At 41.1% G+C, this 144179-nt stretch overlaps 3 protein-coding genes and 1 pseudogene across 6 annotated transcripts in view; 2 read left to right on the top strand and 2 right to left on the bottom strand.

Annotated features, from left to right (window-relative positions):
• loxl2b (lysyl oxidase-like 2b) overlaps window positions 1–40619 on the top strand; it is a 52517-nt gene extending 11898 nt beyond the window's left edge. The window contains exons 4-14 of the mRNA XM_028577509.1: window positions 6153–6364; window positions 14817–15033; window positions 18820–19003; window positions 22148–22299; window positions 24549–24716; window positions 28925–29090; window positions 29557–29797; window positions 32047–32162; window positions 35965–36101; window positions 36214–36325; window positions 37960–40619. Coding sequence (XP_028433310.1) covers window positions 6153–6364; window positions 14817–15033; window positions 18820–19003; window positions 22148–22299; window positions 24549–24716; window positions 28925–29090; window positions 29557–29797; window positions 32047–32162; window positions 35965–36101; window positions 36214–36325; window positions 37960–38030 — 1776 coding nt within the window. The 3' untranslated portion in view covers window positions 38031–40619. The remainder of the gene's footprint in view (window positions 1–6152; window positions 6365–14816; window positions 15034–18819; window positions 19004–22147; window positions 22300–24548; window positions 24717–28924; window positions 29091–29556; window positions 29798–32046; window positions 32163–35964; window positions 36102–36213; window positions 36326–37959) is intronic.
• Window positions 40620–46254: 5635 nt separating this feature from the next.
• LOC114555348 (piggyBac transposable element-derived protein 3) lies at window positions 46255–49131 on the top strand. Its single transcript, XM_028577674.1, has 4 exons — window positions 46255–46470; window positions 46943–47140; window positions 47245–47425; window positions 47579–49131. Exons 2-4 carry the CDS (start codon window positions 46988–46990, stop codon window positions 49129–49131), a joined length of 1887 nt encoding a protein of 628 aa, XP_028433475.1. The 5' UTR covers window positions 46255–46470; window positions 46943–46987.
• A 14829-nt stretch (window positions 49132–63960) lies between these two features.
• Window positions 63961–66212, bottom strand: LOC114556389 (serine protease inhibitor 2.1-like; annotated as a pseudogene).
• Window positions 66213–82025: 15813 nt separating this feature from the next.
• LOC114556347 (golgin subfamily A member 7) lies at window positions 82026–143798 on the bottom strand. 4 transcript variants are annotated; one of them, XM_028579250.1, is made up of 6 exons: window positions 143764–143798; window positions 138557–138682; window positions 113180–113332; window positions 92442–92543; window positions 91072–91119; window positions 82026–83780 (listed from the first exon to the last, which is right to left on the bottom strand). In XM_028579250.1, exons 2-5 carry the CDS (start codon window positions 138662–138664, stop codon window positions 91087–91089), a joined length of 396 nt encoding a protein of 131 aa, XP_028435051.1. In that variant the 5' UTR covers window positions 138665–138682; window positions 143764–143798; the 3' UTR covers window positions 82026–83780; window positions 91072–91086. The 4 variants fall into 4 exon arrangements, with proteins under 4 accessions (XP_028435051.1, XP_028435049.1, XP_028435050.1 ...); XM_028579248.1 differs by lacking the exon at window positions 143764–143798 and adding an exon at window positions 142736–142834; XM_028579249.1 differs by lacking the exon at window positions 143764–143798 and adding an exon at window positions 142736–142834 and having other exon boundaries at window positions 82026–83777.
• Window positions 143799–144179: the final 381 nt, after the last annotated feature.

Raw genomic sequence — 144179 nt, 5'->3', positions numbered from 1 at the left:
ATAATTGTATTGGATAAACATATTATATATATTGTAACCCTGATTGCTTGAGTAGGCTACTGTGCCGCTGTTCCACTGCCTGATGCAGGAGCACAGCCGTGATCCAGTGCGCAGCCCATGGCATGATCCGTCCACCCCAGTGATCACCAAATCTTGCACACCAGACCAGCAAGCCGCGGCGTTATATGGCCGGTTCAACCTTGGCAACAGTTGCCTTTGTGGCAGAAAAACATTATGACAAGAGGGTTTAAAAGAAGTATAGAGCGCACGCAGCACGACAACAGACTTTTGCAAGGTGCTCCGCTTCTTGTCACCGGGGCGCATGCCAGCTGCTGACTCCGCTCTAGTGACGTGCAAGCACGTGCTCCAATCCACTTCTAATTAATCTTCCACAACCCTGCACCACTTACGCAATAAGCTACTCTTTTTATGTCTGTGTCTTAATCGGTTGCATTTTTTTCATACAAAAAGTGCTTTACACACAACCATATCACAGCTGAATATTGCATCACTGTAGCTACAGTGGCTGGTGAGCAAAAAAGTTAATGTCAAGCCCTTAATGTGTGCAATGAAATGCTTACAAAAACACATTTTATGTGATATTACCAAGACATGCCTATAAATATAAATATAAATATATCCAAGACACATGATCATGTCATGCAACTGCTGAATTAGAGTACCTGAACCTTTTTTGGTCCAATTCATACATTGCAAATAAGTGCTATTTGTGTATGCAGGGTTTTTATTTTTGCAAATGGAACCCTGTTTTTATACCTCAGTGCCAACTGTGTGTGTGCAAATATTTTTGATTTAGGCTCTGTCTGCACCAACAGAAAACCTTCCACACTTGGCTCATCTAACCTGCCATACCTTTACATCGGGGCAGAGGAACAAATGAGAAAAACACAACAGCAGTGTAGATTTATTTCTGAATTTTCTGGAAAAATATGGTACATTTGTCTAAACTGCTGTATTTAGTAGGTTTATCACCTTCTACACTTTGCCATCCATAATGATGATTTACTTTGCTGTCAACAGACAACAATTCTAAGATCTTTTAAAATGAGAACCAGCCAAATCCTAGTGCCCTGAAATCACTCCAGAGTGTGTCTTTCTTTTCCACATTTTCCACACTTTAGCTTTAATGCCATATAAAAGCAGGTCATTTCCATTAAATCATTGTCTTTGTAATTTACTCTCCACTTCAGGGTTTGTCACGACTTTGTGAAACATCTGCTTTCAGTTTGTTAACAAAGGCTCTTTTAAATGGCTTTTAGAGGAACTGCGCATTGCGACACACTGCATTCTGTAAACACTATCTCTTAAAACACAGAATCCTCAATTTGCGTTGCAGCTGGTGGAATAATCAGCTCGCAAGAAAGACTGGGTATTGATCAGACATGTTTTAATGTTCAGAAAGGGACAACAGACATACCTGAAAATGGCCCAGCTCATTAGAATTCTCAGAAAGAGACGTGCAACTAAATACCACATAGCATGTGAACCCAGTGTCTTGGTATTTTGCTGTGGATGTGAGGTGATTTCTGCTGGCTGAGAGATTTGTTGAAGACCGCTATTGAAACCACATGTTTCAAAGTTCCAAGCACTTTGTTTTTTTTTCTTCGGCAAATGCAGTCTCTACCCCACTGTGTACTGTAAGAAGAAGAAGAAGTCACACACAATCGTACAGTACAATGTGGTGAAAATCAATCTCACTTGACATTGCGAGTGTGGGTTTATCCCCACATAGCAGCCTCTTGAGCCAATTAAATCACCTTTTTAAAACTATTCTATCCTGCCACTGACCTTAGATTGTAGAATAATGATAAAGAATACAGGCAACCGGGGATCTTTTTATGCCATTCCTTAATCTGAAACTTATATTCATTTCTAAATTCCGATTTTGCTCCACTTGCCCCCAAATGACCTGTTGCCCCTTATTACATGACCAGAGTGTAGTGGTATTTTCAAATTGAAGAATTAAGTCTTGAAGCAATAAAGAAAAATCATGTTTTACTACCTCGAAGTAAACTCTGTTAATTACAGCTGAGTTGCAACAGATTGAGGCCCCTTCACCTCTCCCATACATCTCATCCCACTAATGGCTTTTCCATCTGTGCCACTTTTTCTCCTGGACAAGCAAAGACTCAGGAAATCGCTTTTTTTCTGAAGTCAAATGGCCATTTTTTTTCTCCACGTGAGGACCATCTAAACAGATGGGGAAGGGGGCAACAAATTGGGTTTCGAAATAAACCAGAAAAGTAGCTGTTTTTTTCAGACTCTTATCTAGCATGGATGTTGTTCATCTCACCAAGATTTATGATCAATCTGTTAAAGGGGGTGGGTAAAGTATTTTATTTCTCTCTTTATCAGATATTCAATCTCATTATTTAAGCACCAGCATGCCTTGTCTTTATCAGTACATAATTCTGTTTGGTTGAATGTTTAGTCAGCCTGGATTTCCTTGCTAACCAACGTTCGGCTCAAACTAGTATTTTTGCACGTCTGCCACTGAGTCATGTACTATATACCCAGTAAATCCAGACAAGGTCACCATCACCACATTTCCAGTCATTATCATGTTCCATGATTTCAGTCACAGTACAGTATATCCTCTGCAGTCCAGACCACGTTGCCTCTGACCAGAATGATTAATGTGGTTATCTTTGGGAGAAAATAGCAGAGGGTAGAAAGACTGATGGTTTGTACCTTTCACTCTGGTGGTCTCTGCCCTTCCCTGGAGGCAAATGCCAATTAGAAAACCCTACTTTCTCATTATTTGATGTCAAGGTTCTTCTTGGCTGTATATGAGAGAAGTCTGGTCCAGCCCATCTGTTAAGCAAAGCAACGTATTCCCCCCCCAGCCAGACTGAGCTCCCTCCCCTCAGCCTGCACTCCTCAGCCGTCACGTAGCACAAGAATGTGGGTTTGGCCTATTGGAGAGGAAAATGTTTATTTAATCCCTGCAAATGGTCTGAGAGGAAAGGTTCTGAGCTGATTTTTGACAGCCTCACACTGCCTTCGAGCTAGAAGGCCATTGACTGAGTTTTGATGAAATACTCAGATGAGTAGTTTCAAGTTTTAAAATCAAGATGTAAAACTGTTGAATTGGTCAAAATACCTAATCAAAACAGATGACCAAAATCATCCATGTGTCTAGTAGACTGATTGGGTGAGACCAATGGATGTATAATTATACTTGGATACAGCGCAAGAAGGAGCCCCGTTCATTCCTATGAAAGTTGCTCAGCGGTGCATGAAGCCATAAAAGCTCTAAACTTCTGCATATAATTACCCGGATGATCTGCACCACTTCTGCACTATGGGGTCCATAGATCAGGCGCACTAGAGACCTCTGCTGGCCGAGTAGGCTACTTATGATTTAGCACTCCATTCACTTGGATGGGGATTAAATTATTTAATTGTACGGCTCTTTTAGACTTTCCAAATGTTATGGATATTTGTTAAAGGCAAAATATGTGACCATTCTGAATTTAGTATTGTGGTGCTGCACAGATGTCCCAGCCTACAAATCGTACCCTACACACCAAAGAACAACACTATTATCATTTTAATATTTTAAATTTTAATATTTTTCAATGTAAATTAGATTAATGATACAAAAATTATCATTCCCTACAATATTGTGAATCATATCGCAATCTCAATATCGGTCAAAATAATGACACAAGGCTCCAACACTACAAATGTGAATTTGTAGCAGCTGAAATGCTAAATGCCATACACATTTATCTGACTCTTGAATTTCTCTAATGTAGATTTACACAAAATAATTTGTAAGTAACGTAGACTCACAGTTTGAAATAGCAGTGATGTCCTACCCTGTCGCATGTAGTGGAGGTGGTGGATGATAGAAGATTTTGTAATTAAAGCAGCATCAATTTATTTTCTTTGGCCACTTAAAGGAGAAATCCGGCACAAAATGAACCTAGGGGTTAATAACACGTGTACCGAGTCGACCGTTCTCTGGGATATGTTTTCATGCTAATCGAATGTGACCAGTTTTAGCGCAAACCGCTAATTAACTCATAAAGCTAGTCGTCGGGGCATGGGTAAAGTAAAAAGAAATCTATTTCTATACCACTAACAAGGCTCAAAATAGCACCACACTTCCGGTAGCATAATGAGGGTCCCTACATGTAAACCGAAGCATTGAGAACTTTGTAAGTGTACAGACAGTTTATTAAAAAGATAGTTTATAAAGACTGTACTGTTTTTCTCGTATACAGGCAGGCGCCATATTGGGAAAACAGTCATGACCAGTCGAATGACGAATGCCATGCTTGAGCTATGTTACTGGTCACTTGTTGCAAGGCGTTCGTCGTGTGTTATTAACCCCTAGGTTCATTTTGCACTGGATTTCTCCTTTAATGACAGCAGAACAAGCTGTAAACAGAACACTGACATAATATCGCCTTATAAAGTTGGCGAAAGTGTTCGCAAACAGTTGCCTATATACTAGTCTCACATTGACAGGCCTATCTCCACAGCTGTGTCAGCGTGGGAGTATGGTCAGGCTACACAGCTTATCTATTCTGGGATAGGGGGAAAAAAACGCTCTCGCTTGTTTCGGGGTGCCTGTAGCTCAGGTGGTAGAGCAGTCCCCTGCCAATTGGAAGGTTAGTGGTTCAATCCCTGGCCCTCCAGTGCCATGTCAAAATGTCCTTGGACACACACCATCGGTGTGTGAATGTTTATCTGATGAGAAGGTGGCACATTGCACGGTAGCCTCGGCCACAGTGTATGGATGTGTCTGAATGGTTCCTGTACTTTGTAAAAGTACAGTCAAAGGGCATTGAGGAGTCTTTAAGACTAGAAAAGCATTATATAAATACAGTCCATTTGTTTGGATTTCTCTAAACCATTTACAAACATCTTGGGTGCGCCACAATGCCCTTGCAAAATAAAAAGCAGAAATATCGTAAGAGGCTTTATCTCAGCAATGTGCATCCGTTGAGCCAGACTACCTACACACAGATACATTAGTAATCTTTTGGAATCATGTTTCTGACACCTTTCGCCACATATTCACTCTCTTTGTAGCTCTTTTCTTGGTCTCAACCAACTCCTTGTGAAAATTCTGGCTCTTTGTTTTTACTATATGCTTGTTTGCCTTACATACCAAACCTTACTATTTTTTTCTGTTTCCTGTTTGGTGTATGGTTATTAGAGCGTTTTTGCTGGAAACAGCTGCTTTCTGCTGCAGGAAACAGCAATGATAACAGCCTTAAGAGTAAACCCAACAATAAAGTGCCATAACAAAAACAAGCCCAATAGAACTGAGGGGAACTAGAGTTGCGTGATAATTCTCTGTGGGTAGTCACTACAAGCCACCCCTCACATTAAACATATTATTTTGATCAATTGTTAATATAAAATATTTACAAGTGCAATTACAAAGCAAATAATTTCACCCTGGTTTGCTCATTGCTCAAGGGGGATGTTGAGCAAAAGGGCTAGTGAAAGTAAAACCAACACAAAATAACTTCTTCTCTAATTAGTACGGGACTGTCCAAGGCCTGTACTGTTCAAGTTTGTGGTCTATGATGATGTTGCCGTAGTCTGGAAAGAAATGGCAGTCTCTTACTTGCCTCCTACTGCATGTGTACTCACAATGCTGTTTTTGTGCATTTTTTCTTAACAGATTGATGCTTTTTTAGCGACCCACTAAAATGTGTTGCACATGTTACCATGAAAACCCTTCGGAACTTTTGGCCTAGCCAAAAACAGTTGTAAGAAACAATAGGAATTAATAAGGTGATACACTGTAAATATGTTTGAGCAATCTGGAAAAGATTTAAAAGCAGCACACACAGATCTGAGTGGCTGTAGGTTAAGTATGGATGGGGGGTTTAGGAGCTTTGATTGCATGTTATGTAACACAGGAAATGCTGTTTCTAGCCAGATATAGCCTGTTTACATCATATCAGATTTCAGATGTCTGTCTAGCCAGAAAATAAAAACAGAATACTTTTTATGGCCCCTGTGCAAAAGTAATATATTTCTTTGTCAATTATACAGAAAAGGACCAAAATGTGTTTGGAAATGAATACATAAACACATGTCAATTCTTTCTTTGACAAAGTTTCTTGACGTATCTGCACATTTCTCTATTTCTTTGTCCGTAGAACCTTGATATTCAAGTTGAGGACGTGCGCATACGAGCCATCCTGTCGTCGTACCGTAAGCGAATCCCTGTAACAGAGGGATATGTGGAGGTCAAGGATGGCGGTAAATGGAAGCAGATCTGTAACACAGAGTGGACCCAGCTTGACAGCAGAGTCATCTGTGGCATGTTTGGCTTCCCCGGAGAGAGGAAGTACAATGCCAGAGTCTACAAGTGAGTATTTCACTACTGTATGTGTGATCCTGGGTAACTCAAAGAGCAGAGAAGGATTTAGGGTTTGATTCACAAATGGCCACAGAAATGTATATAAGGTATTTTGCAACAATGTGGCCCACCAATGGAATGCTGTAAGTCATTGGTTGTTTTCAGATAAGCTCTGAGTAGCCAGTTTACGTCATTTAATTATATCTATAGAGAAATAAAAGTATATTCATCCTCCTTTCACTTTGTTTTGGTCTCCACCAACTTCTAAGGGGAAAATATTTGGCTCTTTAGCTGTTAAATGCTCTCCTATGTTCACTAGCTAGTTGCTTACTTTGTCTGTTTGTTGTTCGGTGGTGAGCAGGTGGTTTACAGTGGGTTTATCAGAGCTTTTTTGGTTAAAACAGCCTGATTTGGCTGGAAAACAGGTTGATGAGAGCAGTGAAACTGAACCAAACCAGTATGTCACGGCCATTAAAGGAGAACTATGTTAATCTTGATCGCTATACATATGTGAGTACTGTCGATAGCAAAAAAAACAAGTCGAATCGGTGGCAGCAACACGGAGCTGCTGCAGCTAATGCCGAGAGCTCCCACTAAAACGGCAGTTTTGGGGGCATAAGATAAAGAGTGCCTTTTTGCCTCTTAACAGACACAAAATGCAATTATGATGATATATTATAATGCAACATGAACAGGGCCCTTACATGACAACAAGATGGGTTTCAACTCAGACATTGTTTAAATTCACCTACCCTGTTAGCTGCTAGCTGCCGTCTGCGATGAGTGAGTGTGTTCAGCCAGGCTTTGGTAATAATCATCAAGCAGCAGTTCCATGTGTATTTGTAGCATATATATCCATTTTGTGTGTGATCCATCTGGCGTTGGTGATTAGTAGTCTTGTCACTGTCGATCGTTGTGGTTTCCTTAGCCGGGCTAGCAGGCCCGGCCAGCGTCCCTGCTTCTGCTTCCTCCCCGCCCTCCTCGCTTACCGCGGCCGACAACAATCCAACGAGCGCCCGCTGGTCTGGTGGATGTCCTCCAGAAGACCGCTCATGCTTGCAAGGCTCGGAGATTATTCCTTCACAGCTCTGTGCAATGTGAGAAAATCTCAGAGTTGAACCAGGCAGATACATCGGTTTTCATCGGATTCACCCTGGGTCGGGTTAATTAAAGGGATATTTCACCGCTGGAAAGATAAATATGTATTTAAATTGGGTCATTTATGTAGTAGAAATGTGAATTTTTTTTTTTAGAAGTTGGTGCCTTCTAGACCGAGAAAAGAACAACTTCCAGAATGCACTTACTTCCTACAAGGCCACTCCCAAGCCACGCCTACCGGTTACAGAGGGCAGTCAAGTCAAGTCAAGTGGGTTTTATTGTCATTTGAACCATATACACTGTATATAGTAAAACAAAACAACGTTTCACCGTGGCTCAAGTTGTGTTACCATTTAAAATATATAAAAACAACATTTTATAAAAACGACATTATATAAAAACGACACATGAGACAGGCTACATTTAGTGTACACACATTATAGACTATACATAAAGTGCAATTATTACTACTAAAGTAGAGCAATTTAAGACAGACAAGGGACAGGACAGACAACAGACAACAAAAGACAGGGCATAAGCAGACTTGTAACTTGTAAGTAGACCTCAACGTGAGGTGAAGGTAGAATATAAGAACTTTCTTGAGATTTGCATGGTTGAAATCACCAGCAACAATAAATTGTCCATCCGGATGTGTGCTTTGGAGCTCACTGATAGCTCCGTAAAGTTCAGCTAACGCATTGGTAGCATTAGCGATTGGTGGGATGTAAACACCGCGTATAAACACAGCCGTAAATTCACGTGGAATATAGAATGGTCGGCATTTAACAGTCACAAACTCCAACAGCGGTGAGCAGTAGTTGGATATAAGCACCGCATTTCCGCAACAGTCCATGTTAACATATATGCACAGCCCACCTCCACAAGTCTTACCCAACAGAGCAGCATCTCCAACTGCTCTGAAGGCTAGCAGGCCTGGTAGCTGGATTGTGGAGTCCGGTACACTGTTGTTCAGCCATGTTTCCACAAAAACCCAGCAGTCTCTGAACTTGTGTTCGGAGTTTTGTTGAAGTTGGATGTAGTCCAGTTTGTTGTCTAATGAGCAGACATTTGTAAGCAGGATGGATGGGACAGGTGGCCGGCTAGCGTTAGCTTTCCACCTAGCTCGAACTCCTGCCCTCGTTCCGCGTTTCTGCTTTCTCACACACCGCTTTCGATGTCACCTTCCCTGGCTAGTGGCATCAAGCGACACTGCAGGCTGAGGTGCTGGTTGCATAGTGTGTCGAGTATTCCGTCTGTAATAAAGTTTCCTGCGTATTCTCCGATCTGTACCAATATATCCCGGTGGTACACATGTGCGGTAGTTTCAATGCACATCATTGCAAGGTTGCTGCTGAAAAAGTCTTTGCCAGACAAACATTTTACATTTTGCTGCAGCAGCTGCTGCAGCCACCGCTGTATTGCGGCTCGTACAGGTAGCCACGAGCATCGTATTCGCGCACCAGATCTTCAAAATCCCCTTCTGCCATATCATCTTCAAAACTACCTCTTCTGCCATTGTGGTTAGCCTACTAAAGTATGAATTAATTACTCAGCTTTCTCCACAGAGCAATAGCCTGTTAGCTTAGCTTCAAGATGGCTGACACTATTTGGAAATTCTGGGAGTGATGTCCCACCCCCTCTGGCTGTAGTTCATAGCCTCTGGGCAAAAATGCCTCCGATGACGCAAAACGACGATTTTTGTGTCATCAGAGGTTTTTTTCCAGACACACAATACAGAGATCTCTCGCCTCAGGGGCCATTAAGGAGGGAAGCATGGTCATTCGAAAATAGTACTGGGTTTCTACTGATACAAAGCTTAATGGTAATCAGTGAAGTATTCCTTTAAGTCTATTGCTAACTTACAACAGTAATAACATTACCGTCAATCAAAGCCATACTTCAGCATTAACCTTCAAGCCATTAAACCTGTATGGAAATGAGCACCTCTGCTGAAGTGTTAAATTTGACGATCATGCGACACGAGACGTCTCTCTCTCTCTATATATCTCTATCTCTATCTCTCTCTCTGCACACACACACACACACACACACACACACACACACGCACACACACTCACAAACAGTCTGGTTCTGAACCTTGATGAATGCAGATATGTACTGATTAGCTCTCATAACGGGCCAGGTGGGCAGCGCACTGCCATGATTCCATGACGCTAATGTCTGATTACTCCACATTGTCATTGTGATATTTTGTTATTACATTCTTCTCTGTCAGGTAAATACAGTAGTACAATGTCTTCCTCTGATGTAGATGTAGCCTACACTGTAAGTCAGTAGTAGGGCTGGGCGATATGGACCAAAAGTCATATCCCGATATATTTTGGCTGAATATCGATATACGATATATATCCCGATATTTTTTTCCGCAAAGTGAGAGCAAATGTTCAGTCAAAGCCAAAATCAAATATGACATGTCACAAGTAGTTTCATAGAAACAGTTGCAAAATCAAATAAATAATAAACCGGTTTCTTCACCTGGTTCATGATTAAATGCTCAGCTGTTCAAATAACAATAAAATGTAAACCTAAATACTGTATAACAGGAGTACCTTTTTTGAAATCAAAGCTCCATATTTGTGATTCGTTCCAAAGGTCAATTAAGCTTTTGATATTAATATAATCTACTTTGTTCAAAATGTAATGCCTCATGCCTGTAAGCCTAGGTTTATAGTCCCATTCTTCCACTTGATACTGCTTCCACTTAAGTAAACTAAAAGATGAACTATCGACTACAAAACAAAGAAACTAATTAATGTGTTAATACAAAGAATATTTATTATGATCGGTTCACAGATCTGAGTCAAACGGAAACTTCACCCTTCTGAACTAAGAGTTTCTGCTTCAAGGTGAAGTTTAAAACAGACTGAAATGTCCAGGCTCATTCCTCCACTATTTATTTCTGTATGTATTTATGTGTTACATGTAATTTTAACGGGCACTGAGCTCCAGATCCTGCAGCCGCAGAGCGGTCTCTGCTGCCCCGCTGTAGCTTCTCTCCGTCCGCCTGCCGCCCGGCAAACTTAGTGGAACTTTCCGCCGATATCGACATACAGGTCGTCCTGGACTACGTAAGATCCTACCGATCACCACTCTGTCTTTGGCTGGTCCGATCTGGATCAGCGGGGACCCGGCGCAGCAGCGAGGCAAAGCTGTGTTTTTCCGGGGAAGAGACGCTGCGGCCGGCCACGGAGCTCTCCGCCTCCGCTGCCGCCGGAGCTCAGGTTGCTGGTCGAAGGCGGCATACATAATCATAAAACACATTGTCACCTGTTAAATGTTATTCATTGCTGTTTGTTCTTTTCATTTCCTCTATCGAACATAATTAAGCAGTACAAAAGTCCGGCATCTTTAGCGTTGATCTGAATGCTTCGGACTTCTGTTCCAAGATGGCGGCGGTTTTGACGTATGTTTAGAACCTCAAGGCGACATCTGTGTATATATCTATGGGAGCAAGGATCACATTTGAACTATATCGATATATGCGATATGGTCTAATTCCATATCTCATTTAAAAATATATCGATATATTTTTAATATCGATATATCGCCCAGCCCTAGTCAGTAGTAGGCTATACAGTGGAGTTGCATATTATGGGGTTGGGGTCCTTCTGTAAGTAATTTTGGGGTACATTTTGGTTTTGAAGAATTCTACTAGTTTTTAGGGCTTTTGGGTGCCCTGGGGGTCAGATATCTGGGACCCTTGGGCGGCTGCCTGCTTTGCATGTTTGGTAATTCAGCCTTGGTTAGCAGCCTCCTGTAAGAACCTCACGTCAGTTCACTGAAATCTATCTTACTTTCCTTCTAGGTAACGTTTTTCTTTCTTACTGTAGCTATGTTACTTCATGTTATTTTATACACTTATTGACTCGCTCTTTTGTTACTCTTATTTTACCTTGAATTTGACTGTGAGCAACTGCAACTAAACAATTTCCCTAAAGAGATCAATAAAGTATTCTGATTTTTATTCATCAGCTCATCAGGGCCCTGAACTTAATTAGCTTATGTTAGTACTGTATTGTTTTAACCTTTTACCACCATCTGTTCTGCCATCAAGACGCTATACTACATCTTCCATGGGCTGCTAGTTTTTAGACCAATATTTGAAATAATCATAGTTCAATTCAGTATACAGAACACTTGAAAATTTGGATTCTCTATACCTTTTAGCAGTCCAACAGTGTAATAAATCTGTAAAAACTAATCATCAAACATAGTCCATTTGTTGTAATTTAGGAAGACTAACACCCAAAGTTGGTGGAAAAGGGTTAAAAGTCATTGGAATAACACCAAATCATACATGGTTAAAGGTGTGGAGCAAATGCTTGACATGACAGGCCCTATACATTGAAATCTAACCTGACTGTATATATATCCAACATGAGTGCATTCCACAACGCTGTCATAACGTGTGAGTGACTACTGAGGGATCTAAATCTTGCTAACATGAGGAAGCTTGCAGCCAAACGGCCACATATTAATCACAGCCTACTATAAAGCTTTGAGTGCTCAAGTTAACCTTGAATTTACTGTCTGTGCCTGGTCTGGAAGTTTCCTCTGCGTTAGGTAACCACAGCAGAGCACGATAGCTCCCTAACTTTCCATCTACTCCCGCTTTCAGCCCCATGAAACGTGTTTTTTACAGGCAGCCGTTTGAAACGGCGATGACACAGAGCCTAGCGCTGCCGCAGTTTTATAATCCTGAGTTTGCTCCTGTGCTGGTGCTCCTGTGTAGTTTAGCTTCGTCCAGAGTCACTTTGAGAATGCCGGATTAAAATTAAAATGGGTAAATATGGAAGTAAAGAATTTGTGGTTCCCTGTGCAGTAGTTTTCTAAGTTGGAGACTTTAAGTTTCATGCCACAGAATTACAAGTATTCAGTGTTTAACCCAAAATATTATTCAATTTAATTGTAAATTAGTATTATATTGCTTATTATTATTAATTATAGTGATTCTGCACTTGCACAGGTTGGGAGTCGTGTGAGAGATAAAAAAACAAAGAGTCAAAGAGTTAAAATTGTTATTTTAAAAATGCAGAAGGAATAATTTAGATAACTCATTACATTACTTTTCATTACTCAACCCCGCTCTGTCATAGGGGCCACTAAAAACAATACACACACACACACTTGCACCTTGCCTTCTGTATTTAACATGCATAGAAATAGAAAATGATTTTTTTAAAAGCAGGATTTACTTCCATTCAACACCCTATCTTAGCACCCTTTGAGTGCATATAGCATTCCAGAAGTCCCATTCTCACAATGAAGCAGCATTGTTCACACACCCTACAAGTCTGAACAAAACCAGGTGATTCCTGAATTTAGTTTTACCAGTAGCCACTTTTAGCAAGTAAGCTAGGAAGACAGCGGAGGCTAGCTGTCTTTCCACACCTCTAGCCCATTGCGCTACGCCAACATGACAAGGGCGCAGACAAAGTTGATATATAGTATCACATCTAACTCCGGTAAGATTGCAAACAGCCAACCCCCAAAACATTATCATAATGGATCCCTACTTAAATTTGTATTCATTCAATTGCTGAACTTCAAACTGTATTCTCTTGCACTCATTACTGAAAACAAAACACTGCTCTATCCTTGTCCTTAGTATGGGTCAAGTTCCAAAACACTGCTACACTTCCAATATGCAATAATATGCGGTAATTTATCAAACTTTCCATGCCTGGTAAATATTCCAGTCTTTCACAATCCATGTCCCAAGTTTGCAACCATGGCTTTCTGTTATAGATTTGAAGTCTCCAAGCCAAGCTGATCTGAATTGGTGTCACTTGAGCACCTTCAGAGCCACAGAATTACACAACTGTTTTCACATGCTGTATTTTCAAAGCCCTCATTGGTGTGCCTTTTCATAAATTATTAAGTAGAACGTTAGCAAAATTAGTAGACATTCAAGTTGTACTGAAAAACAACTTGGGTATGAATGTGTTACCATATTTAAAGCTAGGTTAAGCAATATTGGTGAGAAGTCAAGCTTCACAGCCTCAGGACGGCCAGTTTATTCAATCATCGCTGTGTTCTAGCAGTACTGATATGCATCCCAGCTGTTTTTAAATTGCATTGAGGAGATAGCAGAGCCAGTCCTCCGGCTGCGGCTTAGAACATTAGTTTGGGATAGCTTCCAATCTGCAGCTTCTCTCTTGCCAGCTCCCAAATGAAAAACAAATGCTGCTTGTCCAATTTGAATACATTGTTTCATGTACACCTCAGACATGAGACACAATGATAGGACATGCCACACTGCTAATGAGGCTCATTTAAAACAGAATATGGACTCAGTAATAAATCGGGAGGAAGAGATTAGCAACCCAGCAGGTTTGTTTAATTTAATATGGGACTCTCCAGCTGTTGGCTAACCTTTACTTTTATGGTGTCAAGATAAAGCATTGTGGTACATCCAATTGTTTAACCCCAAATGCTGATAAATGTAATGTGTTTCTCGAACAGTAGCTCTAGAATTTCAACTGCAGGTCTGAGTGCCCTTTGTCAAGTTAATTAAATTCTATTTTCACATCCGCTCACAAATTTCAGGGTACTTGAATGAAATGAAAAAGAAATGTATTTAAGTGAATTGAGAAAATAATACATACAAATAGACATAAAACGTGCATTAATGCATTTTTTGGCCATTTGGTCGCAGAAATTACAAGATGAACATCACAGACATGATTGACATATGATCTTACAAGTTATGTTATGCTAATGCGTTTTTGAAAAAAAAAAAAAAAAAAAACAGATGCCTATTCACACCTGCACCCACCAGCAGACCCCCCTTTAGCTCTGTTTTTGGTCTCAACCAACTAAGGGAAATATCTGTCTCTCTAGCGACTAAAACCTCCGCTATGTTCACAAACTAGTTGCTTTTATTGCTAAAACAACTGCATGCTACAGCTAAAATGAGGATGAGTTGGATTACACTGAACCCACCATTAAAGTTCTGGTGTTTGGGTCTAGAAAAGCACTTTACATATAAAATGTATTTATATTCCTTTTCTTCTTCTTATTATTATAAAGTTGCAAGCCCTGAAACAAAAACAATTGGCTCAAAGATGGTTAAAGACTATAGCATAGACCAAAGCCTGGCGATAATTTTCTGTGGATTCATCACTGGTAGCAACATCTCACACATTGCATTTCACCCATTGTTCATATGAAAATATTGATTGCAGCTTTAACTTGTTGCTTTTTCCAATGGTACTTGGCAAATTTTGAAAAAACAAAAAACACCTTCTTGTGTTTAATATACCTGAAAAGAAAATATAACGTCTCAACCGCTGAAATACTTTATTAATCTCCTTTCCTTCTCCTGTCCCCATCTGTCCAGGATGTTTGCTCGCCGGAAAAAGCCCACATACTGGGACTACGCTGTTAACTGCACTGGCAATGAAGCCCATCTGTCCAGCTGTAAACTGGGCCAGGCTTCATCACTGAAGTTGAATGGGACCTGTGCTGGAGGGTTGCCTGTGGTGGTGAGCTGCGTGCCCGGTAGAGACTTTGCCCCAACGTCCATGACGGGATTTAGGAAGGCCTTCAGACAAGAGGTAAAGTCTGTTCTAACGTGAATCTTAAATACACACACCCAGCTATTGATACTTTTTTGTTTTCCACAAGTAATTCATTTTGCAATTGTACTCCAGCAATTAAGACTGGGGCTTTTCTCAGACATGAAAAATAATTGAACACTCATTTTACAAAAATAATTGTCCGAGCCACTGTAACAGTACAGTTCTTACAGTCTTCTGTCAGTTGCAAATGAAATATGTGTGATGTCTATGGATGGTGTCAGTACACCGAAATGGTAAACAAAGCTGATGTTAGAATTAGCTGCACTGGTTCAGTTCAGTTCACTGGCTCTGATGTAGAGGGAGGGCGAGTCAATGTTTTGTTTGGACAAAGAGCCAACACTGACGTTCAGTACTCAGTGTCACTTTGTAAGCTGCAGCTGTAGCTGCTTTGGACACTTCTCATCACTATGAATTAGTATCATCTTGGGGTTTCAAAGATGACATGATGACATGGCAAGGAAAAACATGTGTCTCCAGAAAGCAACGCCAAAGTCAGCTAACTTTTATTCTTTTCAAAGGTCCTTGAGCATAAAACCAGGGTCCAGAGTCAGTAAAGCTGCATCAGTTTTTTACACATTTTAAACATGCTTGAAAAACTTTGTTTTGTTCATTGAAGATAATGGGAAAATGAGATACGGTGCAAACAAGTCTTCCAAAAGAGCACTGTGCGGTTGAGCCGGATGAACACTTCTAGCAACTGTGTGGAGGAGGGGTGGGGGTGGTGCGCAATCACAGAAGGCTTGTGTCATGGGGATGTCATTTTTGACAGTGTTGTTGTCATTTCTTAGAATTCCTCATGGGGGGGCGACAGAAACTACGCACTATAGCTTCAACATCTCAAATGTGCTACACTTATTTCGGGGATTCGGTAAGAGTTAAATGTCAGCTATTTTTTACATATAAATCAGGGATTTTCCTGCATCGAGAAAGTTTTGGCGCCCCCCACCAAAGAGGTTTAGCCAGCACCAAAGGAAAATCATGGGTGCCAAAACGTCTGATTTTCAGCAGCCAGCTTCCCTCTCATCCACAGCTGCTACACACACATGCGGCTTGCTCTGATTTAACTAGATCTGAACCCCCGCTGTGAAGCTAGTGGTAAGGGGATCTCTGTTTGCAGAGTCAGGCTGTACCGGACTCTCCTGGTGACCCTGCCGCCTCGGGGGAGAGAAATGTCTCTTAGTCACGTTAAATAGTCCAATTCCCAGAGTTACTTTTTGATTGGTGATAGTTTGACCCGCCCCCTATGAGTTAGCCACGGCCATTGTCATAACTAATTACCCGTTTAATGTAGAGTCTTGTGTGAGGTATCATTGAACTCAGCAGAGAGTTTGTTTGTCGTTGGTCAAGGGTTTGACCCGCCCTCTATGTTTAAGCCACACCCCCTTTCATAACTGGTGACCCATTTAAGGTAGAGTCTTATGTGAGGTATCAATGAACTCAGCAGAGACTTCCTTTTTTACTTTGCCCCAACCCCTATGCTTTGGCCATGCCCCCTTTCACAGCTAATAAACTGTAGGAAGTAGAGTCTTGTGTGAGGTATCATTGAACTCAGCAGGGAGTTCAATTTTCATTTTTCAGTCCTTTCCCTTCCTGTGCGTAAGCTGTTTGTTTGTTTCGTGTTCCTGGATTTCTGTGTTTTTGTGCTCCTGGATTTTCAGAGTTCCTGTTGCTTTTGGATTATTGTCTGCTGCTTACACGTTTGTAAGTCTCTTTCTGTTTCATTAAATTACTTATACAAACTGCTGCTCCCTCCTTGCCTTTCTGCACTTGGGTCCAAATGGGCCTCACAAATCTTGACAAATAACATAGTCTTATGATCTTTTTGCACTGCAGTGCAGAACAGTCAACACAACGGCATCCTGCCCAGCTGTTAAAATATGTCTTATTTAATATCTCCAGATCAATACAGTGTAGAGACTACTTTTTTTTATAAGCAGAGAAATGCGCCGTTTGGTCCTCTGACAATTGCAGCCCATCCAGAAGTTTTTTAATCCGTCATGGAATTACAGTGTCTTTTAGTGTCTTTGTAACGTAAAAAAAAATGATGAATTCAAAAATCAACTTGCGCATATGTTTCGTTTGCTTTGCGAACGTTGGACCAATCGTCTTGTTGTAGCTCTAGCTGAATAGCCGGGAGCTAGCCCTTTCCACAGACCTCCTTTGTGTTTTCATAGCCCTTCAAGAAGCTTAGAAATTGAGACTGTGCGGAGACTATGCATGCAGTTTCAAGAGCGATAAATCCATTGAACGGCTATTTACTTTGTTTTGTACCAAACGGTGATCTTTTGTTCGTTAGCTGGCAGTCATCTTTGATGGTCTTTGTGTGTGATAATACATTGAAAATGACACAACTAACCTTTTTGGATAAAAGCATATGGACTTTTATGGTAAAAAAAACCTAAATAATTTAATATTTTTGTAAGTTACAGAGTATATTCCTTATTCCCCTGATTGCCAACACCTAGGTGAACACTTTTCAAAAGCCAATAGTCTTGGCCATTATTGTTCTCTGTGTGATGAATGATTATCGTCCTGTGGCCCTCACTCCGGTAATCATGAAGTACTTCGAGAGACTGGTTCTTCCACACATCAAGGATTATCTCCCCCCCCAGACCTCAACCCCTATCAGTTCGCATATCGCACGAACAGATCCACAGAGGATGCCATAGCTCTCCACTTTGCGCTGAACCACCTGGAGCAGAGCAGAGCTACGTCCGGATGCTCTTTGTGGATTGCAGCTCAGCTTTCAATACAATCATTCCGGACATTCTCATCACCAAACTGGTAACTGTCGGCCTCCCCAATCGGCCCCAGACGGTGAGACTGGGCCCCCACCTCTCTCGCACAGCAGTCATCAAGAAGGCTCAACAGCAGCTACACTTCCTGAGGGTCCTCATGAAGCACAACCTGGACTCCAACATGATACTGACCTTCTACCGCTTGTCCATCGAGAGCCTGCTGACATACTGTATTGTGATACAGTACGTATGGTACGGCAGCTGCACCGTGGCAGACAGGGAAAGGCTTCAGAGAGTAGTAAAGGCAGCACAGAAGATCATTGGCTGCTCTCCCTGATGGACACTTCCACCTCCCGCTGCCTCAACAGAGGAGAAAACATCAAAAAGGACAGCTCCCACCCTGGCTTTGATCTGTTTAACCTGTTGCCCTCAGGGAGGCGGCACAGGTTGTTTTTTCCAAAAGCCATAACCACTCTGAGCTCACACACTGACTTCACAGACTTCACTTCCCCCCAGACACCGGACTTTCTTCTACTTGATAATATTGATAATTAATGTGCAATTCCATTACTGTCCAATATCTCTTACTCATTGAATATGAGCAATAACCCACACTGCATATCACACTGTATGTAAAACCATAATTATTTTTTCATATGTATATAGTGTCTCAACTGTGCACCTTACCTTTGCACTACTTATTTTATTTCATGCTGTTATATTTTTTACGTATATGTTGGCACTGGGAAAGTAGTTGCTTTTAATCTAATTGTACATGTGTATAGTGACAATAAAAGGCGTTCTAGTCTATTATATTATTACACAAGGAGACCAGGAGAACAAAAGACGGAAAAAAAGGGCTTAGACCTCTGAGGGTTCTATAAACATGAAGCCAACCAATCTGCTGCCTCAGCTTTTTCAGCACAGAAAAGGAAAAATTGAGGTTCCAAACTTTCACCTGAGTCTATGATTTTTGAAAGAACCAGAATAAATAAAATATGTGGTTTTAAATATTCCTTTTCAGCAACCGTTGGTTCGTCTTCGTGGTGGGGCCATCGTAGGCGAGGGCCGAGTGGAGGTGTTGAAAAATGGAGAGTGGGGCACCATATGTGATGATAACTGGAACCTGCTGTCTGCCACCGTGGTGTGTCGAGAGCTGGGCTTTGGTACGGCCATAGAGGCCCTGTCTGGAGGTCGCCTGGGACAAGGTATACTAGTTTTAAATTTTTACTGTTATTTGGGTAAGGAAAGTTAACTCACAGTATTTCCAGCTGCTCCCTGCTACATATTCACATCTAGAGGCAAAACATAAGGAAATAACAAAGGAAACTTGACTTTTATGGGCCTTTTGATTTAAACTACATTAATTAAGCCTAATCTAAACAAGAGTGCTGCTCTCTCCTTCCTCCAACACCTTATTCCTCTGAGCAGCAACAGCCTGGGTTAAGTACAGTGTAGACCTGAAACAGTCCCATGCCATTGAGTTCAGAATGACTTTATTGTTGGAAGAACTGTGCATGTATATTTCCAACATGGCACAGGATGCAAGGTTATAACCGTGTACCAAAACCACATATCCCAAACATTTCCGGCAGTAATTCTATCCTTTACTATCCTTCTCATATCACCCCTGTGTGCCACTGAGCACAGTATCATGAACTCCCAGACCTGATGGTGAAAGTGATTTAACACAGTGGAACAAATTAGTTACAGTGTGCAGGTCTGTAAAGATAGGAATCTGTTCCTGAGCCGGTATGAAATTAGATATCTTTCTGTAATATATATGGATATATGAAAATCCCTGTGTATTCAATTGAGAAGTTACTTTACTGAGTTAGAAGGAGATAAGGCAAGCCAATTTCAGCTGGACTGTGGACAGAGCCCGTGGTGAATGGGGTCTGTACTGAAACGTTAACCTCTAACCCATTACTTTCTGTTCAGATCCTGGGAAATAAAATGTGGCTTGTGCTTTGGATTCTATCTATACACTAAACAAGTGTAAAAAGTTTAAAACTGCACTGTTTTGTTACGGCCGTAGTGTATCAAGATTTTTTTCGTTGCAATACCGTGAGTGGCCAATGGAAAAAATTGTCTGCAAGGCTGAGCGGAGGCACTGTATCCAATTGTTATTATAGATCCATGACACAAACGCATAGTTAAAGCCTGACAAGATTGATTATCGTGTGATATGTGATCAAGCAATTCTTGAATGATCTTGTGATATCCAGCTGCCGTGCAAGGTAAGCTAAACGTTCACAAGCTAGTTGCTAACTGTGTCTGTCTGTTTGTTGCTGGTCAGTTATTGTATTATAGGTTTGCCAAAAAAGCTGCCTGTTGTGTCTTGAAACAAGCTTGATGAGAGCAATAAGAGTGAACCAATAACAACAGTAGTGGAGTATGGACTTTATGGTCTCCACTGAGGAGTCTCTTTTCAGACTGCAGCAGAGGTGTGCCACTGACAGTGTTTCCTTTAGGATTTTTTTCAGCAGTGGGGGCAGGTCTGTCCGAACAACGGCACCCATCCCCTCCCCCCCCATTAACACAACAGTATGTGGAGTTAAAATGGACGGGCCAATAACCTCTGAATAGTTCTACTTGTTGTTAAATTGCATTATGTCAGGAAAATTTAAAAGGCAACCGTGACTACATTTTTTGTACAGCCCTATTTCTGATACTGTGGTGGCAGACATTTTTCCATCGTGGGCCGCCACTACAAAATCAACATAGAGGAAACACTAGACTACTGTTAAATTACACACTCAGCAGATCTTGTTATACAGTGTTTTAAAGCCCCAGCTCATCTGTTATCAGGATATACAAAAAAAGTAAATTTTTCTCTAAGGGTGTACCAATAACTGGCAAAAAGAATCACATACAGCATGGACTTCTGTATAGGAGGTGTTTCCTTTTATCATAAACAGGGGCATGCTGCACATTCCAGTAACATTAGACATGGAAAATGTTGAAACAGAGGGAATGTTCCTGTTCCAAAATCATTTCCCAGCTTTATTTCTCATCAGTGGCTCTCTGTAACCTTTCATGGAGAAAAACAAAACTCAGATGGAAATAATAATTAAAAAAAACCTCAGATGGTAATAGTAACATTATGATAAACAGCAAAACATTTCACAAAATAGAAAAAAGGTCTTTGGCAACTTATACTGTATCATGTTGTAAGCAGAGACGTGTGTGGCAGTGTTACATAGTTTCTTTGTGTGAGGATAGTATTTATGTGAAGCTCAGCATAAGTTCATTCAGGAAGACTTCTATGCTTCTTCATTCTCCTCTCTCTCTCTCTCTCTCTCTCTCTCTCTCTCTCTCTCTCTCTCTCTCTCTCTCTCTCTCTCTCTCTCTCTCTCTCTCCTCTCTCTCCCTCTCCCCCAACCTAATGAGCTGACTCTGGGCGTTCACTCTCTCTTTCAGTTTAACCAACCAGATGTATCCAAGATCTTTGTTTCACTCAAACTTTAAATCTATTCTCCTCTCTGCTGCTGTCAGTTGTCATTCCAAGCTTCCTTTACCACCCCAAGTGTCAAGACTCCATTGGGGGGATATTCCTGTCTATCCATGCCCTCTCTACCCCTTATAAATTAAACATAGCGATAGAGTCTAATCGCCAAAGACTCTCACAATTCAACCTATTGTGCACCATGTTAAATTATTATTGTTTTCATCTTTTAATTAAGTCTCTCCTGATGAAAAGTCCTAGTGTCATGTTAGGGTATCTTTTGTTCTCATGTAAAGGTCATAGGTAATCATAATTTGGTACTTGATATAATTTGGTGAATATAATGTTCTTGTAGTATTACTTATAGGGTTCTCTGATTAACTGACTACTTGTACAGTATGTATGTACACTATGAGCCTCTCTTTTAATGTGTAGTCTACTGTTTTTGCTTGCTATCCTTTCTTTCACCTTCCCTTAATTAACCATATTAGCTTTAAGCCTTATAACTGTTCCTGACATCCTGATTGTTTTACTTTTATAGAGGAATTGGTATTTTGAGGTGGTATGTTAAATGTGAAGCTACAGTTGGTTTTTAAAGGACTTTGTGATGTGAGCTCCGGTGCGGGACTGGGTGAGCAGACGAGAGAGTTTTGGATGTACTATAGTTTGTTTGTGTTAGTTTATTTTGGTGGGTGTGCCTCCAGTTGTAATGCTAAGCTAAGTTAATAAAACTATTTCTTTTGTTTTGATTTCACACCAGAGCTGTATTTTTAAATGGAAATGGTGACATTACATGAAATAATGACAAAACATAGACATCTCTCAGCCAAAACCATTTGTTTTTCGCTCGCATGAATCCTCTGGGAAGCAACCTTTCAAAACTTCTTTTGTCTATATTTTTCAGGAATGGGCCCAGTGCATATGAATGAGGTGCAGTGCACTGGATTTGAGAAGTCCATCACAGAGTGTGTCTTCAACAAGGAGGCTCTTGGTTGCAGCCATGAGGAGGATGCAGCTGTCAGATGCAATGTTCCTTCTATGGGCTTCCAGCAGTCGGTGAGCCTCAGCGTTATTTCAATCAAACATAACAGCAACATATTCTCACTTAAAAACACGATTGTTTAGTTTGTACCCACTACAACGGGATGTTAGATTTGTCTTTTCATGAATTTCATGCATATGTATGGCCTTCTGCAGACCACTTAGTGTTAACAAACGTCGAGGATATGTTGCACATCATATATATAGTCATCAGCTTTTTATCCAGCTCAACAGATTTTTCGAAAATCCTTCCAGATCTTGGCCCTCAGTTCCTTCTCTGACACCAGAGATTCTGGCACCTGGAGAATCTTTCACCAGGTTATTCATAATTGGACAAGCCTTATCTTCCAACCTGGAAATTCTTGTTTCTGCTTCGGTGATTCCACTACCGACATTTTTAACGTTTGTTCAGAGACTCATTACCTTGTTTCCAACAAATCCTTCAAACATTACAGCAATATTAATAATTTATTCCTACCCTCTAATACAACACACAGGAGCGTTTCATAAATTAGCGCCCCTAGCGGTGGCCAAAAATACGACCTTATCTAAAAGGGCAAGCATAACTTTTAAAACATGTCATTAACATTGTGAAACAATCACAGTTTGGTTAGGTTTAGGCACAAACACTAATCAGTTAAGTTTAGAAAAAGATTGTGGTTTGGGTATGAAATCAGACGGTACTTCACTTCCGGTTACACGTGTGACGCAGAAGTAGCTCTGTTTGTTCCGTAAAATAAAAAAAACTTGCTGTTTACTTTATTTCAAACAGTACTGTACAGTGATGCCACGTTAATCTAATCTGAGCACTTTTTTCAGTAAAGAGTAATCTAACGCGTTACTATTTCCAAACCAGTAATCAGATTAAAGTTACTTATCCAAGTCACTGTGCCTATTTGTCATTTTCCTTAGTAAAAATATATATTTTTGCTTTCTTCTTGCATCTCGGGGAGTGAAGTCACGTATGCGACAAGTCACGTTTTCAGCATGTGGACAGTTCACGTGTACCACGCAGTGATACAAAAGTAAACAACAATGGAGGGAGGAGAGAGATGCGCGTTTTCTAGCTTGAAATACAGTCACTATTTAGAGTTTGTGTCAGCTAAAGACGGCAATATTAAGGTTCGCTGTACACTCTGTGCTGGTGGCGACTACGTCAAATTTGAAGAAACATTAGGAGTCCCAGCTCTGCAGCCAAACTTACAGAGCAAGTCCCAGCAGGTGGTGCGAAGCAGAGAGCAGGAGGTCCCCCACCACCCAAACAGCAAAAGGTGGACTTTGGTGCAAAACCAGTAAGTGGGGGAGAGTTGAAGAAGTTGGTCGGGCAGTAGGCCTATGTTGTAGCGGAAATGCTGCCCTTAAACACGGTTGACTCGCTCTCTTTTGTGCCATAATAAACCAGATCCCTACTACTGGCAATGCCGAGCTGCCTCACAGTAAACCGGTTGTCATTTTTATGTTGAGGCTGTGGGGGTGTTGTCGGCAGCTGCTGCTGCATGTAACTAATAAAGTAACTTGTAATCTAACTTCGTTACTTTTAAAATCAAGTAATCCGTAAAGTAACTAAACTACTTTTAAAATCAAGTAATCTGTAAAGTAACTAAGTTACTTTTTCAAAGTAACTGTATCAACAATGGTACTGTACAGTACTCTTTGGTGAAAGTCCTGTTTGTTTGAGCCATCATAACAACTACGGCCACTATAATCGTAAATATAAGTCTTAATTGCTGCATGAACAAACAACTTATGTAGGTGTTTTTCGGGGGAGGACAGTCTCCTTTTTTTTTGCCATTGATATCTTCGGCCAGGTCCGGACCTTGGTGTCCTCAATGCTAGATACGGCCATGCCTGAGTTGCAAAAGCTTCTTACATCAACAGTTCACTAAAGTAATGACTAAAACCTGCATTGTTAAGTAGGCTTGGAGGAAACACAAGGTCCTTCTTCTCCTATACAGCTATCTTGAGCGGGCGAAGTATGTGACTCCTATTTTGTTTTCCTATTTTAAATGATGATATTATACGTCCTGCATTAGTAGCGATCATTTCAAAGTTTCTCATTGCTACTTTTTCTGCATTCTTTACTGCATTTATTTTGCACATCCTCGTAGTGTTTCTTATGTTGTCAGAATAACAGAATATGTTGTCATGTATGCTGGGTTTGTTACTTTGCAGTAACTTGTTACTATTACCGAATATCCTGTCAAACATCATTGATGCACGTAGCCTTTAAGTCAGTGCCTTTGTTGTGTTTTTCGTGCCCATAGCTGCGTCTGAGTGGAGGTCGTAACCCCCATGAGGGCCGTGTGGAGGTGCTGGTGGAGAGGAATGGTTCCCTGGTGTGGGGGACGGTGTGCAGTGAAAGCTGGGGAACCATGGAGGCCATGGTGGTCTGCAGACAGCTGGGCCTGGGCTTCGCCAGCAACGCATTCCAGGTACGAGACGCAGCAGCCAGGAGGGTTTGGGTTTGTTGTAAAAATAACAGGATTTTTCTTCCTTCAGTTCAAATGTTACAACCTTTAAAGTAAATATCTGAAATGTTTAAGAAGAAAACTAACACACATGTTGTATATTGTGTTAGATAGATAGATAGATAGACAGATAGGCCATAATGACTCTAATGTTATATTAAAATCATACCTGCAAACTCAGAAGGGCTGAAAAAGGTGACCCATCTTTTCTGTGTTTTTAAGACAATGGCAGCTACAATCTGGTGTTACAATCCTCTCCAGTGAAATACAGACACACTTTTACACCGTTTAGCTGTCAGCATTTTAACCGTGTTTACTCCAGCTGCTAGCTAACGGTATGCTAATGTTACCTGCTGCCGAGTATAATGTTAACCAGTGTCCCGTGCGGCCTTGTTTCAGTTGCCTCTAATATCCGTTTTCGGAGCATCAGAGAGAAGCGCAGGCATTTACGTGGCACCGAAATCCACGTTGCTATTCGGTCCGGTAGATAACGGTCATTAAGGCACCGGTGCCGTATTAGCACCGAGTCTGTGCAGGTGCGATGGATCGCGTACAAACCAATAGGGTGTCGGAATGGTATATGTCTATATTTCTCATCCAACAACAATCAAATTCACTCTCTCCGATGGCGCGATTTATCTGGATAGGTTTTTTTTTTGTGTGTGTGTTATATTGAACGATGATAAACCGGAATGAAAACAAGCCGAACTGAAATAGGAGTAACAAGGCTAGACAAGGAGTAGAAAGTACAGATAATTGCATGAAAATGTAAGGAGTAGAAGTAAAAAGTCTGCTGTAAAATAATTACTCCAGCAAAGTATAGGTACCCAAAATGTATACTTAAGTAAGGTAACAAAGTATTTGTACTTTGTTACTTGACACCTCTGTGTGCAAGGTGCATTTAGTGCAGGTGTGATGTCTATGGGTCTCATCTAACACTCAGTGCTGAAGTGTAGAAAAGTTTAATTGCCTGTGGTAGGAATGATTTCCTGTAGCGGTCCGTGCGACATCGAAACTGTCGGAGCCTCTTAGAGAAGGTGCTCCTGTTGGACCGGTGGGGGGTGTAGAGGGTGGTCGGGGTTATCCATGATAGATAATAATTTGTTCAGTGACCTCCTCTCCACCACAGCTTCAAAAGTGTTCTATTTGCAGCCAATAACGGAGCCAGACTTCCTGATCAGTTTGTTCAGTCTGTTTGTGTGTTTAATATTCTTCCAGTCTAACTAATCAAACCTGGACATTACAAATATATATGAGGATTACAAATATTACAAATCTATTATCAATTACATTACAAATCTATATCAGGATCTTCCGCAGGAAGTCCCAGTTTAACCCTGATTTGTCATTGTGCTTCACATTTAATTTTCATATAACAGCTTTGAAAGTGTTTGCAGAGCGATGGAATAAAGAGCAGAGTTTTATGAGTGGAAATTGTATAGTGATGGTTTCTGTACGATTATAGGAAGTCAGGTTTACCTTAAGGCAGAAGTGAGAAGCACTGTCTGTTGCAGTAGGGGTACATTACGGTATTATGTTAGGCTCATTTCCTTTTTCTGGCAGTACCATCACTCATATATTCCAGTCATAGGTACATGAGTTGCACAGGCCTTATTTGGCAGTTCAAGAAAAGCAATACCATTATATATGAATACAATATACAGTAATTGCCCATCCATGATGATATTAAAGGATAGGGTGCTCTCTAGTGGTCAATGTAGAGAAGCACCTGTCTTCACAACAGAATATGATGTTACTGTGAACATGTCCATTGATATCCTCAAAAAAGGGCCAAGAGGTTGCTGGGCATCATCAGAGTTGAATATTTAGGGGAATACAGTGAGCTTGTCTTGGTATGAGACAGTTCTTTGATCAAGTGATATGGATTGTTTTTCAGCTGTCGCTATCTCACATTTCTGCAATTATCCAGTTTCTTGAAATCTTTTTTCCATTAGTATTAATTATTTAAAGCAGAATATGGACCTTCTAATACTCTTCAGCAGTGGTGGAATGTAACTAAGTACATTTACTCAAGTACTGGTTCAAAAGGTACTTGTACTTTACATGAGTCTTTTCTTTTAATGCCACTTTCTACTAACACTCCACTACATTTCAGATGGAAATATTGTAATTTTTACTCCACTGCATTCATCTGACAGCTTTAGTTACTAGTTACTTTACAAATTGAGATATCCTTCTGACTTTTTGGGTTTTAAGCAGGAGGTTTCAGAAAAGTTACCTTTTATACATTAAACATATGTAGTTTATAAAATACGATGTTTTATTGTGTGTGTGTATGTATGTGTGTGTGTATATATATATATATATATATATATATATATATATATATATATATATATATATATATATATATATATATATATATATATATATATATATATGTATATTAGAGCCGGGACTTTAACGCGTTAATTAAGATTAACTAATTACAGACTTTAACGCGTTAATTAATGAATTACACAAAAAATAACACGTTAAACAGTTTTTTACGCATTTTAATCACACTTATTTTTGCACCGCGGGACGTTTCTCACTGGATGAGTTTCGGCGGACCAATTATACTGGAGCACCAACTAGCGTTCATGACTTCAGACAACAACAAACCACAGTGAACATGAACGAAGAAGCTAACGAGACCGCTTTGGTTGGCCCCGTGGATGGGAAATTTTTTTATAAAAACGAACGGATGGAAGCGTCGATTAGAGCATGGTTGTGTGCAAGCTATGCAACAAGGAATTTGCATATCACCGCAGCACATCGAGCCTCAAGTATCACCTCAACACAAAACATTTAGCAGCTAGCGTGGACGTTAGCCCGACTCCGAGTACAAGGACCCACACCCAACCCACACTCCACCAGATGACTGGTTTAAGGACCAGGGTAACTAAGTCCACGTCTGAAAAAATAACCAACGGCCTACAGATTGCGTCGTCTGACACAACATACGAGCTGCCATGCAGAAAGACAGTGATAAAAAGAGTCCAGCAGCTTTATGAAAATGAAAAGGAAGTTCAGGGTTTCCAATGTTCTGTGTTATGTAAAGTATTGTGTTTTACTTAAATAAAATGGTTTACAGAAGGTCTACCTACCTATAGGCTACCTGAATTTCTGAAATGTACTATATTTCTAAATATGCTATTGCTACACTTAATGGCAAAAATTGCACTGGTCTGCTGGACTTAGTTGAACAAAAATAAACTATTTTGTTGCTTAAGCTTATGTATTCAGTCATTATTCAATGGTATACTAAAAATCCATGTGAAAAAAATTACTTCTCACTGTTCTCAGGTCAAATATTTATGCAATTAAAATGCGATTAATTTCGATTAATTAATTACAAAGCCTCTAATTAATTAGATACATTTTTTTAATCGAGTCCCGGCCCACAGCTGAAATGATTAGACAATAAAACACTAGAAATCATTTCTGGTTTCTAAAATGTGAGGATTTTTCTGCATTAAGTACTTTTACTTCTAATAGTTTAAGTACAATTTCCTGATGATACTAACTTACTTTTACTTATATAATATTTTCAATGTAGGAATTTTACTTGTAACAAAGTATTTTTACAGTGTGGTATTAGTACTTTTACTTAAATATCTGAATCTCTAAGTATCTGAATACCACCACTGCTCTTCAGTTAGAGCCATACCAGTGAAATAGAATATTTGTGAGGTACTATTTGCGAACAGTGGTGGAAAATAACTTACTGAAGTAGTGTACTTAAGTACAGTTTTGAGGCACTTGTACGTTTTGTACTTGTATTTCCATTTTCTGCTATAAAGGTGCAATATGTAATACTACTAGCTAGCATTTAAAATATTTAGTTACTTACTGCAGTCCAACTTCAAAATACTGGAGAGAGTCGTCTCCCTCTCTGACCACATACTGTATTTAAGGCTGTTTGATTCCCTGTGGTCTGTATGTGAAGAATTATACAGATGTTTGAAGAGGCTACAATAAACCTAGCTTCGTACTTCTGCTCCACTACATTCAGAGGCATTTTCTTCATTTCTTACTCACTACATGTACAATTATTTCACAAATAGCCTAGTTACTAGTTACTTTACAGATGTTCATAATTTTCATCTACAAGATGTATAATACCTGGTAATGTCAGCTGTAAACCATGGGTCCTGTTTTCTTAACAGGAGACTTGGTATTGGCCAGGAGAGGTGAGTGCCGACAATGTGGTGATGAGTGGCGTTCGCTGCTCTGGTACTGAGATGTCTCTGTCCCACTGCCTGCACCACGGAGCCCACCTCAGCTGCGCTAAAGGAGGAGGACGCAACGCCGCCGGAGTCTCCTGCTCTGAGAGTAAGATACCCACATTCATGCTTTTGAGAGGTCAGGTTTCTGCCTGCTAAAAAGAAGTTTTTCCTCGCTGCTGTCACACCAAATGCATGCTCTTGGAGGGAATTGTTGGGTCTCTGTAAATTATAGAGTGTGGTCTATTTGTAAAGTGTCCTGAGATATGTTATGATAGTTTAGTGGATTTGACACTATAAATAAAATTGAAATGAGTCCACATTTGCTCTTCTCATTGAGTTTTAATTCAACTAATTAAATTATTTCTGCTTCTGGAGAAGCTCTGCCTCACTGAAAAGTTTGCATAACCAAAACACCAATGTCCCTTTCTGAAACACAAGAGGGCTCATTTACTTTATGTGCCAGAGCTTTTCTGGCTGTTTTTTTTTGTAGCAATGACAGGGCCATATGTTTCTAAATATGTGTTGTCTCTGTCTGCTTCTCTGTGGTTTCTCCTTCATCCTCCTGTGCACAGCGGCTCCTGACCTGGTGTTGAACCCTCAGGTGGTGGAGCAGACCACCTACATGGAAGACAGGCCTATGTTCATGCTGCAATGTGCGCACGAGGAGGAATGTCTGTCCTCAACCGCCAACCAGGTGCCAGCCAACTCCTACCGCCGCCTGTTGCGCTTCTCCTCCCAGATCCACAACAACGGCCAGTCTGACTTCCGGCCCAAAGCTGGCAGACACTCCTGGGTGTGGCACGACTGCCACAGGTTAGTGTCACAGAGTACAAGGGTTCTTTTATATGTCCTTGGCTTTTATCCCAGATTTCACCATATGATAATTTCACAGTAGCAATCTTTTTTTAATTTACTGGACACCAGAGCCAAATCTACAGAAGAGGTTTAGGTTTAGTTTATGTGAAAAATGTATTTGAGTTTTCCGAGTTTAAAGTCAGAATTCTGACTCTGACCAATTACTGGAAATGACGTGACGAACGCCTCTCAAAATTTTACATAAATCTTTTAAACTGACGTTGATCTAAAATGAAGACAGATTCAGCAACTGCATGGCCTATTTCTCGCTTAAAATGTTTCAGAAACAAGTTTTGGTGAACTATTTTCGTAAAATACGAGATTGTATTCCGAACGAGCCGCCATTATGGTCTGGCTTTGAAATTCGGGAGAAGCCAGACCCACGTGACGCGTTCGTCCAATCAGCTGCCGGGTTTAATTTTTTGGCCGACAATACAGATTAGCGCCGCATGCTGTTATGGAGACGTATTACGTCTCGCGCACGTGCAGAACGTACGCTCAAGTCGGCGTCGCTTCGGTGTGTTCCGAGGCACTTTTTTGACCAACTCTCATCAATGCATTCATTGCATCCAGAATCGACTACTGCAATAGCATTCTCTGTGGTTCATCTGCAAAAGCCCTAAATACATCCAAAACTCTTCTGCCAGCTTCCTTACCCACACCAGCTCCCGAATCTCCGCTGGCTCCCTGTTTTCCAACGCATCCAGTTTAAAGTCCTCCTCCTCATCCACAAAGCCCTCCATGAGCAGACTCCTTCCTACCTCACATACCTGCTCCACTGTCACAATCTACCCCCCCCTAACCTCCGCTCCTCCGACAGAATCCACCTCTCCACATCACTTAGGACCAAGCACCGAACCTAGGGTCACCATCGCAGCCCCCTCCTTCTGGAACTACCCATACACATCCATGACTGTACTGACCTGGACACATTCAAAGATCACTTATCAAAACATCCTTCCCCCTCTAATAATATTACATTTCAACTGCTGTTATTTGCTGGTTGATTGTTTCACTTGCTTTTAATGTACTTAATGTACTGGTGTTATTGTAAAGTGCCTTTGAGTACTTTTTTTAAAAGTGCTTTTTAAATGTATTATTATAATAATACTAATAATTATAATAATTGTTATTATAATAATTATTGTTATGATTATTATTATTAGTAGTAGTAGTAGTAGTAGTAGTAGTAGTAGTAGTAGTATTAACTAGCCAGGCTAGCCATTTCTCCTTGCTTTCAGTCTTTATGCTATCTTTTTTCTTTTAGCTTTTTATGCTAAGCTAATCACTTCCCTGCTCCAGCTCTGTAACACACAAACATTGAATGATCTTCTTACATACCTTGCAGAAAGGAATGTGTATATTTCCCAGAATGTTGAGGGGTTTCCTTATTTAATAAACTGCTAGACCAGCTCAAAGAAATTCAGGATGGCACGTGGAAAGTTGTAATGTCCCACGATGACGTCTGTGCTGTTTCAAATCTTTTTTAACCCTCACAAGAAAATTTCAGTGATAGGAAAATGTTAAGATATTTAAGGACACAATAGTGCAACCTTTTTTTACAGAACAACGTGCCTACTGAAATGCATGTGACATTTATCATACAATATAATTTGTAGAAGCAGTTGTAACCAGTTTATATTCCAGGAACATAAATCGCAAGTTAATTATAAATTTACAAGCAATTCTTTTGTAAACCTCATAGTAGAATAGGACATTTGAATGATTCAGAAATAACATCTCAAATTAGACCTAATTCAAAGAAGTACAGACTATAATATGACTCTTCCCCTATCATGTTTCCGGAGCAGTTTTACCCTTCCATATGTTGTTCTGCCCTGTAATTGCCCCTGTGCTGTAAAATTAAGCTACTATACAAAAAGTCCCACATTTGTGTGGTTCCTGTGTTGGCTGGAGGAACAGTTCAATGTTGGCAGCTTCCCACAGCTACCAGCTTTCCACATGTCAAACCTTTGGCACTTTTGAGTGGCAGAACTTGACGGAGCTTATCAGGCCAAAATCGAACCATTTACAAGAAATGTTTTACATTGCAGATGCCAATTTGCAATTTTCTTTTTTGAATGTCTTTTTTTCTTGGTGCTCTTTCGTCAGCAGGCTAGAGCTACAATAGACAACAAAAAGTGCCATTCTTGTACTTGACATTTTGTACCTGACTTTTAAAAATACATTTCTGTCTGTGTGTGTAGGCATTATCACAGCATGGAGGTGTTTACCCTATATGACCTGTTCTCCCTCAATGGAACCAAAGTGGCAGAAGGACACAAAGCAAGTTTTTGCCTGGAGGACTCAGAGTGTGATGAAGGTGAGCACCAAAAAAGTATTCCTACTTTGATTTCACGATGTGAATAAACTTTGACTTTTCAAAAATGTGGCAGAAACAATCCTTTTTCACATAGCCAATAATGTGTTTTTAAGCTGTAACAATCAATATTTTTAGTTTTACAATGGATATGACTATAATGTAAAAGGGGTCACTTGTAGTCACAAACACACAGAGAATCACTGTATCTCCCTAGTCTGCAGTTCCCCTCAGATCTAGAGATGTTTCTAGCATCTTTCGGCTATTTTGGTTTTATGACTTTACTGTTTTGGTTCACTCTTACTGCTCTCCTCAACCTCGTTTCAGGCAGCTGTTTTTCAGCAGTTCTGATAAACCCACTATACACTACCTGCCCAGCACCAAACCGCAGACAGACAGCTGCTAATGCTCTACTTTGTTTACCTAACTCTAACGCCGCCTTCACACTGGCATTTGAAATCAGCTGCTTAATACGCAATACGCCTCCAGCGGACGTCGTACTACACCGTTGAAAAGCTTCGGAAGCGATTCACAAAAATGGCAGAGAGACTAGAACGACTGATAAGTGTCTGAATGTCCGATTCTCTATGACCTCTCTTATACAGATATAAATAGAAAGGCTGCTGCGTGGAGAAAAGTTGCCCAGGACGTTGACATGTCACATCGGTTAAATGTGATATAGCGGTATAATGTCACTAGTTCGATGTCTGTTGCTAGCTAACCAATTAGCATTAGCAGGTTTGTTTATCAGTACCATAGCAACGCTAACTTCCGTTGGATAGGAACCGTCCGTAGCCTTTTGCAAGAGTTAAATTTTTTTAACGCATACGGATGACCAACTGACACAATTTTTTAGCACCGCACTCTTTCGGACCTGGTTCGGACCCATTTGCATGCGGTCTGCGAAAATCCCTAGGAAATGAATGACTTCCAGTCGTTTCAAAGCCGTATCGGAGCAGATTTCAACTGCCAGTCTGAAGGCGGCGTAAAGGTAAATTGGAGCATTAGGTAGCTTAAGAGTCAGGTATTTCTTTCAGATATTGGCGGAGAACAAAACTGAGCTAGTCTCTGTCATTGCTAGACCTATCTCTAGTGATGGCGAACTGAAGCTTTCTGAAGCAGTGAAGCTTTCAAGCCAATTGTATCGAAAAAAGGTTCACTACTCGAAGCTTCAGAACTCTTTGAGGACATCTGGTGGTGAAGTTAGGGATAGCATTGTGTCAACCTGTTTCACAGTTATTAGCCATGAATGTCTTTAGAGTAAGCCCGACCCAACCCGAGCCCGTGCGCGTTGTGTCCAAGCAAGGCCCGACACATTAACTGGAATCATGAGCCCGATTTTAACCCGACACTTTTTTAATACGTCTGACGTTCTCATACAATTCAGAGTTGTTTGAACTGAAAATCTGAAATCTGTTTAAAATGATCTTAATGAATAATGCAACAAGGACGAAGCATGTAAACTGCGCTGTTTGTTTATTCAGAATGGAACGGATCGCAAATGGATCTGAATGAAGAAACTTAAAAAAAAAAAACTCAACGTATTTCTCTGTGAGGGCTTGCCTCGCCCTCACGCTTGGAGAAGTAAGAGGACGTTGAAGGCTGACTATCATCTTTTCTGCCACGGCAAGCCTGCTTCATGTGTCTGTTCATCATCCAAGTCCCCGTTTTATTTGCTGTTGTAGGTGACAGCGTGCCGCACTTAATGCATTCAACAAAGCCGACACATATTGTCACTGCCCACGACTTGTTTAAAATGGTTCCATACCTCCGACTTTCCTCCAAACTTGCTCAAAGGTAATTCTCCTATTTCTGATTATAACATAGCTTTCTCCCCACCCAATTAGGCTATAGGCCTAGTAAAAAACACAAAAGCTTGATCAAGGGCCCGGCCTGGCCCGGCTCGGCCCAGGATAGTGGCGGAAAATAACAGCCCGGCCCGAAAGTCTGGCGTGCTCGGGCTTGGGCAGAGAATCTAAACTCTACTTTAGAGTTGAAGATGAACACATTTTGAGTATGAATTCATTGATAAATAAATAATGACAGAAATAACTAAGCCTATATGTGGGACCTTGCATAAATAAAAATGTAATTGCCTTCTCCGCCAAAAAAAAGAACTATAAAGTTAGGATTTTGGTTGTGAACTGTCTTGTGTTTGAAAACAAATACATCAATTTGGGAGGGAAATGAATGAAGAACACATTGCACATTGCACACTCATTTCTGTGATTAAGTCTATGTAGCCTAGAGCAACATTGTCTCCTCAGCCAAATAGGTGAGATAGGCATGTGCAAGGCACTCTAAACTCTCTTTTATAAACTCTCTACTCACTATAAACTAGGCTACTCGCTATGAACTTTCTATTGGCTATACACTTTCTTACTGGCTATAATAATCTCTCTATTAACTAACTCTCCTGACTCTGTTGACTCTCTACTGCAACAACCCCAGCCCCGTGTCGCGCTGTTCGCGCAGCTTTTGAATTGAACTTCGAAGCAGTGACGTGGGTGTGTGTGAAACGAAGCTTCGGACGTCACTGGTCACGTGATTATCTCCAAACGAATCAAGCTCCGATACAAAGCTTCATTCCAAATTGGTTCATGTTTTCGGTACATGCCTCGAAGCAGAGGGTTCACGGGTAACATCACTACCTATCTCCACAGCGCTGCCGACTAAGTTCTGGCTACTCGACACATTCCAGAATAGGAGAAATAACACTCTGGGTTGTTTGCATTTCTTTAAACCAATCGCAATCGTCTTGGGCGGCGCTAAGCTCCGGACCAAGTAACAGCTCCTCTGCAAAATGGTCTCAGGAAGGAACTTCAATTCCACTAAAACGTTGAATGCACCCCGCAAAAGAAAATGCCATATTAAATTAAGTAAACTGTTCACAATACAGTAACGTGAGCTAGCAATCCCACAAATCAGTCCTAAAATGTCCCAGTTGGATAGTAAATGCCGTAAACAAATCCTTTGTAAATCTTTAAATCATTCCCTGAAAGAACCAAACAGGTTTGCCATGTTGCACGATCCAATTATTTTTCAAAACATGCCATTTTCAGCGTCTAGCTCGAAGTTTGTTTACCGAAGGGAAGGGATTTTGACAGCAACATGCCAGATGTCAGGCAATTATCCTGGAAATGTACTTCAGTTGATCCAGAGTAAAACAGACCTGAAAGGAGAGTGAATATTGGACTTAAACTCATCATAGAGCTGGACGATTAATCGAAAATGTATCAACATCAAAATTCTGAATTTATTCCTTTTGATAGGCCTACTTTCTCCTTTAAAACATTCTACCGCGTGTGTAGTCACATGACTTCGCAAGTTAGCTGCATGGAAAGCATAATGGAGGATAACTCAAACACCGAGTCCAAGTCAGCTGAGCAACTTGTGCCCAAAAAAAACAGTGTCCGTCATCTGGAAACATTTTGGCTTCAGAAAAGATGATTTAGAACAACGTGATTAATTATCGTTCATTTATCGTTAAATGTGCAATTAATCGTGATTTAGATTTTGGGTCATATTGTGCAAATCTAACTCATCAGTTATTCTGAAACACGATAACAAATAAATGCTAATGCTGCTCTTTGTCTTTAGGGTGTGTAAATGAGCAACTGTTCACTAACATTGTCGTGATAACATCTTCATTAGATGATAATATGTCAATGTTGTGTTTACAGCTTGTTCCACTGCCCCCAAGTGGCCAAAAAAATAATAATTAATGCAGCTATAACATTTTATAAATGCTTATCAGAGGGTTTATTTGCCAGCATTTTTTCATTTTGAAATGTCTTAATTGCAGGTATTGAAAAGAGATATGAATGTGCTAACTTTGGAGATCAAGGCATCACTGTGGGCTGCTGGGATACCTACAGGCATGACATTGACTGCCAGTGGGTCGATATAACTGATATCAAACCTGGAGATTACATTTTCCAGGTAATGTTTCCCATGCGCTTTCGTTATTTTTTTCTCTAAATAAAGAGTGAAATGCAGCCATTAGTGGCCTCTCACAGCAATCCCTGACTTGTACATGTTCTCCCTCTCACAGATAGTAATTAATCCAAACTATGAGGTACCTGAGTCAGACTACACCAATAATATCATGAAATGCAGATGTCGATATGATGGCCATCGTGTGTGGATGTACAGCTGCCATAATGGTAAGACCTCACAATTATTTGGAGGAATATCTGTAACGTCTACTGTCCTTTTTAATGTTTTCAAATTATTTAAAGGATTATTAATTTGTTTTTGTTTTTTGTTTTTTTAAACCTGGACCCTATTTTCCTGTTTTTGTGTCTGAGTGACTGACTGGAACAACAATCTTGGACATTGGTCCAGTATTAAAGGTGCTCTAAGCGATGTCACACGTTTTTTAGGCTACAACAGTTTTTGTCACATACAGCAAACATCTCCTCACTATCCGCTAACAGCCTGTCCCCTGAACACACTGTAAAAAAACGTGGTCTCTGTAGACAGCCCAGGCTCCACAAACGGCAACAAAAACAAACTGTGCCAACCTGCACCACGAAACATAACAGTGTTCCAGCCATCGGAAGGATTTGGGGGTGGGGGTTGGGGGGTTAGAACACGGACGGGATGAGTAGGAGAGAGGGGCAAACTAGCCTTGTTTTGTTTGACAATACTTCGAACGTCAACAAGAAGTGACATCACCCAACATCGCTTAGAGCACCTTTAAGCAAGATCGCTGCAGTCAGCAGTCAGCGAAACAAGCTACAATGTACGTTATTGGGAAATTGCGCACCTTAGTTTTACGTCCACACGGTGCTTGTTTTTCCACTGACATGCTCAAATTATTGTTCCACGTGTCTGACAGCACTGTGGAAAGGATTCCTTCAAAGGTCCATCTTTCTTTTAAAAAGTAAGATCTTTTTTTAACATAAAAAACATCCTCAAAATTGCTATCGCTAAACCCACCAGACCCCATGTATTTAAACAGTAATTTTATATAAAATGCACTTCATTCAAAGCCGACAGACACAAACAAAACTATGAATAGCCATCTTGGTTTGTCTTTCCACTTTTCCAATAATCACTACACATAATTTAATGGTTTACAAGTGAAAATATGTATTATAACAAGTATTGTTTATTTAAATGAAGTCTGGTGGGCTTAGTGATAGCGATCTCATACCTGTTTCTGGTTAAACAAAGAGGATTTTAAACTTTAAAAAGGTGTATCTCTGTAGGGATCCTTTCCATAATGGTGTCAGACAATAACAATCCGAGCCTGTCAGTGGCAAAAACAGCACTTTTAGTGAATGAAATTGACGATTGACATTGAAGCGTGGCTCGCGGCTGCCGGGTCTCGCTCAATACTGGACCTCGCTGAGATCGTCATGTATTGTCATTCACTATTTATTTTACTAAGTTATTTGTAATTATATAGTTTCACAAAAAAATAATTTTATACAATAGCTTTTTCTGAAGCTTTCGGCCCCATGTCATGGTCTTCAACTGTAGATCGGAGTTTGCTCAGTTCTCTCTGGAGTCGGTACAGATCGTAAACCCTGTCTTAGTGTGACTCCATGCTCTGATGAAGACTGAGATGGGGCCGAAAGCTTTAGAAAAAGCAGTTCAAAGCTATTGAAAAAGCTTCTAAGTAGATCTTGAGAAAAGGACTATTTTATCAATACTTTATTGTTGTATCATTATCACACTGTTACATTAATCGAGAAGTCTAGTCTGAGCAGGGCAGAAATTCTCTACATTTATCACTGGAGGTGATTGAAACTGTTGGTGTGTGGAGGTGGTAACTCTCTGTCTCTGATAGGTGGCTCATTAAGCACTGAAAATGAACAAACGTTCCCAGGCCTTCTCAACAACCAGGTGACCCACAGGTAAAGACAAAACCCCCGACCCCCCCACCACCCTTCACCTTGACACCATCTGAAGCCCTCCAACCACTACACATCCTCCCTCTGTGGTGGATTCCGCTTGCCAGCCCCGCCCCGGTACAAAGCAGCTTTTTATGTTCGACCCCACACCCTCCTTTCCCACCCAGCTGAAATAATATACTATCTCCCCCTACTGTCCAAAAAGTGGCAGCTACAGCCTTACCAACACTTCCAACGTCGCTGGTTAAGATCAAGAGAATGGCGAAGCTCTCCTTCTGCCCTGTGACTTTTGTTTTTGTTTTTGAACAAGTGATGAAATAGATGTGCCAGGAAGTGGCAGGTATTTTACACAAGGTACAGCATTGGGCAATGTCATCAAGAATGTGCCTTCTTTTAAAGTGCAGCACTTTAACAAAAACCCGCTGCAACACTTTTTGTTCAAAGCTCATCCTGGAGAGGTTGGATGTCAGTGTCAGGTTGCCTGAGGATTAAGAGGAATCATCAAAAACAGCTGTGGTTTGTCTTTGGAAATAAATGCAGTATTATATCACTTTTTTGGGAGTTTCATAAAGGGCCTTTTACACATTAAGTCCACTTACTGTACACTGAGTTTGTTGCACAGGCCAACTGAGCATTTATTTTGCATGTCTGTTATTTAAGATGAAGTTCACAACTTCATTGAGGAGTTTATGCAAATAAAGCTGTGGCACAAGCAAGTCCTCAAAAAGCAAACAGCCCATTCATCACAAATTACAAGTGCTAATTACCCAATTCAACCATAAAACTAATCCACCAAGGCTGAAATATTACATGCTGATCCTCAAAGTGCCCCAAAGCTTTCTTTTATGTAACTGGGATTCTCTGAAATTGCTCTGGAAAACTACTTGGACAAGACTGGATACAATCTGAATTAGGTGAGTTTCGATACAATCCTTTGAGGGCATTGGTGTTGCAAAGTGCGTGGGAAGCAATTTGAGTTAGTCCAGAAATTATTGAAAAAATGATTTGAGAAAGATTTAGCTCACAGATGTACCTATAATTTACATTACAGTATGCATTGTCATTGTTTGACCAGCACTGTTGGATAGCTTTCCAGTTATTTTGCACACTGATTTAAAATTGGGTTGTCTTCTGTTTGGTAAATGAGGCCATTTTGAACTGACTGAGATCAATTTCAGTTCCAAGACATTGTCTTACGCTTTCCTTTTTATGATATGTAGCAATATTTAGCTTTTGAAGCTAATAAGGGACCTCACATTTCTTTTTTCTCATTGTTCAGTGTCTTTATGCTGAACAAGGAGGAATCTCTCACATTCATTACACTTACCATCTTTAAAGAGCAATTTAACACCACCTATAAATCTTGAACATTAAAGAGAAAATAGAGATAATCCGCGGAAGCTATGACTGGCTAGCACTTAAGCGGTTAGCTCCCCAGGCAGCTACCAACTAGCCCTAAGACTATTGTCACTACGTCACTAAACTTCTAGAAAATTTCGCAAAGACGCACTAATCGATTTTGCTGTACCGCTTTCTGGTATGACCAGGCCTTAAAGCATTAACACCACTGTTCTATCACCGGCTAACAGCCAGTAGTTGTATGCTAGCACAACTAGCCTCAACTTCAGCTTGCATGTATCCAAAGGCAACGTCTAGGAAAGCTGTTCAAAGTGTGGCTCTACATTACTTTGGCACAATTCGGAAATGTGTGATTGAAAATCTTTTAGATCGCACAAATTTACGCTTTCTAAACTCCCAGGAACTCCTCTCCCCACTTGCGTTCCACACTATACATCCATGGTTACACATTGTGTGTGTGTGTGTGTGTGTGTGTGTGTGTGTGTGTCACCTTGCGGGATTTCAGAATGAGACTTCACCATCTTCCCATAATGTAGTCAGACACTTAATATCAATCTGAGCCTGTCGGTGGCAATAAGAACAATTTTTTGTGGACATACATTTACGGTGGTTTCATTGCAGCCCACTTTGCGGCGGCCATTTACAGCATTCTTGCTCAATACTGGACCAATTTCAAAGATTTTTGTTCACATTAGACACAAAGTCATGGGTCACTGTTGAAAAATACCGAAATTCCACTTTAATACACTTCAGTCTATATGTTACTTAAGTGTGTCTTAAGTCTCAGACAGTGGCACTCTACAGGAGGATCATAGGACTGTTCTACAGTAACATGCTTTCAAATAAAGGAAGGTTTCAGCGATTACCTCACTGCCTTATATGTTGCTTTAACAAGGAAACCGAAGAGCACAGATATCTTCTCAGAGAAGGCTCATGAATAACATTTCCCCCATGTTAGAGTTGCAGATATTAATTACTTACTGTTATTGAAGTTAGTTGTTATTAAGTTTTATTCCTTTACAAAAAAATATGTTACGTACAATATTATGTGTGAATCCTATTTTATTGTAGTATGTTTTATAATGGTGCTATCAAACTGGTCCTCTGTTTTCTGAGGGTACAGTACATGTTGAACAGCTACATTATGTATACTAACAGTATACTTGAACTGAGTGTAAGGAACAATTTGCTTTGTGTGTTAAACTATAATAAATGTCTGAGTTAAGGAGCAACCAAATATTTGCTGTACCGTGTATATTCATTATTTTTCTTTTTTTGTGTGCATGTACTGTATGCATTTTTCAACATCATTATATGTTAACATCAAATAACATTTACATCTTTCCCTGACCATTGTGTGACACTAAAAAACAGAGGATAATCTCAAATGCACAGTGACTTTTGCTCACCACACTACCATCATCAAAGTAAAAGATTTCCCTTCTTGTTGCAGTCGATATCCCAAGAGACTGCTTTTTTTTTTTCATCTGTGGTGGCATTTACACTGCCACGTGTGATTTTTAACCCACAAACATTCTGCTCCAAAAGTACCTTTCAGACTCCATACCCTGTAAAAATTGGAAAAATGGGCATGAATGTTTGTTAACTAACTGGAGTCTGCGATTCTGAGGATGATTGTTGATATTTAAACTCAACACTCAGACTCATACACTCCTTCCATCTGTGCTCCTTCAGAATGTTAGTATGTGCCAGATTTACCACCCTTCACACTCACACTGCCTTTCTCTTTATACATCCATGGCCTTTCCCCTGGGCTGTGCACAGTGTTTGGTCTGAGCTACTTTGTTTGTTTTCCATTTACAGAGTCCAGGCTGTTGTGAAAACCGTATTTTCTTCAGCGCACACACAGTATGGACAGCGGGCGGATTATGAGGAGATATTCGCTGAATTTGACACAAAGTGTATTGGTATAGATTCGCAGAAATCACCTTGAAGAAAAACAAGTAGTGAACAGTTAATCACATAAACAACATGGCAAGCAGACACTTTCATACACATCGTATTATATACATCATTTGCTCCTTGCATGTACCATTTGACAGTGGTGGATTGTAACTAAGTGCATTTACTCGAGTACAATACCCTGTTTAAGTACAATCTTGTAATTGAGTATATACTTTTTGTGCTACTTTATGTTTACTCTACTACATTTCGAGGCAAATATTGTTCCTTTTACACTACATATGTGACAACATTAGTTAGTAATCATGATATATTATTATATGTTAAGCTACGCAACAGTATATAGAGTAATTAAAATGTGCCCCACCTTTACAAGCTGCAATATGGATGATATGATATAAAATGGGCCATACTGCATAGTGAGTACTGGAATGTAATTAAGTACGTTTACTCAAGTACTCTACTTAAGTACAAATTTGAGGTACTTTTTCTTTTCATGCCACTTTTTACTCCACTACATTTCAGAGAGAAATATACTAGTTACAAATTAAGATTTTTGCACACAAAAGACATTTATTAAACATAATTTATAAAATACAATTAAACTACAATATATAGACCTACAAGCACAGCTGAAATGATTAGATGATTAAACACTTAGTTGATTGACACAACTGCTTTGATCGTTTCCAGTTTCTGAAATGTGAGGATTTTTCTGCAGTACAACATTTTCAATGCAGGGGCCAAAAAGTCCGTACGCAAAAACAAAATTCTGATTTATAACTCCTTGCGGTGCACACCGGTACGCACTCTTCTCGTTATAAATACGGACGTGTGCGAGCCTCACGCTCCTCCCAAGGTCTTGCCATATTTGTCCTAATAAGCTCCATGTTAATCAATCAATGAATATTGCAGCATTGTAAAGAAGCCCTTGATCATGGAATCATGGAACGGAAAAATGGGAAAAAAAAAACATGATTCAATGATTGTGAGATCGAGGTGCTCCTAACAGTGGTAGAACATCGAAACAAAATCCTGTTTGGAGGCCTTAATTTTATTAGGCTTTTAAATCAAAACAGCCATAACAATTTATGTAAAAATACTTAACAGATTAAGCTAAATTACCAATGATATATACATCATTTATGGTTCATATTTGCCATTTACCCCTGTGAGATCACATTTATGATCATATGATCACTTTCGTTTTTTGTGAGAAAACAAGGAAATTCAATTATAAAGAAAGGTAAAAAACTGAAACAAGATTTTTGATCATTATTGGTACTTATTTCTTAGAACTTAACAGGTGAACGTGCTTGAAATGTAATAATTTTGTAACTTTGTGTGGGAATAGCAGGTGCAGAAAGACAACATTCCCTCCCACAGACACCTACACTGAGACACGCACACATACAGACACACACACACACACACACACACACACACACACACACACACACACACACACACACACACACACACACACACACACACACAGCAGGCCCAGTTAGGAGGAGGACACAGTTAAGTTTCATAGCACCTACAATTATTACACTCAGGTCCAGTAGACACACACCTCATAGTTATGTGTACTGTGAGTTGTAATGTGTGCAGTCATTGAAAATAAGTTATTTTTTATGTTCTTCACAGAAAATGAGCCGAGGACAATGAGTTTGAGTTAGAAGAAATAATAAATAACATAATTTTTCTTTTAGCAAACATTAAAAACGGGTCCCACAGACCCGAACACCACACAAGGGTTAAATACCTTGGGAACTTACGCACGATCACACGCATGGTCAAAAGGTTGCGGAAAACTGGGCACATTTTTACGCATGGAAATTCTTTATAAATCCCGACTTTTGAGAGGAATGTTGCGATGGCAAATTTCACCCTGATTCAGCAACTTTTTCTTGCGGAACAGGTTTTATAAATGAGGCCCCAGGACTATTACTTGTAACTTGTTTGTGCTTTTAAAGGATCTGAATACTTCTTCCACCACTGGTGGGGGGTGTTTACATTCTACAAATAAAAGCATACACATGGTGAGTATTTTACAGGCAGATTCAAGTATTTTTAGACTAAACCTATTTAACTTGGACTACCTTTCCTGGCAGTGTGGAAAAGGCTTTGAAACTGCATATTGGGAAATCACATTTAGTAGAATTATAAGTAATTTTCTTGAGAAATTGGGGCTTTTAGCAACCTAGGGGGAGTTTACATTCTACAATTAAGAACATACACATAATGGGCATTGATACGGTGATTCCAGTATTTTTAGACTTCATTATTTACTGTAAATGTAACTATTTTCAGGCCAACAAAAAAGTGAATCAATAAATATTTTAATAATTTAGTAATTCAGTGTGGACTGGAGAAGGTTTTGAAAAAGCATTTGGACATTAAAGTTGGAAAATGTAGTGGAGTACAAGGTAAATAAGCCTTCTCCCTATTCTCCTGCTTCCCGTTATCAGCTGATTACTCTTTTAGATAAACTGACCAGATTTAGGCACAACCTCTAACAGCCAATCCCATACTTGCTGTCAATATTTACATGTTCTCCTCTCTGTTGCCTCCAGTTCATCATTTCCAGCGCCCGGGTCTGAGCTCACCAGTGCTTGCTCCTCTTCTCATTAAGCCAGATCTCAGCATCCTCTTCATTCATCACCATCACCACCCAACGCATTCTCATGATATCGATACGAAAATGTATGCACACCAAAACTGCCGGCTGGTCACGTGACGTCGCCTGGCTACGAGCTCCATGACGCAGAGCTGCAGTTGCTAGTTGCTTAAGCTGCTGCAGAGCTTCGTGACGCCGGGCTACAGACCTCCGTTGTGTCAGCGGTAGTTGGTGGTTCAGTTACCCCAAAAATAGGTGACTTTGAGCCGGGTACAAAGCTCTGCGAGCTGCCTTTCGTTTCGGCGGACATTACGGTTAAATTTAGTCCACAAAATATGACTGTTTTACCGCAACAGAAGTTAAGATTAGGAAAAAGATCCTAAAAGATACAACTAAAACGCAAAAACGACAACGGAAATGAGCGACAATGGAAGTGACCGTCTTCGCAGCGGTGTCAGCTGAGAAAATAAAGAGCAGTTCCATATTGTTCAAAATCTCTGCGCAAAGTTTATGTACACTTTGTTTTAGTTCGTTCAATCCACTACCTGAATGCTTAAAAAGTGCCAGCTGATGTTACACTATATTAGCTTAACTTAGTCGGCCAAACAGCAAAAAACATAAAACTGCATTTTTAAACAAAACAAATCATAACTACCTTAACCATTGTGGTGTTACCAGAGGTGTCAAAAGTATTCACATTCATTACTCAGGTAGAAGTATAGATACTAGGGTTTGAAAAGACTTCTGTAGAAGTTGAAGTATCAACTCAAGCTTTTTACTCAAGTAAAAGTGTAAAAGTATAAAAAGTAAGTATAAAAAGTATAAAAGTAAAAGTAATGTAAGTTAAGAAAATAATATCAATATGCTTTTTCAAATTAGACAGCGAGTTTTGGAAACAATTAGCTCGTGGTACTTGGGTGCGCAGAGCTTGCAGCACATTCAAAAGGAGTTATTTTTGCATCCAACCATTTTGAAAAATTCTTCCAGGTACGGCCAGGGATGTAGAAGGGTTGGCTGGTCTTCCTGGCTACCAACCTCCTCGCTGGTGCTTGGTTGGGACATTTCACTCGAGTTCTCTTGAGTCTCTGCCACGGACATCTTCGTACAAGGCTAAATACGTCTGCTATTTCCTTGCTGGAGTGTGACGTGATTTGTGTCACGTGCAGGTGCGATGGATCGCATACAAACCAATAGGGTGTCGGAATGGTAAATGTTTATACTTCACATCCAACCACAATCAAATTCACTCTATCCGGATGGCGCGATTTATCTAGATAGCTTTGTTTTTTTGAACAATGACAGGCCGGAATGAAAACAAGCCAAACGGAAATAAGAGTAACAAGGCTATTTTTAAAATGTAAGGAGAAAGTAAAGATAATTGCGTAAAAATGTAAGGAGTAGAAGTAAAAAGTCTGCTGTAAAAATAATTACTCCAGCAAAGTATAGCTAGATATAAGTATAATATATATAAGATATAAGTAAGGTAACAAAGTATTTGTACTTTGTTACTTGACACATCTGGGTGTTACAAGTTATGTGGTCAAATTAGAAAAATAAAAGATTTAATCCCTGGGAGCTATAGCTTAGCAGAATGGTCCACTCCATTAGCTGCTGTGTAAAAAAGAAATCCAAGGGCAACTGTTTCTTAACTTTGCATGGAGATTTGAAACGATTTGGAAATGCTCTTTATTTTCTCAGCTGACACCGCTTCATAGACGGTCACTTCCGTTGCCGCTCATTTCCGTTGTTGCTTTTGCATTTGTGTTGTAGCTTTTGCATTTGTGTTGTAGCTTTTGCATTTGTAATGTAGCTTTTGCATTTGTGTTGTAGCTTTTGCATTTGTGTTGTGGCTTTTGTGTTTGTGTTGTGCGTTTGCATTTCTGTTGAACCGTCTCGGCCACCGTAAACTTGTACTGGAGTACAGTAATGTGCTCATTTAATTTCCACCACTGCCAGACGCCTTTGTCTTACTACTTGATCTTTCTTCTCTATTGATTCCATTTTGTATCAGTTTAAGCACTTATTGTCTTCAATACTTTACCAGAGCACTAGTGGAAGTACAAGCAGTACAAGTAGTAGTAGGACAGTAGCCCAGATTTTAGAAATACTGAAGTCATAAATCCAAGCAGCCTCTCTACCCCCAGATCATTTTAAAGAGACCTTAAAATCTGTTAAATATTCTATTAATTTAGGATATTTTTCCACTGTTTGATTAATGCAACTGTTCTATTATATATACTGTATATTTTCTTTAAAAACGCCCATGCATTTAAAATATTTAGATTTTTTTTTTTTTTACAAACCTACTACGTGTGATCAACCTCCTAGGGCTTAGTGGTCACATACGTGGACAGCACTTTTTAGCTCTTATGTCCACAATTGTGTTCACTGCTGAATATGTGGTGTTACGGACACGTATGGGGGTACTTACACTGCCATCTGGTGGTGTCAGAAGTTTATAACACACTACGGTCAAAATTCAAAATGGCGGCGAACACAAGGGAAGATTCAAGTGGTAGCTCCATACACAAACGTCGACCAGGTAAGAAGTTCTGTCATATTTCATGGCTTATTCTGATTTAGATATTTATAAAAGCCTTGTATATTTGTCATGACATGCAAATTTGAAAAAAAAGTGTAAAACTAGCAACTTTGTAGGTCGCTAAACATGAAGTACACATAAGTGTACTTATGGACTGAGGCTCCTCGAAACCGCTAATATGCTTGTAAACATGCAAACAGGTAAAATGGGAAAAAAGCTAGCTCTGATGCAGCTAAAAAGCTGTACATGGTCCCATTGAAATAAATAACAATTAAATCACTAAATACATACATACATACTTAAATTAGTTGGGTTGAAAATGTTAGTAAAAATGTAATATGCTAGTAAAAATGTGCACATGTAAATTAGCTTGCATATTATCCCATTGGAATAAATAACAAATAAATAATGCAAACCTACATACATAAATGAAATTAATTTGTATTTGATTTTATCATGTTTTTATTTCCAGAGCGTTTTTCTCTGCAAAGAGCATTGGAGCTACTTGGGTTAATTGATGGAAACAACTCAGATTTGGACGTGTCTGACAACGATGATCCTATCCTGGATGGCAATTACCAACCATCACCACAGGAGGAAAGCAGCAGTGAGCACAGTAGTGATGATGAGGACCCCATTCCTGAGCCCACTGACCACAGTGCAGATAATGGTTAGCCAAGACCCAGTAGATATTTGTTTATTTTATGCAGTTAGGGCCTTAGGGCTATGTGAAGGATTGGAAGCAAAATGCTTATTTACAAAACTTGTTGACAGGTTCATGGACAGGGACAGAGACAGGTACAGGCACAGGCACAGGTACAGGTTCATCCCGCACTCTCAGACGTCGCCGTCAAAGTCAAGAGATTGAGGCTGATAGCTCAGAAGATGACTTGGAAGAGCCAACACCAAGACCAAGCCAAACAAAAAAAAAAAGAAAAAGGAGACTCTGAACAAGGTAATTGTTATTATTTTTGGCCTTCACAACTTTAGGGTAAATCTTCAAATTTCATATAAACTTCCACACAGATTCAAGTATTTTATGCTTACATGGGTAAAAATGTAACTTCCTACAATAAATACTATTTTTATTCTGATTCTGGTTGTGCAGGACGTGGACTACGCTGGAAGGCTACTCCATTGACGCCAAACCTGGCAGAGTATCAGCATCAGGATGAAACTGATCTAGACAGACATGGCTGGACCCCACTAGACTATTTTGAACAGTACATAGATAGAGATTTGATGATGACGATTGCAGAATGCTCTAATATTATGTCACTGTCTAAGAGTGGGGAGCCACTTAACATGACAGTAGATGAGGTTTACCACTTTTTTGGTGCCTGTATTTTGATGTCCTGCATCCGATACCCAACCATTAGGATGTACTGGTCCAAAGCCTTGAAAATCACTGCCATCACTGACAAATTCACACGTGCCAGATTCTTCAAACTGAGGGGAGCAATAAAAGTGGTTATTGATCATGATGTGCCAGAAGACTTGAGAATGTTGGACAAATTCTGGAAGGTGAGGCCTTTTCTGGATCGGATTCTGCGAGGCTGCTTGTCTCTGAATCGACCTGATTGCGCATCTATTGATGAGCAGATGATTCCTTTCACAGGAGCCTGTCCGTGCAGACAATATCTGCCAATGAAGCCAAACCCAGTTGGCATAAAGAACTTTGTTTGTGCTACAGCAGATGGCATTGTGCTTGACTTTGAGCTGTATCAAGGCACAGGTTCACTGATTGAGAAGGTCGAAGAACCAGAGGGCCTGAGTTTGGGAAGCTTAGTCATCGAGCGTCTGTGCCAAACTTTGCATCGTGGCACAAAGGTGTATTGTGACCGGTTCTTCACCACCATCAAAGGTGCGCAACGAATGATGGAGAAAGAGCTGTACATGACTGGTACAATAATGAAGAACCGACTCGCTGAAGCGAAGCATAAGTTACCCAGTGACAAAGCGATGAAAAACGCAGGAAGAGGTACCTCATCAGAGGTTTCCGCTGAAGATGGAAAGTTGTGTCTAGTGAAGTGGTACGACAACAAACCAGTATTGCTGATGTCTGTTGTTCATGGTACACAGCCTGAAGACACCTGCCAGCGCTGGGACAAGAAAGTGAAACAATATGTCACTGTCTCGCGACCAAGCATTGTCCGTGAGTACAACATCAAGATGGGTGGAGTTGATTTGATGGATAGAATGATAAGTTACTATCGCATGAGCACCCGTACTAAGAAGTGGACAATGCGGATGGTAATGCACTTCACGGATCTGGCTTTAGCCAACAGCTGGCTACTCTACCGAAAAGACCATGCAATATGTGCTGGACCAAAGACAAGACCCATCCAGTTCCTTCAGTTCCGCATGGAAGTGGCTAAGATCCTCTTGGACCAGCATCACGGTGCAGATGCAGACCTTTCGACACAGTCAGAGGAAGAAGAAGATTCAAACCAGGGAGTGAAACGTCACGTGACAGAGTTGCCCCACGTCTCGGTCCGCAGGAGGGCTAATGCCCACCTCCCAGAGATGATCGGCCTGAAGAATGCAATGCGCTGCAGACAACTAGGCTGCACTGGAAGAACCCGAGTGCGTTGTATGACCTGCAAAGTGTTCTTGTGCTTGCAAACCGAGCGCAACTGTTACTCAGCCTTTCACACATAAGTGATGGCAGTGAATCTCAAGGTGTGTACATGTTCCTTGGTTCCTCCATGTTCTCCGACTCCGTGAAGGTCAATCAATCAGGTGACCTCTGGGCCTCTGAAAGCAGGCCTGGTCCTTCAGTGCTCAGTTATCGCAGCCTTTAACATGTTCCCTTTTTTATATTACCAATGCAAAATGTCACATGAGCTACTCACCTATTTTTTTACTATGATGTTCAAAACACATTAGTAGCCTAATGCAAGAGTGACTATTTAAAATGCTTTGAATGTTTTATATTTTGTTACAGACATGCAATGTCATCCTGCAACTGTTTTGCAGCATATCAAATGTTCTAAACACTATTTTTAACTGTCCAAAATGGGCAAAAATGCAATGTTTCCATATTATTTTTACTGTCCGATAGTCAAAACATGTTCAAAAAATATGTGTATGTGTTATTAATACATTAAAAAACAGTCAGGAAAAAAACTGCTGTGTTCAAAACAGAAATGAAGAGTTTTTCATTCTATTACACAAAGGTGTCTTTATTGTGTTTTATGGAAATTCGGACCATGAATCCACATATGTGGACATCATTTTTCTCTAAAAGTACATCATATCAAAAGATGATACTTAGTTTTTATTCTAATTAGGTTCCAATAAGCCCAAATAGCAAAGAGAAATAAAAAATGCATGTAAAAAAACAGCTTGGGCCTTAAGAGGTTAAATTATAAAATGGAAACTGCACTTTAGGTCCCCAAATTCCCAGAAAAAAAACAACAGCACAGTCCATGATTTTCTAAAGCACAATCTAACAAAAGACTAAAATGGTGCAGCACTGACCACTAGTGGCTCAAAACAAACATAGCTTCTGTAGAAGAAGTGAGTTACAGTAAACTGCATTTGTGACCCATTCATTTATTCTCAAAAGTCAAAAGCACTTATGTTCAAAAATGTCTGGTCTTAATTAAAGGTGCTGTGCTTTATATATGTATAATATGTATGTGTAATTCTGTATAGGTATTTTCACAGTAATCGACATGGGGATGTGGGGGGGGATGGGGGTTCCTTATTATGAGTGCTTGTGTAAAATGGTTATATGTTAAAAAATAAATGAAAACTTAAATGACAAAAAAACACTTATCTTCTTCACTGTCATGGGGTACTGGAGCCTACCCCAGCATGCATTGGGTGGAGAATAGGTTTCACCCTGTTAGGGCTTTCAGAGAAATTTACACTCAAAGTCCTACCTACTGGTAGTCTAGAGTTTCTAATCAACCAATACTGAATGTGTCTGCACTGTGAGAGGAAGACCCACACAGACATGGAGAGAAGATGCAGCTATGTGCCAAAGCTGCTTTTACGAAAACAATAGGAGTGGTACATCTTCATACCAAACAATCTTATGTTTCCCCATCTGCCGCAGACAGATCTCATTTCAAATCCCATGGGCAGAGGGGAGGGATGTTTACAGTAAAGTCCTATTATACTTTTTCTGCCATAGTACATCCAATAAACCATAAAGCCCATGAATTACAGTTGTCATAAGCACAGTCATTTAGAACTGAGACAGTAAGCTGCCCCAAATCTTTATGCGGTCTTTAAATTACAGCTGCTTTCTCTGTAGGAGAACACTAGCTGTGGATGTTGGAGTGAAGCCAGACATTTCTCTGTTTGGGCAATCTGTTGTACTGCAGTGTAAACTGAGCTGAATCCCAGAGTACGAGGACCTGTGTGGGGTGGGGATTCGCCCTAATGCTGCTGCTTCCCACAGAGATGTGAAGCCCGTCAGGCCCAGACAAATGTGCAGTGTCTCTTCTGTAACTGCAGCATTCACACAGAAAGGAAATGTCTCTTGTGATTTCCAATGGCTCTTGTGTCCAAACTAATACATTTTTATTTTACAATGGCATTTTAAAAGGAAAATGATCTCCATCCACACAAGCCTTTTAGCAGCATTTAAGAATGAATCTGCATCCATACTAGCACGCTAGTGATGTTAGATACGCAAACAAATCTTTCTTTTTGAATGACTCTTAAAGAGGTATGAGGTAACTTGATCTGCAAGCGGGAGTGAATCCAAAATCTGTAAATCTGCTTCTGTATGGTTCAATTCAATTACATTTTATTTATAGTGTCAAATCATAACAGGAGTTATCTCAACACTTTACAAATAGAGTAGGTCTAGACCACACTATAATTTACAAAGAACCAACAATTCCCCCCAAGAGCAAGCATTTGGTGCGACAGTGGCGAGGAAAAACTTCCTTTAAACAGGCAGAAACTTCAGACAGAACCAGGCTCTTGGTGGGCGCCATCTGCCGCTGCCGGTTGGGACACAGATTGACTGGGGTTGCAAATTAGCCAATTGGCTAGAAAACTTTTAGGCAACACATATATACATACATACATAACATATTGGTATGGCTTTGATAACTATGTATGTAATAATGTGCGCTGCATTATGGCTTTGATAACTATGTATGTAATAATGTGCACTGCATTGTCCCTGATAAATAAACTAATAAAAAAAAAAAAAAAAAATATATATATATATATATATATATATATATATATATATATATATATATATATATATATATATAGAGAGAGAGAGAGATACAGAAATATGATTCAGAATAATTATAGCAGTTGTTATGGTAAACAGTGGCAATTATAGTAACAATAAAGATAATAGAACTATGACTAGAAAGTGTAGGGTGCAGCAGGGTGTTGAGCAGGGCGTCAAGCAGGACCACTGCAGCAGCTAAAACCACGATTAAGGTGCCACCCCAATCCAAGGAAATGGACAACAAAGGGACTTTGGGGAATAAGCTCCCCGGAGCTAAATTAGTAACAAGCATTACTGGGACATGAGGGTTAAAATTTGGCTCTGGCCCGAGATGTCAGGCCCGAGCCCAACCCTTGACCGACAGCTTATTAGAATTTTCGGCCCAAGCCCGAATGTAGCCTGTGTTTTTTTCTCACCTCCAAATACACAGCCTATAGGCCATTGTTCAGTTTTGTTTATAAGGGCATAGAGCTTATATCTTGTTTCGTTTCTTCATTAAGTTTATTTAGAAAAATGTTTGAAAAAAAATTTTGTTTGTCAAAGTAATGTTTTTATTTAGCCTCTTAAATTAACACTTACAGTAAGATCCATAAATATATAATACTGTATAAAACACTTAACCCTTGTGAGGTCCTTCGTGTCACTTGTTTAGTTTATTTACTTTTCAAAGGGTTTTTATTCAAAATAGATTCAAGGTTCATTTCAATTCATTTGAGTTCAGTTCATAACATCATCTCACATCTCACACAGCACATAAGTATCCCAAAGGGTTTTTATTCAAAATAGATTCAAGATTTATTTCATTTCATTTCATTTCACACATTTCAGTTTATTTCACACATTTCAAAGGCAACTTTCTCGTCGTCGTGTTGTGCTCTGGGTCTGTTGGGACCCTCATGTGTATCATTTCACGTCAACTGTGTGTGCCAGGGTGTGTGTGGGCCGGGTGCGTAACATCATCTCACATCTCACAGCACATAAGTATCCCAAAGGGTTTTTATTCAAAATAGATTCGAGATTCATTTCAGTTCATTTCATTTCATTTCATTTCATTTCATTTCACACATTTCAAAGGCAACTTTGTTGTCGTCTTTGTGGTCGTTTGGTGTCAGGCCGCAGGCAATTCCTAGCGCGACTCCCGACACACGTGTGTTTTACAAAGGCGTTGTAGGCGGACACGTCGAGGATGTTGTGGAACACGGCGAGGGGCTAGCGCGCCGTCTTCCTGCGGCAGCTGTACGTGCCGACAAGCTTGTCCAGGTTGTCCACGCCTTCCTTGGTGCTGTTGTAGTGCAGGATGATGTTGGGTTTGGGCGTGCCTGGCGGTGCTGACTCGCGCGTCCCCCGTGTGCAGCGTGCTCAGCAGCACCACGTTCCTGTTCCTCTTGGCCACGTAGGACACCAGAGTGACGGTGGGTGTGAAGGCGAACTTGGACGAGAGGGCCGCGCGGCCCTTGGTGTCGAGCAAGGCGTGCGGCAGCTCCGGCCTGTTTTTGCGCATCGTGCCCACCACGGTGAGGTCCCTGTCGTGGAGGAGCTGCCGGGCCAGCTCGTAGGAGTTGAAAAAGTTGTCGCACGTCACATCGCGGGGGCCCGTCAGCCCCTTGGTCAGGTCCATCACCACCCGGGCGCCCTGATTCCTTTCAGGCTCGCCGCTCACAGACTTGCCCGTGTAGACCTGCATGTTCCACGCGTAGCTGGACACGGCGTCGCAGGCCGCCCACACCTTGAATCCATCCCTGCCGGGCTTGCTGGGTATGTACTGGCGGAAAGAGCATCGACCTTGTTGTTGTCGTTGTTGTCGTCGGTGTCGTTGTTGTTGTTGTTGTTGTTGGACGTGTCGTCAAAGAAGGAGAATGACAAGGACACAGGGAAAGGACTCGGAGGGAGCCGAATAAGAGTGAAGAGACGAAATGAGAACAAGAAGAAGATAAAAATGAACAAGGATAACAAAAAGAAAATCTTTAAAAACATCCGTGTGCGCATACGCACACACACACAAAAGTATTCTAAACTATGAGGTAGACAAAAAGAAACGGCGCAAAACAAAGCTAAAACCCACACAAGACCATGGTGCCAGGGTGAAAAGAGCAAACAAAGTGGCCTACACAACACCACATACACACGCGCTCCACAGGCAGCAAACTACACACGCGCCCCAGAGGGTCAGTCTGGCAACTCTCTGATGGGCTCCGATCTATTTATTGCGTGCAGAGGGAATTTGAAGGACAACCGTTTATCCTGCACTCCCACCTCGAAAGGGAACCAGCTGCTCGCCCCGGTCACGTCCGGGCCTGGGTTGTAGAGGCGAGGAAGACGCCACGCCCACTCGTCCCACACGTCTCATATGGGCGCCAGTTTGTCCGAGACTCGTCTGGCAGCTCTCGTCTCGCAGTCGTCAAATCGCAGCAGTCCCGAGAACGTGTGGAACCGTTTGATTGGCATCGTGCCGCAGAAAATGGCCCTGCCACTCTCCTCGTGTCACAGGCTCTCCAAGGCCTCATTTCGGGACCTGTACACACCGGCGAGGAGCAGCAGCCCCATGTAGACGCACAGGTCCGTGGCGTCCATCGATTTCCAGTCGTTGCCGAATTTCCTTAGGCCCTCGAGGTTTGTGGCACAATGTCTATTATTCGTGGTGTGACAAACAGGTCGAACACCGAGAGTATGTCGTGGATGCGCGTGGCAGCGTACTCTGTGGGACCCGGGCTCTGTGGAGGAGTAGCGAGTGTGTGGTCTTCTCCTTCGTCTTCTTGTTCTTTGGTGCCGCGGCGATGAGTTTGACTGCCACGGGGATGATACGTGTCCGAGAACCATTCGATTTCGCCATTTCTCGACACAAACGTTTCCCTCTCCTCGTCCTCCTCGTCTTCTTCTCCCATTTCTTGTCCACCCTCTTGTTCTGCGTTGACTCCTTGTTCTTCTCGGTCGTCTTGGTCGTTGTCATCGTCTTCTCCTTCGTCGTTGTCGTTGCTGCAGCCTTTTTTGGACTTGCATTCGTCTTCCTCGTCAGACTCGCTGTGGTGGTGGTGGGCGTCTTCTTCGTCTTCGTCTTCGTTGTCTTCGTCTTCGTCTTCGTCTTCGTGTTCTTTGTCTTGTTCTTTGTCTTGTTCTACTTGTTCTTCTTGTTCTTCTTGTTCTTGTTCATCTCCTTCCTCTTCTGGGACATTGCATCTTGCGATGCAGAAACCTTGATGCAGGTTAAAATCTAGAGTCATACGACGGGCCATGCTGAACCAAGTACAAAACGTACAAAAGTCCAAAAGCAGAAGCAAAGATGAAAAACAACAAGACAAATGTGTACAGAGAATGTGTGTGTGTGTGTGTGTAATAAAAGTGTATTAGTAGGACAAGGTCAAGCCTTGGATGTTGAATACAGGACAGATCATAGAGACCCCAAGGCCGAGGCCACGGTAGTAGAGAAATACCACTGAATACTGGCCAGGGTCCCAGAGCCCCAAAGGGTCAGGGCCACGGTAGTGGAGAAATACCATTGAATACAGGATGGGTCCGAGAGACCCGAAGGCCAGAGCTGCGGCAGTAGAGAAATACCATTGAATAACGTATGGGTCAGAGAGACCTAAAGGCCAGAACTGCGGCAGTACAGAAATACTATTGAATAACGTATGGGTCCCCAAGACCCGAAGGGCCAGAGCTGCGGCAGTAGAGAAATACCATTGAATAACGTATGGGTCACCATGACCCGAAGGGCCAGAGCTGCGGCAGTAGAGAAATACCATTGAATAATGTATGGGTCCGAGAGACCCGAAAGCCAGAGCTGCTGCAGTAGAGAAATACCATTGAATAACGTATGGGTCCCCAAGACCTGAAGGGCCAGAGCTGCGGCAGTACAGAAATACTATTGAATAACGTATGGGTCCTAGAGCCCCGAAGGGCCAGAGCTGCACTAGTGGAGAAATACCATTGAATACAGGACGGGTCCGAGGGACCCAAAGGCCAGAGCCGCGGCAGTAGAGAAATACCACTGGATACGGGACGGGTCCCTGAGACCCAAAGGCCGAGGCCGCGGTAGTATAGGAATACGAGTGAATACTGGACGGGTCCGAGAGACCCGAAGGCCGTGGCCGTGGTAGTATAGGAATACGATTGAATAACGTTTGGGTCTCGGGGACCCGAAGGCCAGAGCCGCGGTAGTGGAGAAATACCATTGAATACTGGCCAGGGTCCTAGATCCCCGAAGGGCCAGAGCCGCGGTAGTACAGAAATACTATTGAATAACGTATGGGTCAGAGAGACCCAAACGGCAGAGCTGCGGCAGTACAGAAATACTATTAAATAACATATGGGTCCCAGAGCCCCGAAGGGCCAGAGCTGCGGCAATAGACAAATACCACTGAATAACGTATGGGTCCGAGAGACCCAAAGGGCCAGAGCCACGGCAGTACAGAAATACGATTGAATAACCTATGGGTCCGAGAGACCCAAAGGCCCAGAGCCGCGGTAGTACAGAAATACGATTGAATAACGTATGGGTCCGAGAGACCCGAAGGCTGAGGCTGCGGTGGTAGAGAAATACGATTGAATAATGTATGGTTCCCAGAGACCCGAAAGCTGAGGCCGTGGTAGTAGAGACATACGATTGAATACGGGACGGGTCCCAGAGACCCGAAGGCTGAGGCCCCGGTGGTAGAGAAATACGATTGAATAACGTATGGGTCCGAGAGACCCGAAGGCTGAGGCCGCGGTGGTAGAGAAATACAATTGAATAACGTATGGGTCCGAGAGACCCGAAGGCTGAGGCCGCGGTGGTAGAGAAATACGATTGAATAATGTATGGGTCCGAGAGACCCGAAGGCTGAGGCCGCGGTAGTAGAGAAATACTATAGCATATGGGACGGGTCTCTGGGACCCGAAGGCCGAGGTAGTAAAGAAATACGATTAAATACGGGACGGGTCCCTGAGACCCGAAGGCCAGGGCCGCGGTAGTAGAGGAATACAATTGAATATGGGACGGGTCCCAGAGACCCGAAGGCCGAGGCCGCGGTAGTAGAGAAATACGATTGAATACGGGACGGGTCCCAGAGACCCGAAGGCCGAGGCCGCAGTAGTAGAGGAACACGATTGAATACGGGACGGGTCCCAGAGACCCGAAGGCCGAGGTAGTAAAGAAATACGATTAAATACTGGACGGGTCCTGGAGACCCGAAGGCCAGGGCCGCGGTGGTAGACCTGACATGAAATGAAAACAAGCGTGGGTCCCGGAGACCCGAAGGCCAATGCAAAAAGTCAAATGAACTGAACGGGTCCCCGTGACCCGACAGACAACACAAGGGTTATGGGATAGACCTTTTAGTCAAAGAGTAAGATCCTTTTAGTTTAAAATGAAACAGCCCCAAAATCACCATCACCAAACTCCACCAGACTCCATGTAAATAATCAGGACTTATTATCGTAAAACACACTCAACAGTTTGCGTTACGGCCTGCACATTCTCAAGTCAACTTCATTTTTTATACATCACAAAGTGTCCGTGAAAATCAGCGTACGCAAGCTTTTCGTGCGTACACAATGTTTATACATGAGGCCCCTGGACTCTCACAGACTTTCACCGAATTTCTTGGACTTTTCAGGACTCTATGTGACTCTCAGAGCTGTCACGGTATCTCCCTAACTCTGCAGGACTCTCCTGGGGTCTCATTTATAAAACTGTGCGTAGGATCCCTACTATAAGTGTACGTACAGCCAAAAGCCCAAAATGGCGTACGGCGAAAAAAAGTCAGATTTATAAAACCGTGTACGTATGCACACCTGTAAGCAATGTTCCCTTTATAAATCACAGATTGCCGACAAGTGTGCGTACGTGGATTAGCCTCTTATCCCGCCCTGTGCACTCCCATTTTTAACCATAAATAGTCAATGCAAAGCACCTCGTGAATGCTGATCAGAATGTTAATGACCCTGGCAGTTGTTCTTTCGTTACACCGAATCATGCCAAATCATGCCGAATCATGACGACTGGCGGAGAAAAAGCAAAAAACTTCTCAGACGCTTGGGAATTGCTGCTAATTGAATTATAATTTTGGCCTGTTGTCGCACAGTGTAGGGAAACCGGATCTATAGACTACCTTTATTAATTAAATCTTCCAAAACGGCAGGCGTTACGGCACTCGGTGACAGCTTCGATATACCAGACGTATATAATAAGATTTAACAGAACTATATATTATATCCAAACAAGCCTTAGTGATAAAGTTGAAGATTATGTATAATATTTATTTTAAAAAACACTTAGCTGTCTGACATTTCCCTCTGGTAACAGCCGGTTGCCCCCAGAACGGCAAGGACCTGTATTTGGACCGGGATGGCACGGTTCCGGCGCGTTGCCCTCTTTACTGGACCCAATTCAGTACAGAGATTCAAGAGCGCAGCTTTATAGCCGGGACACACTTAGCCGATTATCGGCCGTTAGACAGTCTGGCGAGGTCAGTGACGCGAATCTGTTTGGTGTGTCCCACAGTCTGGGGGGCTGTCGGCGTTCATTTTGGCCGACCTGACATGTTCAGTCGGCGGCAGGGCCTATTTCTCGCTTGAACTATTTTAGTACAATATGAGATCGTATTCTGAACGGCCGCCATTGAATTTTCCGGAACAAACCCATGTGACGCGTTTGTCCAATCAGCTGCCGGTTGTCATTTCCTGGGCAACAATACAGATTAGTGCCGCCTGCTGTTATAGAGATGTATTACGTCTAGTCTTTTTGGTCTGTTCTGTCGCACTTTTTGGACCAACACGGGGAGACTGATCATTTCGACTGGCTTTTCTGCCGAGGGTCGGCCGTCTGGTTGGTGTGTTGACACCTTTAGCAAATTTAAATCGGCATATTAGCCAGTCATCGTCATGAAGTGTCTTTCTCACGATTCTTCCATTGGGGGTTAGTCCTCCTGCAGGGCCATCATGCTGCATTATGCAAGGGTTCACCTCAGTATTTATATCTTTACAACAATTTGTGATTGTTAACACCTTGCTAAAATCACAGCATCAACTAGTGGTATCCCCCACCCTGAGATACAATTTGAAGACAAAATGTAATAGGTAAACACACTTTTCTTCATGCAGGTTTTGTTATGAACAGTATTAAAGTTTGGACCGATAACGAGGACATTAAGGGTAACGATTGCTTAACGGATGTATTTCTAGAATTTGACATTTGGTGATATATGCACAGTTTTAAAGACATATATTTAGTTATTTACACTGTGTTCTGCCGTTATCTAATGATAGGGTATTTGATGCTATCCTGTATTCCATGCAGTTGGGCCATCACCTCTTCCTGCGCTCCGTAGCGGACAATGTGACGGCGAGACAGCGCTGATTAAATATTATGAACGAGTTTTGATTTAAGATTTGGATGATATGGACTGAAAGAAAATATTAGAGTAATCTTATTCCCATTTACTCTCTGCAGTCTGACTTCAGTTCACCACCTCACCATCTGCGTCGCCAATTCCTATTTTGTCTCCAAAATGTGCGTACGCATGGTTCAGAATTTGCGTGGAGGACTGCACATTCTCTCGTCAAGTTTGTTTTTTTATAAATCACAACATTTGCGTGGGAAGTGGCGTACGCACATTTTCAGCCCCGTTTTGTGCGTATGCCACGTTTATAAATGGACGCTTCCTAACTCTGCAGGACTCTCCTGGACTCTCCCTAACTCTGCAGGACTCTCCCTAACTCTGCAGGACTCTCCCTAACTCTGCAGGACTCTCCCTATCTCTGCAGGACTTTCCTGGACTCTCACAGACTTTCCCAAACTGTCTTGGACTCTGCCGTACCTGCAGATGAATGTCTCCAGTAGCCGGAGGTCTGTGTTTATCTGCTGGTATATCTCTCTTCAGAAGGGATGAAAAGCAGCAACTGTCCCTGTTTAGCATTTAGCTTAGCACTGAGCCATAGCAACCATGACCCAAACTGTCTCTAGCTGCTTCCTGATTGGTGCTGGATGAGAGCACCCTTTGGTTGTTGACAATGTTCACATGAATTTAATGGCCTCAAAAAATAAATAAATAAAAATGACAATAAAGTCATACAAATATTTTTTTAAATGGGATGGCTGTTGAGGTCAGGAGATTGTGAAAGCCATGGCAACACCTTCAGTTTACGCCTCTTGATGTAATCCACCATGGATTTTGAGATGTGTTTAGGATCATTATCCATTTGTAGAAGCCATCCTCTCTTTAACTTCAGCTTTTTCACAGATGGCATCAAGTTAGGCTGGTTACACACTGGACGTGTCACGCGAGCGTGTCAGCCGCGTGTTTTTTTATCAATGGGAAACATCCATGTGTCCAGACAAGGCTAGCAGCAGCAGCGCCACGTCAAACACGTTTCTGGTGTGTAAAGACAGACAAAATCCACGCAGCTGACACGCAGCTGACACACAACAGAAACGCCACGCTCATTGCTCATTCCGGCCAAAAAGTTCTATTTTAACCTCATCGGTCCACAGAACTTGTTTCCACAATTTTTGACTAAACTGAAGTCATGACTAAAAACACAGAGAACATACAGACACAAATAACAGCTGAAAGCACAAAAGTAGAAAAATGTTTATAAAAACAAAAGCAAAATACTGACATTCAGAATGTCTATATGTTCATTTGCAAACTTCAAACGCTGATTTTTGTGGTGAGGACGTAGAAGAGGTTTTCTTCTGATGACTCTTCCATGAAGACCATATTTGTACAAGTATATCTTTATAGTGGAATGGTGTACCACAACTCCAGTGTCTGCCAGATCTTTCTGGATGGATCGTACAGTCAAACGTGGGTTTTGACTTGCTTTTCTTACAATCCTGCGAGCTGTTTTGTCTGATATTTTTCTTGGTCTTCCAGATCTTGCTTTAACTTCCACTGTTCCTGATGACTGCCATTTCTTAATTACATTCCGAACAGAGGATATTGGCATCTGAAAACGCTTTGCTATCTTCTTATAGCCTTCTCCTGCTTTGTGAGCGTCAACTTTTGGGTGAGGCTATTTGCACCCCTGGTACAATTAGCAGTGTATTCTATTTGCACCCCTGGTACAATTAGCAGTATGCTATTTGTACCCTGGTGCAATTAGAAGTGTATGCTATTTGCCCCCTTGGTACAATTAGAAGTGTATGCTATTTGTACCCTGGTGCAATTAGAAGTGCTATTTGTACCCTGGTGCAATTAGAAATGAATGCTATTAGTACCCCGCCGGTGCACACAGCGATGTGTTTTATTAATACCCCGTCTGGTACAAATATCAATGTATGCTATTTGCACCCCTGTGCATTTACAGTACCTTGGCATATATTTACACAAAGTTATCCATACTACTCATGTATTACACCTTTTTGGAATATTATCGCCCTGACATTCTTACCCTAACCATAACCAATCCCACTCCTCTTGCCTAAACCTAACCACCCCAACCAGAGCAGGCATATTCATGAGTCTTCCCTACCACCCTGCAAACAAAAAAAAAAATTCGCGTTCGCGGGTCCTGACTTGCGCAATTGCATGCAAATTATCCAATCCAAATTTAAAAAAATAAGATCACCACACAGGGAAATTGAACTCCAAACTCCCATACCATAGGTAAGCGTACTAACCACTCACCTAGCAGTTCTTTCAGGATATTGAACAACTGTTTACCACTTGGTTTCTTCAAGCCTCGGTTGCTAGGTAACCATACTGTATACAAAAAAATAGGTACTAACTAACAAACCAACGGTTGTATGCTTTCACTGAAGACAGAAAGCGCAACTGTAATATCCATTTTCCGCTAGAAATTCAATTGTTATAAACTTTAGAGACAAAACTTCCCTAATCTGCCAGTTTCATGGAAGATCAACGTCCGCCATGATTTCCGCCATGATTTCGGTGCATGCGAGCAACGTTTTTTTGTTGTTACGTCACAGGGTGTAAATAGCTCAGCTGTGTGGCTGCAAATAGACACTCCGCAACTTTTTTCAGTTTCAGTTTTCTAGACAACTACTTAGAAGAACCCATGGTGCTGATTGTTGGGGCAAGGTCAGCTGAGTCTGGGCATTTAAAACCTTTGAGATTGACATCACCTGGTCTTTCCAGACAATGATTACAACATTATTGTTAATCAGTCATCACTTGATTACACATTGTATTACCTTATTATGATATAAGAAGTGACTCATACAATGTGCCAAACAAAATGTGCTACATGAAGATACAGTGCAGCATATGACAGTAGCAACAGCTGAGAAGATTTGGGTCTGTGGTGACCCGGGGCCTGTTGCACAAAACCAAGATAAGGGATTAAGCCGGGATATTCAGGTTATCCTGGATGAATTTAGCTTTGACTTGGTTGCACAAAAGCAGGTTGAATCAAACCCAGCCAAGTAACCTTGGCAATTTATTCTTTGCAGTTAGCCTGGTCCAGAGCAGGCTAACAGGCAGGCTAAGATTAATCCTGGGGTCTGATGTGTTAAATCAGCTGCTGCTTTGATCCGAAATAAACGTGTTTAACAGTTATTCCGTTGTCTTCTGAATGTGTTCTGCTTCATTTTATTAACATGCATTACTTGTCACTATTGCTGTAACGAGTGTGATTTAAATCCTACTACTGCAGTTGTTGAGATGGTAATGGTAAAAATTGGGACGATACAGAGGAAATGGGCTTTTCCTCCGCTGCTGTCCCCGTGAAATGTGCCCCCGCCCGTGCAACATGGGGGGGGGGAGGCAGGGGGATCCTCCCACACCGTGCAGCGGACTCTAAAAGGGGACTTTTAACATCAATAACGACGACAATGGCATCAAACGTCCTTTTTTTACCAAATGGGAGTGAGAATGTGCTGGAATGCCACAAAGCTTCTTAATCATTTTATTTTGGGGCTGTCACTTGTCATCTTGGGAGTGAGAAAAATAAACATGAATAATAACAGGCTACATTGTTTTACAGATATGCTTACAGCATGTATTGAAGTCACTTCTTTTTCTAGTTTTTGTCCAGTCATGCTTGTTCTGTATGAACATTAATTGTAGAAAGATATTTAGAATTAGACATAGCTTATGGAGATTTGTGCATATGGTTGTAAAACATACTCGCATTATGAATAAGCTTTGAAATTATGCCTAGTCCTTATAAATTTCCCAGGAACAAGAATTCCCCCTCACACAAGAACCTTCCTTCTCCCATTCTCTCTTTACAACACACACACACAGCACCGAGTGGGGCTCTCCGTGGCCGGCTCGGAGCCCTGCCGCTGGAGATGAGACAGCGAGAACTGGTTCAACGGCTCGTAGCGGCGGTTGGAGCTTGCAAGCAGGGTTTTTAGCTTTAGGAGTAGACATTTTATCTGTTAATCCTACCGATGTAGGCACTTTGGCGTTATGTAGCGGACCCGCAGTGGTGAATTGTCTGCAGTTCTGGGCGGGTTGTTGCCACGTTCTGATTGTTCTCATCTCCTCTGTGAAAATGGACGAAGAATTAAGGGTCGGTATCCAACCCTGCTATCTCCAACAAATACTACTTTGTGAGCACCAACCAGACACCCTACCTCGACAACTTGTTAAATAGAAGAAGCCAGTTTTACGGTTATGTATTTCAAAAAGATTGAAACATTCCGCTCGTCTACTACACAGTTTAACTTATTACTGGTGATTTGCAGTCCATCGTGGCATCGTCACGTGGTTGCAAAGGGTCTATAGCCTCTTTCAAACATTTGGAAGATTCAACTTCTCAATGGCATTCATACCAAATTAACCCAGTCTCACTTATTCAACTATTCCTACACAGTCAAGCCAGCAATCCAGTGCAGCCTTTTAACATACAGCATTCCTACTTTAGTTTTGTTGTGTCCAGTCAACTTTAAAATGCAATTTCATTTTTCTGCTCCTGTAGAAGAAAAGTCTGTATGAACTCAATGGTTTCCAAATTGTGAGGACTTTTAGTGAGAGTGCTTTTACTTTTATACTTCAAGTACATTTTCCTGATACTTAAGACATTTACTGAACATTTAACGCACGACTTCTACGGTGTGGAAGAAGTACTTTTACTTAAGTAAAAGGATTTTAATACCCAAAACCAGAGTGGTTCACAAAGTAGGGGGTCACTGTTGAGCTCTATTGCATTTTTAAAATCTGATGGTTATAAATGAATACCAAATGCTTATTCATTTTTTATCCCTACATTTTACCTTCAAAGATAGTTCAATAAAAACTGTTTACACTCAAAGCAAGAGACAAAACAAGTTTTTCTGATTCCTTTATATGAGATGCAACAGCTGTGCTCGAGAAAAACAAAGTGATGATCCATCACATGGTTGGGTTGATAATCTTTCCCAAGAAGAAGATTTTCTCTGCATTGCTTTCAGTGATGATGACCATGAATGGATTGAACTTCAACTCAGGGACAGGGACCCACTCCGTTATTCCTGTGCCGATGCCTGTGACAGCTGCAGCGCCGGTCTCGTCCACATCCAGCGTAGCTTGGTGCACAACCTGCGGCGCAATGTGGAGTAAGTGAGACGACCGATTAATGGAATGTGCGAAACAAAACCTATGCTCCATTTACTTACATCTGAGACTGCCAGTCCTTGGCTCTCTGAAATTTGCATGACCACCAAACATGTCTGTCATTCCCATTTCTGACAGCACATGGTTCAGGTTGTAGGAAGTCTTGATGGAGAACTTTGGAATATATACACATTATATTTCCTAGAACTTTTTTTTTTTTGGGGGGGAGAGAGAAACAAACATTCAGTGACTCTGACTAGGGCACAAGTTTCATTTGGCTACTAGGGCCTTAAAAAAAAAAAAAGTGCTGTAGACCTTTTAGTTAGAGCGTAAGATCCTTTTAGTTTAACCAGAAACAGCCCCGAAATACTATCACTAAACTCCAGACTCCATGAAAATAATCAGGACATTTAGTGTGTATAGAGCCAGCATATTTCCATGTTTATTTAGTTTCTGTCCACTTTAAATAAAGTGCGTTTTACGATGAAAAGTCCTGATTATTTACATGGAGTCTGGTGGAGTTTGGTGATTTTGGGGCGGTTTCATGTTAAACTAAAAGGATCTTACTCTTTAACTAAAGAGTCTGTCAAACCTTCCACATGTTAGAAGCATAAATTAAGATTCTCCCAACCTGGGTGTCATCATAGCCTTCAACCATTTGGTGACGAGGTTCGGGCAGATGGCGTTCTCCAGCATTGCCATGACGTCAGGCAACATCAGCAGCATGGAGTAGGAGCTGTTGAAGGGGAGCTGAAGGACCGTTGTGTTCAGCTGGTCGTCGTGATAGGTGTAGAAAAGATACTTCAGATTCATCATGGGGACTGGAACCGGACCATGACAATTTGAACATTAAGAAACACAGAATGAACAATGTTTAGCATAAAGTGTATAGTATAAAGTATGTACAGTGTGTATTATAAAGTATGTAGCATAAATTGTATAAGTTATGTACAATGTGTAGTATAAAGTATGTACAGTGTGTAGTATAAAGTATGTACAATGTGTAGTATAAGCAGGTAATCTAAAGTATACAATGTGTTGTATGATGCAAAAGGGGAAACCCATTACAAATTATGGTGTAGCAACTATCAGGTTTTCAAACTTTGCGTTAACGGCATGAAAAATACTTGATATCTTTGGTAAATGAAAAATTCCCAAGGGACCCCAGCTCTAGGTTTGGGCTGAACCCCGAATGTTTATGATGCCCATCTTCACCCCTGTGAATTACTGGGACTCAAAAATAATTTCTGAATTAAGAGAAACTCTAAACCTTGGTGTTTGTCCACGTTGAATTAGTCCTGCTTGGTGAGTTTAGGGTGAAACTGAGTCGCCCACTTTCCTGTTAATGAGCAGAAATAAACTTTGGTTTGATACACACAATTTAACCTCAATATGTAAACCTATTACATTAAAGCCTGACTAGATCTCATCCCACAGGACCTTCTTACCTTTGTAGTAGATGTAGCTGATGAGATACAGGACTGTTTGGATCCAGGTTTTCCACCAGCTTGTCAATCTTCCCATTTGTCTTCTCTGCCACATACTTATTGATGGTATTAGCACTTTCTGCGGCATTGGTGAAGTCCACATTGAACCCATCTGATAAGTATGACTGAGTCAGGGTCTGCAGGAACTCTGGCTTGGGCTTGAAGTGGTCGTCCACGAACACTGCGGTCCCTTCACTGGCGTCCTGAGATGTGTTTTTGGCCCTCTGGAGGAACGGCCTGGTCCACATCTGTCTGCGTCAGGAGGGAACTGTTGAAGCCCAGACCACTGAAAAGCTGACGGTGAGTCTCCCCCTGCGCTCCGACGACAACGCAGCCAAGGCAGTCGACACAAAAAGGGGAGAAGATGTTCTGTCCCTGTGAGTCAGTGTGAGCCGCTAACTTCCTGTAGAGTTGGAAGGAAAACTTGTTTGCTTAGTTCACCAGGGAGATTATGTTGGCGCTGCCGTCCACTACAGAGCCTTTGACTGCCATGTCATGGTCATGGCCTCTGCCCACGCAGATAACCGCTGATAGGACCCAGAGACCCACAGCTGCACACATCATTGTGAACTAAGAAAAAAAAAAAAAAAAAAAAAAAGTTCAGCTTCATTGTTTGTATGAGGAAACTGTTCTGGTGGTATTTTCTGAAAGTTTAGTATAATGTGAATCTGATGAGTATGTGGGCTGTTACTCTCAAAGAAATCCAATTAAAAATGGTGGCATCTTTCAAGCTAGACCACATTTCACTATTCATTTGTGTACAAGTGACTGATGTGAACAAAAATCCTTAAAACTGGTCCAGTATTTATCACCAAGGCTGTAACCAGCAGCCATGAACTGGGCTGTAATGTAACCCTACAGGACTAGTGTTCAGTTGGAGTCCACTAAAAGTTCTGCTAACAGACTCAGATTATTGTAAGTCTCTGACAACATTATGGGATGGAACCCTACAGAGATAGACCTTTTAGTCAAAGAGTAAGATCCTTTTAGTTTAACATGAAACAGCCCCGAAATCACCATCACCAAACTCCACCAGACTCCATGTAAATACTCAGGACTTTCATAATCGTAAAACACAATTCAGTCAAAGTGGACAGAAACTAAAACTATCAAAAGCAGTCTTGGTTCAGCTTTCCACTGTTCCAACGATCACCACTCTGGTTTGGTTGAAATAAACCCTTAATTCACCCATTTACATGTGGAAATATGCTGTCTCTATACACGCTAAAAGTCCTGCTTATTTACATGGACTCTATATATGCTAAATGTACCAACATCATGTGAAAGCAATTACACCAGTCACAATTCAGAAAGTCAGTCCGGCTTCTTACCTCTATGACCAGAGAAACAACTCAATGCAAATTAGCACAACAAAACTGGTGCAATACCAATTAGACAAAGTAACATAAGTCTTAACTCAAACACTAAATATTATGAGCCCCCACTTTGTCATGAATCGGCTTAAATTCAAGACAAAAGAAGGGAGGCCACACCAAATTTAGGATTACATTAAAGCTAATTTTATTTAACCCATAATTAATTATACTCACATATCATTGATATGTATATCAGAAGTGTACTACCCAGCTCACATGAGTGGGAGAGGTCATCACAATTGTTTTTTTGTGTGTGTGTGTGTGTGTGTGTGTGTGTGTGTGTGTGTGTGTGTGTGTGTGTGTGTTTGTGTGTGTGTGTGTCTCTGTAACCTGATGCTGTAACAGAGTCATTTCCCAATTTGTGTTTTATAAAGCCGATCTATCTATCTATCTATCTATCTATCTATCTATCTATCTATCTATCTATCTATGTATTTTTACTTGAACAATAAAGTTTAAAAAACAACTCCACGGGAAGCGTGACTACCTTGGTGAATTTGGACCACCTAACTATGAGACATGCACATGGAAACTATGAAAACTTGAATCTAGAAACAATTGACCTCAATGAACATGAACTGTATGAAATGGAGAACAATATTGACCCTGATGACTATTTCTACAATAACATCAACCACACCTGTGAGTATTACACAGATGAACAATTTAAAGGCAAAATAATAATGGATGGTACACTGTCAATTATACACATTAACAGTAGAAGCCTGTATAGCAACTTCTTTAAAATTAATGACTATATGAAATATTTCTCAATGTTTAGTGTAATTGCAGCATCAGAGACTTGGCTTATAACTGAGAAAGAAGAGGATGTAGAACGTTTATCTGTGTTTTTTGACCCAACGGCTCCTTCCAGGCAGCGCTGCCTGGAAGGCACTAGGTGGTGTTGCACTATTTGTGAACAACAAATTTAAGTGTACAAAAGTAAGGGAAATGTCAACAAAACACGCGCTCTCCCTCAGCTGTTGTCTTGTTCTGACTCATGAAAAAAAACACGAGTAAAATAAAAGACACTGCATAAACTCCGCTACCGTGTAGATCAGTGATCTCTTTCCATTCCGCATTCTTTCTACAGCCTTTAATACCAGTTGTCAGGCTGCCAAAAAGTACACATGTTAGTGCAAATGAACCAGAGATATCAGGGTTTCAATCTCCACCTCTGAAAAGTGCCGCTTCTCAGCCGGATTACGTCTTGCCATGTTGTAAATTGTAGGGGCGAGGCCTCAAAACCCAGAATATATTGGGGCGTGATATTTAAATGACGATCGTTTCCAGCCGCCGCATTTATCAATGTACGACCATTCTTACACTCGGATTGGTGTGATACGAACTTTTCATGAATCCCACGTGAAGCCTGTCGTAAGATGATTTCTGCGCTTATATCTGCGCTGGTTTCTACGTTAGGTTGATAAATGAGGGCCAGTATGACCAAAATTGCCCTTTACAACGGGACAAATAAATATGAAGCAGCAGTGGACTCTGTAGCACTAATATGCCCTGAAAAATAAGGAGCATTTGAGCAAGTCCCGCTGTCCAGGCGAACCGTGACGCGAAAGATCGAGGAAATTGCGGGAAATCTGGAGCTTCAACTGCAACGTGAAGTGGCAAGTTTTGACTTTTTCTCCTTGGCTTTGGACGAGAGCTGTGATGTCCGCGACACAGCCCAGCTACTCATATTTGTCCGTGGGATTACGGACTTCAAGATTACGGAGGAGCTGGCAGCAATGCGGTTGATGAAAGGAACGACGACAGGGAGCAATCTGTTTACGGAGGTAAATGCATGCATGGACACCCTGGGATTGAAATGGGACAGACTGGCAGGTGTCACAACGGACGGCTGTCCCAATCTTACAGGGAAAAATGTCGGACTTTTGAAACGTATGCAAGATAAAGTGACTGAAATCAACGCAGATCAGAAATTGGTGTTTTTGCATTGTATTATACACCAACATGTGTTGTGCAAGTCAGTGCTAAAAATTAACCATGTTGTTGATGTTGTTACTAAAACCGTAAACTTCATCAGGGCACGGGCATTGAATCACAGACAGTTTGTCGCACTTTTGGAGGAGCATGAGACTGAGCAGAGTGACATCGGCTACCACACAGCTGTCAGATGGCTCAGCCTGGGCAAAGTGCTAAAAAGAGTTTGGGACCTGAAAGCAGAGATCCGAGAGTTTTGTGAGAAGAAAGGCAAAGACATCCCAGAGCTCTCAGATGATGACTGGATGGCAGATTTTGCATTTGCTGTTGATGTGACTGCAATGATGAATGAACTGAACACCAAACTGCAAGGCAAGGGCCTTTTTATTCATGAAATGCACAGCCTGGTGAAGGCTTTCATGAGAAAGATGCAGTTTCTTTCAAGCCAACTGGAGAGCAACACTCTCACTCACATGCAAACCTTGAAAGAAGTCACACCATCAGCTGATCACCTCCGCAAGTACTCATCCATGTTAGGAGCATTGCATGGTGAGTTTTCAAGGCGGTTTGAAGATCTCAGAACAATCGAGGATGAAATGCACATGATTTCCTCTCCCTTTACCTGCAGTGTGGATAATGCACCCAGTGATGTTCAGCTAGAACTCATTGACCTGCAGTCTGATGCAGTACTGGCAGAGCACTTTAAGTCCGGATCTCTGCTGGATTTCTACTCTTCTCTTAAGGAGGAGAACTTACCAAACATGAGGAGACATGCTCAGAAGATGTTGGTTCTCTTTGGCTCTACCTACATATGTGAACAAACATTTTCAACGATGAAGTTTACAAAATCCAGGTATAGATCCTCTCTCACTGATGATCATCTGTCAGCTGTGCTTCGCATCTCCACCTCATACATTCAACCTGACTTTGATGCACTCGTTAAAGCCCAGCAGAGACTAGATTTCTCTCACTGAAGAAAAAATAACTTAAAAACACCAAATGAGGTGATTAGACCACAAATGTAGGCATGTAAAGGCAACAACTAGCAGTGAACTGGGACACTTTTTTTGGAACCCTTTTTCTCAATATTCACAGTTCAGTGATGTACATTGACAGTTCAATATGATGTGTCTTGCTTAATGTTTGGAGCACAAATACAATATTGTGATGTCTTTACTGTAGAATGCTAGGAATTTCTTTCCAACAGTATTTGAAACTCAAAATGTGTTTTGGAGTGAATGTGACAGAAAATGTTCACTAATATAAGTCAAAATGGTAAAAAAAAGTGTTCACATTTTGTTTACCATTGCTTTGGGAAATTTAATTGAGTAAATTACATTTTTTGTAAGGCGACCTCACTTTTTCATTGCTTAATTATAAACATATAGCCTACTCTCACCAGCTTGTCAAAACAATGTTATTTACTGCTTTTTATAAAGAAATACAATTAATATTATGCAGAATTGAGTTCAGCCTTTTGGCCCGGCCCTCCACAATATTTTCTGTTTCTCATGTGGCCCCATGGAAAAAATAATTGCCCACCCCTGGTCCAGTCCATGTGCCAGCAGTATTAAGCTAACGTTAATTAACATTAACTGACGAACATAACGTTCAAACTAGACAATGTCAGCCACATTTATTGTAAGTTATGTTAATACAACGTGGAGGGGGGATTGTGTACTTCTTGTTAACGTTCAAATATTACAGGAACATAGCAAAGACTAAGGGGAGTTGGCTAAACTAGCTAACGTTAGCTACATTTTATGTTAGCTTGACTGGCTAACTATGTGCGGGTAGCATGGATTTATTATGTTAACGGCGGGTAGACATTAACCTTGGACACTGCTTAAGAGGTGTACCTTTATTTTTTTCCTGGATATTATACAAAATGACTTTCGGGTTTCAAAGCAGCAGCAGTACTGTTAAAATACTTAATACTTAGCACACACTTATGGTGTAACGTCAAGCTAACATTATTCAATTCAATTTTATTTATATTATCAAATCATAACAAGAGTTATCTCAAGACACTTTACAGATAGAGTAGGTCTAGACCACACTCTATAATATACAAAGACCCAACAATTGCAGTAATTGTGCGGGCAAGGATGAAAATCAGACGTTATCCTTTTAATGTGTTTGACAGTGACTTCAATTTAACTGGCCATTTCTGCAGAAGTGCTGATCATTTCTCAGCACTTTGGTGGCTTGAAACAATATTTTTCTTATACTCAAGTTGGCTTTGCTTCTGTGCTGTTCTGTTGAAATGCATGAGATTCTTATGTATGTTAAATAGTGACCTGTTTTTATTTAAGGAAATACTGCTAAAATAAGACCATCAACTTTTTAACTGTGAGAAATTGTACTGATACTATTTGCAGGGAGCATGCTGCTTCAAGCTAAACTTGGAGATGTTCAAAAATTTGTCAGAATAACTGAGCCAAATCTGATTTGATTGCAGGTAAGAATTTGACAATGTTATTAATAACTTTCTGAATTTAGCTGTTTAAAATTGATATACTGGAATATTCCTAAAATAATGGGACATGTTAAGTTCTCAGGTTTTTGGAACTGGTCCATTTTTGTACGTCTAAATTTCTTCTGTTATGCCCTTGGTAACTACACTTTAATTGTGGATGTATTGCTTAAGATATAGTTATGATGCTACAAAAAGCCATTTTAATCACTTAATAGTGTTTGTTTAAAACCTATTTTATAGGGTAAGGTAGGTGTACACAGTGAAATTATTATATAAATAATGATTTACTTTTGTTTACACAATCTTTTATCCCTGTTTTTTCTAGCATTTGCAAAGTTTGGTGTCCCAGCTGTAACAGAAGGTGTGAAAGTTGTTGACAGTTCAGGGACTGAATTGGATGATGATGTTTTTGAGGATATTATAAAGGATCCCTCAACTGGGGTGCTAACCATCAAATATGACTCAGGTTTGTTTCAGTTAATTAATTAATGGATAAGTTATTTCTTTGTTTTATGAAGTTCATGGTGTCTATTAAATAAGTGTCTTAGATTATGAGGGAACTATATATAATTCTTTTTCTTCTAAAAATCATGGTTAGAATCTGTCTCCATGGTGGCCTTTTCTGAGCAATCCCAACCATCATCCCTTGATACCTTGGACTCTGAGGATACAGTCATTATTTCAGATAGCCCCTCCAGAAAACGCCAGAGGCTGAATACAGAAGCCAAGCAAGTAATACAATTATGACATTTTAAATTCTGTTCTTGAATCTGTTCTCAGAGAATTAAAATTAAAATTACATTAATATACATTGTATATGGTTTCAAAACATTTTTGAAGTCCTGATTAGGGATGTCCCGATCAAGTTTTTTTAAGCGCCCTATCCGATTAAAAAAAAAGTATCTGCTGATATCGAGTCCTGATCAGATACTTTTATTTATTTTTTGATAATACAGGGCACACTTCGAGTACATTCAAGTTATTGTCGCTGTCTCGAGGGAGTTTCTTACCATTATTGGCTTTTTCATTGGATTTTTGTAGCACTTGCAATCTTTGAGATTGGATCGGGACATCCTCTGACATCATATTAGTTTATTTCCAGTTTATTTGCAGTGGAGATAACATGCTGAATTGTTATGCATTTTGTTTTAAGTTGGTGGAATCAGGTCTTACCAACAAACCTGGTGGGGAACGTATAATAAATGAATACAACCGAACCAAGTCCTTGACGGATGAAACGAGACGTAAAATGGTGAACATGCTGGCAGCTGACATGACAGAAAAGAATGGATAATTTGTTAATAGTCCTTGTGTTCTCAATCTGTAAATCTAAATCTGAATCTAAGTGAATATGACTGCACAATCCTTTCTTCTTCAATTTTGCAGTACATCTCCACCCAGACAGGTGAAAGAAATGTATGCCAAAGGAATAGTGACCTTATTCCCGTACCTCAGTGACCCATTCTCTAAGAATGGCTATGTGAGTTGCACACAGTAATAGTTGTAATGTTAAATGCTGTTGGAAGTTTTTGAATCCTACCAGACCATGTTGTTTTCAATGAAGTATCCATTTTTGTTATCCTTTCATCCTTCAAGGAGCATTATTATGATGGCGAGAGTGGAACTGGGTACTTGGCCTGGAGGATTAAAACTATTCAGAGAGGCACTGCCAAAGACAGGCGATCATCATTCGGAGGTAATACTGGAAAATGTATGGAACAAAACAGTTGCTAGATCAATAATTGCATTTGTTGCACTGTTTCCCAGACAGATAGTATAATGTGCAACTACATCCTTCAATTCTGCTAGCCACCTCCCTCTTAGCAAATTTGACCTTGACACTGACTGGTGCGAGTGATAAACTGGCCTTGCAAACTTTAGGGTGATTTTAAACCAGTAGATGGCATTTTCATACATTTTTCAACCCACAAACTGCAGATTTCATAAATTGTGAAGAAATAATGTCAATATTAACACCAGCAATGATGCGTTTCATCACAGCACATTCATATAATTTAGTTTACAGCTCAAAAAGTATATTTTACAGTGGAGTACTAAGTAGTTTAAAAGTTAGCCAGGCTACTAAAACTTTTGACATGATTGAAATTTTCCCGTGTTGTGTAGAATCAGCCAAAGGATCATCTGGTGAAGACATGTCTGGAGAACCGACTGTCAGACGAGAATCCCAGTTTGTTCCAGAGACTGCCCTGACTGATGATGAGTGTAACGAAGCAATCTCACTGATGAAACATTCTGCTGATGCGGACACAATCAAGAAGAAAATGAAACTGATGTATTGCCGCAAAATGATCCTCGACCCCCAGCAGTCAAGCAACATACTGTCTGATTTTCCACGTTTTAAAGACGTCAAAAGCTTGGTAATTATGTTATTTTGAAAATAAGACATTGTAGTGATACTAGCTAGCTAAACTAGCACCCAATACATTTTGATTGGCTGTCAATTAACTGAAATTGTCACCAACACCACCCCACTCCAGGTTGAACAGGATTTTGTTCTAATGTTTGGAGAGGATACCTGAAGCAAGCTTCTGGAAAGGTGGCCGGTCACGTTCAAGAAAAAGATCATCAAACAATGCAGAAAGCTTCCATCCACAAGTGAGCTTGAAGAACTCTTGCTGGCAGCTGATCCTCCTGAGGATGGCACTGAATTGGATGTTGACTTTGGTAAGATGCTTGTAAGCCTACCTTTCGTGTTGTATTGCAATATCAACATTATGTGTAAACATTAAAATATCAACATAATACTAAGAAGCTGGATCTGTGAAAGATTTACGAGTACGTTCTGTAGCAGTCTACTGAACAAAACTTTTGAGATTTGACTCAGCCCTGTGGATGTTTTAGTTGGAGAACTTCTTGTGATATAGAACTGCTGTCTGTCTGGGGGGTCTTTTGTAAAGAAAACAACGTAACTGAAGTGTGTTAACATTGAATTTGTGTTGTTACAGGTTGGGACAGTGATCTGTCATCGGTTTTACTGCTGCTACACCTGATTCCACCCTCCGCTCAGGGTCGGAAGAGACCAGGAAAGGTTTCCGTATCCCAAGCAGAGAAACATCTTGTGGTATTCAAGAAGGTTTGTATTTTTTCTAATTTGTGGTATGAACACCTAATATTAGGGTGCAAGTATTCATTCAATATTCATATTCAATAAGAGTAGTGTATTGGCTCTTTCTGCATATTCTACAACTACTTGGCCATTAACTAGAGTTTTCCCTCATTTGTCTTCGCAGACCGGAACAAACATTCAAGAGCATCTCGATGCCATCACTACTAGCGCTCAGCCCTATCTCCTAGCTGTTGGAGTTAAGAAGAATGCAATCCACCAGTTCTTCATCATTATCGACAAGAATGCCATACCTTGCAGGTCAACCTCTTCTCTTGTTGCTTTTGACGAACTATTTAAGGCACATTTTGTGTTTGGCACATCTTACAACACCATGCTCCACAACATGTACACTTTCATCCAAACTACAGTGTACAACATCGATGCTGGCAAGGTCAAAGAGAGTCCTTGTGTTGCTGAAGTCAGGGCGAGGTTACTTCATTAGTGCTTGAAGTTTCTCCTCGAACATGAAGTGTTTTGTTTGTCAGGCTGAGTTATTGAGTTCAAATATGCTTGTTAGGCATTTACGATTAGTTCACAGTTACTTACCTGGAAAAAATCTCTTGGCTTAAATGTGCTCAGACTGGATGTGGCTGTGCGTTTGGCACATTTTCTGGTTTTAGGAAACATTTAAACACAAAACACACTGAGTATATTGACCAACAGGTTGACCCTGATGTTTATTTAAGCAGCATTGGAGAGGCAGTGACCACTAATGTAGAGGAGACAGCTACAACGTTACGGACAGTTAATGAACACGAGGTAGCCACATCTACTCTGTTGAAAAAGTCCAACAGGAGCACTGTAGATATGTGTGCCTCTGCTGTTGCAGAAATAAAAGCAGCTGGATTAAGTCAATCTACTGTAATCTACTTTGTTTCCTCCATTGTCAAGTGTATCATCAACATCATGGCTTCCCACACTCGAAAAGGGAAGGAATTGACCAGACTCAGGATTTCACTCGTTCTTCAATTTATTTTGACCAGTAACAAGAAAGGTGAAAAACCTTTAAACACACAAAACATAAACAAATTAAATAAAGTTCAATATTTTCCATCAAATACAATAAAGCACAATAAAGAACAATAAAGCACATCAGGCAAAGGCAAAGGATATGTATAATTTACACATAGATTAACCATTATTCCATTATTTATCAGCCCAGGTACACAGTGTAAATCAGCCATTGCATAACCAGAAAGCCAGCTCTATTTTTACATTCTTGGTTTACCCTAGATCATTATGTACAAAATTCATACATGACATGCTTCATTCATAATTTTAAACCTACAAGCATTCTCAACGATTTTACTGTAGATTAGCACAAGATTATTACTGTACAGAAATGGTTTAGCCTCAATCTATTAACAGTGCAATTAACAATGTGTCTCTCTCAACATGCCTATAAAGACTACTACGTAGCCAGCGATCGCCTCGAGTCCAGTAAAGAGATGTGAGCTTACCGGTAGTCCCTTTAATCTTATCCTTTTCCCATGAGTTTACTCCCACTCTGTGTGGCACGACCAAGCAACAGAGTGTTCGGAGAGATGTATTGGATGCAGTCTTCACAGCTTTGGACTCTGGCATCGATAGGCCTTTCGTTGGCAAGGTTGGCAGCTAGTTTGAGCACCGTCAGAAATTCGCCGAAGATGAGGCCTCCTCCTCTACCAAGACTTTGGAGAGCTCTTTTGATGATCTTGACAGCAGCTTCGGCAGCGCCATTTCGGTGAGGTGAGTTGGCTGGAAGGATTTTCCAAGTCCAGTAAGTCCCATTCTTAGCAGCATATTCTTCAAGTGACTCCTTACTTTGTTGTCTCAGGTAAGTGTACATCTCTTCCAGGACAAGTTTTGCTCCTATAAAATTTGTTCCTGGATCGGACCAGATCTTCTGAGGATGGCCTCGGACAGAAGTGAACCTCTGGTAAGAAAGTAGAAAGCTCTCTGTTGTTAGCGCGCTTGCCAGATCGACATGGATGGCTCGGCTTGACATGCAGCAAAAGAGCACACCCCATACTTTCATACTCACTCTCCTCCTGACATCATCCTTTACTTGGTACGGGCCAAACAGGTCGACAGACGTGAATTGAAACGGTGCAGCCGGGCTCGACCTCTCTTCAGGTAAGTCTCCCATTATTTGCTGACAGGTTTTTGCTTTTGCTTTTTTGCACCTGACACACCCGTCAACAACCTTTCGGGCAATAATTCTTCCCCTGATGACCCATGCTTTCTTTCGCATCCGCAGTAAAGACCCTGCCACCCCATCATGTGCCTCACTATGTGCTTCTCGGGCTAGGAGGGTGGAGATTCAGGTCTGGAAAGGTAGCAGGGGAACTGCTCTCTGGTCCTCGTTGAAGGTCTGGATCCTACCGCCACACATCAAGAGTTCACTTGTTTGATCCTTGTAAACAACCAGTCTGCCCGTTGTTGTAGTCAGGCACGTCCAGCTGGGAGGAGGCCTCCAACCTGGCCTGCGAACGCCTCGGGATCCCCCAGTCGGAGCTGGATAATGTGGCTCGGGAAAGGGAAGTTTGGGGTTCCCTGCTGGAGCTGCTACCCCCGCGACCCGATACCGGATAAGCGGACGAAGATGGATGGATGGATGGATGGACACTAAAAAGACAAGATATGTAATGTTCAACTGATAAACTTTGTTTTTTTGCAAATATTCACTGATTTTTAATATGATGCCTGCAACCTGTTCCTAAAAAGCTGGGTCAGGGGCATGTTTAACACCTTTCCTTTTAACAACACTCAATAAGCATAAGGAACCGAGGACACTAACTGTTGAAGCTTTGAAGGTGGAATTCTTTCCCATTCTTGCTTGATGTACGACTTCAGTTGCTCAACAGTCCAGGGGTCTCTGTTGTCGTATTTTGCGCTTCATACTGGCTAAAACATTTTCAATGGGAGACAGGTCTGGACTGCAGGCAGGCCAGTCTAGTACCCACACTATTTTAATACGAAGTAGTGGTGTGCGATACTGCAGTATTTGGTATTGGATAATATCGGCCATCTTAGACACACAAGGCGGCATACATACACACTCGTAACACGGGCAAATTCAATGTCTCTTAATGTCACAGTTGTTAAATAAAGCTCTAATAAAATAAACTACTGATGTCTATTGCGCGGGTGCTGATTACAGTCAGCTTACCTGTAGGAAATATGAAAACAATTCAGATCAGGAGCTGTAGCATGTACACTTAAACTCGTTCATGACGTACTGACTTCTACTTCTGTGCTACTGGCGTCAGCTACTGATACCCAGTCAAGTGTAAAGCTTAGAGCGCCCTCTGCTGATGAAGCTGAGTTAAGCCAGAATAATATCACCCAATCGAAACACAATAATTCAGAATCCCTTGTGGTATATTATAGACAATAGAGACAGTAGTTAACTTGTGTTTTTAGACTTTAGCTTCACTCAGTTCAAAATTTAAAGGGGGGGGCAAATAGTTAACACACAGTCTCTCCCACAAAATTAAATGTCTCCTGACATTTCTGCAAACATTAAGGCATTACCAATGTTTTTAACACTCATCGGCCTTCCAAGGCCTCCAAAACGTCTTAGCCTGTGTAACCTGAGCAGCGCCTGAAGTTAACTTTTTTGACCACCAGCCACTGTGTCAGGTGGATTTAAAAATCCAATAGTTTTTTTGCCTCATAAAGGTGAAAAACAGGACTTGCTGTGTCTCTATGATCCTATTCTGTCCTATTCATGGTAGCTTACTCGGGGACATTGCGCCGTCATCACGTGCTGTTGTAGGGGGGCCCGCCTTTATAATACTGCATAGGGATTCACATAGACAATGACATTGTTTTTGTATATTTCTTTAAAAATAAAAAGGAAACTTGTTTTAGGGTGAATGATAATTATTACTATCAATGAATTACACAAGATTTCCTAGGATGCTGCAAATGTTGGTATATTATGAAAATGGCTGGTGGATTTAAGACAAAAAATAATAATTTATTGAATGAATCAAATATGAACATATCTGTCACTGTCAGTGGCTTGTTGATCTTGACATTGTTAGTTAATTTCCTATCCTGGCCTGGGACACACACACACACACACACACACACACACACACATTCATACGGTTTGATAAAGTACTTATTGGACTTTGACTTATCATTGCACTTACAATAACGTAGCTGTCCTCAATTTAGGTCATCATGTACATCTCATCACCCACTGCAGAGAGCCGACAGGATTAAAACAGCGAATCGTTACAGCGTACATTGATGTAAAAATGTATACATGTTGGCAGGATGGTCTGAAAAGTTTTGCACGGTCTTTCAATGTACATTTTGTTGGTAAATGTGAGATGTTCGAGTCACACATGTCTCGTCTTCATAACAGAAACAAGGAAATTGATTTGACCCGTTCTTACTCCTGCTTGGTCAGTGGCTGCACGTGGGACTGCTGGGATTGTCGCGAGTAATGAAAATGCGATAGGGGGCCCCGGCTGTCAATCAATGTCTTCCAGTGATGCGGGCACCTGATCGGTCCAAGCAGCAACCGCAGGTAGATTGACAGTGTTACCCGCCAATTGCAAAATTCACCCGCATTTGGCTGGTGGTTGGGTGTTAATTTCAGGCCCTGAGCCTGAGTCTCTGTTACCTTACAGTTTTTGTGCACCAGAGACGGCTAATCGGTCATAACTCAGTACTACAGGCCGCTGTCTCAGCCAAAGGTGCACATGCCAGCTTACTCGGCTTCTTCTTTTTCAGACATTCACACACTTTTGTAACAAAATGTTCCACATCCTTGTTCATTTGTGGCAAGTAGAAACGTTCTCGAATGAGGTCAAGCGTCCTTTCGACCCCTAAGTGACCCATGTCCTTCTTGGCGGGAGGTTCTGCGGCGCAGGACACCATCTTGATCCACATGGATCTTTAACCACTGTTTTAGCAGTATGGCTACATCAGGGTGCTCTGCTCTTATTTCGGTTCTACCGGGCCTCCTGTTATGTGACTTATACTAGAGGACTCTTGACAGGATTTCATCATCTTCCTGAGCCTTGCGAATTTGGTCTGCAGTTAGAGGTTGACTGGTTTCACTATCTTTCACCAGACTCGAGGCGCTGACATGGACAACCTGAATGCCCTGGCAAAGGTCTCTCCTTCCTACTGTTACACTCTACATTGAGGCACTTATTGCCTCTTGCCTCAGCAGTACAGTCCTCAATGTCCAACAGCATCCGTGACAGCCCACCAGCATCTGAGTGGTTCTTGCCTGGACAATAGCGTATAGTGAAGTTGTATTCAGCCAACTCTGCCACCCATCAAGCTATCCAGTGGTGTTGAGTTTTGCGGGCATGAGCACATAGGTCAACGGGTTGTTGTTCCGTGTATACCACAAAAGACGAAGCGTGGTACAGGTAGTTGCGCAAACGTTCACAGAAGGCCCACTTCAACGCCAAAAACTCTAATTTCCAGATGATACTTCTTCTCTAATGGACTTAGTGTGCGAGAGCCATATGCTATCACTCTCATCTTTCCTTGCTGTCGCTGATACAACACAGCACCCAGGCCAACTTGTGATGCATCACAATGTAACACGAACGGCTGGGGGAAGTCAGGATATCCAAGAACAGGAGGCTTTGAGAGTGCATCAATCAGTCCATTCACTACTTCCTGATGGGAGCTGGTGCACCGTACGGGTGTGCGTGATGGTAAGTGACCTTTGTTTTTCTTAACTTTTTTCTTGTGTCTTTCTGTTGTTAAGTCTGGGGTGTGATTTTCAGAGTTTGGGACAGTGGGCAGGTTTTTTAGTGGGTGGGCTGCACGGGAGAAGTTGGGGATGAAGGGTCTGTAATGGGAGAGGAACCCGAGCATCTGATGTACATCACCCACAGTGGCAGGTGTTCTCTCCTTTAAAGCCCTCACCGGAGCCAACTCTGCAGGGTCCATGGTATAACCCTCTCCTGTCACCAGCTTGCCGAGAAACTTCACCCTGGCCTTGAACAGTTTTCACAACTTCACACCATGTTCAGAGTTGTTTAGAGCGTTGGAGGACAAGGCATATATGCTCCAAGTGATCCTCGAAGCTGCTGCTGTGCACTAGGTTTTCATCCAGGTATGGGAGGCAAATCTTGTCTCTGAGGCCAGCTGGAATTCTGCTGGTGCAGAGCTCAGACCAAAGTGATCCGTTTCATCCTGAAAAGTCCGCAACATGGCTCAGTTCAAAATTTTGTTTCAAAACAAAACTCCTCATCTCTCGTCATGATTCAACATGGGATGATTTACGACCACTACATATTAATGTTTGCTCAAAACAGAGAGAGACTGAAGTCTCATATGTCACTGGATTTAAATGAATGCCTATGACTGCAGTAAATGCAGAAAAAAAAGAAGTGTCCAGGTCCTAACATCTGTAGAGCCCCCCAGGGCGTGATGAAGGCCGTCAAGGGGCAGCTCTCTTCATCCAGTAAGCCCTGGCGGTACGCTTTACCCTGGTCCAAGACCGAAAACCATGAGCTCCCACCCAGTGCATCCAACATGTCCTGCACCCTTGGTATTGGATGGCGGTCTGGGACTGACTTGCGGTTGAGCTTTCTAAAGTCACAACAGAGGCACAGAGTGCTTTCTTTCTTGCAGACACATACACAGGCAATGAATAAGGGGATTGTGATGGTGTGATCCACCCTTTGTTCGTGTTCATGTCTTGCAACACAGTGCCACATAAGCAACTCCAATAAACATTGTGTCTAATTGGGCGTTTATTTGGGCTTATTTCAGGTTTAGTTCCATTATAGTTTTAACTGTGTCAAAAAAACTTTGACAGCTGACATTGTTGTTCAGTAGCTAGCTCAGAGATGATCAGATAATGAAATTACTGAGAAGAGAGTGTGGGCCGGCGCACGTATTCCTGCATTTCCTGTGTCACATTCTCATTAGGGGCTGAGCCCCCCTAAAGGTCTGATCCTAGAATCGCCCCTGGTATAAAAGACCAAAAATCCACATGGACTTTCACCCAGGAGACCAATGTTCATGTCCTGTTCTTGAAATGTACATTTTGTAACCCCACCCACGATCTTTTCCTAAACCTGTCTCATTCTTGTGCCGCATGTCAGTTAAATGTACGTCCCGACCCAGAGCGTCAAAAAGTTACGCCAAGAGTCTCGACCAAGCTCGTCTAAATATGACGCTAAGGGAGACTACTGGGAGTGAGAATGTATTGGAGCTGAAAGATGGCCTCCAAATAGCACCTCATCTGGTGAATTCAAGATAGCTTTCTTGCTACCTAACTATTAAAGACAACACAAAATATTGCCTTCAAAAGAAAATAAATTTAAAATGAAGCCCTGTTCAGCTCTCAGTTCTTAACTTTTTGGTTCTTAACTTCTTGTCTCTAAACCATAGCAAGCACCAGTGTGTCTTGTTGCAAGCGTGCATGCGTGAAAATCTGAAATGCGTATTAACTCTTGACACCAACATAACACCAGAAGGCAGCATGGTGTAAAATATGTACACATTTTATTTGTTAGCATACAAGTTTAGATTAATAAAACATTGGATATCAACAGAAAAATAAAATAAAATAGAAAACTCCAGATAAATAAAGTATGAGCTAAATCAAAAATCATTCATGAAATATTTACATACTTAGAAATCAAGATAATTGATCTAAAGCTATGGCATTCAGAAATATATACTTGTACATGTAGTTATTTCATAATTTAACATTACCAGTCATACATACTACAGTATATTCAACCTTTGTTAGGGTTACATACACATGATAAGCTTAGGTTTTAGATGCTTGTTAGCAATAGGTGGACAAAGCCAAGATCTGACTGACATGAGTTCACAGTTAAGGTCTGGTCACACCAGTAACTGGTGCGGTAAAATGTTTCTGTTCCGTCTTTACAAAGTATTTGTTTCTAGAAGCTTGGTGACTGTACTCACAGGGCTAGCTGGGGAAATGCTGTAGCTGGCAAGCTAACTGCTAACTCTGGTGCTAGCCCAGCCAGCTCTACTGTTCTGTTTATACCCCGCCCGGTGTTTTGATCACTAGTTTACACCATTTCAAATCAATAAAAAATGTTATTAAAGAGGAAAAAAAAGCTCTTAGAGCTAACAAGCTTGTTAGCTTAGCACTGTTGCCAACAGGAGAATTTGTACGGTCAAGGAAGCTGGCTGTTGGTCAAAAATGCAAATTTGAAGGTCAAATTTACAAATGTTAAACTTGACGCGAAACATTTTAATGGAGTTACTTTAGCCCCCATGAGCAAATTCACTTGTAGTCATTGGAATTAATTGAAATCTCTGTTTTAAGTCCTGGTGTAAGCAGCACCTTAGACTTTAACAAAGGCCACCATTCAAAACCATTACAGGCACTGTCAACTAACAAGAGCACTTTTAATACTTCGGTCAAAGGCAATCTCACAATATATGAATATATGCTTATTAGACATGAGCCAAAGCTCAACAGTAGTCACCAAACACTATGCATAGCACAGTTTATAAAAAAGAAAAAAATTGACAATATCACATGCTAAAAACATGCTTTTTTTTTTTTTTAAAGCAAAGATATACATTAAGGTCAGAATCTGTGACATTTGACTGGAATGTTTGGATCCTGACAAAGTTCAGTGTTGTCAGTTAACTATAAGGTAAAATGCTACAAAGTAAACATGCAGGGAAGATGATAAACTACCAACCATCCTTGCAAGAATACATGAATAAGAATAAAGCCAACAAACTGTGGGGTGCTGGATGTGCAACAAATCACACTAATAACCAGAGTTCAGTTTCTTGATTACATGAAAGCCTCAGTTCAGCCAAGACAATCAATTAAAGCATGTGTGTGGATGAGTTCCATAGTCCTTCATAAAAAAAATACCCTGTCTGTTTATTATTCAAAAAGGAGGGTCCAAAAACCAAATATACAAAAGTTCATAAAGTTGTTTTTAGTCCAAGATAAAGGATAATCATGGTTATATGGTTCTAATAAACTCATGGTTTAAAGAATGCCAATACAGTGTGTAAGTGAGTTTGTTTTCTCCAACCAAATACAAGGATATATAGTAACAAGCCCTTAATAATTAATGCATTGGGAAAAGATACTCTGAACATGCACATGATTAGCAGAAAGAGATAGATTGTAGAGACGCAGTATTAAAAGGTGCAGGTCCAGGGGTCCTCAGGGAGCTGACCACTGGTGCTGGGCTGCTGCAGACTTGTACCTCTGCTCAGCCAAACAGCTGCTACAGAAACAGAAAGATTAATAGGGGCCATTAGAATGAGGGAGTATTAAATAAAACACAAACTTAGGCAGAGACACACTTGAACTGACAATTCTATGTTCATCTCTTACTCATTAGCTGCTTTTCATCTCATACTTTCAGTGATTATCCTTTAACATTTCAACAGTTTTGAGAGCTCTTTCACTTTGCCAAAAACTTCAACCTTCAAATGACACATTAACTGCTTTCATCACCAACACGCTACCTCGATTCCTGTCAATGCTTCACAGACACTCCAGATCATTTCAGTACTTCAACTATAAGTCATTCACGTCAGCCTGGGTAAACCCTGACGAACTTCCGGCAAATTTGAGATTTGCTCTTCAAGTCAGTCTGGCGAAGAGCCCATTCAAAACCATTTCCAATGTCCCCAAAATTGAGGCACCAATCACAACCGCTGAGGCGGGCTTTACACCAATCACAACCGTTGAGGCGGGCTTTACGCGGCGACGATAGCGCGGCGACGATAGCGCGCGATGGCCAGCAGCTTTTTGTTTACATTCCACATGATGGCTACCGAAGCGCAGCGTCACCCGGATCGTTGGTCTGATTAGTTGGACTATCCAATGAACCTTTCCATGTTCAACTAATAAGTCATCACTTGCATGGCCCAAACCGAATGAACAAATGACCCCTCAACTCCCTGACACTTATGTATACAATACATATTAATTAATTAGTCAGAATTTACTTAATAGGACTAGAAAAAACAAGTGTGGATTACATGTCTGTATTCACATTATTGTGATAATGTTAGCTGAGACGAGGTCGCAGTATTATGAGATATGACTCATAACATTAATGTTAATGCAACATTAATTAATGATACAATTTTTTTTTTTTACATTTTCATCTCCCGGAACTTTTTTTATTCGGTATATACAGATATATATATTTAGCGATACACTGAACATAAACTGCCTGTGCCCTAACTGACAGTGATAGTTATTGAGGATTTGGTGGAATTCACAGATCTGTTTGCTGGCTTACCACAAGGCGAGCACGCCTTGAGTTGGCGCGTTACACAACTATTTAAACAAACTCTCAAACTCTTTCAAACATATATTGCGAAAAAATGCTTTGTTTGTTAAAACAAGCAAAGATGCTGAGAGCATTTGTCTTTGGTCTTAATATCAAAAGCGTGTAAAGTTCTGTCAGGTATTCATAAAGAATGTGTAAATATATGTTGACCAAAGAAAATTGCTTGTGTAAAGAAGGGGGCGACCTCTAGCTCACCCAGTAGAGTGTGCGCCCCATGAAGGCTGAGTCCTTGGCAGCGGCCCGGGTTCGAATCCGACAAGCAGCCCTTTGCTACATTTCGTCCCTCCTCCCTATCTCCTTTCCTGTCTTCAAGCTATTCTGTCGATTAAAGGGCCATAAAAGCCCAAAAAATAATTAAAAAAAAAAAAAGTTTAAAAAGAAAAAGGGACAAAAGTTGTAAAAAGAGCCAAGTGCCCTCTCTTTTCATTTTATACTTTTAAATTTGTATTCTCTCTTTATCACATTACTTTTTCCTTATAGAAGTCTAAGTTTCCAATTTGGATATCAACACTGGAGTGAAGTGGATTATGTTTATATAAGAAAAATAAAATAAAGCCTTTTTAAAAATACATATTCTTGGTAGGTGAGAATTCTTTTTAAATGTACAGACAATGAAAAGAACAGCAAACACTATTTGTGCATTTGCCATGTCCAACATTCCCCGCTGACAATAAATGCTCTCATGTGTGCCTCCTAATTTAAAGATTTTTTTTTTTGGCATGCCGTGGCGAGGCAGCGAGTTTGTACGCGGCGCCAAATGACACCTTATCAGTAGCAGAATGTCTTTTGGACGAGATGCGAGGACAACGACTTGGCGCCATCTGCTTCTGAATGAATACTCAGTCCGGAGCTGTGCAGGCCAAGTCTGGTTTTCCTACAGTGCAGTCATCCCACTAGAGTCTGATCCATCATGCTGTTCAGCCTTTCACCTGGGAGGCTCCCAGCCAAACTTAAAATGCTGCTTTAAGCCAACTAGGCTTTCAGCCATAATGGAGGGAGAGAGGACAGCTTGATAGAGACGTGATGATGATTTAAAAAAAAAAGTACAACGCTCCGTTTAATTGTCTATTAGTGTCTTCAAAGCTCTCCAAATCATGGGACACATAAAACTGCACTGATCAATGTTCTCTATTCAATTGTCTAGATACGTATCAGGGTTTCGGCTATATACATTTAGCAGCGGCGCACCTCCGCTCCTTTAGCAGTTTATGAAAAGTCATGAAGTCGTTATTACACGACCCTGCAGATCCATCTGCTCTACTGGACTCAATCTCTCTCTCTCTCTCTCTCTCTCTGCAACTGGAACAGTGGCAGGATGCCATCACTCGTGAAGTCATGGGAACCAAATAAACAACAGCGCAAGTATAGCAGTTTCTCAGGCAGAGCGGGTCCTGTGAAATATGACAGCTATAGCATATTGGAAAATAGTGTTATGGACACTGAATTTACTGTTTATCAGACCCCAGATGAGAGAAGAAGCTAACGTTAGCAAACGCTGAGGTCCCTCTGACACCTCACTGCAGGAGACGCTGTATTCTTCCGACACACTGTGTTAACGTTACCGTTTAAAACTTTTTCCAGGTTAGACATATGATGCTTTGAGAAACGATTGCAAATAAAGAAAACTGTTGCTAAAAAGGAACTACACCCTGTTTTCACTTAGCTAGGTAACGTTACTGTTGACACTCGGATACATTTTCGGATCAGCACAAAAAAAGGGCAGGGGGATTTAAATTATAAAAAAAAAATGTAATAACAATAACTTAAATAATTACTTCTTTCACCAGTAAATTGCTGTTAAAGACAAAAACAGATGAGAAAAGGGTATTTTACAATAACTTTGAATGCACCACGAGGTTTGCCAGTTTACCGCAACATTTACTCCCGTCTGTGTTGTTTTTCCGACAACAGCAGTGACCAGTGCTTTGTGTCTTTTAGCTCATAGCTTTAGCGGCAGACGGTCATACATGCCGGTGCCGTTTAGCTGTCAGCATTTTAACCGTGTTTAATCCGGTTACTACTGTAGCTAATGGTAGGGTAACGTTACTTGCTGCCAAGTGTAACGTGATATCAGTGTTTACTAGCGTGACATGCAACGATGCTTCTGTAGCCTCTAACGTCTGTTTCGGAGAATCAGAGGGCAGCGCAGACATTTAGGTGGCACCGTAATGAGGCACCGAAATCCGCATTGCTATTCTGTCCAGTAGATACCGGGTAGCACCGGATATTAAAATGCGGCATTAATGAGAACAGAAAATTGCTTTGCCTGTATCTTTTATACGGCAAGTGCGCGTGTTGAAAGCGATTGCACAACAGCTGAAATGTTGTGTTGCGCATGAACATAGTGTTCTAACTTTAATAAGATTTTCCAGTTTTGGTTTGTTTTTTAAATGTAAAAAAAACAACAACAGGTTGTTGCCAAAGGGGGCAACCAGAGGACACGAAACGGTTGCCAATATTGACTTAATCTGGTTGCCAAGGGCAACCAGGCAACCGTTACGGTCGAGCCCTGAATTGTTACTAAAAGCGACTGTTTTCGCATAACCACAGTCATGATTCGTTTTTGTATATAAAAAATATTGATTATAGCCGCTTTAAAATAAAACACACTACTGAATAGGTATCCTTATAGTAAAGACTGGGAGTTTTCATTGCAGATTTTACAGACGTGAAGATGGTGAACTGGCAAAAAAGGAAACTGTATCAAATTGTGACAGAGCATAATGACGATTTAATGGCCGGTATGAGTTTTAATAAAAGGTTGATGTTGGTTTGATATGCCTGTGTATCAGTCTAAGCCTCCAGGAGACAGAGGATAAGAGACCCTGGCAGGTTAAAAAAAAAAAAAAAAGGCTTTAACACTGGGAATGATGGATATACTGTGTGGGCTCAGTCTGCTTGCTGGCTGTGGTTTATCCTGTCTTTGACCAAGGCAAGGCTCCAACTCACTCTTCTCTCAACAGCTACTTATAAAAGTCCTGGGTTTACATTCCTCAATAGGACATGTTTATGTATCGAGAAGCTCAGCAGGAATTTCAAATGAGAAGATGAATTACTGTATGCTTCTGTACGGTAATAGGGCCATGGTTTATCCATCCACAGGGGTCTATGGTCTCAAAAATGTTGCCAAACAACATTCCCCATAGGTAAAATATTTATGTGGTAGGTCTTACTCTGCCAGATTGTACATTGCAGACTGGGCCCTGTCCATTGTCCATATACAAAGTACTTTTCAGTAAGATTTGTGCCCAGCACATCCTAAGATGACACTATGAAAATGAACTTCCCAGCCTTTTTCAGTACACGAGGAAAAGAAGGGATTACTGCGACAGAGATTGAAACAATTTATGGGATATGTGGAGGCAAAAACCGTGAGGCGTCTGCCAGGGTCAAAGATCTGCAGATATATAAAAGCCATCTGTGGCTGATAATCACACGGTGCTGTCTCAGAATGTCTTAGCATTCAAACAACACAAAGTGCGTTGCAGGATGGTAAATAACTACTATGGAATGATAACGGTTGAGGAATGCGCTGTAATAAATCAAATTGTACAACGGGGTAAATAAGGAAGCAATTATTTACTCACCCTCATATTTGAAATAATTTCTGGATACTGTCAGTACAACTTGGCCTTAATAACCTCTCATTTCCGGTGTAATAAAAGCAAGAGACATGAGAGAAAAAAAAAAAAAAAAAAAAAAAAAGAGTGCTAACAGAGCATTAATGTTTTGCCTTTATGCTGGCAGTTGAGAAATTCCATATGAAGGTCACATTGATAAGCAAAGATAAAAAAAATAACTTCTAAGAATTGTGACCAAGCAGGAATAGCTGCCAGTACACTGCTGCTGTGAACAGACTGCAGTAGTGTTTCAAATCAAAGTGTTCTTTTCTGAGAGATGGACAGCTACAAAATGGGATGCGCGTGATACCCAAGGGGGTAATCCTCTCTCCACAATGCGTACCTCCTATGGCGCCATTTTTATGCTAACAAGCCACTACCTGCCGTTAGCATTCCATTGACTGGCATTCATTTTGACGTCACTTTGACAGCGAATAACTTTACATCTGAAGCGTTTAAAGACTTTATTTGTCCATTGTTTATTTCTAAAGAAACACGACAATGTATAAAAGGCTCCATTACCTTGTATCTCTGATACACAGAGTGAGTCCTCTTATTACTGCTCAATCTGAAATGAAGACAGATTTAGCAACTGCATGGCTTAAAATATTTTCAGAAACACGTTTCGGGGAACTATTTTTGTAAAATACTTGGTCGTATTCCGAACAAGCCGCCATTATGGTCGGGGAGAAGCCAGACCCAAGTGACGCATTCGTCCAATCAGATGCCAGTTTTCATTTTTTGGGCGACAATACAGATTAGAGCCGCTTGCTGTTATGGAGACTTATGACGTTGCACACACGTTCAAGTCGGCGTCGCATCGGTGTGTTCCGAGGCACTTTTTTGACCAACTCGGGGAGACTGATCAGAGCCTTAAGGCGCTGACACACCAACCCGATTATCGACCGTCGGACAGTCTGGCGAGGTCAGTGACCGGTAACGCTAACGGAGGTGTAATGCTAACGGAGGTGTAACGTTACAAATGGCCGCTGTTGTGACTCGGGTGCCTGGGTCTGTTTCCCGACGGTTCAGTAAACTGCGGTTAACGTCCTTAGCACTGGAGTTAAGTGCTGACCGGGTTTGGATTGTTGTAATGATAGTGGCTGGCTACTAGCTGGCTGGGGGCTGACTGTGGATGTGTCCCAGTGCTGTGCTGTTGTCAGCTCTCATCCCGACTGAAACCTTGCATTGCCGGGAGAGTGAGGCAGACAGACAGGGGTGTGCTAGCTGGCTAAATTACCATTAGATTAGTCGTCTATCTATACAGTTAACATTACTGATGAATTCATGGGTTAGCCCAGAGTTGTTAAACGTGGTCAAAACAATCATACTAAAAATATACTAAGTGATACTAAGTGATCGTGTTGAATGATGTCGTAATCTTATGTTAGCCACCAAGAATTAGCTAACTTTATAGACCAAGCATTAGCATTAGGTACTTGTCAACAGCGCCTTTACAGTAGGCACGAAGCATTTGTCCTCTCCAGTCCCCCTACAGGTTGGAAGCGGAATTGTCCATTACTGTTACCGTTACCATTATTCTTATGTCTCATTCAAACAAGTTAATAAACCACTGAAACGATTTTGGAAACATTATTTTAAGGTACAAAAAAATCTTGGTGTTGGATTGATTAATATTTAAATCAATCATTATCAATAAATAAGGTCTCTGTTGTAGTAATTGATTACATGTAACACAGTAATGTGTTGCAAAGTGGCTCAGTGGTCGGGGCCTCGTCACTGCCCACACCAGAGTCCTCCCTCCCCCCCTTCACGATAAAGGTGTGCATCTTCACTGATCTCCCGATTCGATTACGATTATCACGTCAGCGATTCAATTCGATATCTCGATGCATCACGATGCGTCAAAAACATTTTTCTATTAAAGCCATGTAGGATATTTAATTCATAGCTTTTCATAGCTGCAAAAACAAAACATTCTGCAGTGCTCCAATACTAAATAAATTGGATACATAAAACTACAGCACTGAGCACATGGCACTTCCTGAATGTGCAAAACATACAAGAATATGTAAACAGAAATGTTGTTAGGCATACATACATACATTAAATTGAAAACTGTACACCTCCAGGACTCTGAGGTGGGCAGGAAAGCTTGTAGCCAATCCCACTCACCCCGGACACAAACAGTTTGAACCCCTTCCCTACGGCAGGAGGCTGCCGTTCATCAGGACCAAAACCTCACGCCGTAAAAAACGTTTCTTCCCCTCTGCAGTCAGCCTCACCAACAATGCCCCGGACCCCCATTGACCCATTCAGCCTCTTTTTTTCTCATGCAACAGTTATTCTTTATGTATATATATATTTATATATTTGTTTTTCTGTATTTATTGTTTTTGTATGCACCTTTCACCAAGGCAAATTCAACATAAGTGTACTTATTGTGGCAATAAAACCTTTTTTGATTCTGAAAAGAGGAAAATGTGTTTTGATAATCTAAAATGGATTTGTACAATTTAAAATTCTGTGTGTTTGTATGTCTGTGTTGTGCATACTTTATTAAGTATCAAATCTGTACTAGTAAGAAAGTAACTCCTCATTATACATGGGATATTAATTATAAGACTCACCGTGGCAGCTTTTATCTAGCTTCTGTCTTCAAAGATGGTAACTTCGATCTTAATAGGATTCCGTCAAGGAAAAGCATTTGAAGCAAGGTTGGATTAATTTTACATTTAAACACAACTGAAATTTGAATTATCTACACTCTTGTCATAAGGAAATATAAACTACAGCTATTGTGCGTATTTTCCCAGTTATCAACAGAGAATGAAACCGTTTTTGGACAGGTTTGTGGAAACAGCGTCTCGCCTTCAAGCCTCTCAGTGACCCTCTTCCCATGGTAGTAGCTGACTTACGTTAGACTAGATTCTTGGCATGATTTTCTTAAAAAGGAAAATCTGAGTTTCTCTTTAAGATAAGGAGGACGGACTAGCCATCTTGTAATTCTGGAACCAGAGTCTGCGCAGTAGTGATTGGATGCTGAAGCTGCCTAATCGAAGTCCTGCCCATACACCCGCCGGTCCAATTGCGAGTCAATCACAGCTGTCAGTCAAATAACTAATTTAAACCACAATTATTAGAAAGAGTACCCCTTGAACAAACATCTGTGGTATAAAAACTACTTAAAATGAAAGAAACCATCTTTATTTAAGGTGTACTTTGATTATTTAGTTTGTCCCATCCCCCAACCCGCTAACATGGTGGGGGTGGGATTTATGACCTAAACTGCAGCCAGCCACCAGGGGGCGATGAAGATGTTTTGGCTGCTCTTATGCAGTCTATTCATCAACCCCTGAGTTCAGCAGAGACATTCCTGTCAATCTCCCAATGCTCCCGTGGCCAAAGTCAGCACAGCAGCCCGACAGCGTCAGAGAAAGAATCCAGATCACTGCCACTGCTACAGAATCATAGGCGAGAGAAGGAACAAAGCATATCTCCCATTGCTGCCCAGTGACAATTAATTGGGATGTTGAGTCTCTCTCACACGCATGCACACGCAAATCTGATGCAGATGCTCTGGTGTTTTTACAGGCTATCCCTACATAGCGTTGGATTTCCTGTAAAATGCCCGGACTGCTGCTTTCCATCTTCATCCAGCAGTTACAGGGAAAGATGTGATAAATCACTGCATCTATTACATCATTTTGAAAGCCCCTTGTTCTACTTAAAGCTGTGCTGTGATTACATTCACATTTCCTGATCTCAGGGTATGTTTAACAAGTTAAAGTTACCCAAAATATTTAATGCATCATTCCTCTTTCCTGAACATTTTTCAAGTTGGCAATCTGAGTTTGAGTCAGACAAATGCCTCAAAATTAATCTATTCATTGTTCCCAGTTTAATTCTAAGCAGTTGAGGATGAAGAAAATTCCAGCGGAGCAAAGAGAACGGACAGCATTTCCTGGCTACAGCACTACGACACTGAAGGGTAGGATACGACTCGCAGGCCTCTCTCGATGGGATCGGTGAGCAGGAGGCCTCGTGGTGCGTAGATCTTATCATTCTGCTCCTGAATGTACTTTGCAATGTTCTTCAAAACCTACAAAAAGGCACAGCAATCACAGTTTCAGATTTGGATGTCAAACCACAGTGTAACAGAGTCTCACCCACCGTTAAAAGTAATTAGTTTAGACCCCCGCGTTTACCATGTCGAAAATCTGTGCATCATTGCCACACTGCGTTCTTTTTAAGAGGCTGTGTCAGTGCTTCAATATTAAATCCATTCCGCTTGCTTATTGAGAGAATGGCCAAATCAATGAAACTCCGTTCCACATTTTCACTGCTACTTAGCACCCAGCCAGCACGCTCACACATACACACCAGTGCAAAGCAGCATCCAACTGCCTCCTTTTGTTACAAAGTCTCTATACGGACTGTGAAATGTGAAGTTTGAGTGCTCGTTTCCCAAGGAAATAACATTTGCTAGTGTTTCCGTTCAGGATGTCATTTTAAAGCTCAGACTCATTTTTAGTGAAACCAACCATGTTTTGTCATGTTTTGAACTTCTCATATTTCCTTTGTACTTGTGACTTTTTGTTAAAATACTTTGTAATAAGACAGTTTCAACAACATACAATTGGTTTATGGATTTTGAATGCTGAAGATCTATATATATATACAGTACAGGCCAAAAGTTTGGACACACATTTACACTGTAGATTCTCACTGAAGGAATCAAAACTATGAATGAACATATATGGAATTATGTACTTAACAAAAAAGTGTGAAATAACTGAAAATATGGGTTATATTCTAGTTTCTTCAAAGTAGCCACCCTTTGTTCCGATTACTGCTTTGCACACTCTTGGCATTCTCTTGATGAGCTTCAAGAGGTAGTCACCTGAAATGGTTTTCCAACAGTCTTGAAGGAGTTCCCAGAGATGCTTAGCACTTGTTGGCCCTTTTGCCTTCACTCTGCAGTCCAGCTCACCCCAAACCATCTCGATTGGGTTCAGGTCCGGTGACTGTGGAGGCCAGGTCATCTGGCGCAGCACTCCATCACTCTCCTTCTTGGTCAAATAGCCCTTACACAACCTGGAGGTGTGTTTGGGGTCATTGTCCTGTTGAAAAATAAATGATGGTCCAACTAAACGCAAACCGGGTGGGATGGCATGTCGCTGCAGGATGCTGTGGTAGCCATGCTGGTTGCAGTATGCCTTCAATTTTGAATAAATCCCCAACAGTGTCAAGAGCAAAGCACCCCCACACCATCACACCTCCTCCTCCATGCTTCACGGTGGGAACCAGGCATGTAGAATCCATCCGTTCACCTTTTCTGCATCGCACAAAGACACGGCGGTTGGAACCAAAGATCTCAAATTTGGACTCATCAGACCAGTGGTAGCAGTGGTTTCCTAGCAAATACTTGACCATGAAGGCCTGATTCACATCATCTCCTCTTCACAGTTGTTCTAGAGATGTGTCTGCTGCTAGAACTCTGTGTGGCATTCATCTGGTCTCTGAGCTGCTGTTAACTTGCGATTTCTGAGTCTGGGGACTCGGATGAACTTATCCTCAGCAGCAGAGGTGACTCTTGGTCTTCCTTTCCTGGGGCGGGAACACCAAGGGTTTGCAGCACTATCAAAAAAGCAAAGGGTGGCTACTTTGAGGAATCTAAAATATAAGACATGTTTTCAGTATAGTACTGTTACAGTAATTTTCAAATCTCACCCCAATTCTTTAATCCCTGTTTAGGCAAGATGGAAGAAAGGTGGATACCAAGATAAGAAGCTAAAGAAGATAAAGAAAGTTAAAGTAAATAGATGTTCACCATACAGTATCACACATTATCAGCTGTACCTTACCACATCTTTCTCACCCATGTTATGGCTCTCATTCTGTGTTCAGTTTAACAAGGATCAACAGACCAGACTAAAAACCTGCTTTTCGGTCTGAATAGCCTGGGTGAAGTTGAAGACTCGTGCATCAGATAGCTGAGAAAAAGATAGCCCAGAGCAAGAAGGAGCCCAGCAGAGGCTAAGAAGGAGGCAGCAAAGGAGTTCACAAACCCACATGCAGCTGAAGGAGGTACTGAATGACATCTGGGGTCCATTTTAGAAAGCAGGTTTAGTGAAAACGCTGAGTTTGCTAACCCTGAGATGAGGGTAATTCTGGGTTTTCCATTTCAGAAAGAGAGGTAACTTAACCTCGGACTCTGAACCTAACCTGGTCGGGAGCAGGATTTCTTATTTTAGTCTCCTCCCTCTGACACAGCGCTCTCTCATTTCATCATTCATTTATCAGTCTGAATCAGGCGCATTTTAGCGCAGTTTGTCATCTGCATGAAGATATGAAGTGATTGTACAGCAGCTAGATTCTGCAGTTTGAGAACAAATAAATGCAGCAGCTCCTCAAAAGCACCAAAAGGTGTCCTGTCTGGTTTCCAGACTGAGTGGAGGGACGGGGGTTAGCTCCGGGTACGTCCCAGGAAAAACTGTAACACTAAGCTACTGTAAGCTATTTATTGAGTTTCCTCCAACTCTAATTGAGTATACAGTTAATACTCAATTGAATTCCCTCTGCAAAACAGTGTAGCATATGTCTCGGGCTTTTTGTGAAAGTTAAAAACAGAAAGAATGTTTCTGGCATGTGCTGCCTTTGTAAAGGTAATAAAGTTTGCAGACGTACAGTCTGTAGTTCGGACAGCAGCCTTCATGTTGTTGGTTGGTGATCCTCATAAGTAAACACTACTTCTGACAAAAACAGTTCGAAAAAATATATTGACATGCAAAATAATTATAATAATAATAATAATAATAATAATAATAATAATTATTTCGCATGGAAAAAACGTCCTTGGTGTGCAATGGCCTTTAATCTCACCTCTGATATTTTTGCTTAAGAGCTACTCTCCCGCAAAGCCACAAACCAGAAATGTAAGACTCAAACTAGGATGTCATCAGGTTACTAAGCTGCTTCATAGACAATGAATGTGAAACAAATTTTGTAGAATAAAAAAAAAACCCAAATGAGGTTTATTCTATGTTAGCGTTTCATTTCTGAAACACAAAATCTACCCGTTACCTCCGAACATCCCCCTGGGTGTTCTCAGTGTCATCTTTAAAATCTTTCTCAATTCATTGTTTTTGGAAAAGCTCCAGACATAATATAAGATTAAAGCTGCGAGCAGCGATGGACGGGCCCTCGCGCCTCTGCGCGCGTCGGGATTACCGGCGGACGCCGCTCCTTGCGACTGTGCATTGGTGCGACACTCAGACACCGCAAATCCTCACCAATGAAAAGGGAACTTCCCGCCGAGTTCAACGATACCTCACACAAGACTCTACGTCATACGGTTCATTAACTGTGAAAAGGGGCGTGGCTAATGCATAGGGGGCGGGTCAAACCATCACCAATGAAGAAGGAAGTCTCTGCTGAGTTCAATGATACCTCACACAAGACTACCTTAAATGGGTCAGCATTTATTAAAGGGGGCGTGGCTTCAACATAGGGGGCGGGCCAAACCATCACCAATGAAGAAGGAAGTCTCTGCTGAGTTCATTGATACCTCACACGAGACTCTACCTTAAACGGTTCAAATGTTATGAAAGGGGGCGTGGCCTGAGTAAGTGGGCGTGGTCATATTATAGGGGCCGGCTCAGTATCACATGTAGACCACACATTCTAAGGTTCATGTAAATCGTATGATGTTTGTGTCATATAAGGTGCATTTCCTGTGGCCAGGGGGGGGCGCAATGACCAAAAGTAAATTTTGGCCTGTAGGTGTCCTTAGGCCTGGACCCTTGTCCATTGTGAGAAATTTCGGGCAGATATGACAACATACGCTCAAGTTAAAACAACTTCTTTGTTCATCGCTAAACACTCAAAATGGCCGCCACGCCACTCCCACACCGTCTGACAAAAAGTTTTTCTTTTAATAGCTTTTCATCGTTAAGGTGTTGGGATGGTACAGACCAAGTTTGAAGTCCATCGAAATCTCTAGGAGGAGTTTGTTAAAGTATAGCACCTTGACTTTTAGGCCTACTTCCTGTTGCCACTAGGGGGCGCTATGACTTTAAGTAAATATCGGCTTTTATTTGTCCTCAGGGTTGGACTTTTATGAATCCTGAAAAGTTTCGAGGTAATCGGACAACGTACGCTCGAGTTACACCAACTTCATGTTTCGGCGGCGAAATGCACAAAATGGCCGCCCTGCCACGGCCACGCCCTGTGATGAAAACTTTTTCTTTTAACAACTTTTTATCTTTACCATCTTAAGATGGCACAGACCGAGTTTGAAGTTGATCGGATTAAATCTCTAGGAGGAGTTCGTTAAAGTACAACATGTGGAAATGGCCAAAATTGCACTAATTTCGAACATTTAATTCAAAATGGCGGACTTCCTGTTGGGTTTAGGGTAAGCTCTAATTAAGTTTTTTGTACATCTTGACATGTTACATATGTGTACCAAGTTTCGTGAGTCTACGTTAAACGCACTGCAGGGGCTCAATTTTCTTAACTTTCTAGGGGTCGCTAGCGAGCCATTTTTTGCACCTATTCCCGAAACCCTTAAAATACGTAAATTTTCACCAGACTTGATGTGACCGCCAAATTTGGTGAGTTTTTGAATATATTAAGCCCCTCAAAAAGGCAATTCATTTGAAGGGAAAATAATAATAGAAAGAAAGAAAGAAAAGAAAGAAAGAAAGAAACAATTCCTTCAGTTTCAATAGGGCCTTCGCCGCTGTCGGCGCTCGGGTCCTAATGACATCACAAATTTGAGTTTTTGGATTTTGGAGAGAGTTTTTCATGTTTACTGACATGAACACACATGTATGAATTCCCAAATTGCCCATAGTTCCCCTTTTGCTATAATGTAATGTACCAGACAGTTTTTGCTCCCATAAGTTTATTCATATGTGAACTTTAAGGATAGCACTGTTTAAATTTATTTGTAAAACAAGCAGTATGGTCATTTTATGACACTTTCTGGTTAGGATATATCTTAAAATCTTTGCTCTGCGCTCAACTCAATTTTTTTTGATCTCCGCGACTAGGTTGCCTAATAGTTGCGCGACACAACGAATCGATAATTAAATTCGTTGCCAACTTTTTTAGTAATCAAATTTTATCGATTTTATCGATTCGTTGTTGCAGCCCTAGTTAAATTATTGTAGTTATGGGTTAGGTGACTTAGGTTTACTTATTATATATTTAAGTACTTTAAAACGTTAATATATTGTTCAATTTAAATCATTTTCAATTTTAAAAAAACTCCATAAAAATGTAATGTTTCAGTTTTTCCAGGAATCTATTAGGAATCGGAATTGTTTTAAAAGTACCGGTTCGGCATCGGAATCATAAAAATCCAAACGGTACCCAAAACTAATTAATAGTAAAAGTATGTATATACATTGGATAGTTGCTTGTAATTACTATAAAGAACAGTTTATATAAAGTAAAACCCCATACAATAATGAGGTACAGTCTGTAGATATATTGGATAGTTGCTTGTTAAGTGAACACCCATACAATAATGGTAAAACTATGTGTATATATTGGATATTTGCTTTTTATAACTAAAAAAAGAATGTGTAAGTAAACAACATACATTAATGGTAAAGGTATGTAGAGAAATTGGAGAGTTGCTTGTAAATACTCAAATATTGTTTATATAAAGTACGGACTGACTATTATTACAATGTTTCTGGAAGGTATTATCCCATTATCTTCTCTTTTTTGTACAGTAAAAAAACAGTATTAAACAGGAATTTACTAGAAATCTGTACTTTAACAGGGAGTTATTGTGGATGGATTGGATAATCTTGTGAATTTACCAAAGAAAACCGTATGAAAACAGCAGTTTTCATTTAAATTATGTAATTTTAAGGTATTTCTGCAATATTTCTTAGTTTTGATAAAGATTTATACATTTGTTTAACATTCTAGAAATGTTTTATAACAAGAATTTGTTTTAATTCTACAATATTTAGACTGTAAAAATACAGAAAATATTTACAGGAAATTTCTGTATTTAAAAAAAGAATTTTCCTGTAAAATAATTTAAGGTTTTTTACGGTCATTTGACAGTAAGTGTTTGGCAACTTTGCTGCCAGACTTTTTACAGTTTTATTTTTTATTTTTTTACAGTATGTGTAACAACCATAGTGTGCGCACGCTGTGCATGGGCCTAGGCGCACTTTTGCGCTGTTAAAATAACGAAATGCTGCGTTATTGACTTTAGACCAGGTTTTTGTTGGTCAATGGCGCAATCACTTTCCGCTGCCTCAAGATAGCAATATGCCAAGAATGCACACACCTCCCTGTAAGACCAGCACGCCCATGGGCACACAGATGAGCGCAGGTACATTTGCTATTTAAACAACGTGGGCGCTGGATGGGATTTGACACGTGCGTTTGTCTTAAACTAGCAAAGACGATTTGTGCTGCGTCGGGTGCAAGTTAGGTCCGCAAAGGTGTAATTATATTAATACATAAATCTTTAAAGGTGCAATATGTAATATTGTGTGTAATACTGGCAGCTAGCGGTTAAAATAGTTACTGCACTACCAATTCAAAATACTGGAGAGTCGTCTCCCCCGCCCCCTCCTGCCCAGACTCGAAGTTCACGGGGGTTGCCAGGCTGAGACCGCAGCATTCACAACAATGTAGCTGGACGCTTTTCTTACATAGCCAGTTATTACTCTACAGCACAGCGGAGTAGCTAACGTTAGATGCTAGTCTCACATAGCCAGACATTACTCCACAACACAGCGGAGTAGCTAACAGTAGATGCTAGTCTCACATAGACAGACATTACTCCACAGCACAGCCGAATAGCTAACGGTAGATGCTGGCTATATTGACAGTCATAAAAGCCCGTGCTCACGTGGAGCTCTGTAACCAACTAACAGACACACTTTTTCTGCTTAAAATTACAGTATGAACCGCTAAAAACACAACAACCTCACGGTTCTCTCCACACGCCAGTCAGGCACACTTCCTCGGCTTAGAATTACAATACGAAACGCTAAAAATACCACTACCTTGCCGACGGAACACACTTCATTGGCTTAGAATTACAGCAACAATCGCTAAACACACTGCAAACTCATAGTCCCCTCTTTCCGATTTACAGCCCCCCTGTCGTGGCTTAAAATAACTCACCGTTGTCGGCTCCAGCCGCTGAAGAGGCTACACGCTGTAAACGGCCATGGGCTGCATGCCTGGTCCTCCCGGTAACGTTAACAGTTAGCAGGGTTAGCATGGCGGCGTTAGCCAGGACCAGTCGGGATCACTTTACTGGCTATGTCTCAATTGTTTTTGCGAGTAACCAACTCGGATACTCTAGCTATATAATTCAATGTGAGTACACAAATGTTGAAATGACAAAAAATGCCCATCCCTAGTAGCTGTGATAAATTAGCGTGGAGCTAATGCTTACCGGTTCAGGAGAAAATAAGCCAACTCTGCGTCCTTTTGGGCTCTAAGCTGTCTCCATCTTTCAAATACATCTCCAATATTTACCAGGGGGTTGTTACGTCTCTGGTCACGCAACTGTTAGAAACATGCTGTTTTCTTTTTTTTATGTCATGTAGAATCTATCTCCGTTGATCCTGTTGGTTTGTGTGCTGCTTTCATGGCTGTACTAACGTTACAGCTGTAGCGCGCTGGGTTTACGTTTTTACAGGTATATCTGGCATCCCGGCCTGCCTGTCAAACTGGGCCGTTGATAACAACACACAGATCAAAACATAAACATAAATTCCGTCACGGAATGTAAATTTCAAAAAGAAAAATATTGAAATTAGCATTGTTGTCAGAAAAGATAGTATTTCAGTTTAACATGTTTCCTTACTATCTGATGAGGCATTGGTGTCATTTTTGGATTTATTACAGTACAAATATTACATATTGGACCTTTAACACTGCAGATTGATGATGTGACTGTGGGCCACATTCTGACTACACTTTGTAATTTAATCAATGTATACAGACCAAATGATGACAGTCCATTTCTTTAACAATTAGTTTTTAAGAATTTCAAAACTATCAGGCTAGTTTATTATCGCAGGGGACTTTAATTCCGTTCTTGATCCAAGTAAGTCGACAACACTCACACAAGAACTAGGAAAGCATTACATCACTTTATAAATCAGTCCCTCCAGGATTTTGCGATCGCGCCAATTCAACCTATTTATATACACGCAATTTTGACCAATCACGCAACTTTTCTGCAAATTTGACCAATAACCAGAGTTTTCCCGCGATTTCAACTAATCCTAGCAGGGAGAGAGAGAACCGGTTGAAGTATCACATACATCGCCAAATTAATTTCCTTGTTTCTGATATGAAGACGAGAGGTGTACGACTCATGGTGTGACTTGAACATCTCACATTTACCAAAATAAACATACAGCGAAAGAACGTGCAAAACATTTTAACATCAATGTATGCTGTAACGATTTTTCACTATAAAGTTGCTGAAAGCTGCTGCCGTTTCAATCCTGTCGGCTGTCTGCAGCGGGCGGGGGTGGGGCTGCTCATGCAGTTCCCCCTGCTACTGACGCGCACACACAAACACACACAGTGGATGCAGGAAAAACCGGAAATGAGACGACACGCTGACCCAAATTGAGGACAGCTACGCTCGTTATTGCAAGTGCAATGATAAGTTAAAGTCCAATAGGTACTTTACGTATGAATGTGAGTCCCAGGCCAGGTTAGGTAACTAACTAACAATGCAAAGATCAACAAGCCACTGACACATATGTTCAAATTTGATTCATTCAATAAATTATACATTTTTGTTTTAAATCCATTTTCATATTATACCAACATTTGCAGCATCCTGAGCCTTTTTGGTAAGGTTACTAGGAAAACTCCACCCAGAGTAGTTTTATTCTCCCCAAAACAAGTTTCCTTTTTATTTTTAAAGAACTATACAAACAAACAAAACATTCAAACAAACTTTCACTGTCTCCTGCAACTTCATTGCAACAAACATAGAAAAGACATCGCAACTTTTATCGCAATGTTTTATAAAAGCTCCCACAAAAATCAGGCATTTTGGGCTGCAACAACCTCAAAAAAAAGGCCACGAAATCCTGGAGGGACTGATAAATTAAATGAAACTAGTGGATATATGGAGGCATCTGAATCCATCGAAGAAATTATTTTCCTGTTGGTCTAGTGCTAACAAACGTCATTCTAGAATAGATTATTGTTGTTGTCAGCAGAATTCTTTCTACTGTAATATCCGAGGCTGCTATTATAACAGTACAGTCCTCGGATCTTGCAGCTGTATCACTAGTCTATGAGGAGCCAAAGTTGATACACAAATCTCCTAAATGGAAATTTCAAACAAAATGGATGCAGGACAAAAAAGGGAGGGTGACTGGCATCTCCCTTAGAGATAGGGTGAGAAGCTCAGTCATCCGTGAGGAACTCTGAGTAGAGCAGCTGCTCCTTTGAGTCGAAAGGAGCCAGTTGAGGTGGTTTGGGCATCTGGTAAGGATTGACTTAAAGAAATACTTTAAAAGATAAATTGGTAACTCTGCTTTATGAGATGTATCTACAATCCTTCAACAATGGCTACCTCTCGGACTCAATCTCTCAGGCTTTAATCATCCTGCTTCCAAAACAAAATGTGAGAATATGTGACCTATAAGTTTAATAAACACTAATACAAAAATTCTCAGTAAAATGTTGGCGAAAAGACCGACAGACGCATTTAATATTCTAAAATATTAGTTTATTTAAAATAATATTGCACCTTTTTGTTTATGCATTTGTTTTTATGCTTGTTAAACTTTGTATGCTCAAGTTTAAAAATACAACTTTCCAAATTTTAGTAGCTTATTTTCTGCATTTTCCTTGATAATCAAGTAAAATCTTTTCTCCACATCGTGCAGCCCTAATAGCCAACCCACCACATTCTTGAGCTGAAAAGCTGAACAGACTCCACTTTTTACTTTGGTAACAACCAGTCAATTTAAATTGCATGACTTTATGAGTACTCATAAAACCCACACCAAGCCAAATGTTTTCTATCCCAGTTCACTCCTGTCCACTACAAAAACAATTCTTAGAACAGCAAAAGACCACTGACATACTGATCCATTTACATTCTATATGAACTGGGCCAAAATTCATTTCAAATCATATTTTATTTTGCTAGCTCTCAGGTCATAAAATGATTGATTTACAGCCAAGCTAAAAGGTTCCACACAGCAGCAACACAACATCATATAGTACTAACTAGGGGTGTGACAAGACACCCAGCTCACGAGACAAGACACAAGATTGGGTTCACGAGATCGAGATGAGACAAGATTTTAACACCATTTTACAGAAAACTTCAATGAAGAAATAAGACTCAAAAAATAGTCCTTTATTCAAATGAAAGTCACAAAATGAAAACCAAGCACTGAAAGGTTTTCCATAAAACTCAAATGACTGGCTTCTCTCCTGTATACTTCAGAATAGGTTACTTATTCCATATGTATGGCGGAGAGTCTCTTTACTCAGAGAACCAAGGTTACAACATAACTAAGCGTTTTCTGGCAGTAGTTGAGACCATTGAGACCAAGGGCCCTATCTTGCACTCAGCGCAATTGCCTTTGTACACCAACGCATGTATCATTCCCATTTTGCAATCGATGCACAGCGGACTTTTCCCTCCACAGACGCACGTCTGTAAATTAGGGAATGTATTTGCGCTCCCGGGGGCGGTTCAGCGAAAAGAGGAGGCGTGTTCAGGCGCAAACGTTCCCTGGTGCTATTTTGCAGTTTCAGAAAACAATTCCACCACAGACCAGGAAAAACCTAGTCTAAAGTCAGTGGCGCGTTATTCAGATGCTATTTTAAGGGTACATGCTTGGCCGTAATGTAGAGTGTGCACAACGCGCATACACTTTGCTTCTCTCATCTACACGGACAAAGCAGTTCCTATTTTTGCAAACCATACATAATTCCAAGGAAAAATATTACTGAAAATGCACTTCAGGTGATTGGATAGGTCAGGAGGCACTTTACAGTCCTCAAAAAGTTGCAGCATTCTTTGTGGCTTGTTGTGTTTTACAAAACATTTCCATGAATCATGGATGTGTTGATGACATAAATGAGGAAATATTAGAGGACTTAAGGAGATGTGATGTTGAACTACGGCGGGATCTGGTCCGGGAGTGGCAATGCGCTCCTGTGGAGCAGGTGGACAGAGATGGAGTGGGGGGAGGAGGAAGGGACACAACAGGAGCAGGTGGTGCGTTTGGAGGCCCACGCTCCACGGCTGCAGCAATCCTCTCCAGACTTGAGGAGATGCGCCTTAGAGGCGGCAACATCGCCACCTGGTCAAGACGGGCATTTATTACTTCGCCGCATCCCAGACAGCTCCCGCTGGCGTGCGCCAGGCAAATCTGCCGTCATAATAGCAATCCGGCATGGAACAAGCGCACCTGCTCTTAAAGGGAATGTGAGATGATGCTCTGATCGGTTTATTGCACGTTACGCCCAAACCACACCTATGAGTAATGTAGCTACTTCAGAACAACCCATTTTAGATTTGCGTCAGGCGCAACAGTCATTTATCCCGCTGGTATAATAGCAACAGTGCCTGAGATCCGCCCACAAAGCTACTTGCGTTTCACGTTTGATACTTGCGTTTCAGATCATTAAAATACGGCCCCAAATGTTTTGTACTTGAATTTGTCATTGTACAGTAGACAGAGAGAAATAAAGCTTATTTTGCACTTTTTACCTCGACGACAAATCTCGTCACATTTAATCTCGTCACACCTCTCTAGTACTTACCCATTTTAAACATCTTCAATGCGGTGATCAGCCTAATGGAGTTGCCGCATTTTCCCTCGCTCCCATCTTTTTCATCTCTAACCTTCTTTACAGTCCAGCCAAAGCACTGCTACTAGCCACTTATACTTAACTATATTTGGCAGCTTTTCGCCACGTCGAGAGGATGTCCTACAAGTCGAAGAAAGAAGACCAGAAAAGGGGTGACTCGATGTCGGGTGCCGCATTGTGCTCGGCTAACGGCTATGTTAGCCGAGCACAATGACTGAATTCAAGACCTTTTTCCAGGCTGAATTCAGCACGGCGTTCTCCAAAATCAAGGCGAGGCTAGGCAACATCCAGACTAGTATACTGGATCACCAACAGCGTCTTTTGTCATTGGAGACATTTGCCAACACCACAAGCCGGGACATGAAAACCGTGGAGGCTAAGCTAGCTTCGGTGTCTGGAGAGAGCGTTAAGCTAAGAGCTAAACTCATCGATCTGGAAAACAGAAACCGCCGAAACAATATAAGGATAGTTGGGCTCCCCGAAGGGCTGTCGTGATGCGTTTCCACAGATTTCGGATCCGGGAGTTGGTTGTTCGCGGGGCTCGAAGGCTGCGGGGTAAGATGAAATACAAAGGCTCCCAGATCCACATCTTTGAGGATTATTCTCCCGAAATAGTTGAGCAACGCTCTGCATACCAAGACATGATGAAAGAGCTATACAACCTGGGCCTCAGGCCCACGCTGTACTACCCAGCCAAGCTGTTTATTACGACCCGGAGAGGGACTGAGGCAGCGGCTCATTTCCCCTGAGGCTCTGCGGGACTTCATCTCTTCTCAGCGCCGACACAGCTCGGGACCCACAGAGGATTGATCTTGCCTGACAATGTAGCTGCTATGGTAAAACTGCCCAGATGGTTTTTGCTAACCCCACGCCCATATGCCCGGCCTGGGACGGGGCCGCCGTGAGCCTCACATAGTCCAGGCTGCGGTGTGGGAACATATTTCTGCAAAGTTTCTGTTTGACTAGAGTTTAATTATGCTTCTCCTGTTGTAGCAACAACGCAAGAATATTTTTTTGTGAATCTGCACTATCAAGTGGCAGGGGATATTTCAGTAAACTTTCCCACACCAACTTTTTTCTTTTATTACGCCCTGCTGACTCATGTTATGCCTTGTCAGTATTGCGATCTTGTCCTCCTGCTTTTCCACAATGTCTTTATTGTTATAACTGCCCATATAACAGTACCTCCGTTTTCTTCTTCCTTCCCCTGGCTTGTTTGTACGGTTATTGTTCTGGTATTGGACTGATCTGTTGTTTTGGACAATGGACAGGTTTAGTTAGTGACTGGGGATCTCAGGTCAGGGGACGCAGGTCTGCTCGATGGTTACGTGATGCCTTATCCTGCCTGTCCTATGTGTGTGTATATGTGGTGGTCTGTTTTCTGTCTGTATATCTCTGACTGCCCTCCCACTGCAGATGGCACGCTTAATGATATAACTTTCCCCCAAATAGACATTGAATCTGTGAATGACTTGGGTGGTTTTATAACCACTGCTGAGGTTTTAGGAGCCATTAATTCTGCTACAGAGTGGTAAATCCCCAGGGCAGGATGGCTTTACTGTAGAGTATTACAAAACATTTTCCGCTCTCCTCACGCCAGTCCTGAGAGATTTGTACAACAAGGCATTTCGATATCGTTGCCTGCCGGACCATCCTGTCGATGGCCACTATCTCCCTAATTCTTAAGAAGGGAAAAGACCAATAGACCAATCTCACTCCTCAATGTGGAACTCAAAATTCAAAAAGGTTCTGGCACTCCCTCTTATTAAACAGGTGATACCCTCCATTATCTCCCTAGATCAGACAGGGTTCATGTCTGGCCGACAGTCTTCCCACAACACTAGACGCCTACTTAACATCATCCACTCGTCAAGTAATGATACCCCGGAAATTGTGGTGTCCCTCGACGCCGAAAAGGCCTTCGACAGTGTTGAGTGGGGGTACTTATACGAGGCAATGGACAGGTTTGGCCTGGGCAACAATTTTATTTTTTGGGTCAGATAACTGTATTCATCCCCAATGGCCTCAGTTCAAACTAACAACACGTTGTTAGTTTAGCTCCTTTTCTCACTCCGGAGTAGTACCAGGCAGGGCTGTCCCCCTGTCGCCACTCCTGTTCGCCAGCGCGATAGAACCTCTGGCCGTTTGGCTTCGTTCGGAGGAAGGTTTCAAAGGCATCACACGGTCTGGCACAACTCAAAGTTTCATTGTATGCAGATGATTTGCTCCTGTACATCTCTAACCCAGCCACCTCGCTCCCTGCGATTTTAAACATTCTGGAACGGTTCGGTGCATATTCCGGCTACAAGCTCAACTATAAAAAAAGTGAGCTCCTACCGATAAATTCTATGGCTATGCAGCTCCTACATTTTTTATCTTCATTTAATTGGGCAGATTTTGCTACTTGGGGTTTTTTATTACAAAGACTGTATGAGACATTATATGTGGCCAGGATAAATTTGATCAAGATGGTTGTACTTCCCAAATTTCTTTATCTTTTACAGCACATCCCGGTACGACAAGCTGGACAGGGCGATATCTAAATTTCTATGGGGCAGCAAACCGGCTAGGATCCGGGGCGAGTTTGAGTGCCTTCAACATCTGTGGGCACATGCCCGATTGTATCCCTCTTGCTCAAGATCTGGAGTCAGGTTAGGAAAAACTTTGGCTTACAGGGCCCTTCCGTCTTGACCCCACTGCTTAAAAACCATGTCTTTACACCTGGCATTCAGGGCCTGGCACAGTAAGGGTATCGTCAGTGTCAAAGACTTATACAAGGATGGCATATTCTCTTCCCTTTATGATTTGCCTAAGTCACACCTCTTTTGCTTTTTCCAGATTAGGGACTTTGTCAAGAAGACATTTCCCCACTTTCCAAACCGCCCCCCAGAAACCCTGACCGATTCCTTCCTGGCAATAGATTCTGACCGAAAGAAATGCGTTTCTGCATTGTACAAGAGATCCCGACTGAAAGAAATGCGTTTCTGCATTGTACAATCTATTATGCTTGACCTCTGCGAAACCTCGCACTTTGACAAAAGCGGCATGGGAGGGCAATTTGAACATGACTATTACGGAACAACAATGGGACCTTGCTCTGGCTATGGTTAACTCATCCTCCATATGTGCTCATCATGGCCTAATCCAATGTAGGGTCCTTCATAAAGTCCACTACACAAACGCAAAATTGTCTAAAATATATTCCACTGTCCGGGACGCCTGTAACAGGCGTAACCAGTCTCCTGCCAACCATACTCTTGGTCTTGCCCTAAATTAACAACTTTCTAGATGAACATTTTTGACACCATGAGCAGAGCCTATGAGCACATTATCCCCCCTAACCCTTTGTCAGCCATTTTTGGCATTTCCCCTGACACCAACCTCCCTGTTGCACTGAGGCGGGCCCTGGCGTTTACAGCTCTGCTAGCTCGGAGACTGATCTTGCTCAACTGGAAGCTTTCCCGCCACCCTACACACGACCGCTGGATTAAAGAAGTGCTCGACAATTTGGAGCTTGAGAAGCTTAGAGCTTCTCTGAAAGGCTCTATCTCGACATCCCTAGAGACATGGAACCCTTTCCTAGAACTCGTTGACTTCCTCAGCTTATCTCCTGACTTTGAGGACTGAGTTCCTTCTGGACTGCTCCATTTGACGCCAGCTGCCCACCCCCCTTTTTGTTTTCTCTCCTCCCTCTCTTTTAATTTGTCCACCTTTTTTATTTTTATCTTTTGGATGTTGAGTGTCCTTACTGGTGTGTGTTTGTCAGTGTGCATGGGTCAGTATTGTTTGTCCCCATCTGTTTTGGACCTGAACTGGGTTGGTTTGCGGGTGGGTAGGGGATTTGAGGGGAAGTGACATACCGTTTTAACTATGCTTTGTTCACCTTGACCTATGTTGTATGTCAGTTATTGTTAAAATTTAAATAAAAAAAAGTTGAAAAAAAAACAAAAAACATCTTCAATGCCACCTATACACTGTGTCATTGGTATGTCTACATGCAGCAGGCAATGCATGAGTCAGGATCTCTATGCTGTGCATCAAAAATGGATGTTCATAATTAGGGCTGGGAGTCATTTGGAATTTTTAGTACTGCCCATTTAATGTAAAGTATAACTGAGTTTTGAGTTTGGTACTAATAACAGTACCTACAAACCATTTTTTAATAAAAGAAGCATAACTTCTTAAATGTTAAATTATGTCACAACTAATAAGTAAGCAAGCTTATGAATCTGACCAGACATCCATTGCCAACTTTTAGTACAAAACCATTTTCAATACTCTATGCTACGCTATGTGTTCATTGGGTTATCGAGAACTGTTCAGAAATATATTCCTTAACAACCAAGTTTTCATAGCAAAGATAAGAAACTTATTTTATGGAACAAAACATGTGACTATATCTCCATTCAACATTGTTGAAAAGAAAATAACTAAAATACTGCAACCAGAGTCTGTCGATAGACAGCGGCTCGTTCTTCGGCTCAGCGTCTCAGATCAGGGGAATTGTGGCTTACTTTTTCCACAATTGTGAAACCTAATTATATATACTTAGCAAATTTTTTAAACATCCAGATTTGGCTTGTTGGTTAATAACACGTTTTCCTGTGGTGTGACAGACTCCGTTATTGTTGCTTACCAGGAATTTAAGTTTGACTTTAGAAAAGACCATATGGCCAAACCTAAAACAACTTCAACAACAACTACTGTACATAGTGGACGGACAGCCCACCAATAAAGAACAATATCCTCCTTATTACCTCTCCTGTTCTTATTTAAAAGAAAGCAATCATTCTTTTTCCCAACTCAGGTGTGTTGGTGTAGAAAAAGTGATCTAACCACTTAGATGTGTTGTGATGTTGAAATACTACCGTTTCACTGTGAAGCTTAGTGGATTTTCACATCGAATGCCATGTCTCCAATTAATTTAAATTAGGGATGTCTACTTTCCTGTAACAACTTGTATTTACACTTTTTCTGAAGCTTAATTTTGAACTAAAACTGAATAAACAGTTGGTTAAGTGTGTTGTTTTTTACTACAATGCTCATTAGGGCTGGGTATCGTTCAGAATCTTTCGATCCGGTGCCAATTTCAATACCTCAGTTTCGATACCGGTTCCTAACGATACTCTTTCCGATACCATATGTTTTAAAATCCATTTCAACTAGAGGTCGACCGATTCATCGGTTTTGCCGATTAATCGGCACCGATAGTTGATTGGTGGAACTATCGCTATCGGCAAAAATCCATGCCGATAGTTTTTCCTGGTTGCGTCCGTTGCTGGAGCAGCTGAGAAGCGCACGCTGTCATTCATTACACAGTACACGAGAGCTAGAAGGGTCTGCTGGCATCATGCATTACAATAGCGGCCTCTAGAGGTGAAATAAAAACTATCACTGATGCCTCGTGTTTATTTTCGACACGTGTTACTGCGCGTTGCACGGAGAGCACATGCTGTGAGACCTCAGATGCGCGTTTAAAGCATCGACAGCAAAAATGTATACAGTACATTTTGTCATATCATGATAAAGTTATTAATTTGTTGAATAGATGCTGCATTAGAGAAAGAACAGCACAACAGTATGTTTGTTTGCTTTCGAGGCTGAGATGACGCTAAACATTAGTAGTAGGCTAACTATCCTCAAGCGGTTAAAACACTGACATAAATGAGCGCAAGTCCGACACAAATCGTCCACGATCCGTCTAGTGGCAGCTGCTGGAGAATTGAGATGTGTGGAATCGACAGCGCATTCATTTTAAAATCCTCAGCGGAAAAGCATCAACAACTGCCCGAAAGCACGGTAGCGTTATATGGTGGAGCGAGATAGAGAGTGAGTGAAGAGAGGGAGCGCCCAGCGCAGTTAGAACAAAGCCGTGACTCATTGAAATAAAACGTGTTTTCGCCGATTCATCTCTAGAAAAGCGACTGTAGCAAGCCTGTCACTATCACTAACGTTATCCACATTTATATTTACACGCAACAAATGATATATCCAGCTTCAAAAAAGTCTAAAAGTAGGAATTTAGAACAAATGCATTGTGCAAAGAGTGGTTGCTATGGAGACGATACACAGTGTTGAGTTCTGTGGACAACAACAGAACAGAGTTCCGTTGCTCTGATTGGTTGTAGGTCTATCCAATGAATGCAGATGTATTTTTTTTTCCTGGTTCGGTTGGAACATGCCCTAGCCTGGATGCCAGCCGAATTTAGCCCCGACCACAAAATTCGAGGTCGGGAAGTTCAGTCTGGAGTTGCTCTGTTGAGAAGCAATTATTGCCCGAACAGGATCTGTTTGGACCAATCAGATTGTCGGACAGATGATCAACAGTAACCGAATCAACCACGTCACCAAAGAACGCTTGGGTTGAATTTGTTGAGATGTGTAGATTCCAACATCGCGTCTGTTACAGAAGATATCGACAGCGCATTCATTTTAAAATCCTCAGCGGAGGAGCCTCAACAACTGCCCGAAAGCACAGTAGCATTATATGGTGGAGCGAGATAGAGAGAGACTAAAGAGAGAGAGGGTTATATGGTGGAGAGACATAGAGAGAGACTGAAGAGAGGGACCGTCGGCGCTAGAACAAAGCCGTGAATCAGAGAAATAAAACGTGTTTTCGCCGATTCATCTCTACAAACGCAACTGTAGCCAGCATGTCACTATCATTAACGTTATCCACATTTATATTTACACGCAACAAATGATATATCCAGCTTCAAAAAAGTCTAAAAGTCGGAAGTTAGAACGAATGCATTGTGCAAAGAGTGGTTGCTATGGAGACGATACACCGTGTTGAGTTCCGTTGCTCTGATTGGTTGGAGGTCTATCCAATGAATGCAGAGGCATTTTTTTTCCTGGTTCAGTTGGAACACGCCCCATAATCACAGCCCAATGGAGCGGTTTCAGACTCACATTCTGACTAGAATTTGAGTATGACCACGTCAGGCTAAACACGCCCCATAATCACAACCCAATGCTATGAGCCCAATGGAGCGGTTTCAGACTCACATTCTGACTAGAATCTGAGTAGGACCACATCAGGCTAGTTCTAAACCGTTCTACAGAGAAGAATGGCGTCACTGTTTTGAGATCTGGCATACATTTGGGCCTTTTTTGAAGAAATGTAAATAGTTTGTCCTTCATATGAATTATAATGCTCATTATGTTTATTTTTGCACTGGATGACTCCAAATATGTAGAAGAACGGTTTTAGACAACACACATGCTTGTGGGTGTAATATATATATATATATATATATATATATATATATATATATATATATATATATATATATATATATATATATATATATATATAAAAAATGTATGTATTTTGTCAACTGTTTTATCCAGTATCAATTCTAAACTACTACTATCGGTCGATTAATCGGTTATCAGCAAATACGGCCCAACCTAGCTATCGGTAAAATCGGTCGACCTCTAATTTCAACATCAACAAAAATACATTAAACACAAAGCTTTTATTTTCCAACTTAATTGTGAATCACAACAGTTATCAAAATGTAAAAATTCTGGTAACACTGCTCACTCAGAGTAACATTAATAAAGTTGCCTTGCCTTACAAGCTCAGCCTGTCAGTCAGTCATCAGGGCAGAGAAACCACCGTTGTGCCTGCTTGTAAGGAAGTTTAACGTCAACAGCACCGCGACCGCTTTCGGCTTGCCATTAATATCTGTAATACGCTGTCTGCGTGAAGTTTTGAAAAACTGTAACCACACTTGAAACCACCACTTTATTTTTAGTGAGTCATTGCTGTGACTCACTGTGACTTCAACAAAACTACAGCGCCGGCGACGTAGTTTACTCGGTCCGCACCTCTCCGAGTGTGTGTGTCGGTCGGAGCTCTGCTCTCGGTCAGTATGCAGAGAGGACAGATAAGCTTGCGCTTAAGCGTTCAGACGCTTTTGGAACCGAAATTTGGCACCGAGAAATTAATACTTTTTCGATACTCATAGGATCGGAGAATTTTTTTCGGTGCCATAAAAGTATCAACGTTCGGTACCCAGCCCTAATGCTCATACTTGGTCTTGACTGAACTTGGATTAAATGTTTACAACTTTTTTGACAAATACCTTATTCATGACTAAAATGCAACTAATACGTAAAAGGTCCCATGGCATGAAAATTTCAGTTTATGAGGTTTTTTAACATGAATATGACTTCCCCCAGCCTGCCTATTGTCCCCCAGTGGCTAAAAATGGTTATAGCCATAGCACTGGGTATCCTGCTCTGCCTTTGAGAAAATTAAAGCTCTGATGGGCCGATCTGGAATCTTGCTCCATATGAGGTCATAAGGAGCAAGGTTACCTCCCCTTTCTCTGCTTTGCCCACCCAGACAATTTGGCCCACCCATAAGAGAGAGACATCAGGGCTTTCAAACGAGCAAAGTGGCAGTTGTTCAAGGCCACATCCCCACCCTCCACCTTGCCCACCCTCTCTCCTCCTCAATAGCTACTGACACAGAAATGGCACATCCTAAGGAAAGTTCATTGTGGGACTGGCTCTCGTGGCTGTAATTCTGCACCAAGGCTGAATTTCGGGAAAGAGCCTTCAGATACAGTGGGGACCACTAAGGTCTATATAAAAGCATCCACAGAGCACCATGTCACGGGACCTGTTTTTGTCGATGAAAATGGAATAAAATGACTTTTTAGCCCACCAAAAATGACCCAAGACAAAAAGGATGAGGTTGACCAAATATGACAAAACTCACAGACTTTTGACTTCATGACCAAAACTAAGACGAACTCTAAAAAGAAAATTACCTAATGTTGTAGAGCAAAAGAGCAGTGCGGTTTAATATCCAGCCCTATTCATTTTTACTGTATGCATCTATGCAGGTGAAATGTCTCCCACCTTCTCATAGTGAGTCTCCATACACAGGAAGATGGTGTACGCTGTGAGGCAGGCCAGACAGCCTTCAATATATGACTGGCTTCCCAGTTTCTCCGCTTCAGCGTACAGGTTATTCAGTGTCTGCACCGTCTCCTCAAACTGCTGCTTGTCAATCTGCCATGGAAAGAAAAAAGATAATTAGACCATGCACGGAGCCAAGTGTAGATTTGGACAGATGTGTGTGAGAGCTTTCTGTCTCTGTTGGGATATATTATCGTTTTATCCCATTTTTTTCCATCTCTAGATAAATGAGGGGCTGTATTTTCTTGGACTGGTTATACATCAAGGGATTGCTGGGCCACCTTCCCACATTGAAAACACCTAATGAAATTATTAGGATGCCTTGGCCAAATGCTCTGTGAATGTTTTTGGTTATTAACAGGACAAATGCACTGAAAGCAGGACACACACAGTGGCAATCCAGGCAGGATTCTTGATGGTTTCTCCTTCTCCAATGTCATAAGAACAATTTGAAAAAGATAAAGATGTATCTCAGCTGTTCTGTACACTGCAGACAGCTTCTGGGATACAAACTGTAACCCAGAATGGCTGATAATCAAAATTGTGTTTCTCAAGAATTCCTCAAATGAAGGCTTTCTGAAGGGAAGACTGATGGAGAGTGGAGAACTGCTGGACTCAAAGGCTGCTTTGACTGGGGTGTCGACACTAGTCCCATGCTGGAGTCCAGAATGGATCTGGTGATCTCTCTATGATGCTGAGGAAAAAAGGAGCCTCCAGACCAGATGAGGAGCCAGCCAGGGGCCTCCTGAGCCTCTGGAAACCCTCCAATGTTCTGCTCCTTTGTGCCCGAGGAATGCAACAACAAGCTCCAACACATCAGTGGTCTTAGGCGTGTTTGATTACTGCCATTGAGAGCCTTTGTTCTCCTTCTAATTTTTCAATTCAGAGGTTGCAATTCAAACCACATTTCTCCGCCTGAGCGTCTTTCCATTATGTCTGACGCAGCCATAATGCATTCCAAAAATGTTGCAATGCTGAACATGGCTTACAAATTCAAGTGCAGAAGAGGATATTCTCTTAACTATAATTGTCACAAAATGTGAACAGAGGAAATACATACAAGACACGGGTCTGTGAACACTGACAGTTCCCAATTAATAAAACTCTGAATGATTGGGCAATCTAGCTGCCAAATACATTTAGAACACTGAGTGCTATTCCAGTAATGGTATAATTCTCCAAAAGCATTAAAACAGGAAAGAGGTACCAAAAATAATAAAAGCCCACAGCCTAGGATAATTATCTGCAAGAATGTGATGTTACAGTGTGCAAACCTCTGCAAATGAAGATCTGAGCTGCATGGCAAAATCAAACACGTGGGTAAAAAGTGTTGGCTTTTTTTAACATTTTGATTCTGCAAACATCCTCAAAAATGACATAAATTACTATCTTAAAAATGGAACCCACTAAACAGTTTGGCATTATACTGCATATTTCATAAACTGGGATTACAGAAAAAAAAAAAAAAAAAAAAAAAAAAAACTACATATGTGGGAAGAACTTTGGATAGGGGACCTAAGCTTTTACTTAGGTCCCAGAGCGGACGTATTCTTCATTGGTCTAGCAGTTCAGTGTGACTATGTATGTGTGTGCGTGTGTGCGTGTGTGTGTGTGTGTGTGTGTGTGTGTGTATAAACTGAATCCTAACGGAAAACATGGGAGACCACCCAATCGAGAGGGAAGTGCCAATAAACCACCAGTGAGTGGTTGTGAAGCTGCTCTTTTGTGGTGCATGCATTTTAAAACTGAAGCTTTCTGTCCTTAGAACTCTGAACGGTTTGGCTGGCACCGTCTTTAATGTGGCTTGGAGGCTGTTCGGTCTCAATGGCCTGCTCTTCCTCCTTCACATCATTACCGGTGCCTGCTCTTAACCCACTTCCACCGTGGTTCATATAAGGACAAAGTCCAGCAGGGTTCCTCTGGAGAAGTTGCTGACTTTGCTGATTTTTTTTCACTTTTGGCACCAAGTTTACACTGATTTAGTATGATAAGATACCTTGTTTGCTATTCGATGTGCATCTGCAGGTCTGCCATATTGGAACACTCAAGATCCACAAGCTAACAAATACAATGTATTGAGAGATGCCGACATCTCTACAACATTAACTGTAACTAGCTTAATTCTGAACCGTTTTCTCATGAAGTGTGGTTTGCTAGAGGAGTGAGAAATTGAACATGATACTTGTTACTTATTGGAATTAATTCAGTTACTTGGGGCTGATCTAATCAGCTCTATACCAAAACATTCAAATCGATAAGAAATCAATAAAAACATTATTGGTAGTTGGCTTAAGGTCTTTTCTGACAGGGAGCAATTGACATGCCTCATAATTCATTTTCAGTGCGAGGTGAGCTAGAAATATACCGTATTGACCCAAATATAAGTTGTTTTTTTTCTATGAATATATCTGAAAAAGAGAGGTTGTCCTATATTCAGGGTCTAGACTTTTTAAACATCAGTATACATCCACAACAGCTGGTGGGGGCAAACAGCAGTAACCTGAATGTGCCTCTCATGACCAGAGCCATCAATCAAAACTCCCAACAGTGCCAGGGGGGTGAACGATGCAGAGACACTGTGACCGTCCCGAACAAAGCGGCTCAATAGTAGGCAAAGATAGCAAACAAATTAGAGGAAGTCCTGATGCAAACTTTATGATGGTGATAAACGCAGCAAAGTTGTCAAATACCTGCCAAGCAGCAAAGAAATATGTCACAGAATGTATTGTGGGGAGAGGGTGAGCCCAAAAAGACTGTCTTAAAAACGCCAACAGTCAAGAAAAGCATACCATGGTCCCCAAACTGGCTGCTTCTGTGAAATTGACCAGAGGGTATGTGAATATGTGATTGAAAAATGAAATGAGGGACTGCCCATCACTCGAGCAGTCATTCAAGTGGAAGTCTTGGAAATCACCAGAGTTTAAAGCCAGCTTTGGCTGGTGCAGACTAGAGCTGAACGATTAATTGCATTTGCAATTAAATTGTGATATGTTAAAATTAGATTTTCTAATCACAGAGGCTGCGATTGCACCCTGGTCACATGACACGCAAGACTAACAGTAAAAGTCTGCAGAGGAAGTTGCTGCAACTTGTCACGTATTGTGCAAAACGTGCCTTGCTAATGTTGCTACCTCACGGGGCAACACCACTACCCTGTATCACCACTTAAAAACACCACAAAGCAATGTACAATAGTTGCATGGCTAAACCAGCTTTAGAAAGCGAAATGCCACCCAACAGGGATCACTGACCGCGCAACTCCATATGAACATACTTCAGTAACAGAACGTGGAAATTACTCAAGCAATAAAAGTTTATCGCGAAAGAAAGGATGCACCTCAGTACTGTGACCAAGCCTGGGCTGACAGCTTTGATAAATACACTGGATAAGCGGTACAACATGCCCTCCGCACATATTTTAGCCAGGTCCCCATACCGAAGCTAACATTACACAAAAACTGTAAACAGAGAGTCGCAGCGGAGCTGAAAAAAATATTTTTTTCCCCACCGCTATAACTGACATGGTCAAACCGTAGGATTACTACGGCTGTCACTGCCGTACTCGTTGCGCACATATACATATTTAAAGACTGTCCAATAAAGTTCACAGACAGCGTTTAAAAAGTGATTTTCTGCAATGAGCGCTTTAGTTAAGTGTGATTTATTAATGTTTACACCAGGTTTATTTGTCAGTGCTTTATGTTGTCATGGTAATTATTACATGTCATTGTATTCCAAAGGCTGGACGTTCAACAAATCAGTCACTGTGATTATAAATAAATAATTCATATAAATTCATGCATCACCAAATTTAATCAATATAATAACAGAATGACAGTTTGTTGAATCCAACTAATAGTGTTAGTCATACAATCATGTGTTTGTCTTTGTTAAATAATACAGCAGATATTGAGCTTAAAAAAATAAATAAATAGCATTTTAAATCATAATATTGGTTAAAAAACAAAAAAAAGATCAGATTATTTTCCAAAATTGTTCAGCCCTACTCCAATATCGTGAATCATATCGCAATATCGGTCAAAATAATCGCAATGAGATATTTTCCTCATATCATGCAGCTCTAGTGCAGACGAATTATATGGCTTAATGGACTGTGTTTGCAGCGGAGGACAAGGTGTTTTACTATTACAAATTATATAATATAAAAAATTATACAAATTAAAATATTTTCTTATTAAAATCCTCATAAAATCTTTTTCCAGAAGATGAGTCTCAAAAGGGGGGAGGTCCTAGAATCGGTGTCGTCATCGTATTATCGGGGTGGAAGGACAAGCTCCTGCACGACATGCACCATCGAGAGATGGAAGAAGTGGCTGAAATCATACCAGAAGCTAGAAAAGGCTGGTCTGAAAGGTAGCACAGAGGCACTAATCATGGCAGCACAAGAACAGGCACTAAGCAAAAGATAAATAGAGGCCGGGGTCTACCATACCAGACAGGACCCCAGGTGCATGTCGTGTAAAGATGCCCCTGAGACAGTCCTGTACACAGGCATAGTGTACAGAAACATCTGTGCCGAGTATGGGCTGGAAGTCCCAAGGTCCAAGTGGGAGGCGCCTCCAAATGTGGCCGAGAATGACAGAGCTAAGATCCTGTGGGACTTCCAAATCCAGACTGATAAAATGGGGATGGCTAACGCAACGGACATCGTGGTTAGGGGTGAATGATAAATCGACTCAATATTGTATCGTGATATCACGTTGCGCAATATTACATCGAAAGTGTATGCAATATTTTGTTTATTTTAGGGCTGTGATGATTCGATTATTGATTACGTAAATGCGTCGACAAATAATTTGCGCCGACGCGTCACGCGTAAAAATCTAGAAATAACCGGCTGCCTCCAGCAGCAACAGCACAAGTATGGATTCCTCACAAGTTCAACAACACGCTGAGAAAAAGGCTTGCACACGGTCTTCTAAAGTGTGGGAGTATTTTACTCGTAATGCCAACAACAACGTGGTAGTCTGTAGACTTTGTAAAATGCATCACTGAGTCAGGATAACCGCGACGGTTTTTCTCTGTCAAATGTACAAAAACTCAATAAATACATGTTTAAAAAAAAATTGGTCAGAGAGAGAGACACCACTCTCTCTCTGTGTTGAAATTAATCAAATAATCGATGCACTGCATCGCAGACGATGCTGCATCGATGCAGTGGCCCACCATAATCGATTATAGCGTTATAATCGGCGTAATGACGTTGCTCGTTAATTTTCCGGCCGCTGCATAAACATTCAAAAGGAAAATAACATTCCCAGTAGCCTAGCTAACCCAACCCAGTCTCACGTCAGTTCGTGATGGCATTACGAAATTAAATCTATTAGAACGTGATACCATTACGTAATTGTGAAGATTTTCGTGTAGGGGTCACGTTTTTTATACTAATGTATTTCAATGAGAAGCATCTTACGTAATCCCATCACGAAACTTTCTGCCACTAGGCTGCAGCAGAGAACCTGGATACAGCTTTGATATTATTGGTATTTTTAGCCCAATAATCGCTGTTTTAATCAACATTTATTCACCAGATCTTATCACGGTTTATATGTATTTCTTTTAATGATATTATTTCGGGTCTATTTCGCCAGGGAAGCTGGATTGCTTTTGTTTTTATTGATATTTTTAAAACTATAACGCTACATCTTTCAACATGTATTTAGCTGTTATCATGGTATGCATTTCTTTATTTTAATAATATTATTTCGGTCTTATTACCGGTGAAATATTACAGTAAATAAGACAGAACAGTAAGCTACGATATGAGCCGAGCTGGGCGCATTCAAAGCCGATGTCCCACGATGCAATGCGGGCATTCATTCACAGAATCAGACGGCGATCAGCGGGTCTATATCGCTTCAATGTACGTAAGGGATAATGTAGAGCATTGTTATAGCGAATACAACAACGACGGGGTGATTAGGACCTCGACGCAAATCTACTTCTAGCGGATCGATTGATAGCTCTCCTCCGGAGGGAACAGAACTGCGTCCATGGCAACGCTCTGCTATGCATGGCAACGGTGTGTTATACATAGCAACGGTCTGTTATCAAGAAAATAACAGACCGCATTGTACATTAGAATATAAGCAAGCCATGTAATAAATATATATAATCAGTAGTTTTGTCCCCAGCAACAACACGTTGCTCAGTTTTGTTCCAGTAAGTTATGCATCGTAATAACGTTTAAAAGAAATCAGCTGAAGACTCCGGAAGTGACGTCGTAATTACCGCTCGGCGGATAGAAAAGATACAAATACATAATATTCGTAACATTGATGTTTTTTTCTAACGTTGTATTTGAGGAGTTAAACAATAAAGATAGCATCAATAATAAAATACAGTTTCATGTATTTGTCTCATGTATTGTGTTCTCGGCCGGCCGGCGGGCGGCATCAATCTGAAACGGAATGAAGCCCAGTCACGGCAGACAGCAGAAAGAGGAGCCGAACACGTCCTCCCACCCACCCCGGAAGAACTACAAGGGCTCAAGCTTTGTAACAGATTCTGGGACGTGTCTATAGTGGGAGTTGTAGTTTTTAAATATATTGGTATATTTCTCATAAGTAGAAGTTGGAAGTGTAGAATTTCGGATACACCCTGCGGTTTTTCTGGGATGGGGAACACGCTGGTGTCATCAGATTTTAAAAATAGAATCGTTAAATAGGTGAAAATAGCTTATTACCATATTTGACAGTGCTTGCAGTGGATAAACTTTGGTGACCATATCTACATGATAGCTGAGGTCCAGAGCTTTCTATAACAGCTGGTCTTATGTGTGTAGCACCTTCTGTTGCTAAATGACAAGCCTTCAAACATGTACTGGGTTCAAGGTTCAGAGGTCAATATTTCAAAGCAGGAGTAATGTATGCTCTCCAGACTGACATATGTTACTCTCCAGGAGACCTTTCCAACGATGTGTTTGCTATAGTCCTATGACAAGGTTTTAATTTTCACATATCATAGGGACCATTTTGCAAGCTATACTTTATTGTCCCCAGACAATTGAGTTCAAATGCTTCACAAATAATACTTGACATATTGTTTTATCATACAGATGACATACTTACGATAAAACAAATAAACAAAGTGATATGTAGTCAGATTGAAGCACATCACACAGCCACAATCTATTGCTCATCTTTCACAAACCGTGAGCACACAACCCTATATGCATCATATCATGAAGCTATTCCCTGCAGCCTCAAGCAAAATTATTTAAAGTTTTAATTGAGGTAGGTCCAATTAGGGCTATAGTTTAGAATTATTTAGTTTACATTAGGATACCCATTTCTTCTGCCAGAGGATAAGAGCTTGGCATGGAGAATAAAGATTGATCAGAGCATAATATCTGTGCTCCCTGAATAGTAAGCTTTAAATGAGATGTTTTTAGATATTGCTGACATATTAAAATGCTCTGTAATGCAGCCTTGTATAACATAAACCCTCTGATTCACTGTGAGTGTCTGCTCTAAATGATAAGACACACTTTCAACACGGGCCTTCCAGCCAAAGGTGTTGTATATACACACCAAGCTGCCTATAGGAGCAGAGCCGATTGATTGGTTCATCATTTATGATGTCCGATACCCTCTGACCCATGTCACCACCAACTCCACGAGCAACTATAATCTGTCCCAGCCACGCTCACGTCTAAAGTCAAGAGGAGACGGAGCCTTCGCTGTTGTTGGTCCTAGGCTGTGGAATAGCCTGCCCGTCTCCTTGAGATCGCTGTCCTCTTTATATGAGTTTAAACTCAAACTAAAGTTTTATCTCTTGGAGCGTGCATTTCTCTAAATTCTTATTTTTATTTATGTTTTCTGCTGTCTGAAGGATGTTTTATTCTATTATCTTTCCTGACTCTTGTTATGTGAAGCACAGTGGTCAACTTCTGTTGTGTTTACTTGTGCTATACAAATAAATGAAATGAATGAATGAATGAATGAATGAAACTCCTCATTTTGTGAAATGGTTGAATGAGATTGTTGGTATGGCACCACATTCTGATCTCTATTTTAGCAGAATATGCAAAAGTACTTGTGTCTGTGTGCAGTAGGCTGAGGTAGAAGTGTACCAAAAATGCCAAAACACATGTTTGTGTACACATACCCATACAAAGCTATACATCTCTGTGAACAAAAACCTCAGCAAAAATCTGCTTAAAAGGCTTCATAGCCCCTTCTTAATTTTGAAAAGGTAGTCTCAGTAAAGGCTACAAAGGTTATAGCTACAAGCTGTAACCACGGTGATTGATATGAGGATCATCTTCTGAATAATAATTAATATGATAGGCCTACCATAAATTATTTTTAAAAAGTCAGTTATTTAAAACAACTAATAATGCAGTGTGATGTTAAATCAAATTAAGTCCCACACATAAATATCCTCATGTTGTTTTTTCACCTTTAGTCTTTGCTATTAACATTCATCAACTGCAAAATTAGAAAATTGCGTTTTTAAATAACTATGCATGCAAATGATATCGATCAAAACAAATCATATCGGGCCAAAAAATGGCTTCTTTTAAAACAAACATGCTCACATAATGTATAGTAATTGATGTGTATGTGGGAGTGTATTAGTAAATGAATGCTGAGGATTAATGAAGGGTGGGATCATTTTAATGCTCATTTGAATTTTGGTTTTAGGATAAATGTGTTTATTAAATTAAATTTGTTGACATCAAGCTGCCCAGGGACTACAGGTGGAAACTAGCACATGTGCTACAACCTGGTATAATGCATTTCTCCTGTCTAAGGTTAATGTATATTGTACATTGTCCCTGTTTAAATAAATAAAGAAATGAAATGAAAAATGAAATGCCCATTAGTCAAACAAGCCATTAGGCTGTAGTTCTAAACACTCAACTGTAGTTTGTTTATATAGGCCTAGTATTTTTCTGCGACAAGGCAAATCAAAGTGCTTAGCATAAAACACAATTTTTTCATTATTAGTATTTTTATTGTATAAATTCTCACATACAACGTACAGCAATTTGTTTTTTTTTTTATGTGCAGCAATCTTTTCTATCCGCTGAGTGGTAATTACTACGTCACTTCCGGAGTCTTCAGCTGATGTCATTTAGCAACAGAAGGTGCTACACACATAAAACCAGCTGTTATAGAAAGCTCTGGACCTCGGCTATCATGTAGATATCGTCTCCAAAGTTTACCCACTGTAAGCACTGTCAAATATGGTAATAAGCTATTTTCACCTATTTAACGATTCTATTTTTAAAATCTGATGACACCAGCGTGTTCCCCATCCCAGAAAAACCGCAGGGTGTATCCGAAATTCTACACTTCCAACTTCTACTTATGAGAAATATACCAATATATTTAAAAACTACAACTCCCACTATAGACACGTCCCAGAATCTGTTACAAAGCTTGAGCCCTTGTAGTTCTTCCGGGGTGGGTGGGAGGACGTGTTCGGCTCCTCTTTCTGCTGTCTGCCGTGACTGGGCTTCATTCCGTTTCAGATTGATGCCGCCCGCCGGCCGGCCGAGAACACAATACATGAGACAAATACATGAAACTGTATTTTATTATTGATGCTATCTTTATTGTTTAACTCCTCAAATACAACGTTAGAAAAAAACATCAATGTTACGAATATTATGTATTTGTATCTTTTCTATCCGCCGAGGGGTAATTACGACGTCACTTCCGGAGTCTTCAGCTGATTTCTTTTAAACGTTATTACGATGCATAACTTACTGGAACAAAACTGAGCAACGTGTTGTTGCTGGGGACAAAACTACTGATTATATATATTTATTACATGGCTTGCTTATATTCTAATGTACAATGCGGTCTGTTATTTTCTTGATAACAGACCGTTGCTATATATAACACCGTTGCCATGCATAGCAGAGCGTTGCCATGGACGCAGTTCTGTTCCCTCCGGAGGAGAGCTATCAATCGATCCGCTAGAAGTAGATTTGCGTCGGGGTCCTAATCACCCCGTCGTTGTTGTATTCGCTATAACAATGCTCTACATTATCCCTTACGTACATTGAAGCGATATAGACCCGCTGATCGCCGTCTGATTCTGTGAATGAATGCCCGCATTGCATCGTGGGACATCGGCTTTGAATGCGCCCAGCTCGGCTCATATCGTAGCTTACTGTTCTGTCTTATTTACTGTAATATTTCACCGGTAATAAGACCAAAATAATATTATTAAAATAAAGAAATGCATACCATGATAACAGCTAAATACATGTTGAAAGATGTAGCGTTATAGTTTTAAAAATATCAATAAAAAACAAAGCAATCCAGCTTCCCTGGCCGAAATAGACCGAAATAATATCATTAAAAGAAATACATATAAACCGTGATAAGATCTGGTGAATAAATGTTGATTAAAACAGCGATTATTGGGCTAAAACTACCAATAATATCAAAGCTGTATCCAGGTTCTCTGCTGCAGCCTAGTGGCAGAAAGTTTCGTGATGGGATTACGTAAGATGCTTCTCATTGAAATACATTAGTATAAAAAACGTGACCCCTACACGAAAATCTTCACAATTACGTAATGGTATCACGTTCTAATAGATTTAATTTCGTAATGCCATCACGAACTGACGTGAGACTGGGTTGAGCTAACCAGTTTCTCACACTCACACTCACGCAAAACGGCTGACCGGAGACACGGCAGAGTGCAGAGGATCACAAATCGAAAAGAGGAAAGAAAACACCGAGAAACATCGAGAGACGCTAGTTAGCTTGGAATAAGGAAGCTGAAGAGGTGTAGCTACACTATGGCACTTTTCCTGTCTAACAGCAGTGGTTTAGAACAAACGTTGTGCTAGTGTGCCTGGCTAAATTTGGAGCTAACTGACTAGCTAAAGTTGGAGCTAACGGCGGAGAGGTGCTGGTTTGGAGGACGCTGATTTTGGAACAGAGAGGAAGACAGCTTGTTTCCCTGCTGAAGAGGACTTTGCCGTTGCTGGTGACTGGTTTTCGTTTTCATGTTTGAGCTGTGTTTCTTGGACTAACCGCTAACTGTAAGTTGGATTTCTGTGCGTTTGCTTCACTGAAGAAGATAACGTCCTGCTGGGTGCTGCACATCCACATGAGCTACCATCAGGCCCGCAACTTTTATTTTTTCTCGCCGTGTGTGGGTGGGTAGGTGTGGGTTAACACAGTGGTTTAATAGGGTTTGAGTAAGTTTTACATTGAAATGCTTTAAGGAGGAATCATTTTGTGTAGCTGGAGTGTTTTAAGTGGAAACTCATAGAGAAACGGGTAAATGGGTAGTTGTGTGTAATATCATTTGAAGAAATATTGCAGTTAGCATATTTGAAGGGTGCGATTTGTGTTATTTTTTTTTTGTTATTCAATCTTACGGCTAAATGTTATTTAAACATTGAAGTTATTGTAATAAAAGATCCCTATTTGTATCTTATTCTGACACTTTCTTTTCACACTTACCTCACTTCCTGTACCCCACTTCCTTTTTTCCCCTGTCTTCATCACTGGCTTTTGTTTCTGCTCTGATTACCTGATTGAGTTCACCTGGTCACTCCTTATTTAAGACTGCACTCACTCTCAGTCAGTCTCTTCAACACCTTCACATGGGGCGGCAGCTGGTAAGATGAAGTTTACTTTGCACTTTAGTTCTTGATAACCTGTTTGATATTTGCATGATAGCTTTATTTAGTTACTTTATGATTATCATGTGAGGATAAAAACTTTGTTAAGTTGTAATTTCTATTTTGTTTCTTCCCAGATTCTCCAACCCATGTGTGTCTGTTATGTTATCCAGTATCATTTGCCTCACCCTTTGTTGAATAAATCTTCATTGAATGGACTGAACTTCTCCCTTGTCTTTTCCTATGCATTCTGACCGGTGCCCCATGACGATGGCAATCAACCTCTAAACCTGAACCCTCCTAAACATGGTCCTTCGAGCCGGAAATACCATTGTCATGGATGCAAAGCCATTAGATGGAACCCCTCGACGTTCTGATCGGAAAACCCAACCTCCTGCCTGTCTAAAAGATTATGAAGTTCAGTATCCTGGAGTGAAAGGTGCTGCTTGCCAGACAGTATGCCCACATCATACAACAGACACACATGGGTCGCAGGATGACTGCAAAGGGCAAGATAAGATGAAAGATCCTCCTGTGCCAACTGATCATGTTGAAATCATGAAGGAAATTTTAGTGACAATGAGGGGTATTCAGCATATGATGGATAGATCTACTCCTCATTCCTCCTTTTCATCCCGGCCTGGGTTATCTACAGGGAGTAGACACTCAGTGCATGCCCCAACAGCAGTTTCTCAAGCACGATTTCCAAGTGTTTAATTGCAACATCACTCTTCCTCCTGTCCACCAGTGATCAGACATCATCCTGTTGCTATATCGTCGAGCCTGCCCTATTTACCTGACTTTCCAAACCTCGATAATGCAATTCCTTCAGCTGGTACACCTGGACCAATCCTTTTACAAGAGCTGCCACCTCCCAGTTTTCCTGCAACACCAGCAGAGGTTAACCTACAAAGTTCATGTGCTCAGCCTCTTGTTTCCTTCTCCCCCCAGCAGGGGCAGTATTCCCCTTTAAGGCCTCAGTCTTCTACATCTCTTAGTTACCACAAACAGAGACTTTGGCACTCCCTACAGGCAGAACACATGTATACAAGCTTGAGGGTCCTTCTTTCCCAGACCTTACTCGAGAGGATGAAATGCAGTACAGGATGTTACGGATGGCACTTAATAATTTACTCAATCCCAATGAAACTGAGCATTTCAAATATCATGTTCTCCTAGATCATCTTAAAGTGGACCAAGCCAAACAACTAGCCCTTGCCTTTTCCTATGCTTCTGACCCATACACACAAGCCATTGATGCTCTTGATGAACGTTATGGGCAACCTAGACAACTAGCACTGAAGGAGCTCAGGAACATCATGGATCTCCCTCCTATTAGAGCAGGTGATGGTCATGCTCTCGATAACTTTGCTCTTCGTGTTAAAGCACTGGTTGGTCTGCTTAGCACTATGGAAGATCAAGGACGTGCAGAACTTCTCTGTGGCTCTCATGTGGATCGTCTACTTGACAAGCTGCCTGCAGAACACTCCAGTCGCTTTAAACGGCATGTCTACAGAAACCAAGGTATCATGAAGTATGACCTGCTTGTGTTTTCATCTTGGTTGCAATCTGAGGCTCGTTGTCAATCCAGAAAAGAGATTTCCATCTTCTGCAATGAACAAAGACATTCCCGTAAGTTCATACCTGCTCCAACCACGATTCTACATGGGGCACACAAACTCAATGAATCCACGCCAACTCAAGAACCACTTCCAAAGTCAAGAGCAACCTGTGCATACTGCCGATCATGTGAACATCATATCAGCAGATGTTCTGAGTTCATAGATAAGACAAAGGCTCAAAAGGTAAACTGGATAAAGGACAATAAAACGCTGTTGGCGCTGTGCTCGCACTCACCAAGCCGCTAAGTGTGACCTGCAGAAGTCCTGTGCCACCTGCAAAGGAAGACATCTACAAATCCTGTGTGAGATAAATCAAAGATCCAATAATCCTTCTACCTCTGTGAGGACATTATATCTGGACTGACCAAGTGACTGCAATGGCGTACTCCTGAAAGTTGTAAAAGTGCTGTTTCAGAATGGGAAGAAAACCTTGGAGACTTATGCTGTCCTTGATGATGGTTCTCAACGTACCATTCTTCTGCAGTCCGCTGCTCAGCATCTTCGCCTGAAAGGTAAAGCTGAAGAACTATCACTCTGTTCGCCAAGACGTTGAAACTCTTCATGGCTCATCTAAGTTTTCAGCTCTCTTCTGTTGCATACCCTGAGAAAAATTTCACCATCAATCATGTATTTACTGCAAGCAAGTTAGCACTCTCGGATCACACCTACCCTGTGCTTTCTCTTCAAAGGAAATACAAGCATCTCCAAGGGATTCCATTACCATCCATTAAGAAAGCATCACCACTGCTGCTCATAGGCTCAGATCATATCCACTTAATCACTCCTATTGTTCCTTGCAGACTAGGCCCTCCTAGGTCACCAGCAGCTGTCAAAACCTGTCTAGGATGGACACTTCAAGGCCCTATCACAGACTTCCAACCACGAGATTACGCTGTGCCTGTCCAATGTCTGTTTACATCCTTCCGTTCCCCTGCAGATGAATTGCACTACAATGTTGAAAGACTCTGGAAATTCGACACTCTACCTATACACAGTGAGAAAGCGGTCATCAGATCAAGGCAAGACAAACAAGCCCTGAAGCGTCTTCAACAGGCCACAGAAAGAGTTCAAGTCAATGGAGTTGAACGCCATGCCACTCCCCTTCTTAGGCTAGCAAATTCTCCTCTTCTAAACATTCCCCATTCTGCAGTAATGTCACGACTTCGTAACACTGAAACCCGACTATCAAAGGATCCAGAGAAAGCCCTATCATACTGTGATCAAATTGCTGAGCTTGAGAAGGCTGGTTATGTGGCCAAGCTGACGCCTGAAGAGGTTCACAGCAGCAACGAAGCTTGGTACATTCCTCACCATATGGTAACGCATAACAACAAAGATTGAGTTGTGTTTGACTGTTCATTCACTTTCCAAGGACAAAGCCTCAATAAGTATCTGTTACCAGGACCAATCCTTGGGCCGTCACTCCTTGGTGTACTGCTGCGTTTCAGGCAACATGCCATAGCAGTGAGTGGTGACATTAAAGGCATGTTTCACCAAATCCGTCTCCTGCCTCCAGAGCGGCCTCTTCTTCGATTCCTGTGGCGTGATATGAACAAAGATATTCCCCCTACAGTGTACCAATGGCAAGTCCTACCCTTCGGTACCACTTGTAGTCCCTGTTGTGCAATTTATGCCCTGCAGAAACATGTGAAGGACAACGAACCTGATGAATTGGTGCAGAATTCAGTAACCCAGTGCTTCTATGTTGACAATTGCCTGCAAAGCTTCCCTTCATCTGTCGCAGCTCAAACACTCCTTGACAAATTAAGAGCTACCCTTTAAACTGGAGGCTTTGACCTGAGAGAATGGGATGATCCTCTTCTTCCACAGGACATCCTAGCAGCTTGGATATCCTGGGAAAAGGAACTTCTCTACCTCCCTCAAATCACCATCCCTCGATGTTACACTTCTAAAGAGATGGATACTTACCCCACGGTGCAAGACATCCATATCTTTTGTGATGCTTCTGAGCATGCGTATGGTGCTGTTGCATACTTAAGATCGGAAGATGATAAAGGCCAAGTGGAGATTGGTTTCATGTTAGCCCGTTCACGTGTCTCCCCAAAGAAGCAGTTGTCAGTACCAAGATTGGAGCTATGTGCTGCACTAACCGGTGCACACCTTTGTGACCTTATCAGAAAAGAACTGACCATACCAATCAGAGACAACGTTTTGGACTGATTCTACCACTGTACTCCACTGGCTTCAAGCAGAGTCTTGCCGCTTCAAAGTATTCGTAGGAGCGAGAGTATCGGAGATTCAAAATCTCACAAGCAGTCGGGACTGGAGATATGTTGACTCAGCCAATAACCCTGCAGACGATGTTACAAGAGGCAAATCATTGTCGGATAGCCTCTGTCCAAACAGATGGAACAATGGCCCTAGGGCTGGGCGATATATCGATATTAATATCGATATCGTGATATGAGACTAGATATTGTCTTAGATTTTGGATATCGTGATATGACATAAGTGTCTTTTCCTGGTTTTAAAGACTGCATTACAGTGAAGTGATGTACTTTTCTGAACTTACCAGACTGTTCTAGCTGTTCTATTATTAATGATTATTTATCTAAAATCTAAGTGTGAAGATATTTTGCGAGAGCACCAACTGTCAACTCTAGAATATATCGTCGCAATATCGATATTGAGGTATTTGGTCAAGAATATCGTGATATGATTTTCTCTATATCGCCCAGCCCTGTATTAGAAAATATGGGATGTAGAAATAAGCGCTGAAAATGTGTAAAAGAAAAATTTAACAATTTAAAACGTTGGAAAAAACTGGAAAAAAAAGGCGTCAAAAAGGTTGACGGGAAGACAACACAAGGGTTAATCAGAATTTATGTTTACATTTTATTGTTATTTGAACATTTGAGCATTGAACCAGGTGAAGAAACTTTATTATTTATTCATTTGATTTTGCAACTGTTCACTGAAATAGCCAGTTTCTATGAAACTACATGTGACCGGTCATATTTGGCTTTGACTTTGACTGAACATTTGCTCTCACTTTGCGGAAAAAATATCGGGATATATATCGTATATCGATATTCAGCCAAAATATATTGGGATATGATTTTCGGTCCATATCGCCCAGCCCTAAATGGCCCACCATTCTTGTATCTACCTCCAGATACTTGGCCCACACTTCAATCTGTTGAAGCTGATGAATCTAATGACTGGATGGAGTTGAAAAGGTCTTACTTCTGTGGTATTATCAACACTGCTGCTAATAGTTTCAAGACTTACCAAGAGCTTCTGGATGTCATTGCAAAATCCCTCACCAACCTGACTAGTCAAAATCCTTCTGCAACTGACTACCTGAAAGCAGAACAGGAAATCCTTCGACAAGCACAGGCGGACAGTTTTGGTGAGGACCTAGCTTCTCTCCAAGACCAGAAACCACTTCCACCACATAGTTGCTTACTATGTTTATCCCCAGAATTGTGCGGTACCACTGGACTAATTCATGTTGGAAGTCAATTACGTCAAAATGATCAACTAGATGTGGAGTCAATTCATCCAATTGTACTTGATCCCACTCACAATGTCACAAAACTGATCATTCAGGATTATGATGGAATTCTGCATCACACTGGATCAGAGAGACTCTTTGCTGAAATACGTCGGAAGTTTTGGATCTTGAAAGGACGAGAGGCAGTGCGCCGACATCAGCGCAACTGTGTTTCATGTCAGCAGTGGAGAACGAAACCAATCTTCCCAAAGATGGCTGATTTACCTGCTGCCCGTCTCAGGTTATTTAAACCTCCCTTCTACTCAACAGGAACAGATTGTTTTGGACCATACAATGTCAAGATCGGCCGCCGATCTGAGAAGAGATGGGGTATAATATTCAAATGCCTCACAACACAATGTGTACATCTTGACCTCCTCTGTCATATGGATACAGACTCATTCCTCATGGCCCTCCAACGATTCATTTCTCGGAGAGGAAAACCAAACGAGATCCTATGTGACCAAGGAACTAACTACAGAGGAGGAAACAAAGAATTACAGGATGCTCTGAATAACCTTTCTCCCACTCTCCAGTCAGTACTGGCAACGAGAAAAATCCACTTCCACTTCAATCCTCCACACGCACCCCACTGCGGTGGAGTCTGGGAGAGGGAAGTACGCTCGGTAAAGAGTGCTCTCAGGACAACCATTGGGGCACAAATGGTTACTGAGGAGGTTTGAGGTCAGTGTTAATTGAAATTGAAGGCATCCTTAATTCAAAACCACTCGGCTATGTGTCTTCCGATATCGCAGATGTTGATCCAGTCACTCCCAACCTTCTCATCATGGGACGACATGATACAGCACTCCCTCTAGTGTCCTACCCAGACTCTGATCTTCACGGTAAACGGAGATGGCGCCATGCCCAGATATTGTCTGACCATTTTTGGAAACACTACATCAAATCCTGTCTACCATCACTTCAAACACGACACAAATGGCAGCAGGACAAACCAGATCTGCAACTAAACTCCATTGTGATGATTGTTGACTCGCAGCTACCAAGAGCTCTTTGGCCTGTAGGAAAGGTGACTCGCCTCCTACCAAGCAAAGATGGCCACATTAGGACAGCTGCAGTTACAGTGAAAGACCAGTCCTATGTCAGACCTGTAGTTCATCTAATCCCCCTTCCTGGCCTACCTGATGACCGTTGATTCTGGTTTGGTCTGTAAACACATTTCTAACTAGAAATCTGGGGGCGGCTGTACTAAAGATCCCTATTTTTATCTTATTCTGACACTTTCTTTTCAAACTTACCTCACTTCCTGTACCTGACTTCCTTTTCTCCCCTGTCTTCATCACTGGCTTTTGTTTCTGCTCTGATTACCTGATTGAGTTCACCTGGTCACTCCTTATTTAAGACTGCACTCACTCTCAGTCAGTCTCTTCAACACCTTCACATGGGGCGGCAGCTGGTAAGATGAAGTTTACTTTGCACTTTAGTTCTTGATAACCTGTTTGATATTTGCATGATAGCTTTATTTAGTTACTTTATGATTATCATATGAGGATAAAAACTTTGTTAAGTTGTAATTTCTATTTTGTTTCTTCCCAGATTCTCCAACCCATGTGTGTCTGTTATGTTATCCAGTATCATTTGCCTCACCCTTTGTTGAATAAATCTTCATTGAATGGACTGAACTTCTCCCTTGCCTTTTCCTATGCATTCTGACCGGTGCCCCATGACGATGGCAATCAACCTCTAAACCTGAACCCTCCTAAACAGTTATTGTTCAGTAAACAGTAACTTTTTTGTTAAAGAGTTGTCTGGGGTCAGTTATTCCAATACAGCACAATAGATTTGCTGGTTAAAAGTAGGGTGGTATATGACTAATCCAAAATAGGTAAACATTCGTGGTAGCTACTTTAAAGAAATGAACCCACTTCATCATTCCAGTCTGAAGTTACTTATTGCAGCTTGGGCATTGCACTTGACAATGCAAGTTTGTCAAGTCAAATATCCTATATGGCTTTAATAGAAAAATGTATTTTGAAGCATCGTGATATCGAATCGAAGACCTGATAATAGTAATGAAATCGAAAGATCAGTGAAGATTCACACCTCTAGACACCACACTGGGAAAAGAAGAACATTTTGCAAATGTGGAAAAACATGACTTTTGTAAACGCTAAAAAACAGCTTCATGGAAAGAGTGTTCTTACAGGCAGACAGTCATTTTGATTTGGAGATGAACATCATGTTAATTATTAGAGTAGATAAATGTAATGTTTTGCAGCACATCAGTGTTTAACATGGATGTGTTTACTAGGGTTGCCAGGCAGCCTGCTTCCTTTCACTTCCAATCTCTTCTTCTCTACCACATCTTGCTTATTTATAGATATATACACATTGCGTTTAGTTTTTATTTAAAAAAATATATATTTATTTAAAAACACGTTCTTCCGCATTTCCTTTCCCTGCTCTCCCCCGTCTCTTTGACACACACACACACACACACACACACACACACACACACACACACACACACACACACACACACACACACACACACACACACACACACACACACACACACACACACACACACACACACACACACACACACACACACACACACACACACACACACACACACACACACACACACACACACACACGTCGCCGTCCAAACAGCGCGGCAATGGTTATGTTTAACGCAGGTTTTAGGTGAGGGTAAGCTGTCTGTAAGGCAATGTTGGAGGCTTATAATGCCATCGAGCCCACTGTGCACACAGCGTCTGCCTCCATCAAGGAGAGAAGACGGCTGGCGAAATTCACAAGTTCACCAAAGGTTGGCATCTATCTCGTGAACACCTTTACACAATCATTCACAATCACAGAGCCGACTCTTAGCAAACAAGCGATTGCGCCTGCTTTAGAAAGTTAACTAGTCGCAAGTTTGCGGTAAAATGTAGTTGGGTTGTCGAGGTCAAAACACTATAGCAGCTGTGAATCAAATAAACATATTATAAATAATGTTTTGTCATTTTTTACTCTTAAACTGAATGTTTGCTGCTTCAATCCAGATGAGAAAAAGGCACATGATGAGGACCAGCCTGAACAAGAGGGATCAGTTTGAAACCGAGCTCAACATTCCAACCAGTGTAATTAGTTATGTTATTAAATTGTTTACAATATTTTCAGGCTTCAACCAGTGAAAGACAGGGTCAGGGAGAGAAAGAGATTTGGAGCTTATGAATGTGGAGCGATAGGTAAAGGTTTAATCTTTAAATAACATTGGTTCCAGTGCAAAAGGGAATTTTTTTAAATTCCACCCTGCAAATGGAACATTACCCATGTATATTTTTTTTTACATGTTTTATGCAACGTTAGCAGACAACACCTTTGAGTGTCACAGCTAATTTAAACGCCTTATCAAACATCCATAAATCCATTTGCTGGTTCAGTAGGCCTAGATTAAAAAACCTGAAGGGGTAGGCATATGATGATTTAGCTTGCACTTTCCACCTTTAAAAGCTGCAAGTTTTGAATGCATTAATGCATCAGTAGTTGTATATTATTTTGAAATGGGCGTGTTGTTAAAAGTAGTCATTTTTGTTTGTTGCAATAACATTAACTTAAGATTTTTAATGCAAGACATATACTTGTATCAAAGTATTTCTACACTGTGGCTTGCTCATAAAAAAAAAAAATCTGAGCACTTGTATTACTAATTAATAGGCTACATGGACTGTAGAAAGTTAGGTTTCAGAGTAAAACACACCTTTATTGTTGTTGTAAATATCCATCTAGTTTAGTAATAAGGTAGCCTAGTTTTTCTTTTTGAACAACAGATTTACATCCTCTCACATATTAATCTTTCATTTAAATAACTTAAACTCACCAATGGCTTGTGAGGCTAATTCAAGGGCTTGTAAGGGCTAGCTCTCTGGCCACTCATTTTTTGCATATGATAAATGAAGCTAGTTGTGAGTTAACATAATGACTACAGCCTCCCTTTATTTTCTCACTGTCTCTCTCTCTGAAAACTCACAGCAGATGGATGCAAATAAAGACAAACAAAGTGCAGTATGAGAGTATTTCTAGTATAGCAGCCTTAATTGTTTATGTTTACTTGATTTACTGTGTCTTATAGGGCTGTGTATTGGCAAGAATGTGGCGATACGATACGTATCACGATACATGGGTCACGATTCAATATATTGCAATATATTTTGATACTGTGCGTAAGGCGATATATATTGAGATTTTAGAAAAACTAATATTTTAAAAATACATTATGTTCATAAATGTCAAAGAAGATTACTTTAGGTAAACAATTCAGTACACAGAAAATCAAACTGCCAGTTTGGGATTGTGGTTCACAGGTTCTTAGTGAGCAAATTTTTATATGCTAAAGTAGGCCAAAGTTCAGCCATAGCTACATTGCTAGGCAAGGACACTATTGGTGCATCTCAGCATAGCCATCTAGCGGTATGGGGTTTAAACAACATAAACGGGAACCACTGTCTTACATGAATATTTTTGAACGTAAAAAAAAAAAAAAAAAAAACGATATTGCCTTTTTGAAAATCAATACAGTATTGCAAAATAGAATATCGCGATATTCAAGTGTATCGATTTTTTTCTTACACCCCTAGTGTCTTATGATAAAAGTTTCAAACTCATTAATTAATTGCTTAATGCATTTAAACTAAGTTTTACATTGGAGTTTGTAACATTCCAAAATCTTCTAACATTCAAGATCTTAATTTCATCAGTTTCATTAGCTACTTATAATCGGTATCGGCATTGAAAAAATAGTATCGTCGACAAAACTAAGAAAATCCCCACATATTGCCTGTGAGAAAGGAAAAGAAAAACAAAAAAACACTAGTTTTAACACTTTTACTTTTAAATCAATTGATGGATTTTATATTATCTGGTTTTAGGAGATGCTGCAGCCACCTCAGCACCCCTACTATACCAGGTCCATGCTATGTGCATTAATTAAAATTAGGGCTGTCAGCATTAACGCGTTAATCGCGACGCAATTAAGGGCCGAGCATAACGCGTTAATTCTTTTTTTTTTTATCTCATTAATCGAATGCTGTCATTTATAAAAAAAATTTCACTTTACTGGGCTTCGCGTCATGCCTAACAGGCTACTATTTTGACCTTTTGCCGCACCTTTACTTATCATCAAGCTGCCGTACTTCCTCCTAACACATCCTCCTGCTGCAGGCAGCAGGTATGATGGAGAAATACAGCAGCAACACAATTCTGAATGGCGCTTTAATTTCCCAAAACTTCCGGACGGCTCGTAGACAAGTCGAAAGCCATATGCACATTGTGTAAAGCCAAATTAAAATCTCGCCGAAGCAAGTCAAGCTTGAGCTACCAGCTATGAGCTAAGCATAATCCAGTTAACGTGACTCAGGTTGATGCTAGTGGGCTCAGGCAAAGCACTGTTTTTCGAGTGCTACTCGCTTCGCTGTTACTGAAACCAGTGCAAAGTTCAAACGCTGTCTCATCAACCGGTGATCACTGGACACCAGTGAGTAATCACAATTATTTATAAGTTACTGCACACTATATTGACTCTGGTAAGTAGGTTTGGGTACCAAAACGTGCCGACCTAAACGGTAGTAACGAGACCGTATAAGAACAAAAATTTCTGTGCCTCATTTAGGTGCCTGACTTTACACTACGCCTGACAGCATGTAACGTTAGCCTACCTTTAGCTAGCAGCTGGATTAAACAGGGTTAAAATGCTGACAGCTAACGTTAAACAGTGTAAAGTCTGACTGTATTTCATGTAGAGTATTCCAAAATCGGGACCTAACAGTCTGCTCTGCAGCGCAGCAGCTGCCGTTGTCGAAATTAAACAACGCAGACGGTGCGTTCACTTGCAGCTGCCGTTGTCGGAATTAAACAACACAGACTTAAAACAGGTAGCCTCGTGGTGCATTCAAAGTAATTGTAAAATATAATTTCCCATCTGGTGGTTGTTTTTCATATGGTTGTTTTTGTTGTTCAACAGCAATTTACTGGTGAAATAAATTGTTAGTTATTACATTATTATTAAATCTTTAATGTTGACCATAGCCTTAACAATAAACAAGTTCCTGACTCTTGTTTAGTACCCTTCTTTTTTCTTCTTTTGTTTACAGTAAATAAATAATACTCTAATACAAATCTTAAAGTGAAGTTCATAAAGTAACTTTCTTTGCATTTATTTGATTCCCAATCAAGATACACTGCTAAGAATTGCTTTCCATTATTAATATGTACTTAAAAACAGTTCTGAAATCCAAAATAATAGAATTTTAATCATGTGATAAAACATGCAATGAATCGCGATTAACTATAGAAATTCAGCGATTAAAAAAAAATAATCGTTTGACAGCCCTAATTAAAATAAATTAGGGCTGTCAAAATTAACGCGTTAATTTTTGCGTTAATTTTTTTATATTTAACTCATTAAAAAAAATTAACGAAATTAACGCAGCTGTGTTTGTTTACTTCATGTGGCGGCTGAGAAATGTAATACGTCTCCATAACACCAGGCGGCGCTACTCTGTATGGTTGCCCAAGTAATGAAAACCGGCAGCTGATTGGACGAACGCGTCACATGGGTTTGTTTTCTCCGGATATTGAGAGCCAGACTGTCATGGCGGCCGTTCAGAATACGATCTCATATTGTACTAAAATAGTTCACTGAAACATGTTTCTGAAAACATTTTAAGCGAGAAATAGGCCGTGCAGTTGCTGAATCTGTCTTCATTTCAGCTCAACAAAGGTCAGTTTAGAAGATTTTCGTCAGATTTTGAGATACTAGTCACGTCACCTCACTCCGCTCGCCATTTCCGGGTGAGTCCCGACTGCCCTGCCGCCAACTGAACTCTCGGCTCGTTGGAGATGAACTGCGCCTCGCCTGTAAAGTAGACGAGAGCAGGCGACAGCAGCCGGGGACGGTGACAAAAATCTGCTCTCAAGTCAGACAGTTTCTAGCCGTTTCCAGCAGCCTTCAGCAGGACTAAATAAGCCAAATTGTTGCTGCTGTTGTTCTGAAAGATATTAAACATTCTGAACTTAGCAGAACCTTTCCTTTCCTTGTTTGTTTTTTTCTTCATATTTGCAAAGTTAAATGATTTAGCATTTAAATATCCATTATTATAAGCTTCAGTCTCAATTTAAAAAAGCGATTAATTACAGCAAATTGTGCAATTAATTAGTTAATTTTTTTTAATCGATTGACAGCCCTAAAATAAATACATGAATAAATACACATTAACACATAAGAGTACTAAATTACTGTGAAAAGGTCATTGAAAATGACTAAACAGTATTTTTGTATGCTCCATGCCCCGCAACACAGAATTTGCATAGTTTACTTGATACTTTTATACTATATACATTTTTTGTGGCCTGTGCTACAAAACTTCCAACCTCTAACACTATTGCTATGTGCAAAAAGAAGCTAACGTGCAGCCCTGTAGTGTGAAGACTTTTCCGCTCTCTGTGCTGAAACTGATTACCAAAGTAAATATCCATGCTATAGTATCCTTAACAGAAGCATGTGGGACTGACAGTCAACAGCTGTTAAGGATAACCTCTTTTCTACAACCCGGTCTCACACCAGGTCGTGAAATAGTCACGTTATTTTGATTTATTGATTTGTGTACAGGTCACGATTTTGACGTTTATTTTGTTTACACGTCACAAATTTTGAACGTGGACAGGTCACGATTTTCGAACCTGCTCTGGGGGACGCAACAAAAGGGAAATGAGTCGCCACACGCAGGCCACAACAACAGGACGGACTGCCACAACAACAGGACGGACCGCCACGCCCGGGCGCAGGGGCACACAACAACAACAGGGAAATGAAACGCCACAACAATGAGGCGGTAGTGGTTAGGAAAAGAACAGGGAAAGGAACCGTCACACGCGGGACACGCCAACACCAGCAGGACGGTTGTGGTTAGGAAGAGAATAACAAGGAAAGGAACTGCAACACGCGGGACGCGATCCCCAGTCTCCAGGGTGAAAGTCCTGTGTTGTTTGACCCGTCCACCACCCCGACCAACCTCCCCGCACGGACTTACGCCTTATCAATACTACTCGCTTCGGTCATCGTTCCGGCATCACGAAATATGCTTCCCATTGAAATACATTGCTTTAAAATTCATAATCACCACATGAAAAAAACATCATGTCCTGTCCACGACTTAATAGATTCAATAACGTGACCATATCACGAACTGCCATGAGACCGGGCTGGTTTTCTATGAATATACATAACAATGACAATCTGCAGGTGGTGCAGGTATTCTATTATTCTTTCTTAACGTTCACACGAAGACCTAATAAATAATGTTTTAATCATGTTGTAATCTTCCTGCATTAAAAAAAAAAAAAAAAAAATGTGTTGGTCATATTACCTAGTCCTACCCAGGGTAATCCTTAAACCAGTCTGAACACCAGTGTCCACAAACAAGGGAGTGTCTTATGGATGTCATGGAAACATTAAGTCATCATTTTACCAATTCAATGTGTTACTGTGATTGAACAAGTCATTCTGAACAGAACAGTGAATATGTGTATCCTACCCGGGTCTCCAGCTCAGAGGGGAACTTGGTTTGGAACTGGCACACAGTGCCTTTGGTATAATCTCTCTGAATGAAGACTTTGGCAGCAACGGCTGGCTGTTGCCTCATGTCCTGCAAGCTGTGGGTCTGTGAAAAAAAAAAGAAAAAAAAAATAAGATTACAGTACAGGGTTACATACATTGATAACCCTCTGGAGTCTGTCTACTCATGAGTGAATAGACTGAGAAATGTTTTTTAAATAATAAAATGAATTAAAGCTACAAGCAGCGATGACGGGCCCTCGCTTCTTGACCCGGGGGGTACTGGCAAATGCAACATCACATGTAGACCACACATTCTAAGTTTCATGTAAATCGGAATAACTTTTGCCAAGATAGAACCGTTCATGTTTCGACACCCATCTACAGGAAGTTGTTGTTGGTCCACCGTGTCTATATCCAAGTTTTCGTGCAGATTGGACTCACGGCCCAGGAGGAGTTAACAAAGTATGTTTCCCATATATTGCAATGTGTATAATTAATTAAAAAAATTCTAACAGCGCCATCTAATGGCCGATTCACTCTAAATTTGGCATGGATGCTCAAGCCCCTATACCAACTGTGTCATGTTGGGTGGCAATCGGAATAAGTCTTGGTAAGATACGCAACTTCCTGTTTCGACAGCCCCCTTCAGGAAGTTGGTCCTCTGTAACTTGCGCATTGTGTTAGCTATCAAAATTCTTTTGATAAAGTTTTGTCAGGAGGGTCAACAGAGTCTATGTGTACATTTTTGTGCAGATGGAACTCACGCTCTACGGGAGGTTAAAAAAAGTAGGTTTCGCATTAAGCGAATTTGCTAATTAAATAAAAAAAAATGAAAACAGCGCCAGCTAAAGGCCGATTGACACCATATTTGGCAAACAGCCTCATTGGCATATGAGGAACGACTGTCTTAAGTTTTGTGTCCATCGGAATAGCTGTGTGCAAGATACAACCGTTCCGGTTTCGACACCCACCTACAGGAAGTAGGTCCTCTGTAACTTGCGCATTGTGTTAGCTATCAATATTCTTTTGATAAGTTTTTGTCACGAGGGTCCTCCAAGTCTATCTGCAAGTATTCATGCCCATAGGACTCACGCCCCAGGAGTAGTTAGACAGAGTATGTTTCCCATATATCAATATTTTGCACCTTTGTCCAAGTTAAGGCCTTCCACGCATTAGGGGACACTTTGGAGCCCACTTAGAGGTATGGCCCAAATCGCTGTACAGTCTCGCAAAGCTCCCAGGTGTTTATGTGGGCCAATTTTTGTGAGTTAGCCTAAATGTCTATTCAGATGAAAGAGTTTAATATTCTGCACATGGCAGCAACATTTTGAGAGTTTCCGTGCATCCTAAAGTCCTCAAACAAGTGTTCGTAAAATGAAGATTTTTGCACGAAAACCAAGATTTTGGAAATTTTTGAATTTTAATATTTTTTCTAAAAATAGCTCCATGGAGTTCAAGATGAGACCTATGTTCCCTCAAAAGTTGGTATATTGACTTCTTACTTTTTTCGGAATTAAGGCGCAGGTTAGGGGGCGCTATGGAGCCCCTGGCAACACCCGAGGCCAAGCATTACAGAACTTTGCAATTTTCACCAGTTGTGTCAGGTGTGAACATTTTTGTGAGTTTTCGTGCATGCGAACGCCCTCAAAAACGTGACAAAGGACTCGGAAAAATAATAATCTGATGAAAAACAATAGGTTCCTTCGCACTTTCAGTGCAAGGCACCGTTGGGCACCGTTGGGGCCTTGCACTTTCGTGCTCGGGCCCTAATGATTGTTAAATCCCATTTAACTGGCTCAGTTTCAGGGTCCTGGTATTGTGCATGTTGACTCACAGTAACACCGGGATGCAGCGATAGTTTCGGCATCTCCTCTACTTTTTACGCGATACACGAGCGTATGTGTTAAGCCAGGTAGTCACATACAGGAAGACCACAGTGCAACAAGGATATTTTAACAAAATAAATACATTTCAAAATAAAACAGCCAGGTTTATGGTGATTTTGATCTTATCTTCTCACAGCCAGACACGCGCTCAGGCACGCTCGCACACACACTTTATTTGACTGCCCATTACAAGTCAAATTTCATTAGGAATCAAATTTCCTGAATGATCCAACAGATTATTAAAACAGATTAGCACACTGTTATGAATTATACAATTCTAAGGGTACGGGAAACATCGCCTTTTCCAAATAAACATGCTTCCTATAGTTGTTGAGATTGAACAGTACTTTCAAGACCCTGTTTTAGTTAGCCCCCCAATGCAAAGACCACGGATCGCTTCTCCTGAACAGAGGTGTCACAACTGAGGAATGGTTACCGACTTTCCTATTTCTACGGACTAGAAGAAGAAGAAAAAGGTAAACAATGGCAGAACTGGCAGCAGCATTGACGTCAATGTCAACAGTGCAAGATGATATTGGAGTCAATGGATGAGGAAGAACAGCTGCTTTTGAGCCTGCTTGCAAAGAATCGAAGAAAAAGAAGGTGGAATGTTAATCCTTTGAATAACAGCATACATAAATATGGTGAGTTCAATATCCTCGTGAAAGAAATGAGGATGGTAGGCAAAGAGAAGCACTTTGAATACTTCAGAATGGCTGCACTACAATTCAATGACCTACTTCGTCAGATCAAGCCTTTCATTCCTTTTAACCCAGTAAGTTTACAGAAGAGACTTGCAGTCACCCTAGTCCTAGCATCTGGTACCAGTCAGAATGCAGTTGCTATTGGCGCGCATGATCGGAAAGTTTGAACTCAAACTCATCCATGCTTCCTGTTTCCACTTTGTTGTGCACCGCTGGAAAAAAAAAATAGAGTGGTGAATGACCTCTGGTCACACACTTTAAATCCTGGCGCGAGAGCTACGTCATTTTGATGTCACATTGTCGCGCGACAGGTTGCTGCCAGTCTCTTTTGTAAACTTAGTGGGTTAAGATGAGTTCTTTTATGGTGAATGAAAGGCTTGATCCACCACATAGGTCATTGAATCAATTCGAAGCATTGAAGTCAATCCGGCTGCCAGTTCTGCCGTTGTTTATCTTTTTCTAGTCCGTAGAAAGAGCAAAGTCAGTAGCCTTTCCGCATTAGCGCCACCTCTGTTAAGGAGAAGACTGCAACTAGTGTCGCGACCACCAGCGCCGGTAGCGATATTACGAATCCCACTATGGCCACGCCAAGACCCGCCCTTCAATAGCATTTATTGGCCAGGCGCCCATGATAACATCTCCTAACCAATCGGCTATCCTAACCTTAACCACACGAGGTGAAATGCCTAACCCCAACCAATCGAGCTGCTTCGTAGGGCGGGTCTTGGCGTGGCCATATTGGGATTCGTAATACGCTGGGGTATAAATAGGTATGACGTCACTTTTGCGGACATAGAACAGAGCCATTGTCCTAAACATCTGTGTCTTTCCTACTATGACACGTCGCACTAAATGCTTGCTCTTGAGGAAATTGCCGGAATTGTTGAGTCTTTGTAAACCTCCTCGGTCTGTAAAGTGTCTCGATATAACTACTGTTATGATTTGATACTACTGAAAAATTTTATTTAATTAATAATGTCTGCTGTTCATAAGACGTTACCATCAGAAGATCATTGCAGCACATGACTGTCACGTTGCGTTTCCATCTTTACACTGTAAGGAGGCAAATTGTTGAAGATGTAGCTACCCAAAATGTACCCAAAGCCTTACTATTTCCTTCCCCTGGAGCCAGTATGTTGGCAGATTTTAGCACACTGCACACATTTGTAAATGCAGCACACTGCAAAATACTTATCAAATCTAACTAACTAACGTTAGCCGGATAACTACGCAGCTTCGCTCCTCGTTAGAATTCTCTTAATAAATCCATGGTTAAAATAAATAAAACACGTTGCCGACAATGGCGCATATGAGTTTTATAAATACCATAGCTTGTTAGCAATAATACAACTAACGTTCCTAGTAAACATTACGTTAACGTTACCCGTCAAGTTAACGTTACCGACTGACCAGTGAGCTATCAGGCTAACGCTGCCCAACTTTCCTCTACCTGTTTTTTTCAATCAGACATACTCCTAGAAAACACGAAAAATAAATGTGACATTAAGAATAAATTGTTCACATACAACGACGTACGAAAAATAAGGTTCATCATAGTTAGCTTACCTCTGCCATGTTGAATACATAGGTTGAATACTACTTTACCTCCCACTAACAGCTTTTAGCATGTACTACGAAATAACCATTCCGGGGGGAACGTTTAAGTTAAAATAAGGGTTCCGGTTGTAGAGGACTATTACAGTTTTTCTTGATTGCTTTGATGCAGCAGTCAACTCAAAATCCACATTTTCAAAACAGTTAACACACAGGCCGAAACAGTGGCATTCATGGTCAAAATGACACATTTTGTTTGCAAAAGGCTCAAACCGTGCCAAAATATTTAAAATATGCAAGAAAAGCAAGTTTTGCCTTCAAACAACACAACTTGCAAACAAGTGTATGAGCTCTTCCAATCAACCATTACACAGTGGACAACAAAATACAAAATACAGCACTCAGTGCAAATCAATGGACTATTGCTTGTCATTGTAGCCTATTACTGTACGTAGCTTTCATGCCAGTGCCATTTGTTGTCAAATTTGCCTTCTTGCAAAGAATTGGCTCCAGAATCAGAAATGCCTTGATGCAAATTTTATTGATTCCATTGATCCTTATTTTCAATCTGTGGCTGAAAACTGAAATACTGTAAATATTACACAAAATACATATAAACTAAAATAAAAATAAAAATAAAAAAAAAAAAAAAAAAAAAAAATTAAGAAAATAAAAATAAAATCTATTACAGTAAAGTATAAACATCTATTACTGTAGAGTATAAGCAATAGCCATTATTGATACTCAGGCCTAGTCCACACGGACACGGGTATTTTTATAACCGGAGTTATTTCTCCTCCGTTTTAAAAAAAACAAAACACGTCCACACATGCTCGGTTTAAAATAAATCTCCGTCAACATGAAAACGCAAAAACACGCTGTCAAGCCATTGCAAAGAATCATCAACAAAGCAGTTAGCGGCGCACAATATGACGTCAAACACAGTGGATAACGGCGCACACTCTGACGTCGCAAGGCAAAAAACCCGGTTATACTGTCCACACGTCAACACTGTAACCGGCGTTCCTGAAAATGCTCACCCTGGCCGGAGTTTTCAAAAATGTTCTTGTTGTTTTTGTTGTTCTTGTTGTTTTTGTGTGGACGGAAGGCCGAACCGCGTAAAAAAAGTCATGGTTATAAAAATACCCGTGTCCATGTGGACTAGGCCTCAGTCTTTTCTGTCTTGACAATGGGGCCACATGGCCTAACCCTGCAGACTGATTGCTAATTGAAGATTTGTGTGAAGGAGTGTCAAACAGGTGCTTCAGTGATGCCATACTGATGTAGGTAGTTTCTAATAGTTAGGAACAGATGCTTTCTGTTTGGTTACCATAGCTAAAACAACGGAGTTTGGACTGCTTGAATGACATCCGTGTTAACTGTTCTGCAAAAGGGTGGGGAAAATGTGTCAATCCAATGAGAAAGGGTTAACACATTTGCAAGAGGTGTCTTCTGC

Source organism: Perca flavescens, chromosome 5 (assembly GCF_004354835.1).
Source record: "Perca flavescens isolate YP-PL-M2 chromosome 5, PFLA_1.0, whole genome shotgun sequence".
Lineage (NCBI taxonomy): Eukaryota > Metazoa > Chordata > Actinopteri > Perciformes > Percidae > Perca > Perca flavescens.
This window is presented reverse-complemented; position numbering and strand designations above follow the sequence as displayed.

Excerpts from the sequence above, each read along its gene's own strand:
- LOC114555348 (XM_028577674.1), top strand. The coding sequence starts at position 46,988 with ATGGAAACAACTCAGATTTGGACGTGTCTGACAACGATGATCCTATCC. Across the intron at positions 47,141-47,244 it reads TGACCACAGTGCAGATAATG|GTTCATGGACAGGGACAGAG; the intron begins GTTAGCCAAGAC and ends ACTTGTTGACAG. Across the intron at positions 47,426-47,578 it reads AAAAGGAGACTCTGAACAAG|GACGTGGACTACGCTGGAAG; the intron begins GTAATTGTTATT and ends CTGGTTGTGCAG.
- LOC114556347 (XM_028579248.1), bottom strand. Across the intron at positions 113,333-138,556 it reads CCTCTGAGCTGGAGACCCGG|ATTGACAAGCAGCAGTTTGA; the intron begins GTAGGATACACA and ends TTTCCATGGCAG. Across the intron at positions 91,120-92,441 it reads TCGAGAGAGGCCTGCGAGTC|ATCGAAGTTACCATCTTTGA; the intron begins GTATCCTACCCT and ends AATCCTATTAAG.